This window comes from Ictidomys tridecemlineatus, chromosome 10 (genome assembly GCF_052094955.1).
Source record: "Ictidomys tridecemlineatus isolate mIctTri1 chromosome 10, mIctTri1.hap1, whole genome shotgun sequence".
Taxonomy (NCBI): Eukaryota; Metazoa; Chordata; class Mammalia; order Rodentia; family Sciuridae; genus Ictidomys; species Ictidomys tridecemlineatus.
The window spans coordinates 87,519,245-87,663,423 of NC_135486.1; the positions used below are offsets into that span (position 1 = coordinate 87,519,245).

Here is a 144,179-nt window from a genome sequence, read left to right on the forward strand (position 1 = left end):
TGCTAGGGGCCCGCTTGTGGCAGTTGGGCCCAGGCCTACCTTGGACCAGGCTCCTGAGCCTGTCAGCAGGGCTGAATCTTACTGGGGCTGAACTTCACTGACTGCCAGTGGGCAGAGTCATTCATGGGTGGAGCCTGAGCTCTTGTGCCAGTCTCATGGTGACTGGATGCACTTGGTCTACCCTGGGCTTGGGTTTCATTTCCTGCCAGATCATAGACTTGGATCTGGGCAGAGCTCGAGCTCTTGTGGAGTTCTACATGTGGCAGGATGATACCGGGCCACCCCTTTCCTGGGCTCCCAAGCAGGTCAGAGAGGTCAATCTTGGCCGAGTTTGAGCTCTGTCTGTTGATCTAAGGCAGTCCTGTGTCTGGCCTGAGCTCTGCTTGGGGCCTTCTGTGGCAGTTGGTATCAGGCCTACTTGGGCCAGGCTCCCGTACCTGTCAGTGAGGCTGATCTGGGCTGGGGCTGACATTCTGCAATTGTCTATTAGAGGGCAGAATCGGTCATGGGCAGACCCTGACTTAGGATGCCAGTCTCTTGATGACTGGAAGGACATGGGCTACCCTGGACTAGGGTTTCTTCCTGCCAGGTCTTCGTGTTGGATCTGGGCAGAGCTGGAGCTCTGGTAGGGTTCTGCACGTGGCTGGATATAACAGGGCCTCCCCTTGCCTGGGCTCCCATGCAGGGTAGTGAGGCTGATCTGGGCCTTGTATGAGCTCTTGCAGGCTTCTGCTTGTGGTGGAGTCAGTCCTGGGCTGAGACTGAGATCAAGTGGTGGTCTGGTGGTGGCCATATGTTCCCAGGGCTACTCTCTTTCTGGGCTCCTGTACACATCTGCAAGGCTTATCTGGTGAGAGCCTGAGATACTGGGGGGTGGGATCTGCTTGTGGCAGGAAGGACCAGGGCCTACTCTGAGCTTCAGCTGCCACTCAGGTCATCGAGGCTGAAATGGGCCAGGATTGGCCACCAGCGAGTGTCTGTTGGTGGGCAGTTTGTCCTGGTTCAAACCTGAGCTCTTGAGGGAGGAACTGGAGGGTGGTACTGGAGGTTGGAGGCAGTCCTGGGCAGAATCTGAGCTCTGGCAGGAGTCTCACAATGAGTGGATGGACTCAGCCTACCCTGGGCCCTGTGTTCTTTGCAGGTCCTTTGGGTGGCTCTGGACTGGATCTGAGCTCCCACAGTGGTCTTCTGGTGGGCAGAATCAGTCCTTGCCTGAGTCTCAGCTCCGGGGAGGGTCTATCAGTGCTGGAATGGTTCTGGACCTACTCTTTCCTGGGCTCTGTGCAGGTTCTCGAGGCTGATCTTGGCAGAGCCTGAGCTCCAATGGGTGTCTGCTGGTGTGCGGAGGTGGTCCTGGGCAGGACCTGAGCTTGCTGCAGGTATGGATGCAGGACTACCCTGTGTCTGGCCTCCCACCCAACTTGGTAGGGGGTAGATCTGGACTGTACATGAGCTCTGGCTGGTGTCTACAGGTGAGTGGAAGCGATCCTGGGCTGGGCCTGACAATCCTACTGGTGGAGGGATGAAACCAGGCTACACTGGGCCACAGCACCAGTGCATCTGGGAAGGGCCTGAGCTCAGGCAGGTATCTCTGGACCTTTATTTTATTCATTTGTTTTAGGTGGTACTGAGAATCAAAGCTAGTGCCTCACATGTGGGAGACAAGAGTTCTATCACTGAGTCACAACCCCAGCCCCATTTGCTTCTTGTTGACCTTTAATCATGCCATCATTTGGTTCTATATTGTTTGTTCATTCATGCATTTAAATTTTAACAAGTAGTTATTATGTGATATCACCTGCAATGCTTCTCAAGCTGGCCCCAAATGAGACCTTGATCCTCAGCAGGATTGCATCCCACACATCCATGTCACCTCTGGCATAGGTGCAGTAGAGAGATACTTAAGACATGGTCCATGACTCTCAACTTTAGGGACAAATTGTTTGGAGAGGTAAAGGATAAGTACTCATAAGAGATCCTGAAGAATGCAGAGCAGGTATGTTTTTGAATGAATAAGGATTTATGTATTGATAAAGTTTGTTTATTTCCTTTTTGCTGGCGTTCATGTATCTGTAATTTGTTTTTTTCTTTTTCTTTTTAGAATGGGGATCGAACCTATGGCTTTGGGATGTGAAGCAAGTGCTTTACAGCTTTGCCATTGAGCCACTTCCCACCCCATTCATTCATTGTCAGTGTGGGAATTTGGGGCTGTTTTTTATGAATGAATCTACTATGAATATTAATATAAGACTGACCAATGGCGTTTGTGTGTCTCCAACCCAATTATCATAACTTTGGGCCAATAGCATTGGTACTTCTTTCAAGTCCTAATTAGCATAAGTTTGGACCAATAGCATTGGACCAAGTGCTATATAAACCCCTTAGAGGCTGTTCTGAGGAGGAGAAGCTGCCAAGGTCCTCAAGGTTGCTGAGCTGGAGTTCGCTGGAGTTTCTGGAGTTTCACCGGAGTTTCGCCTGAGGAGTTCCGCTGGAGTTCCGCCAAGTTCCACCGACATTACAGCCTGCTTTGGTTCCGGGAGATGACTCTTTGACAAAAGAGACTGCAGAAAGAAGAAGAAATGGTTGAGGATCTGCTGAGGTCTGCTGCAACGCTGGATGGAATGGCCCGCCATGAGGAGCTAGGACCCCTCTCTGCTGCAGAGGCCTCCCCGCCCCGCGCGCACAGTCTCCTACCTGCCAGCAGAAGCCATGGAGGTTCATCTTAAAACTCCGGTTTCAAAGGTATTGTTATAAGTTAGATAATTAGCGTCTAAATATTGAAATTTGTTAATTTTAATTTCTAGTAGTGAAAATTATGAGATTCATAAAGAATATATTATTTCCCACAGTTCTGGACGTCAGAAGCAGGAAAAGTCTGTCTCAATAGTTGTGTCATCATTTGGCAGAAAAGTGGGAGAGACTAAACCCACTCTTAAAAGCTTTTTTATTTTTTTCCATCCATTTGAAGTTGATTTCAGTGCTATAGAAATGTTTAAAGGAACCTAGGAAATGTTTCATTTCATTAATTTTCATTTATTGGTTGCTTTAGTTATAAAATCAGTTTTTTTCATTTTTAAAGTTATTAATGAACCATTTATTTTATTTTATTTATATGCAGTACTGAGAATTAAACCCAGTGCCTCACACATGCTAGGCAATTTTTCTACCACTGAGCCAAAACCCTGGTCCATAAAAGTCATTTTTATACAATCCATATTTGTATGATTATACCTTATCTCTTTAGAGTTGCATTCTTAGGATGTACATGGTGGTGGGATTCACTGTGTTGTTTCCATGTATATACACAGGAAAGCTGCGTTAGAGTCTTTCCACTAACTTTCCTTTGCTTATGCCTCCTTGTTTTCCTCCATTCCCCATTGTCTAATCTACTGCACTTCTGTTCCCATCACCCATCCTGTTGTGGGTTCGCTTCTACATATCAGATAAAACATTTGTCTTTGTTTTTTGTAAACTGGCTTAGCTTCAGTTATCATGATTGTCTCTAAGTGGATCCATTTATGGGCAGATATTGTAGTCATATTTTTTTCGTGCAAATTGATATGTTTTCTTTAATCTACTTATAAAAAAACTTGTTCTAATTCTACATGACCATAGAACTTTGACATATCATACATAAATGTAGTATGATTTCTCATGCTTCTGGTTGTGCAGAATGTAGCATCACACCAGTCATGTAATTGTATATTACTTTAGATGATTATGTGTGATTCATTCTACTATCCATTTTACTCATTATACTTCTTCCCCTCTCTTCACTCCTCTATTCAATCTAAAGCAAATGTATTCTTCCATACCCGCCCCCCTTACTGTGATTAGCATAAGCATATCAGAAAACACTTTCAACCTTTGTTTTTTGGGGATTGGCTTATCAGTTAGAATGATAAGCTCCATCCATTTACCAGCAAATGCCATAATTTTGTTCTTCTATAAGGCTGAGTTGTATTCTATGTGTGTGTGTGTGTGTGTGTGTGTGTGTGTGTGTGTGTAAAATTGTTTTTTTTGTGTGTATGTATATGTGTGTGTATATATATATACATACACACACACACACACACACACACACACACACATATATATATATACTCGTACACAACACATTTCATTTTCTTTATCCATTTATCTGTTGAAAGGCACCTAGGTTAGCTCCATAGTTTAGCTGTTATGAGGTGATCTGCTGTAAACATAATGTGGCTGTTTCATTGTAATATGCTGATTTTAAGTCCTTTGGGTATAAAATGAGGAAAGGGATAGGTGTGTCAATTGTTGCTTCCATTCCACGTTTTCTGAGGAATCTCCATACTGCTTTCCATAATGTTTGCACCAATTTTCACTCCCATCAGCAATGTGTGCATGCACCATTTTCCTCACATCTTTGCCAACATTTACTGTTATTTGGTAGTTGTATTCTTGATAATCATGTTTTTTCTGGGGTGAGAAGAAGTCTTGGAGTAGTTTTGATTTGCTTTCCTCTAATGACTAAATGTTGAACATTATTTCATGTATTTGTTGCTTCTTCTGTGAAGTGTCTGTTCAGTTCCATAGCCCATTTATTAATTTGGTTCTTTGGTTTTTTGAGTTCTGCATATATCCTGGAGATTATTGATCTATCTGAGGTGCATGTGGTGAAGATTTTCTCCCATTCTGTAGGCTCTCTTTTCACATTATTGATTGTTTCCTTTGCTGAGAAGATGCTTTTTAATTTGAATCTGTCTGGTTTATTGATTCTTGAATTACATTTTGGAATGTAAGATTCTCGTTAAGGCTGTTAGATGTTAGGCTGACATGGTGAAGATTTTGGCCTACTTTTTCTTCTATTAGGCACAGGAGGTATGTTCTAGTGCCCAAGTCTTTGATCCATTTTGAGTTGAGTTTTTTTCAGAGTGAGAGGGGTTTACTTTCTTTTTGTTATATGTAGTTTTCCAATTTTCCCTGCAACATTTGTTGAATAGGCTTTCTTTTATCCAATGTATGTTTTTTGGTGCCTTTGTCTAGTAAGAGATAACTGTGTTTTTGTGAGTTTGTCTCTGTGTCTTCTATTCTGTACCATTCATGGGTCTACACGTCTGTTTTGGTGCTGATACAATGCTATTGTTGTTATTGTGGTGTGAACGTCTAGTGCGTTCGGGTCCCTGGGTAAGGGTCACGAAATCACCGGGACACAGGGGATGCAGAGCCAAGGCAGCAATTGCAACTGCATGCTGAGGTTTATTTGCAAGTTTCTTTTATATTCTTCTTCTAACAAAGCAAGCAATTCTTCAGTAATATTTCATCTACATTGCCCAAATATCATGTCTCAGCGGGTACACAGAGCTAAATTCAGATTGTTCCTGTTCATTTGATAAGTACCCTCCCAAAGTTCTTTGTAGACATTATCTAATCCCTGAATGTACTGTTCCCAGGTCCAGTATGCAGGAAGCTTCTTCCTCTAGGCCAAACCATGCAGAAGCTTGTGTCTTGCGATAAGGGGAAGAGAACTTTTCCTCCTCCTAGCGAGGCATGCCTCAGCTGACCTAAATCACAGCCACAGCTTCTTGCAAAGTGTCAGGCTGAGGGAGCTAAACTTTGCACACTTAAACCCCAACATTGTGGCTCTGTAGTACAGTTTAAGCTATACTATTATTATGTGTCCTACTTCACTTATCTTGCTAAGGATTGCTTTGGCTATTCTGGGTCTCTTACTTTTCCAAATGAATTTCATGACTGCTTTTTCTAGTTCTGTGAAGAATTGTCATTGGGATTTTTTTATATGAATTGCATTAATGTTCATGCCCAAGTACAAATTAGTTAAAACTATAAAAAAGAATCCTGGATCAACATTGACCTGACAGCTATCTGGTTACAGGTATCTGTTGACTCAGGAGCTGTAACCTGCACACTCGGTGGTGGCTAAGCTGAGGTTACTCCGCATTTCAGCATTAACAGCATCTTAGAGTTGAGTCTACTCTGCATGTTGGTGTTGAGGTCTGGGTACAGTTATGCTTTGCTACCACACAACCAGGGATACTTCGCTGGTTTTTTTTTTTAATTTTAAATATGTCTGAAAATTTCTTTGGGTCCTTTATTCACTTTGCTTGATCAAATTTTGTGTTCTAGGCACTATCTTAGGTGTGGAGTACAGAGTGAATAGGCCAAGTCTGAGTCTCCATGGAAGTTAATGAAGTTAGTAAGACGATTATAGCATCTATCTCACTGTTACTGTGAAGCCTAGAAGAGAGTATGTCTGTTCATAACTGCAGTGCTGAGGACTGTAATATTGTTGAGGAAAATCGCAGATGAATTCAACAGGCATCACCTTGTTTTTGTCTGGGAAGTATTGTAAAGTTGTTACTTTTTCTATAATAAAAACAGACATTTAACACAGTTTGTATCTGAAGTCTGTGAACTTCAGGGATCCCTCTGGGCTGCCTGTCTGCAGGTCAGACACACAGTTCTGTGCTGACTCAATGCAGGTTTGGAGACCCTTGAAGCTTCTTTTATAACCATGAGAGCCTGTGCTTCATAGTCAGCAGGCCAAGTAGGGGTCTCCAGGTCAAGTGGATCGCACATCCCTATGGTGCTGACTTCCCCCAATCAGTTCATCTCCTGCCTTCACACACTCACTGACTGCCAATTAGCTGGATGGGTCCTATTCCATAATGGAAATTTTATATCCTTTGCATTAATTGTCCAGAGATTTTGGGTAGAGACCTGGCCTTTCCTAATCCCCAGAACTATCTCTGTGTCCTCTTCACAGGGTCCTGTTATTACTGGCTGTGAGCATGCTTTGTGCAGATGGTGGTGTACTGCAAGCTCATGTTACATTCATTTTGTGTCCTCTTCCTTATAGCACTTAACAAGGTGATTGGAGTTGGAGTAGGGATAGGGGAGTTGGCCTGAAAAATGACCCTAAACTTTATGAACATAGTTAGGGAAACCTAGGGGTGGGGGGTGATGATAGTATGGAGAGAGTCTAATTCCTCCTAGGGAAACACATGCACAGTGAAACTTCACTTAAAGTAAAGTGTCATGCTGCACTCCAAAATCAAGCAATTCTGGATGGATTTCAGAGAGTTTAAAAAATGAGGGGAAAACAGAACTAGAAGATAAAATTGAATAGTTTTTCAGTTTCTGCTAGGGAGCCGGTTATCACTGTCAGACCACGCTGTGCTCTAGCCGGGGATCATGAATATCACATGAAGTGAGAGATGTACAAGCACATCCCCAGTTACTTGTGTTGTTGTGACACAGAACATTTCCTTAATCTTTGATGAGGGAAAAAAGACATATTACCTTTAGAATATCACTCCTAATGAATGCTGTTAGGGCTGTTCTGCTTCAGATGTTAAAAACCTGGGCTTTGTGCAGAGGCATCTAGATTTTAAGAAAAAGGCTAAGCAGAAGAGAGAGACACACATATAAAATCAGTTGCAGAACAGGACTCTACTGTGACTATAAATGTTGAGTGACTACTTCTGGTTCTTTTTTTTTAATATTTATTTTTTCTTTTTTTTTTTTAATATTTATTTTTTAGTTCTCGGCGGACACAACATCTTTGTTGGTATGTGGTGCTGAGGATCGAACCCGGGCCGCACGCATGGCAGGCGAGCGCGCTACAGCTTGAGCCACATCCCCAGCCCTAATATTTATTTTTTCACTTGGACACAATAGCTTTGTTTATTCTTATGTGGTGCTGAGGATCAGACCCAGGGCCTTGAACATGCTAGGCAAGCACTCTACCACTGAGCCACAACCCCAGCACTGGTTCTGTGTTTTCAGTATCTGTTGTGCGTCTTCTCCTGGTGCTCTTTAACTGATAAGCTTTTGACATTGGCCTGCATGAGGACACCACAGGTGAGGACTTGGGGACAGTGGAGAGCCTGGCTGGGGTTGGGTTGGATGATTGTATAAGATGCCATTGGAGATACGTTAGAACAGTGTCCTTGGGGTAGAGTCAGGAAAAAATTCTTTCTTACTTGACATTTTGATAGAGTGCGGAAGTGTCTATTTTTACTAATGTAATTAGTTGAATATTCAAGCTAGGTTTCAAACTCTATTCTTTCATGAGTTTGGAGGGGAAAACTAGTACTTACTATCCAGCTTACTGGTTGTTCACTGGTTAGTTTATAAAATATAACCACATATCTCTCATTTTAATCAGATTTTAAGGATACACATGTAAGATACTCAATGTCAACATTCAAACAAAGAGTAGAGAATGAAAATCTCCTTCATTTCTCTGCCCGTAGGGCATTGTGTTGAATATCTATCTAAGGACATGTGCATTTCCATGTTTTTGAAACAAAAAGGTATATATTAACACACTTTTTCTTTTGGAAAGTCAAAATAAGAGAACTCTTCTCAGTTCTCTGAGGACTTTACACTTATTTTATAAACCTCTGTACAGTTTGGCTGTTTAATATTTTACAAAGAGTTTGCATGACTTTTGTAATTAAAAAACATGAGACCAAGTAGAAAAAAGAATGGGAGGAAGTAGTCCAACATTGTTCCTTTTAGGAGAGGACTCAGTCCATTCTCTCACTCATTCCAGAAATGCTTTCTGGTAGGTTCTGGGTTTAGCTCTATGGTGGAACATTTGCTCAGTGTTTGAAAAGTCCTGGGATCAGTCCCTGGTGCTGTTGAAATAAACAAAGCAGAACCATAGCACACATTCTGGAATGATATTGGACAGTAGTGTGAGTCTTGGTACCAGTTATGTTTGATATTTTTCAATAAGCTAGAAGAAAACGGTCCACATGTTTTCACCATAAACAAACAGGAAATGTTTGAGGATGTAGGTGTTTTTTAACCTAATGTGACCATTGTACATCATTTGCATGTATCAAAATATCACATGGTACCCTGTTAGTATGTATAATTTTTACATTTTATACATCATGTAGCTATACATTTAAAAGAGTTTCCCATATTCTCTAAATTCATAAACAACAAATGGACAAATAGCTATATTTATGAACCTAATTAATACATTCTGAGAATGCCAGGCTTTCTCATTTTTTTTCATTTTCTATAGGCTCAGTAATTCTTCTGTATTTTATTAAGGTTTTATTTTTCTCACTTAATATATTTTAGCACATTACTAAATGTGCTAATATGGTTCCTGTTCAGAAGACAGGAAGGGGATTAGGGTGATTAGGCCGGTGATTTATTTTGTTGTGGAGCAGTGACTGGCAAATAGTAGTTACTGTAAATGTTTGTGTGAGTGAGTGAAAAACTATCTACAACTCTAAAAATGTGTACGTGATGAATAAAGATAAGGAATTCTTCCAGGTGGCCTGCAATTAAGATTGTGTAAGAAAATTAGCTTGAGGCACAAGCTACATATTAACTATAAGGATTCTTAAGAAATATTGTTGGATTAGTCATTTATTCATTCATGCAGATTATGTTGAGTGGCTACAGTATGCTGTTGGGAGCTGGGAAGACCACAGTGAATAAAATATTGCAAAGTTCCAGCTATTAGGGGCCTTTCATTATAGTATCCATGGGTTAGGAAGAAGAAATGTGTTATAGAAAAGTAAAAAAAAAACTGTGGAAGGGGAAAGATGATAATTGTTAGCTAATAGATATGGAGAGAACCTCCCTCCAGGTCTTGGCAGATTGAAGGATGATGTGCCTACACTCTAATCTCAGCAGTAATGCTGAAGTAGGATAAATGCACCTGGTCTGTGGTTATGCTTGACTCATTTAGAAGATGTTATTTGATTTAATGTGTAACTGGGCCTTTTCACAATCTTTCCTTATATAGTAGGAATCCTTTTATACTATGAGATTAACAGAAACTACATTTTAAAAAATATTTTTTTACTTGTAGATGGAGATAATACTTTTATTTGTTTGTTTATTTATTTATTTTTATGTGGTGCTGAGGGTCGAACCCAGTGTCTCTTGTATGTGAGGCAAGTACTCTGCCACTGAGGCACACAGTCCCATCCCCAGAAACTACATTTTAAAACAACAATAAAGCAAACAAAAATGGGACAGAATGGTAAGATTGTAGATGACAACACTTGACATTCTTTTTTGAATACGTATCTCAAACCTGGGAGAGCAAAATAATCATAATGGAAACTGTCACATTGCAAAGTCCTTCTGATACTAAAGTCACACCAAGCTAGATGCTATTATAGAAGAGCAATGTGAACAGGGAATGACATGTGATTGCATAGAGTGAAATCAGGTCTGGGTGGCTGCTAGATTTGGTCTTATGTGAATTTATATAAATATTAAATAGTTTTTAGTGGGGGAAAGGGAGAGATTCCAACCTTCTCAAAATGTTGTACCCACTTTCTATCAGAAGAAACTTTGCATTTCCGTATGTCTTATTGTAAGCTAAATTGGCTAAGTTCTTTAGATTTTCATGATCTAAGAGAGAAATTTGCATAAAAATTTTACATTTCTGAAGTTATGTTAATGGAATCAGTGGCAAATAAAATGGATTATAAGTTAAAAGACAACTTCTCAGTGTTTCACTCTCCTGTCACTCTGCAGATGAGGCCTGTTGGTGGACTTGAAGCAGTGATCAGAAGGAGAGAAACTATAGGTTGGAGTTGATCTCCTCCTAGTTAGCGAGTCCTTTGAGCAATACTTGGTAAGTGTGCACCGTAGGACCATGGGCTTAGTGTTGTGATAAAGGACAGTACAATGAGATGGTCTCTTTAGGGTTTATACTGCCAATTTTCTGGGAAAGTTGCTGTTGCACAAGCCCGTACTTCTACGTGATGAGTTATTAACAATGAGTAGGAGAGGGAAGTAGCCTGAGTGGAAGTGCTTACCGGGTCTTTCAAGCAGCCTTCCTCATGCACTTGATTGAAGTGTATGTTCATGGTCCTGAGAGCACACCTGTGCCTGGATTCTTCTATGAATAGAATGTCAGCTCAGTATTGTCAGGAGTTCCAGTCCCTGGTCTTTATTTTATGTTCAATGTAAAGGCTATATTAACAAGATTGTGATTACCTATTTTTATATTCATGAAAGAAAATTATTACATCAGGAAAGCTTGCCATGTTAAGGAGAAATAGAGAAAGTATAGGGGCCAGAAATGGGAAAATGAAGGGAAAAATTTGTTTAATTATTTGAGGATTTTGACTTTTTTTGATAAGGGAATTATGTATTTAATTTGACTTATTTAGTAAGTTGTAGTTTTGTTTAACAACAATCCTATGGGTAAATTCACCGAATATTGAAATCCATGGAACTGTAAAGGATTCCAGTGCAAAACATTCTTTTATTTTAAGGTTGAAAAGAAATTAAACATAAAATGGGACATTGTGAGCTTTGCATGAATACCCACATGAAATATCTGGGTTGTCGTGGGTGATTTCAGAAATAGAACACATTGAAAACACATGAATTCGAGAGAGTGCATTGCCAGTGACATGAATCAAAATGTTGTTTGTGTGTACCTAAGTAGGAATGAGTCGGCATTTATATGCTCTATAAATGTGGAACTAGGGTGGCTTTGAGGTAGCTGTAAGTGTCTTGGGTTACCAGCACCTTCAGTTCCAGTTTTCAAAAGTTTCTAGGAAGCATGGCTTTGTTTTCCTGTCTCTATGGAGAAAGGTGATGATGAAGACAGGGAAACTATAACAGTGCTCTGTGTCACAGGCAGGGACTGTTAAGTTAAAAGGAGCATCTGCTGGTGCACAGCTGCTGGAAGGCCTGAGCATTTCTGTGCTCATTTCCCCTAGCTGATGTTCATGGAAACAGTCACCATGCCAAATTCTGAAAGAGTGCAGGTGTGCAGCTTATAAAATAAGAATCTTTCAAGTCCTTGTTATGTGCATGTGTGTTGCAAGGTGATGCATTTATTTGCTCAGAAGATGTACAGTTGAGATGGAATTATCTTTGGAAACCAGTTGAAGTGGAACTAATTCATGGAAATTTCCATATACAAATTCTACATGTATCATATTTTGACTTTGATTATGAGTCTTCATTTGTTGTTGTACAACTTATATTTTTCACTATATAACAGAGTTTATTTGACAGGGTATTATTCACCAAAGGAATGGAAACTCAGAAGCCAAGGCTTCTAATGTCAATCCTGCAGCTAACTAACTACCTGAGCAAGTCATGTCACTCCTTGAACTCCAGCTTCCTTGCTTATAAAGTGAGGTTATTTGCAATAACAGAATGTAGAGCCAAGATGATGAGAAGAGGCAGTGTCATAATGATTTTGTATAAAAATTTAAATACATACAGGCAAACAAAATAACAGAGAAGTAGCATGATGCAAAATTCATTGTTCACCATCAACAATTCTCTCATTTTGTTTCTATGGCACTTTCATCTTTCTGCCCCTTCATAGTAGCTTCTGGTTGTTCCTTATTTGCATTTAGTAGGGGCAACTTTCTGTACATTTCAACATCAAAGCTTAGCTGTAGAGTTTTGACAGATGGTTGCACTGGGGCTTCCCAGACACATACCTCCATGTGAGACATTTCCATTTTCCGTAAATTTCCCCAAGAAAGTTGCCAAGCGTTCCCTCCCAAATTTACCCCTGCATCTTTGACCAGAGAGATTTTTTCACACCTGATTCATAGAAGTTATAAGTTTTGCATCCTTAGGAAAACTGATGTTATTTTTATATATACCTAGTCTCTGGCTAATCTGATTTTACTTGGCTTTTTAAAAGTTAGCAACAATTGGTGAATTTTTTTCAATTACAGGAGATAAAAATTATGTTTCAGGGTCTTTGTTTCATTGATAAATAAGTTACCCATATACCCAACTGTTGAAAAATCCCTACATTCATAGAATAAGCCGTAGTTGACCATAACGTGTTATTTTGAAATACTACTAGATTTGTATGTATTTATTTTATTCAGAATTATTGACTATATTCATAAGGAAAATTAAATGTTTTATTCATGGGTAATTATATTTGCATTTCATACCATTTTCATATGTTATGAAATGTCATTTTTCTTTGATACTGAGTTACCTTGTTGGAAGTGTCCCAGCAGGAGGGCAAACTCTCAGGCTCATTGAACTGTGCACTTCAGATTTATGCACTTACCTCTCCTAATGTTACTGTTTCATAGAAAGTTTAAACCAGAGTCTAATAGAAGAGCTAACAAAAATATTTGGTTTTGAACTTCAAGGCTTCAGAAGCATTGCTCGGTGCTTGGTGATTGGTCAGCCTCTTGGGAACTGCTGTGAAGCCTGTGATGCTGTAGGAGTGGAGGCAAAGTGTAATCTCCCCTTTGAAGCTTGTTCATAGTTTTCTGAGGCCAGAGATCATTTGTTGAATGTAGATATGTGGAAATTCCCTGCTGTTTGTTTTATTCAATATTTATTGAATCATTTTGTAAAATAATAACTGAATGAATATATTTAAAGCTAGTTTGTACAAGGTGCTGTGTGTGTTATTTAATCTGAACACAAATGGTATTGGGATGCCTCCACCTACCTTTTGATTCTGTTTCTGTTACTGTTCAGTGATTTCAGAGCACATCATGTTGACACTGGCTTGGAAAGGGGATTCCTGGAATGAAGGCATCACTTCTGCATTCTTACAGGCTATTATGCACCACGAAGGCCACCTGGATGACAGCTTAAACTTTTCTAGATCTCATCATGAAGAAACATGCACTCCCCAAGTCATCTGGAGCAATGTCTCACTTTTCATTGGATTTATAAGGTACTTTTGCTTTTATTGTCCTGGTAATTTGATATTTCATTTTCATTTTTTTTTCTGTGTTTACAAGTACTGAATTTCAAAGTGTAAAAATACATTGAGGGAGTTCAACAGAACACAATACAAAATGCTACTTAGATAATTGTGTTTTTCTTTTAAGTAAAGGATAAAGGAATGTGCTTTTAAAAGTTGTGCATGTAATTTGTAATTGAGAGCTACAGGTTGGGATTACTCAGCAACTTGTTTTTGTGTAAGCCTAACTTAATTCCCTTTTGCAGAGAGAATAATGAAGACTTACATGCTTTTGAACTACATTAAAAAAATAGTGGTTCATGTAATAACTGATTTTTCCACCTGAAGATTGAAACAGTTGCATATCTACACACAAAATCAAACATGTGGCCAAAGTGTTTTCTGATACCAATATATTAGTACACCATGTCATCTGTACAGGATGGATATCATCTATCTCTTGAAATTTGCAAATTTCATGAGAGGAAAATATTTTTGAAATATGCACTTTTTTTAAAGTTTTCTTTTAACATTTTATTTTATTTAATTATTTTTATGTGATGCTGAGGATCCAACCTAGGGCCTCACATGTGTGAGGCTAGTGCTCTACCACTGAGCCACAACCCCAGCCTGAAATATGCACTTTTTATATATACATATAATTCAGTATAATGAAGATGTTAAAAAAGGTATACATTTTAACAAGTTTGCACATATATCTTGATTCTATAATTTGCTTTTGGATATTTGGGGAATGGATATTTATGTTTATATTTTTAAATTTTGTTGATGTATTCTACTTGCTAATGTTTCTACAAGTCTATTATGAGGTTTTTGTTAATTACTTGTCATATATAAATTACAAATATTTTCTACAATGTATTAGTTTGGAAAAAAACTTTAAAGTATTTTCTCAAAATAGCTAAATTAATAAATTATGTTTGCTTTCAAATGTAAGAAAGATCTTTCCTATCCAATATTATATTACTATCCACTTAATCATTATCTGCTTTTATAAACCATCCCACTCAGGATGTGTGTGTGTGTATGTGTGTGTGTGTGTGTGTTGGGAGGACATTTATATGGCTGAAGAATGTGCATAGCATGCAGCTTCATGGTATCCTTAGTGCTTTTTCCATTTCTGTGCCTAATTTAAACCTTAAACTTCATCAGATGGAATAAGGCTTAGAGACTTAGAGATGGGGTAGGTGTCATTTTTATATTGTATTTATCATTTGTATTACTTATTAATTCCATTGCTTTATACGGTACTTCTTATAATAAATAGAAAAATTTATAGAAATTATGAAAGTGGAGAATAGAAATGCTATTGACAAAATTAGTATGGGATTTCATTCAAAAACTTTATAATACTTGCAGTTTTATTTTTTTTGACTTATGAAGGGGAAGTACCATATTTCAAAATGTAATTTGTAATTTGTAATTGAGAACTACAGTTATCTTCATGTAAATGATGATACACTTTAAATATTTTGAGCATTATAATGTATAAAGCTAAGTTAATTATTATTAATAAGCCTTTTATTATTTCTAAAATATGTTTTGATGTAGTCAGAAAAATTTAGTCAAAAATATTTTTTTCACTAAAATATTTTCATACAATTTTGTTGATGTAGAGTGCAAGAATTTGAATTATTTTTGAGCATTGAATTTTGTCATGACTAATGAGTATCACTGTATCAATTAGAATAGTGCTATTCTCCTATTTCTTTATGGTATCTTTTTTTGTGTGTGTGTGTGTGTGTCTGTCTGTTTGTGTGTTTTAATAGACTTTTTACCTTGGAATAATTTTATTTAAAAGCATCACATTTTACCGTGCTTTCCAGACACATTCTAAGCTGTAAGCTTTAAAACCAAGAATCTCAGTAAACTCAACAAATTATCATATTCTTATTCTCTTGCATTTTGCTCCAAAGGGGAGAAAATACACCTTAGTCATCTTTCTTAATCTAAGTTTTAGATTTGAAAGTATTTAAAAGCATTTCTTTTGGATAACAGAAAAACACCTTAATCTGTTCCATTTTTGGATTATCATCAATAGAACATATTTTTCAACTGCTAGGAATTAAACAGCATAGTAGCTGGTGTCAGTGATCAAAGTACAAACAACAAGAAAATGTCAGAATTATAAATCCTGGAAGATGTGGCTTCACTCCTTAAAGGATGTAGTGTTTTAAAACGAGTCTTAATATTGGTTGATTTCTAAATATTTAGACCACTAGTTTTGTCATCATTGGTCCTATGACTCTAGGCGAGAAGCTCCAGGTGGGGCTTTTATAATATGACTTGGAAATAGAGTTGGCTAATGGATGAGTTCATCCTTGCTGCTGGAGGACAGGAGGGCCTTCCTTCCATATGCCTTTCACAGTAGTAGAGGGAGCAAATAACTCTGTGAAGTTATCTGTAAATCAAAAGACAGTGACATAAAAGTGTGGGTCAGTGACAGCAGAGGTTTTCTGTGATTTCAGGAGCCTGGATGCTCTCATCAAGAAAGCGAAGGCTCCTGAAGCCAACCTGCCCATATAGTTGGTGAGCATGAGTCTGCAGGATATCAACTGTTACTTCCACCTCCTGATGAGCACTTGTAGCATGAGGACAAACTGAACAGGTTGCATGCCCTGAAGAATTGGCAGAACCTCTTCTGGGGAGAGGTGAGTCTGCCCATTTCTTCTTTGTTTTCTTGGGACAACAACTTCTTGGCGGTGGGGGAGATTCTCCTTTAATCTCCTTTAATTCCCCGTCTTTACACTTTGAGGTGGAAGGCAACAGGTATGCTACTGCACAGGAAAACAGGCCTAGGAGGTACATGGTCATTACTTTTATTTCTCTGTCAATGACTGTTAATTTTGCAGGATGAAATTTGCCATCACAAGGTATTGTGTTACCTTGTTTATTCATATTTAATGTATTCCTGGGATAGATTTTATATATCTTTTGGGATTGATTTCTCTTCTTGTGTTATGTGTGTGTGTCTTTTTTAGGGCATGACCTTCTCTTGCTAAAGTGTCTTCTGTCTGATTTTCTGTAGAAGTGAATGCCCATAAGTGGAAACTGAGTTCTGTCAGCTGTTTCTAATTGGGACCTGGTTATTCCTTCTAGGGTTTTGACTTTTCTATTATTTTTAACTAAGTTTGTGTACAGTTAATTTGGGTGTAGGTCAAGGTGAGCTGTCTCTTGTCTGGGTTTATTTCAGTGGCAGAGTTTATTCCCTATGAACTTGTACTTGGTTTGTAGATTCCTAGCACTGCACAGAAAAGGCAGGGAGAAAAAAAGCAACAAGTGAAGCAAAGAACATACAGCATTGAAATAAATACCCAATGCCTACTCCTATATAGACAGTGCTAACTACCCAGAAACAGTAATGGTGAGGTCACAAATTGCCAGCAGCAAAGACGGTAAATAGCTGTGGACAAGAATTGGCATTATAGTAAGCAGCAAGTGTCAGCTGTGCCATCCACACAATGAATAAGTGCAACAGCATGAATGGTTGGGGGCAGCAGTTACATGGAGCAAATAGTTCTAAAGATTATAAAAGTATAGTTCATTAAGAGAAAAGAAAATGTGATAGGAAGGTAAAAAAAACCTTTAGATGTTCAAAATGTGAGTGAGAGAACACAGATGTAGCAAGTGAAGGTTATCAGTATGCAGGAGAATAAATAGCAAATACAAAAAAAAAGAGGGGGGAAGAAAGAACAAGGGAATTTAGCTGTTATTGGGTGAAGGAGGAAGAGAAAGAAAAACAAGAAACAAGTAAACAAAAACAAAACAAAAATAAAATGTCATAACCCTCAAACAAAGCAAGGAAAAATAACTATTAAAAATGTTAGAGATTTAGGGCTGGGGTTGTGGCTGTAGAGGGTTCGCCTAGTTCTCTTGAGGCCCTGAGTTCCATCGTCAGCGTCACATAAAAGTAAATAAACAAAACAAAGTTGCTAAAAAATAATTTTCAAAAAAATATGCTAAAGATTTACCCTATGTACATGTATGAAGACACGAATGGTGTGACTCCACTTTGTGTACAACCAGAGATATGAAAAATTGTGTTCTAAATGTGTAATATGAATTGTAAAGCATTCTGTCATATAACAAATAAAAATAAAAAAGAAAAATGCTAAAGATGAGAAAAAAGAAATATGTCTCTGTATATGTACTATGAACCAATCAGTATAGCAGGAACACCAAGAAAAAAAAAAGGAAAAATATTTGAAATGAAAAGTGAAAGAATTGTCCCTACTAAGGTAGTTAAAATTGTTCAGGAATGATGGATTATCAATGCCTGTTCCCAAGGGTTTTCTCTCCATTTCTTGGACTTTTTACCACCTTAGAATGGCCCCCTTTTTTTTTTTTTTTTTTTTTTTTAGCTAAGCAAAAGATTTTATTTATTTTCTTTTTTTTCTTTTTCTTTTTTTTAATTGGTTGTTCACAACATTACAAAGCTCTTGACATATCATATTTCATACATTAGATTCAAGTGGGTTATGAACTCCCAATTTTTACCCCAAATGCAGATTGCAGAATCACGTTGGTTACACATCCACAATTTTACATAATGCCCTATTAGTAACTGTTGTATTCTGATACTTTTCCTATCCTCTACTATCCCCCCTCCCCTTCCCTCCCATCTTCTCTCTCTACCCCATCTACTGTAATTCATTTCGCTCCTTGTTTATTTTCCCATTCCTCTCACAACCTCTTATATGTAATTTTGTATAGCAATGAGGGTCTCCCTTCATTTCCATGCAATTTCCCCTTCTCTCCCTTTCCCTTCCATCTCATGTCTCTGTTTAATGTTAATCTTTTCTTTCTTTTCATTATCTGACATTCTGGCTTCTACTTGCTCCACTCTGTTAGTGATACTCTCATTTGAGTTTTTATTTGGTTTATAGTTTCCTTCATTTCTAGAATTATTGTTTGATTTTTTTATAATCTCTATCTCCTGATAAAGATGCTTAACTTCTTCTTTTATCTGTTTATGTAATTTGTTTTCAATGTGTTCTTTCACTGTTTGAATTTGCTGTCTCATATCCTCTTTAAGGTTCGATTCCATCTGTCTAAGTTGTTCATTGAGTTCTTTATATGACCATTTTTCTGCTGACTCTAGGTCCTCCTGAATAATTAGGCTGTCCTGCATTGTTTGTACTCCTTTTCTTCCTTGCTTTTTCATGCTGCTCATGTTACTTCTTGTTCTGTTTGACTGCTGAGTTACTGGTTACTCCTATAAATTTATTTGATGCTCAGGAGGAAAGGTGTTAGAAGGGAAGGGAAGAAGTCACTAAAGAGAGAATGAGAGTAAGCAGGTAGAATTCAAGGAAGGGGGAATAAGAAAATTGAAAAGAAATGAAAAGACAAAAGAAGAAAAAAAGTAGGAAATAAAAAAATAAAAAAAATAAAAAAAATAAAAAAATAAAAACTAAAATTAGAAGAAAAAAATTTAAAAAATTAAACAAAAAAATTTTAAAAGACAACAAGGAAGAAAAATGAAAATGAAAAAAAAACAAATAAAAAAAAATATAACTAATAAATGGAGTCTTAGAGTTTGTTTAACTTCTCTTCCAGTAGGTGGAGCTGTGCCCACCAGGCCAAGCTTCTCCTGTCAATACGCGGGAACCAATCACTGTGCAGCAGGTCCTCCTCCCAGACTGGGCGAGTCTCCAATCCTGAGTGCCTAGGGCCTCCTCTTGAGTCTAGTCACTTCCCCACTTTTCCTCTAGCCAGGCCCCTCTCACCGGTGACGCTCACCACAATACTGGCTACATGCCAGGTCTGCTGCTCCCGGGAACCCTGTTTTCATGAACGACTGGGCACACTCTCCCTGTTTGCCATTCCCTCAGACCCTAAGTTTGTAGAGCTTGGGGCTGAGAATCCTCAGCGAATTTTACTTGCCCTCCAGTAGCCACGCCCCCAGTAGCTGGTGCAAGAGACCTCAGTTGTCAGCACTGGTGGGAGCGGTAGCTGGGAGTTCCGTGCTGCGGGTCCTGTGCCACTTCTGTTTCCCTCGGTCTGGCTATTGTGCTCACTGGAGAGCTGTGAGGGGCCCTTAAGGTTTCCCCGATATGTGGAGAGGGAGGGCTAGGGGATTACACATCTGTAGCCGCATGTTTCAATGAAGTTATCTCCTTTGCCACAGTCTGGTGATGTCAGTTCTCTGCCATGGTGGTATCTCTTGCAAATGGCGACAGTTCGTTTTTCTTTGCTGGGTGACCAATGCAACGGGTGGGTCCTGACTGTCTCTCCCAAGCCCAGTTTAAATCCTGTGGCCACTACTTATGAAGGCTCGGTTGGCATTTACCTCCGTAGGATCAGAAGGGCCGACCAGTTGTTTCAGCAGGATGTATTAGTGCTGAGTCACAGCTGTTTGTCTGTGGGTAGCAGGCAAACGGGAGCTTGAATTCAGCTGATCCGGGCTCAGTGTGTGTTCTGAGAGGCCCAGACTGTTCGCCCCAGATCCACGTCAGCTCAGCATTGCCTAGTGATCCTGAGCAAACAGCATTTAGATTGTTTACGACTCCCTATGCCCGTGTAGCTGAAGAGGTCAGAGACTTGATCTCTCCGCGCCTGCCACCACGTTGGATCTCTTCTGGCCCCTTGTTTTTGTGTTGGCCAAGGAGCTTCTAGTTTGATTGGCCTTCCACTGAAGCTGGTTCTGATGACTCTCTTCTTTTATTATAATTAGTGTGATGTAGGAGATAGTGGGAAGAACTGTCTTTGGCATTTTGTACACAAAGACTGACCATCTGGATGCACTGCCAGGATGGGGCTGCGGCAGATTTCTGTGAGGGGTGTTCCATGTGTGGTGCTTACTTCTAATCAGGCCTCAGGGGCTTTGCTGGGTTTTGTCTGCTCTGGGGGAGATTAGATCAGCACATCCCTAGGGCCTGGCAGTTGCTGCTCTCTGCTGGGGGTTTGGATCTCAGGAGCCTCTCAAACATTCCACACATGGGGTGAGGGAGCCAGTCCTCTACCCCCTCTGCTCCCACCAATGCAGCCTTCCCAGGCTTAGTCCCAGAGAGTGTTCACACCTGCTTCCACTGGCCATGAAGTAGGACAGTTGAGGCTAGATAGTGAGGAATTAGCAGGAAGCAGGTTTATTGGTTGCTGCTAACTCCATAGTGGGGGCTTTCACCTAAATTCATTTGTCCATCTGAACCTCAAGTCCAGAATTCTTTAGAACTTTATACCCAGTGTGTAGGGAGGGGGAAGCTCAGAGGCTCCCAATTTGAAGGAGTCTATATAATAAAATATTTTTTCTTCTTTTACTGCAATGGGTAACTAACCCAGCCCTGAATACCAAAGACACTGAAAAAGTAGTGCTTGGGAAAGGGAGGGTTCTGCTCCCATTTCCCCACCAGCTGGTTTTCAGGGAAGCTAATCAGCACCATTCACTCTTATATTTTTTTATTGTAAAGGATTTTACCTAGTATCTAACTAGTCTCCTTTGAAGTGTAAACATCCCTGTGAAGGCTCCCAGCCCAAAACCTAGAGGCATTTATTGCACTCTGCTTTCTTTTTTCTTTCTTTATTTTATTTTATTTATTCTAATTTGTTATATATGACAGCAGAATGCAACTCAATTCATATTACACAAATAGAGCCGAAATTTTCATGTCTCTGGTTGTGCACAAAGTAGAATTGGACCACTCATGTTTTCATACATGTACTTAGGGTAATGATGTCCATCTCATTCCACCATCTTCCTACCCCTATGCCCTCTCCATTCACCTCCCTCCCCTTTGCCCTATCTAAAGTTTATCTATTCCTCCCATGCTGCCCACCCCATCCCATTATGAAACAGCATCCTTATATCAGAGAGCATTCTGCATTTAGTTTTTTGGGGATTGACTTACTTCACCTACCATTATATTCTCTAACTCCATCCATTTACCTGCAAATGCCATAATTTTCTTCTCTTTTAATGCTGAGTAATATTCCATTGTGTATATTTACCACATTTTCTTTATTCATTCATCTACTGAAGGGTATCTATATTGGTCTCACAATTTAGCTACTGTGAATTGTGCTGCTATAAACATTGATGTGGCTGTGTCCCTGTAGTATGCTGATTTTAAGTCCTTTGGGTATATACTGAGGAGTGAGATAGCTGGGCCAAATGGTGGTTCTATCCCCAGTTTTCCAAGGAATCTCAATAATGCTTTCACTTTTGGATGCATTAATTTGCAATTCCACCAGCAATGTATGATTGCCTTTTCCCCACATCCTTGCCAATATTTATTGTTGTTTGTATTTTTTTAATTGTAGATAGATCCAGTATCTTTATGTACTTATTTTTATGTGGTGCACATGTGCCTCATGTATGCAAAGCAGGTGGTCTACCACTGAGCTACAGCCATGGCCCTGTTGTTTGTATACTTGATAGCTGCTATTCTGACTGTAGTTAGATGAAATTTTAGGGAGGTTTTGATTTGCATTTTTCTAATTACTAGAGATTTTGAACATTTTTCATATTTGTTGATTTTTTTATTGGTTGTTCACAACATTACAAAGCTCTTGACATACCATATTTCATACATTAGATTCAAGTGGGTTACGAACTCCCAGTTTTTACCGCAAATGCAGATTGCAGAATTATGTCGGTTACACATCCACAATTTTACATAATGCCCCTTTAGTAACTGTTGTATTCTGATGCCTTTCCTATCCTCTACTATCCCCCCTCCCCTTCCCTCCCATCTTCTTTCTCTACCCCATCTACTGTAATTCATTTCTCTCCTTGTTTATTTTCCCATTCCCCTCACAACCTCTTATATGTAATTTTGTATAGCAATGAGGGTCTCCCTTCATTTCCATGCAATTTCCCTTTTCTCTCCCTTTCCCTCCCATCTCATGTCTCTGTTTAATGTTAATCTTTTCTTCCTGCTCTTCCTCCCTGCTCTGTTTATAGTTGCTCTCATTATATCAAAGAAGACATTTGGTATTTGTTTTTTAGGGATTGGCTAGCTTCACTAAGCATAATCTGCTCTAGTGCCATCCATTTCCCTGCAAATTCCATGATTTTGTCATTTTTCAGTGCTGTGTAATACTCCATGGTGTATAAATGCCACATTTTTTTTTTAATCCATTCATCTATTGAAGGGCATCTGAGTTGGTTCCACAGTCTAGCTATTGTGAATTGTGCTGCTGTGAACATCAATGTGGCAGTATCCCTCTAGTATGCTCTTTTAAGATCTTCAGGGAATAGTCCGAGAAGGGCAATAGCTGGGTCAAATGGTGGTTCCATTCCCAGCTTTCCCAGGAATCTCCATACTGCTTTCCAAATTGGCCGCACCAATTTGCAGTCCCACCAGCAATGTACAAGTGTACCCTTTTCTCCACATCCTTGCCAGCACTTGTTGTTGTTTGACTTCATAGTGGCTGCCAATCTTACTGGAGTGAGATGGTATCTTAGGGTGGTTTTGATTTGCATTTCTCTGACTGCTAGAGATGGTGAGCATATTTTCATGTACTTGTTGATTGATTGTATATCCTCATCTGAGAAGTGTCTGTTCAGGTCCTTGGCCCATTTGTTGATTGGGTTATTTGTTATCTTATTGCCTAATTTTTTGAGTTCTTTGTATACTCTGGATATTAGGGCTATATCTGAAGTGTGAGGAGTAAAAATTTGTTCCCATGATGTAGGCTCCCGATTTACTTCTCTTATTGTTTCTCTTGCTGTGAAAAAACTTTTTAGTTTAAGTAAGTCCCATTTGTTGATTCTTGTTATTAACTCTTGTGCTATGAGTGTCCTATTAAGGAATTTGGAGCCTGACCCCACAATATGTAGATCGGAGCCAACTTTTTCTTCTATCAGACGCAGAGTCTCTGATTTGATATCAAGGTCCTTGATCCATTTTGAGTTAACTTTTGTGCATGGCAAGAGAAAGGGATTCAGTTTCATTTTGTTGCATATGGATTTCCAGTTTTCCCAGTACCATTTGTTGAAGATGCTATCCTTCCTCCATTGCATGCTTTTAGCCCCTTTATCAAATATAAGATAGTTGTAACTTTGTGGATTAGTCTCTGTGTCCTCTATTCTATACCATTGGTCCACCTGCCTGTTTTGGTACCAGTACCATGCTGTTTTTGTCACTATTGCTCTGTAATATAGTTTGAAATCTGGTTTGGCTATACCACCTGATTCACACTTCCTGCTTAGAATTGCTTTTGCTATTCTGGGTCTTTTATTTTTCCATATGAATTTCATGATTGCTTTATCTATTTCTACAAGAAATGCCATTGGGATTTTGATTGGCATTGCATTAAACCTATAGAGAACTTTTGGTAATATCGCCATTTTGATGATGTTAGTTCTGCCTATCCATGAACAGGGTATATTTTTCCATCTCTAAGATCTTCTTCTACTTCTCTCTTTAGGGTTCTGTAGTTTTCATTGTATAAATCTTTCACCTCTTTTGTTAGGTTGATTCTCAAGTATTTTATTTTTTTTGAGGATATTGTGAATGGAGTGTTTTTCCTCATTTCTGTTTCAGAAGTTTTGTCGCTGATATACAGAAATGCCTTTGATTTATGTGTGTTGATTTTATATCCTGCCACTTTGCTGAATTCATTTATTAGTTCTAGTAGTTTCTTTGTAGACCCTTTTGGGTCTTCTAGGTATAGAATCATGTCTTCCACAAATAGTGATAATTTAAGTTCTTCTTTTCCTATTTTTATGCCTTTAATTTCTTTTGTCTAATTGCTCTGGCCAGTGTTTTGAGAACGATATTGAATAGAAGTGGTGATAGAGGGCATCCCTGTCTTATTCCAGATTTTAGAGGGAATGCCTTCAATTTTTCTCCATTCAGAATGATGCTAGCCTGAGGCTTAGCATAGATATCTTTTACAATGTCGAGGTAAGTTTGTGTTATCCCTAGTTTTTCTAATGTTTTGAACATAAAGGGATGCTGTACTTTGTCAAATGCTTTTTCTGCGTCTGTCGAGATGATCATATGGTTCTTATCTTTAAGTCTATTGATGTGGTGAATAACATTTATTGATTTCCGTATATTGAACCATCCTTGCATCCCAGGGATGAATCCTACTTGATCATGGTGCACAATTTTTTTGATGTGTTTTTGTATTTGATTTGCCAGAATTTTACTGAGGATTTTTGCATCTAGGTTCATTAGAGATATTGGTCTGTAGTTTTCTTTCTTTGAGGTGTCTTTGTCTGGTTTCGGAATCAGGGTGATGTTGGCCTCATAGAATGAATTTGGAAGAGCTCCTTCTTTTTCTATTTCCTGAAATAACTTGAAAAGTATTGATATTAATTCTTCTTTAAAGGTTTTGTAAAACTCCGCTGTATACCCATCCGGTCCTGGGCTTTTCTTGGTTGGTAGTCTTTTGATTGCTTCTTCTATTTCATCCATTGATATTGTCTGTTCAAATTGTGTGTATCCTCCTAACTCAGTCTGGGCAAATCATATGACTTAAGAAATTTATCGATGTCTTCACTATCTTCTATTTTATTGGAATATAGGTTTTCAAAATAATTTCTAATTGTCTTTTGTATTTCTGTAGCATCTGTTGTGATATTGCCTTTTTCATCCTGTATGTTAGTAATTTGAGTTCTCTCTCTTCTTGTCTTCGTTAGCATGGCTAAGGGTGTGTTGATCTTATTTATTTATTTTTTTGATGAACCAACTTTTAGTTTTGTTAATTTTTTCAATAGTTTCTTTTGTTTCAATTTCATTGATTTCCGCTCTGATTTTAATTATTTCTTGCCTTCTGCTACATTTGCTGTTGTTTTGCTCTTCCTTTTCTAGGGCTTTGAGATGAAGTCTGAGCTCATTTATTTGTTTGTTGTTTTCTTTTTTTGAGGAATGACCTCCAGGCGATGAATTTCCCTCTTAAATCTGCTTTCATTGTTTCCCATAGATTCTGATATGTTGTGTCTGTATTTTCATTTATCTCTAAGAATTTTTTGATTTCCTCCTTTATGTCTTCTGTAACCCATTGATGATTCAATAACATATTGTTCATTTTCCATGTGATGTAGGATTTTTCCTTCCTTCTTTTATCATTTATTTCCAGTTTCATTCCATTATGATCAGATAAAATGCATGGTATTATCTCCACCCCTTTATATTTACTGAGGGTTGCCCTATGGCATAATATATGGTGTATTTTTGAGAAGGATCCATGTGCTGCTGAGCAAACAGTATATCTACTTGATGATGGTTGATATATTCTATATATGTAAGTTAAGTCTAGGTTATTGATTGTGGTATTGAGTTCTATAGTTTCTTTATTGAACTTTTGTTTGGAGGATCTGTCCAATGGTGAGAGAGGTGTGTTGAAGTCACCCATAATTATTGTGTTGTGGTCTATTTTATTCTTGAACTTGAGGAGAATTTGTTTTATGAATGTCGAAGCACTATTATTTGGTGCATAAATATTGATAATTGTTATGTCTTGTTGGTGAATGGTTCTTTTTAACAGTATATAATGTCCTTCCTTATTCCTTTTGATTAATTTAGTCTTGAAGTCGATTTTATTCGATATGAGGATGGCCACCCCTGCTTGCTTACAAGGACCGTGTGCGTGGTATATTTTTTCCCATCCTTTCCCCTTCAGCCTGTGTATGTCTTTTCCAATCAGATGTGTTTCGTGGAGGGAGCATATTGTTGGATTTGTTTTTTTAATCCATAATACCAGCCTATGTCGCTTTATTGGAGAGTTTAAGACATTAACATTTAAAGTTACTATTTATATATGGTTTGTACTTCCAGCCATGTTTGACTGTTTATCCTTTTTTTAAAATTTATGATTGATAATTTTTCCCCCCTCCCTCTGTCTTTAGCAAGGCACTTCCCACTGATGGTTTTGGTTATTGTTTTTCATTTCTTCCTCATGTAATGTTTTGCTCAAGATGCTTTGCAATGCTGGTTTTCTGGCTACAAATTCTTTTAACTTTTGTTTATCATGAAAGATTTTTATTTCGTTGTCATACCTGAAGCTTAATTTCCTGGATACAGAATTCTTGGTTTGCATCCATTGTCTTTCAGTGTTTGAAATACATTTTTCCAGGACCTTCTTTCTTTCAGCGTCTGTGACGAACAATCCGTTGTTAACCTTATTGGTTTACCCCTGAATGTAATCTGCCTCCTTTCTCTTGTAGCTTTTAATATTTTCTCTTTGTTCTGTATAATGGATATCTTCATAACAATGTGTCTTGGCGTTGGTCTACTGTGATTTCGTATGCTCGGTGTCCTGTATGCATCTACAATTTGTATATCCATTTCCTTTTTTATTTCTGGAAAGTTTTCTGTAATTATTTCATTCAGCAGGTTACTCATTCCCTTGGTTTGAATCTGTATACCTTCCTCTATTCCGATGACTCTTCAGTTTGTTTTTTTTATGTTATCCCATATCTCTTGGATGTTTTTCTCATGATTTTTTTACCTGCCTTTCTGGGTTGGCTAGACTCTTTTCAAGATGATATATTTTGTCTTCATTATCTGACATTCTGGCTTCTACTTGATCCACTCTGTTAGTAATACTCTCATTTGAGTTTTTAATTTGGTTTATACTTTCCTTTATTTCTAGAATATTTGTTTGATTTTTTTATAATCTCTATCTCCTGATAAAGATGCTTAACTTCTTATTTTATCTGCTTATGTAATTCGTTTTCAATGTGTTCTTTCACTGTTTGAATTTGCTGTCTCCTGTCCTCTTTAAGGTTCCATTCCATCTGTCTAAGGTATTCCTTGAGTTCTTTATGTGACCATTTTTCTGCTGACTCTAGGTCCTCCTGAATATTTAGACTGTCCTGCATTGTTTGTACTTTTCTTCTTCCTTGCTTTTTCATGGTGCTCATGTTACTTCTTGTTCTGTTTGACTGCTGAGTTACTGTTTACTCCTATAAATTTATTTGATGCTTGGGAGGAAAGGTATTAGAAGGGAAGGGAAGACGTCAATAAAGAGAGAATGAGAGTAAGCAGGTAGAATTCAAGGAAGGGAGAATAAGGAAATTGAAAAGAAATGAAAAGACAAAAGAAGAAAAAAATAGGAAATAAAAAAAGAAAAAAAATTTTTAAAAATAATTATAATAAAAAAATAAAAACTAAAATTAGAAGAAAAAAATTTAAAAAAAATTAAAAGAATTAAAAAAACAACAAGAAAGAAAAATGAAAATAAAAAAAACCCAAATCAAAACAAACAAACAAACAAACAAAAACAACCTAATAAATGCAGTCTTAGAGTTTGATTAATTTCTCTTCCAGTAGGTGGAGCTGTGCCCACCAGGCCATGCTTCTCCTGTCAATATGCGGGAACCAACCACTGTGTAGCAGCTCTTCCTCCCAGACTGGGCGAGGAATCCTGAGTGCCTAGGGCCTCTTCTTGTGTCTAGTCACTTCCCCACTTTTCCTCTAGCCAGGCCCCTCTCCAGTGACACTCACCACAATACTGGCTACACGCCAGGTCTGCTGCTCCCGGGAGCCCTGTTTTCATGAATGACTGGGCACACTCTCCCTGTTTGCCATTCCCTCAGACCCTAAGTTTGTAGAGCTTGGGGCTGAGAATCCTCAGGGAATTTTACTTGCCCTCCGGTAGCCACGCCCGTGGTAACTGGTGCAGGAGACCTCAGTTGTCAGCACTGGTGGGAGCGGGTCCCGCGCCACTCCTGATTTCCTAAGTCTGGCTATTGCGCTCACGGGAGAGCTGGGAGGGGCCCTTAAGGTTTCCCTGATGTGTGGAGAAGGAAGGCTAGGGGATTACACACCTGTAGCCACTGGTTTCAGTGAAGTTATGTCCTCTGCTGCAGTCTGGTGACGTCAGTTCTCTGCCATGGTGGTGTCTCTTCCAAATGGCGACAGTTCGTTTTCCTTTGCCGGGTGACCAATGCAACTGATGGGTCCTGACTGTCTATTCTAAGCCCTGTTTTAATCCTGTGGCCACTGCCTATGAAGGCTTGGTTGGCATTTACCTCCAAAGGATCAGAAGGGCCGACCAGTTGTTTCAGAGGGATGGGTTAGTGCTGAGTCACAGCTGTTTTTCTGCGGGAAGCAGGCGAATGGGAGCTTGAATTCAACTGATCCGGGCTCAGTGTGTGTTCTGAGAGGCCCAGACTGTATGACCCAGATCCATGTCAGCTCAGCATTGCCTAGTGATCCTGAGCAAACAGCATTTAGACTGTTTACGACTCCCTATGCCTGCACAGCAGAAGAGGTCAGAGACTTGATCTCTCTGCACCCGCTGCCATGTTGGATCCCTCCCATATTTGTTGATTGATTGTATTTCATCTTCTGAGAAGTGTCTGTTAAGTTCCTTGGCCCATTTATTGATTGGTTCATTTGGGTTTTTGGGGTATTAAGATTTTTTACTACTTTATATATCCTAGAGATTAGTATTCTATCTGATGTGCGTGTAGTAAAAATTTTCTCCCATTCTGTAGGTTCTCTATTCACCTCACTGATTATTTTTTTTGCTGAGAAGAAGCTTTTTAGTTTGAATCTTTCCCATTTATATTGATTCTTGATTTTAATTCTTATGCTATAGGAATCTGATTAAGGAAGTTGGGGTCTAATTCAATATGATGGAGATTTGGGCCTACTGTTTCTTCTATTAAGTGTAGGGCCTCTGGTTTAATTCCTAGGCCTTTGATCCACTTTGAGTTGAGTTTTGTGCATGGGGAGAGATAGGGGATTAATTTGTTGCATATGATTTCCAGTTTTCCAGTTTGTTGAAGAGGCTATCTTTTCTCCAATATATGTTTTTGATGCTTTTGTCTAATATATGTTTATGCCGGATTGTCTCTGTATTCTCTGTTCTGTACCATTGGTCTACAAGTCTATTTTGGTGCCAATATAATGCTGTTTTTGTTAATATTGCTCTGTAGTATAGTTTAAGGTCTGATATAGTGATGATACCTACTTCACTTTTTTTGCTAAGAATTTCTTTCGCAATTTTTGGTCTCTTATTTTTTCAAATGAATTTCATGACTATTTTTTTCTATTTCTATGAGAAATATTATTGGTATTTTGATTGGAATTGCATTAAATCTATATAGTGCTTCTAGTCATACAGTAATTTTGACAATTTTAATTCTGACTATCCAAGACAAAGATGGAGATCTTTCCATCTTCTTAGATGTTCTTTATTTTCTTTCTTTAGTGTTCTATAATTTTCACTTTAGAGGTCTTTTACTTCTTTTGTCAAGTTGATTCCTAAGTATTTTATCTTTTTTGAGGCTATTGTAAATGGGGTAATTTTCCTTGTTTCTCTTTCAGAGGATTTGTCACTGATATATAGAAATGCCTTTGATTAATGGGTATTGATTTTATATTCTTGCATAGATGCAAAATTTCTCAATAACATACTGGCAAATTGAATACAGAATCATATCAAAAAGATAGCTATCTATGCTAAGCCCTAGGCCAACATCATTCTAAATGGAGAAAAACTGAAAGCATTCCCTGTAAAAACTAGAATAAGACAGGGATGCCCTCTTTTACCACTTCTATTTAACATAGTTGTTGAGATACTAGTCAGAACAATTAGAGGAAATAAATTAAAGGGATATGGATAGGAAAAGAAGAACTAAAATTAGCATGATTTGCACTCTGCATTTTTAAACACACTTCCTACCTGAAAACTCTTACATACAATCATATATCATTTTGGACTCAAAAACTTATGACACTAGCTGCCCATAAATGTTGTGCAAAAGTAAGATGTGCTCAGAATCTAGAGTGCTGATCTCTTCAGGGCTCGCAGCCAAATTTAGTTATTGTGAGACAGAGAAACAGGAAGTCTGACTCCACTTGAACCCTTTTGCAGGTATTCTTGCTGATAACCTAAGAACAATTATGGTGAGGGTCTCTGGAATAGCTTAATATTTTCTGTGAAGGAGGAGGGGGTGCCACTAGGGTCATATTTGCACTACCAGACTCAAAGGAGAACCCTCCATATTTCTGACTTTACCCCTGGGTGCAGTCTTCTCTGTGCCTGTTTTAATCATGTTCTGTGAGGTACATCCTAGGCCACATGGCAGGAGCTTACTGGGACAGTGCGGCAGTGATAGCTGTGACCTTCCAACTCTTCAGCAGCAGCTGTAAAAAGATTGCCTCCAGATGGTTCTGACCAAGTTCTCTGTGGCCAGTTGAAAATCACCAAGCACTTTTCAAATACAGGTTCATAGTGCAGCCTCTGGATCAGCTAGGTTCAGGCAGCTTCTCTGATATATAGGTTTTCTGTCCATTGTGTTTCTCTTTCTGTTTTTCCTCTCTTCTCTAGGAAGAGCACTGCTGCTGCTGCCATAGCCAGCTTGGCTGCAACATATTCTTTCTTATTCTTTGGTCAATGAACCCAAATTTCTGAGTCTCTCTAACACACTCTGTGATGCTACAATTTTAGTCAATTCCTGCTTCCACTCATGTCACTGGGAAGCAGTGGTCCTGATGCTTGAAACTTGCATCATGGAGCAACTGGAAATATAGCTGACTTCCAGTTCACCATCTCCAATCTTCAAAAGTTAACCACTTTAGAAGGTTTTTATTTTTTTAAATCTGTTCATGGGCTTTTCTGTAACTTACTATGTCTTTAATTCAATGATTATAGAAATACCTAAGAACAAGGATCTTCTCTGAAGCTTACTTAAGAATAGTCTTCCATTTATGATGGACTCATTTAGTCTAGCATTAAAGTGTGCAAACGCAACTGTGAGGTGAGTATTTTTGTTATTCTTCTCTTGCTGTTTGAGAATGGCACTTGGGGTTTAAAAGCACTTGATTTACTTGAAGAACATTTTTTTTTACCGTGCAAATGTGGGTCTTGTCATCTTTTGAATAAGCTTTCTCAGTTTTCTTTATGATTAACAGGCACACTTGAGACAGACTTCTTTCTTAAGTTGGGTTAGCATTTTCTCTCAGAAGAAGGTTTCTTTTTTTAAAAAAATATTTAATTTTTAGTTATAAATGGGCACAATATCTTTATTTTATTTTTATGAGGTGCTGAGGATTGAACCCAGTGCTTCATGCATGCTAGATGAGTGCTCTACCACTGAACCATGGTCCCAACCCAATTCCTTTAACTAACATCTCATTTGATTAAGAAAGGATTTGAGGGTGCTTTTACTCAATATTGACACAGTTAGAATTCCCTGAAAATTTTTCTTAAAAGAAGATAGTAGTATAATAGACATGTGTGTCACTAAGGACATAATGATTTCAGGCACATACATGTTTTTAACTTTTAAACTATTTTTTTTCTAGAACAAGAGATAAATTCTTAGTGTACTTCCCTCAAAAATGAAAATGCCCCAGTATGTAAATACATTTTCCCTCTATATTTGCAAATCCCTACTCCTGGAGATAACTGCCAGTTATCAGTTCTGCTTCCTCAGATGTTAACGTTTGAGCATTAGAGAAGTGCTCTGAGACAAGTGTAGTAAGTTTTATTTAAAAAGTAGTAACACAGACTTCTCCTGGGAGGGGAAAGGAGGCCAGCCATAGCTGTTGTCCCAAGAAGTGGGAGTGTCCCACAACTTTTATACATTTTAGATTGTCTTTGTTCTCCTGCCCTCTTTCCCCATATCTCTCTCCCTTCTGCACACTGAGGAGGCTCAGGAGACACTGGTGGGATAGCCAAAGGTGAGAAGCATATGGGCAGAGAGAAGGGCCAAATGGAGTGATCCAGGCAGGTAGCAGCTCAGGGGCATTAATTAGCAACTCCCTAACTGCTCAGGGGTTGCTTCATTAACAGCATTCTGAGAGGGGCAGTATAGGCAGGTGATCTTGGTAATCAAAGGGCTCTGGAGGCATTAACAATCCAAGGGTGGTCTCCAATCTCCCAGACCCAAACTAGCCTCCATTTTTGCTGTCCATCCTGTCTGTAATGACTGCCTGTCTTTAATTCTTGCTTCACTGGGAGTTCCTATTAATTGCCCACCCATCCCACACCTGTTTCTTCCAGATAATTCTGAGTATTTATGTATTTAAATATCTCACCCCAGGAAAGCTTCCTTTTCCCTTCTGTCAACTTAGTTAAGCATTATAATTCCTTGTGTGGTTTCCTGGTGGGACATCTTTTTTTAAGAGAGGCTGTCAGGGTGTGGTCACATGGACTTGGTATCTGATGAATCTTGGTGTTGATAGAAGCTCTTATTCTACTGGGTTTCTATAACAAAAGACCAAAAATAGGTGCCTTATAATCATTTGTTTCACTTTATCCTGGATGGGAAGTCCAAGTTCAAGGCTCCATCAGATTCTGTCTGGTCAGGTGGCACATTTTCTCTGTGTCCTCACGTGGCAGAAGGGGAGAGGGTGTCTCTGAATTCTGTGTTATGAGGACCTTAGTTGCATTTCTGAAGTCTCTGCTGTTATGATCTAATCCCCTCGCAAAGTCCCACCTCCCAAGGCCCTCACCTTAGGGGTAGGATTTCAGCATATAAATCTTGGGATGGGGGACCCAGACTTTCAGACTATAATAGAATCTTCACCCACTCATCAAAGATGGATTGAATGTCTGCCATGGGGGAGGCTCTGATCCAGATGTTGAGGGACAGTGGTGGCCAGGGTAGAGTGTCTGTTCTCCTAGAGCTCGTGGTGGCATGAAAGGTATGGTTAGCAAAGATAACAGAGCCAGCCACAGTGCTGTGTAGTTGTGTTGCAGTGCCCATGGTGGAGCTGAGGTGGCCAGTTATTTCTCACTGATTGTTGCCATCATACAGGAAGGACTTTGGCCATGTGATTGAGTTTAGAGGGATGGAAAAGGGTACTTTCTCAAAGGAGAGATTGGGTCTTCATAGAAGGAAGGTGCACCCCTTTTGCCCTCCACATTTATTGTAGGTCCCAGGGAACTTTCCAGAGTCCCTCTCAGGTCCACCTTTAGACTTTTGACTGACGGAAGGATGGCATCAAACTTCCAAGGCCTATTGCACATGGCAAGGTTTCAGGGCAACTCTAGGTCAAATTTGCCCTTGGTGACTGGTTCTAATTGGAACCATAAAATCTCTAAGAATCTGTTCTTACAGATGTTATGATTAGGTGAAATTATCCTAATATTCTGGAGTTCTAGGATCTGGTCTGTGTAAGGGTCACAAATCTTTCCCTCCAAATAACCATGTTCTTCCTATAGGTATTTTGGGGTTACATTTTTCCTGCAAATAACAGGTATCTTGTTGAGGAATGTAATGTTGGTAAATTGCTCGGTAAAAGAATGCCTGTAGGGTCAGCACAATAGTCCAGTTTATAGAATTCCTCCTATAATCTCATGGTCCCACTACTCACATCTATCCGTCTGTTGCCTATCAGTTACTGACTGGACTGTTCTCTCCATCTGAATGACTCTCTCCATTTTAACCAAAGACTGATAAAATTGACTATATGGCATCAGCATCTTTTAAGGTAATATAATTATAGAATCAAAAACCTATGGGAATTTGCAAAAACATGTGACCTGTACAAAAAACAAAGGCCCAGTTTTTAAAACACATTGAGTGTTATAAATCTATAAGAAAAGGAAATATTACCTGATAGAAAAATAGGCAACAGACAGAAACATCAGTCCAAGAATAATAAATAATAAAAGATTCAACAGAGCAATTAAAGAAATGCAAAGTGAAATAATAAATAAGGACATATTTCTTAGTAGGTTGGCACAGATAAATATTTAGATAATACCCATCATTGGAGAAAAGTTTCAGTAATGTATTCTCATATGAAGTGTAAATTAATGAAATTCAAAAAGCCAGACAAACCTTTCTCTGATGAGTACTATAAAAGTTTAGGTATCTTCTTTTAACTTTTGTGAATTTTGCTTTAAAAAATGTGTCCTACAGACATATTTGTACAAATGTGGAAAGGACATTGACTGTAAAATTGTTTGCATATAGGATAAAATTATCCTAACAACACAGTTATGTATCATTATAGTATACTTATATAGTGCAATACTGTGTTATTGAAAACTGAGATGAAGCTATCATTTGGAAAATTTAATGCAACAGTAAGTAGTTGCTCTTCTTAGTGTGACAACCTATGACTTGATGTTAAGTGGCAAATAAAAAGCAAAGGCTTGCTATATGTGGATTAAGATTCTGATCACATGAAAGTAAAAATATGCAGATGGGACGGTGGCACAGCCTCTGATCCCAGCTGCTTGGGAGGCTGAGGCAGGATCACAAGTTCAAAGGCAGCCTCAACAAATTAGCAAGGCTCTGAGCAAGATCCTGTCTCAAAAGAAAACTAAAAGAGCTGGTTAAGCATCTTGGGTTTAATCCCTACATTACATCTCCCTACAGGAGGTGATAGAACCACATACCAGAACCAGCCCAGGATCATCAGAATGGCTTTCTGAGTGCCCACAAATACTATTAATTGGAATGAGCTTCCTCTTTGCCTCCCTTTCTGCTGCCCCTTGCTCAAGACCCAGAAGTTCCTCCAAAACCATCCTGCGATTTGGGAGTCTAACAGGTGTCCTGCTGCCTTCTGGCTGTGGGGAGATGAGTTAATGATCAAAGAGGATGAAACACATGAAATAATAAAACAAATAAAATGGGGACAAATGCAGTAAGAAGGGATGTTGAGAGAGGGAAACAGAATGCCTTTAGTTTAGGAATCCTACCACCACCTGAGATGTCTGAGAATGCATATAACTCTTCTAGACAACATATATAATTTGAACCTTGACCCACATTATATGATGGAAGAGAAGGAAGTCATGAATAACAACAATATTTTTTAATTTGTAAAAAACTTAAAACTATGGGGACTATTGAATAGGGGTTTTCAACAAATTTTAAATGCTATGAGTATATAGGGTTTACTAACTTGAGGGGCTACTGAGGTTGGATTCTCTTGCCTCTACGAAAACATTTTTTCTTCGATTACAGCAGACTGGGGTCCTTTTAGGCTGTGTCAGGGCGCTTTCTCCCAGGTAGGGAGGAGACCACCCGCTTTCTGAACCAGTGGATAATGGACCTGATGTTCAGACACGATGTGGTTTCTGAGTTAATAGGCATGTCCCCCTCCATTGACTGCCCTGATGAGACTGAGAGGTCATCTTCAGTGACTGTCTCCTGGCTTATCATCTGAGAAGAGAATGAGGATGAGTTAGAAATGTGTAGTGTCAGCAGCAATAAAGTCAATGTTTGCTCATTTATGGAAATCTAATTTTTTTTCTTAACCAAAATAGCCCAAATGTAAATGTGAACTATAAGTACTCATTAATCATTAGAAACACACACACACACACACACACACACACACACACACACACATACATTTTAAAAGGATTATTATTCATCCTTCTCTTTGTTCCTCCCTCTCTCTCGTCTCTCTCAGTGCTCTTTGGCGTTTTCCTTATACCTCTCCCATACCTCCTTTCTTAGCTGCCTTCCTTCTTTCATTGCTCATCTCTTGGCATACTGGGTTCCACCTCTGCTTCACAGCAGGTAGAATGACTGAATCCAAGCTGTCAAACCTGGCACCCCCACTGGGCCTATCCCTAGCTCTGAAATCTGGCAGCTCCATGCTCACCTCATCATCTTCATCTTCATCTTCATCTTCATCATAGTCTCTGTTGTCATTGTCTTCATCTTCATCATAATCATCTTCATCTTCATCATCATCATCATCTTTGTCTTCATCATAGTCTCCATTGTCGTGGTCTTCTTCATCATCATCATCATCATCATCATCATCATCTTTCAGATCATCTGGAAATACCTTAAGGTATCTCATTAGAACCTCCATTTTCCAGAGAATCTTCCTCATCCTCCCCCTTGGGTACTTGTCCATCCACTGGTAGTCTCTGTGTAAATCGAGAGTAGCTAGTGCGTCTTCATAGTGGGAGCCCAGATAAACATCCACAACACGGACAATAGGTAGTCCACAAAGCTGTTCTGACTCATGGATTTGTTCTCGTCTCCCTATGGTCATACTTTCACTTTCAGTCAGCTGTCCCTCTTGGACAGGAGGGAGCGAGTAGCAGAAAGAAGCCTCAGAAGTTGTGTCTTCAGAGGAGCTACTGTCCTTCCAGTCAGTTCTGTCCTTATAGGGGCAATAGCCTCCAGAGAGGCTCAGGTTTGGTTTGCAGTTAGAAATACAGTCTTCTTTGTCAGTGCAGTTGCTGTGGTAGAATGTATCTTCCATTGTGCACAGATCCAAGTTCTGCCTCAATCTACAAACTTCCAAAGGAAACAAAAAACTTGTTATAAGTTATTGGGAAGAGAGTCATGCACTTTAGCAATAATTCCCATTCCTTTTTTCATTCATAACTAACCCACTTTGTCAGAAGTGGGTCCTATGTTTGTGTTCTCCAGTGAAGGGGAGAAGAGACAGACGTTTCTCTTTCTATTGTATTGTATAATATGAGCATCTCTACCTGTTTCCACTTACACTTTTTCAAGATATTTGAAAGATAGTTCAAGATATTTGATATTATATTTCAAACTGAATACAATTTGAAAAATTCAGGAAAGTATAAAGTTGAAAATAAATGCCACTCTCATGCCATGATCCAGAGGAAATATGTGATATTCATAAAAGAATCTGGTGGATTTCCTCATAAGCTTTCCTTTTTCTTCATACACACATAATTGTATTAACATACATTGTACATATATACACACATTCATATACATGTGGAGTCACATCAGTAGAGAGATTATTATATATGACAGCACAGCTAGCAGGAAACACACATATGACCATTGTGCATTTTTTCTTAATATTTTTTTAGTTGTTGATAAACCTTTATTTATTTTATTTATTTATATGTGGTGCTGAAAATTGAACCCAGTGCCTCACACATGCAAGGTAAGTGAGATACCATTGAGCCACAGCCCCAGTTCCCATTGTGTCATTCTTAATCCTATTCTTATTAATACTATATCAGTGGTCACTTATTAATGAGCATTTAGTTTTGTGTTCACTGATTCTTAGGTTAATAAGACCTTTAATAATTGTCTTATTATTAATATTAGTCAATACCTCTTTATCAATCAATGTCTTGACTCTCTCTCTCTCTTTACATTCCTATTTTTTGGATCAGTGGTCCAAAGCTCACAAATATGTTAATGTCTTATGTTGTTACTACTAAATTTCTTTCTATAGAAAGTAGAGCTGTTTAAGTGCCCATTCTCCCATCATATGATGACATCTTTATTCCAGCATTTTCATTTATGCCACAGAATGTAAGTGTGGCAAATTATGAGCAGAATATCTCTTTTTTTCTCTGTCCTCTCTCTTTCTCTATTATATACACACACACACACACACACACTCACATTGAAGATCAGTCACCCTGAGCTCTGATTGCTGCCCACACAAAGTGATGCTGCCAAATCCAGTGGCATAAGTCGAAGTCCTTCAGATCCTTCTTCCCAGTGGCTTAAACATCCAACTGTTAGAAGTCTGTGTTCTGAGACTGTTGGCTACCATGGCAACAGAGGAACCTGTTGCTATATGTGTGGAAAGAGTAAAGGGATATAGAAAACCAAAGGACCTAGGCCTTTATTTTCAGTCAGTTTTTGCATCACTGTGACCAAAATACATGATAAGAACAACTTAGTGGCAGTACAGTATTATTTTTGCACCATTTTACAATGTGGACCATCCATAATAAAAAGTACTTTTTTACAATAATAATTTTTGACCAATTACCAATATTGCCTGCATTTCACATTCTCACTTAAGAAATGTTTAGGTATTAGTTAGTTATTCAACATGAATAAAATTATTTCAGCAAAATAGCATTTTATAAGAGATTTATTATGTTATTGTATTTAACATAGTTCTTTAACAACTCTATATTCTTATTCCATAGAAGACTGAAAGCAGTCATGTTGAGAAATCACATATCTTCTACGTTTTGCATAACATGCAACAGTATAGTATCAGATGTAAAGGGATTCAAAATGTTGTAGATAATGACCTACAAGCCACTGTGTTAGAGTTGTGGTTTGTTCAGGTTTGTATTTGTTGTGCCAGACATAGGGCCTGATGCATTCGCATCAATATTTCTGAAATAAATAAGGAAAAAAGTGATGAAAGAGGAAGAGAAGTCTTAGTCTTCAAGGCCACCTAGCCAGAAGTAAAAGATCAGTTTAAGCTATCAAAAGCTTCTTCTTCATTTAGAAAAGGGCCTTTGTCTACTGCCGCAGTCTGGCTGTGGCTCTCAACAGTCTACCCTTTTGATGCACGTTTTAAAGTTACCATCGTACTTTGGAGGTGAGAGGAGCAGTCTGAGACATCTGAAGGTGATTGTCATGCCACTTTGAATGTGTTTTCTCTATGTTTTGAAAAAAGAATAGTTTTATTGTATTATTTGATTTTAAAATTAAAACATCTCACTGGGCACAGTGGTGCATTCCTATAATCTCAATGACTCAGGAGGTTAGAAGGATTGCAAGCTAAGGTCAGCCTCAGCAACTTACCAAGACCCTGTCTCAAAAATAAAAAAAGGGCTGGAGATGTAGCCCTGTGTTGAAAATGCCCCTGGATTTAATCTCCATTACCCCCCCCCCAATTAACATATTTTCATTATATAAAGTTAGATAATGAAATAAGATGGGAGCTACTTTTAAATTTACACCCATTGATACTATATATGAGTTGGGGAAACTGAAGTTCTTCTGAGGAAGCTGTAGGAATAGAAGGCTTTCTGTCTTATTCTGTAATCTTGCTTCTTACTCTAGACGAGACAACAACTTTTATTTGTCTTTTTGTCTTTGGAAAGAGGAATTTCAGGGGACATATTTAAGTCTGGCTACACAGTCTAAGCATGGTGCCTCCTGCTCTTGATTTGAAGGTGGCAGGTAGGCAGTAGCCTCAGATTCCAGCTCTTAGCTCCCCAGAGCTGCCAGATCGTTAATAGTAATTTTCCTTGTGGGCAAGTCTTCCTCCTTTTAAATATTACATTGTTAAAAATCTCACCAACCCTCAGTAAACACTTGTGCTGTTTCTGGCCCATCTTAAGGGTATAAGGGCAGAATTTATTAAAAAAATTACTGGGCTTGCTTTGGGATAATTGAATCAGTTTAATTTTTACTTTAAAATTTTAAGTATAAATACTACGTTGAAAGAGACAAAAGTCATGTAGGAATTTCATACAAGAAAGGTTCTTTGGTGAAGGATTGTAGAAAATGCTAGATCAAGCAAAGTTAGAATTGATAATTTCAAGTTATCTGAGTCTTTAGAATGCCTTGTGGCTCTCCAAAGTGGGAAGGAGAGATGTAGGAAAAAAACAACATGGTTTCCAAACTTCCTAGCCATTGCCCTCCCCCCCAGTGTTCCATGTGACATTCAATTAGTTTCTTCTGTATACTTGCTGTTACATCTCCTGGTGTTTTATGCTGCATGTTCAGGAGACCTAAAGTGTTCCTATTACTCTAGAGGAATGAAATAATTTACCTCATTGCTAATAAAAGAAGTGGATATCAGAACCCAATTGAGGAAGTTCCTAGGCTGCTGGTTTTCAATCCCCTCATTATTACTTCCCTATGTGGGATGCTGCTCTCTGGAATTTATTCCCTTTAATGAGTAGAAGTTTTTTTTTCAGTCCCATCAATAAATATCAAGTCATTTTTCATGTCTGTTTTCTCCATGTGTGTGTGCATTTGCAAATGAAACATGAAGATAGTCAGTTTGAAGATTCTGATTAGCTTACCTTGCTGTTTGAACTGGAAACTTGTATCAATGTGAAATCATCTTCTTTTGCAGCGGCTCTAATTACAGGAAATTGTAAAAACAGCTCAATTTTCTGGTTCCTTTGACTGGCTGATCAGTAGATTGGAAAGACTAGAAGCTTCCACTAGTATGTTTTCCTGTTCTCTTCTTAATGAGAGGTATTTTTCCTGTTTTCTCTTGCTCTATGCCCTTTGAAGACAAACTGATGTTCTATGTTTTCTTCTTTTAATTGGTAAAGATTCTAATTTGTTGGTTGGATCATTAGTATTATTTTTAGTCATTTCTGAATACCAATTGAACAGTATCCTTCCTGTCCATTTCCACTTTTAAAAGAAGTCGTGTTGTGAGTCCAGAAAGCCACTGCAGAGCTGGAGTTCTCATTCTTTCCAGTGACTCTAAAGGACTTGATAAGCAGAAAGATGGGTTGGGGATTCTTTTTTCCCCTTTTGATCAAAAAATTATTTTGATAGTTGTGTGGGGAGAATTATTTGGATAGTTTCCCAAATTACATAGCACAACATTTCAATTAAGAGGAATTTAGTAAATATTAATGAACACTCTGTGTAATGGGAAAGTAATCACTGGCAACCTGATCCATGCATCTTTAATTTGCTAGTTTTATTCTGGTGTGTTGGGGACTTTTCCATGTTGCCAGGCTGGCCAGGAGGGGAACTGGAAGAAGGAAGGGGCAGAGCACTCACTAGGTTCTCTAGTCTCAGGGGTTGGATGTCAAACCTGAGATATGGAGACACATGGAAAGAAAATTATGAGATCCAGGGAATGAGGTCACTTAGAAGGTCTGATGATTACTTCCACCCATCTTTTTTTTATCTTCCTTTTCCTTTAATTCGTCTCCCTTTCACTCCACTATTACATTCTGTACATTCTGTACCTACAATTGAAGACAGGTGACATTGCTAATTAATAATTACCTCCAGCTTTAAACGGCAGTAGGCAGACCCCTCACCTCTATTTCTACAAAGCAGTAATACCTTCTCAGCATTCACATTACCCTGAGCAATTTCTAGAGTCCTTGAAAGTACTTCCAGTCATTTTCCCACTGTCTCATGGATCTTGGTTCCTGTCATTCCTGTTGCTCATAGAAATAAGCAGATGCAAGGGGAAGAAAGCTAAGCGGTAGCTTCTGCCTCCAGCCTGGGAGATGGAGAAGGTTGTGGGAGTGGCAGGTGCTCCAGAACCTCCCCTGTGGGGCCAGTGGCTTGGCACACACAGCTTAGTTTGTCCTGACTATGGAAATGAAATGTTTTTCCTAAGTCTCTTCCAACTTGGTTTTCTGTCGTTATCTGGGACCACGGGCAGTCAGTCTTAGAAAGTTAAACTGCAAACCTAGCCATAAAACCAGAGGGCATTAAGCTGGCAGGCAGGTGTCCATTGTCTCATTGAGCTCCTTCTGAGTATTTTCAGTTTTAGAGCTGAAAAACACAATTCTCAAAATCTGAATGTCACATAGGACTTGGGATGCCTGGCTGTCCTTTTCTAGTCTTTGCTTTACAAAGAAAGCATTCCTCGAGAACAAGCAGCTTCTTCCTTGGCTCTGCCTTCAAAAAAGATGCATAAAAGCTGCACACAGTGGATGGGAGAGTCACAGAATGGAAGAAATGGGGTCATGATGGCACCAGTGTGCTGTGGACTTTACTGCCCCTTCTGGTGTTTGTCAGAGATCTAGATGTTCCGTTTCCTTCTAAAAACACTATGCTAAACACCATGTTTGCAGAATTCTTCTTAGGATATATTGTGTCTACTACAAGCAACTTTGTGAGAATCTAATTGAAGTTATTGAGGTCCAGATTTCTTCATTAATGAGCACTATGTGCCAGGTACTGTTTTATGTGCCTTATGAATACTAATTATTTAATTCTCATGATGACCTTATGGGTAGGTGCCATTATTTCCCCCAGATCTTTGATGAGGAAACTACAGATGAGGCTCAGGGAAATTTAATAACTGGACAAAGATAGCCAGCTCTTGGGTCCTGACAATCTGGTGCCACTTTTCCTTGATCTCAACTGTCCTGTGACATTGCCTTGTTGAGTATGAGACTATGAATGGAGATAAAAGTATGTACAATTATACTGATATGGTATTCTCTTGTGTTCTGGTTCAGCTTTCTTTTTCTATGTTATCACACAAACTCAAGTTTCTAAGTAACTCTCATGGGCTTCTCTTGATTTTGTTTTCCTTGATCCTCTTGGTGCACTCTTAAATGCATAAATTATATTTGCTTATATAAATACCACTTGTGAAAAATGATCAGAAGCCCCAAAGTGAAGACCTAAGGAAAAAAGGGGGGTGTAATGAAATCATTTATAGCAGAAGTGGCAGTGAAAACTATAGGGAGACACAATGGAGTCACCAAGGGATGTTTTAAAAAATTTTATTGCAAATGGAGAAATTATAATTCCATATATTTATGGGATAAAAAATGATAATACATATGCACAAGAGAAAGTATTCATTCAAGCTAATAAATATATCCATAATCTCAAATACTTTTTCTTGTGGTGATAACCTTTGAAACTTACTCTGAGATTTTGAAATATATCCTATTATTACCATATTGTATTCATCATATTGTACAATAGATCTCACATACCTAATTCCTCTTGTCTAATTGGAAAAAGTTCCAGTTTTCCATGGCTTGAGTCCCATTGGAAGTTGACCTTGAAATAAGGTTCAAGGGCAAGTTTTTTGGGGACATGAGAACATGAGATAGGCAAAAGGCCTAAGAGACTGTGTTAAGGAGTGAGTCACCGTAGTGTGTGATGGGAGCTTCTTTTCACCAAGGAAAGAAGAAATCATGTGCCTTAGTCTTCCCACTCAATGGGCTGGAGTATTAAGTTGTGCTGCTCCCAGAGGGTGACTGTTCCGGGGCCTCCCAGCTTTACTGTGATTAGAGCAAATCTTGAAGCAAAGCAGTCCAGGATTTGGTAGTTGGAAGGGAGGTGGCATGCCCTAGGTGGGCAGATGACGATTGACACTGATTCCTGCCATGGTGACTCCCAGCCAGCTCCTCTTTCTCTCATGTGATGGCTTGGCTCAGAAAGGGCAGCTGAATAGCACTTTACTTATTGAGTCAGATTCTGTATCATCAACAGTTGACCAGGGTCTCTAGCACATAAAGCTGTGGTAGAGTATCTGATCAGTTTATAAAGAACAACCCCTTGGGGGAATGAAAAATAAGTTATTTATTGTCCCAGTCTTCATGTGTGACTATGACTGAAGTTAGTTGAAAAGACACAGATTGGTCTGAGGAAGTATGGTTGACAGAGTTGATGCATTTCTGAAGGCCAGGCTTTTCTGGAGGGTTCCCAGCCTTTCAAATGCTAATTGAGATCAAGCAAGAGCTGATGAGGATGTCAGCTAGTCAGGAGCGGCAGACTCTTGACACCTCTTGTTGCTTTTTTAAAAAATTTATTTATTACATACATGATAATAGTGGAATGCATTATATTCATAATTATCCATTCATAGCACAATATTCATGACTCTGTATATAAAGTATGTTCACGTTAATTATGCCATTATACATGAGCTCTCGTGTTCTCTCTCTCTCTCTTTCTCTCTCTCTCTCTCTCTCTCTCTCTCTCTTTCTCTCTGCATTAGATCTTATTTCTTGTGCAGTCTATTTCCCACACAGCTTTGCAGTGCTGCAAGTGGATTTTCCAGGGGGAAACCTGTGAGTTCCTCCCAACATTTAATAAAGTGTAAGCCTAACTAAACAAAGGAACTGAATGTTTTTCCATTTTTCTATTAAAAATGTTCTGTGTCATTTGGGGTTTACTTTAAGGGATTTCACACACACACACACACACATTTTACAATGCAGGTGGAATATAGCAAAATACAGGAAACCCTCCTAATTGAGACTCTATATTTTCTGACTTCTTTTTCTTTCCAGCTATAACTTACTGTTGGGCCCAGGAAGGAAGCAGGAGCAGGCCTGTATGCACACTTTTCTAGCCACACTTACACTTAAAGATGCCCTCTTGGTGTAAGCAGAGTCTTTGGAGCATTCAGACTTATGAAAGCTTTCTGCTCTTACACAGTATGATTGAAGTACCTGTAAATAGTTAGGTTATCACAAACTGAAGTTGTCACAAACTTTTCTTACAGAATTTAAGCTCCTCATTTTCCAAAGACAAAAAGTGTGTAATAATCTGTCCCAGAACCTTGTGTCCTAGGAGTGCCTTTTCCTTGACCTCCAGTTTGGTGTAAGCTACTGAGTTGGAAAGAGGTAAGTTCATGGGTTATGGTTTGAGTTCCACTGTTTCTGGTGAAGAAAGCACAGCAAGCTGACTTGAGTGACATCAGCAATTGAGGCAGCACCCTGATAACAGAGAAAGAGACAATAAGCCAGGAGATGGCCCTCGAAAAGACAGTATGAGCTTTGGATTTCCTGGAAAGTCAGCTGTGCTGAACCTGAGAGACCCATGTCCTTGAAACAAGGAGAAAAACTAAATCAGAATCATTATGATGTTGAAGGCTTTCTAAAGAAAATCTTTTATGATGGCTGTTAAGGTCAGTACCTATTTAGCTGTAGGACTCCACACCATCATCATCCACAGCACCCACAGCTCACCTGTATCACATCATGATCATTGTTGTTTTATGTAATGATCCTAAGTCATTCACATCCAGACATGCAAGTGATGTTTTATGTTGACAGATCACTTGTCAAGGCAGGGAAATTTTGCTTTCGTTTTAAGATATATCCATTCTAAACATTTGAAATAAAATAAATAATTAAAATTTACTCATTTAGTGGTTAGTCAATTGTCAAAAATTAAGCATCTTTAAGTGAGGCTGGAAAAATGTGCATGCAGCCATGCTCCTGTTTCCTTCCTCCCGTAAGCAGTAAGTTGTAGCTGGAAAGAAAAGAAGTCAGAAAATAGAGTCTTAATTTGGAGGGCTTCCTGTATCTTGCTGTATTTTTCCAGCAATGTGAAATGGGGGATGGTCCCCAAAAGTAAACTCCAAGTGACACAGATGTTTTTAATAGAAAAATGGAAAAACATTCAGTTCCTTTGTTATTTTAAATCTTTTCTCTTTTCAGAATGCTTTTCTCAAAGCCTGGGTATGATGAGATAACAAATTACAGTTCTAGGAAATGTTTATTCCAAAAAGTTTTGAGCTATTTCCATATTGGAAAAATACTTTAGTCCTTTATGATATATCATTGGGTAATTTTGTAGTCATTTTCCCTGGGTACCTACCTTCTCAAGCATATTTCTCATGTCAAATAATAGACTCCAGAAGTTGCTCATGTCCTTTCAAATTTTAGAGACAGAGACAGTCCTGGATGGCCTAGTTTCTGGATGGTGGCTCCTTGGGTTAGTTAATGATTTACAAGACCTTTCACTTCCGTAACATGTTTTGTTAATAAATAGTATTTCAGGTTTAGAGAAGGTATTTAATTTTCTGTGTACTCTTACCACATCCTTTCACATTTTTGGCTTGTTTTAAATTCTTCCTCAGTGGTACTTTCTGTGATTCTTTGATGGTAATTGTGCTGACAGATTTACCTTGTGTGGCCAGGGAGCTTGCATTGTCCTGAAGTGTCAGCTGCTGATAGGTCCTACTGAGGAAGGGCATGAGGCCAGGTCTGAGAACCATGGACACCATGGTGCAGAACCCTCCAGATCTGCCAGTATGGCAGAAACTGGTAGCTCAGAGAGGAGTCTGATCTAACTGAGGCAGACTGGTGACTTTGTATCAACCAGCTTCTTAGGGTTTGATAAGCAAGTGTGGACCAGGGAATGTCTGAATGCAAATGATCCCCTGGCTTCTATTTCTTCTTGTGCTGTCTTGACACTATTCTACCCTGCACTGCATCCTAGGCTACTACTACTCTGCAGATTTTGTAGAAGGTCAGCAGTGGCCAGTCTATGGGGACAAGTCCACCTTAGCTGTTCCCAACTGTTTTGTTGTCCTATTCTCTCTCTCCAGGATGTAGCCACCTTGTCCTGCTTTTGTTTCCTAGGGTTTTTTTTTTGTGTGTGTGTCTGTGTGTTGGGGGGACAATTCCTGGAATCCACATTTCTGTCCTGCTCCCTTCCATTCACCAGGGTTGTGCTGGAGCCAGGCTACCTGTAGCCTGCTCAGGTTCACCACTTGTTGCTGATTTTATTTCTTCTTGCACAGCCCTTCAGTGGGACATTCATACAGTCTTGGTGAGCCAGAGGAATACAGAGGAAGTCTTGTCTCAGGACAAGACATGGGATCCAGGGAGTCTCACTTGGGAACACTGCTGATTAGAAAACAAGATCACAGATGGTCATTTCATATTCCTCCTGGCCTGCTTTTAGTCTTGTGGGATGCTGAGGTGGTGTTTTCTTGTTAGGAACAGAGCTGACGCTGATGATTGATGGCTGTTTATTGCCACTGTGTGGCTTGGCTGCTTGGCTGGGTTGACTGCTGCTACTCTGGTTATTAATGAATACTACCATGACCCTTCATCAGGTAACTGCACTGGGTCACTTGCCTTTTAGTTGTGCTTCATGTGAAGTGTCTGTGATCTGGATGAGGTGCATCAGAGTATCCTTTTGAAGAACTGATCAATCTGCATTGCCTTTGCTCTGGAGAGTTCATCATAATGATGCTCACATGCACATGGCTTTTAAAATTAATTTAAGGGGCTTTAGACCATGCTTTCCATCTGCCAGCCTTTTGGTGGATTTTGCCTTCAGAGGAAGACTTGCAGTCATTAAAGTTTTGCACATTTTAATGACTGCCTACGTTTTCATTGCACAGCGAAGGAAATCTTAAATGGATTTATGTACTATGCTGAGAATGTTGTGTAAGTGGAGAATCCCTAATCCAAAAGTTAGGAATCTGAAATGCTCCAAATCCAAATTCTCACAAGCACCAATATAGCACCACAAGTGGAAGGTAAGACACCTAACTTCATATGACAAATCAGTCAGAACACAAGCATACGACACATCTTAGCTAGCATCCCTGAGGGGAAGAACACCTCTCAGACTCACTTGTGGGGCCGACTTCAGTTGCTTATGCAAAATGATTTGAAATATCATATGGAATTACCTTCAGAATGTGTGTATAAAGTACATGTGAAATATAAATCAATTTCATGTCTATACTTTGGTCTCATCTCTAAGATAGCTCATAATGTATATGCAAATATTTCCAAATAGGAAATACTTTTTGTCCTAAGCATTTTGGGTAAGGATTACACCACTGAATTCCCACAGTGTTGCTATTAGTTGGATTCTGTTATTATTTCCACTTTACAGATGAAGCACATGAGGCCATGCATCTTACAGGTTACTATTTCAAGATCCAAGGATGTCCTGGAGCTGGGATTGAACTTATGTGCTTCATGAATTGGGCTGTGTTACAGAAATCAAGCAAAATGCACATTGTTTCTTGTACTTTCATCTTTCTCTGATTATTTGTTGAAACTGTTAACAACTTAGGTTGATCTTTTATTGAAACTCAAGTTTCTTGACTTCAAATTGATGTGCATTACAGTTGCAAACAAAAATATACTATTGCTGATGGTACTTCAAACTGTGACATTCAAAATTCACAGCAAACATTTAAAAAATATGTTGTAATTATGCTACACATTGCTTCCTTATCCTGCTCCTACTGATTGTTCTGGGTAAACAGAACACTCTTTGCATAGAGGGAGAAAACTTGGCTTCCATTCAGCTCAGACGAAGTTTCTGCCATTGCTATGTTTGAATTTTCCCCAGATTGCTATGCCCATCCTTGAGAAGAAGCAAGCTTGGATGCAATATAAGATTTATTACTTGTTGTGGTTTAATTTAAATGAGTGGATAAAACAACAGTTATGTATCTTTATTGAACCTTTCAAATTCATGAGCCCACAGGGTCTCATGTGCCTTAACAATTAACTGAGACTCTCATAGCCTCACAATTGCTAAATAAAGGGGAAATGCAGAAAACAACAATTTCCTTGGACAGTTGCCCTCTTGAGCCAGCCTGACCATGATTTCTCTCCCCTTGACTTCCTTCACATGCATGCTTTTCTCTCTGAAGATGTTAATACCATGAGAAGGAGCTTCTGTCAGCATTATTCATACTCATTTCATAGAACTTTGAAATTCCAAAAGAAAAGTATACTGATCCAGCAATAACCAGCATTGACATTTTTATGTATTAGCTTGTGATTGAAATTAATATTTTATAAAAATATACAGTTGCAATCAATAAGGTATATCTACTCTTAAAAGAACATATATTATGTAGTTCCATGTTATTAAAAATTCAATAAAATAATTTAGTATCACATGGAAAATCCAATTATTTTGTCTTATTAGTTTTTTTGTTTGCTGTTTTTTAACAATCTGTAGCACATTCATAATTATTTCATTGCCATAATACTATTAAAATTACCCAAGCTTTTAAATATTTATTTGAGAATATAACAATAAGCTTTATGAAACATTGCTATTTCTTACTCAATATACTTCTATTTAGTGGTTAAATCATCTTTAGTTGAGTGTTGCTGTCATCTTTATTTCTCAACCAAGGGCTCAAAGCACACATTAACATAACTTAAATTGGACATAACAGTATATTCTTGTTTGTTTTGAAAATGAGTCCTGTGGTGTTTCCAGTTTGTTTCAGAGATTTTTCATTTTAATAAAACAGCATATTTACAATTTATTCCATTAGTTGAAAATAAAAGTTTTCTTCTAATATTTTTTGGTCAGAACTAGTATAATTACAAAGTACAATTAAGCTAAGTGTCTATTTGTTGGATCTGACCAGGCTAAATTGTACAAAGAGGTTTAATATTCAAGCTAAAATCCTGAAGTCCTTCTATTAGACTAAGTCACATATAAGAAAAGTCAGGGTTTTATTGTCATGTTACCATTCTGGATTCTGTGACATGTTGTTAATTTTTGAAATACAATCTTATATATCTCTTTTGATATCATGTTTTATGTATGCTGTAGACCTTCATGAGTATTTATTTACAAGATAATTTGTTGTTATTGGTCTTTTGTTTCTAATGGTCGAATATATAGGAGGAATTGGTTCACTTTTGCAGTAAATGGCCAAAGTCTTTGTCTGGGCTGCTACTACAAAGTACCATCAACTAGGTAGTTTATAAACAACAGAAAGTTATTACTTTATGTTCTTTAGGGTGAGAAGTCAGGGATCAGATACTGTAGATTTGGTGTCTGGCAGGGCTCCCTGTTATCATAGAAAGCTCATCCTCCATGATGTAATGATTAGGGTTAGCTTCCTAAGGCACTAATTTTATTTATGAGGGATCTGCTCTCATCACCCAGTTGCCTCCCAGAAGGCCCTGATTTCTAATGTCATCACTGTGGGTTGTGATTTCAACATATCAATACCAGGGAGAGACAAACATCAGCCCACAGCAGCCAGATAGCTAATGCCATGGAATCTGTGAACAGCAAAGTCTTTGCCATAGACACTTGGCTCTGCCTTTGCAGTGTGAAGTGGTCTTAACAGTCTGTAAATTAATGTGCTTGGCAAATGCAAAACACACACTAATGTATGGATCAGGGAGACAAAATGATTCTATAGAGAAAATAGTTCTTACATAGAAACATCTAAGATTGGAAACATTGGAATCAAACACTTATAATACAAGTAGCATCAAAAGATAGTATTAAAATGGTAGAGATATTTGCTTTTATTTCTTCTGAACATGAAATTATTGGAGAATTTTTTGACCTTTGGACAAATGAATAGACTACTTAATTATCCAAATTCTCAGCTTAAGTGATTATGTCTAAATTAGAGGACCAATAATTTTACTCTTATCTGTATCACAGAATTTAGAAGTGATAATCATTGACATCCTTCTCTCTATCCCCTCATAATTTTGATAGAAATTTATATCTGCCAGCATGATTTTATTTCAATTACTAACAAGGATTTTGCCAAGTTTACTCATTTTTTCAAAGTAGAGAATATAATGAGACACCACTTGAAGACCCATGTTAGAAAAATAGCAATAGAAGTTGTTCTAATAATTCCTCTCTATTTCCAGGGGAGGAAAAGTCAATGTTCTGAGGATCCTTGCTACATAAGATGATGAGACTGCAGTGGTTCATGGTAGGTTGAGATTGAGATAGCTTGTTTTTAGAATTCCTGAGTTACAGAGATTTATATAAAAAATACAATGTGGGATGAAAACAAGCCTATATTATTTATGCTTATTTACATTAGATATTTAACTTTGTTATTTTCCTTATTTAGTGAGCTCTATTATAAGAGTTGTTACATTGTTTCAGATCCAGTGTTGTCTGTTGTTACTAGAATCAGGACTGAGTTGTGATTTTAATTATGTACCATATGCTCACACATACATGTTTATACATACACACACACATACATGCTCACACATACATGTTTATACATAAACAGTCTTAAAACATGAACAAACTTTTAAAAAAACTTTTAGATTTTGTACCACTCAGCACATAAGCAGTCACCATTCAGGACATAAGCAATCACATAAGCTTAAATGCATGGAAACCCAGCCAGCACCACCCCCTGACTCAATACACTGCTCAAGTTTATGGAATGGGGCTTCAACACCTCCAGGGGATTTAAAAAACATCTTTTATTTAAAGGACACTGCTAAATTCAACACAGAGCACAGACACAGTCCATCTGTAATAACCAATAGTAGATCAGAGAGGACAGGACAGAGAGACCTGTGTGTTTTAGGAAGAGAATGAGGGACAATTGCATAGGCTGGCACACAGCTTTGTCCCCTTCCTGCTCACAACTCTCTTCTTCTCACTTTTATGTAACATCCTTCTTACCTTCTATACTCTCAAACCCTGGGAGGCCTGGGACTTTTTTCCTTCTGTACTTAGCTGATGAATTTCACTCAGACCCACATTTTTTAAGTTATCTATTTCTGATGTCCACATGTGTAGCTCCAACTGGATCTCTTCCTTGAATTGCAGTTTTTTATCAACCGCCTATTCCAGGGCTCCTGCTGAGTCACTAATGCTTTACATATCCCAAGCAGGGGGCACCAACCACCACTTTGCTCTCCTCTTTCCTTCCTCCAGGGCATTATATAGTACCACCATTTGCCCACTTGCTCAGGAAAAAGCCAGGGCATTATCCCTGACTACTTTTCCTCTCTCCTCATATTCAATCCATAATCAAGTCTGCAATCTTGTCCTTAAAAAGTCTTCATCATTAATACACACACACACACACACACATACACAAGACATGTATGCACACACAGACATGTATTCACGAACATTTTGCGTCTCAATTTGTATTTATCTATATATACGTATCTACCCACATATATAAAAATAACTATACTTGTATTTTGTCATTTGAGATTTTATATATGTATATGCACACATATAGACATATATACACATATTGTGACTTGATCAAGATTTTACATATATGTACACACATACAAACATCCAATATATACATAGAGTAGAAATACATATACACATATGTATTTTGTGACTTGATATTGTGTTGCATGCTGATTTTTTGCTTAATAGTTCCTTATCTATGCTTCTATTAAATCCAAGATGATGAGTATTGTATTTGTTTATTACTGAATGTTTAAGAATACCTGGTATTTAAAAAGTTAAGGGCTGCAGCATAAGTCCTAGGTTTGGCATCTGCCAATACATAGGGAGATAACAAATTCTGCCTTTCTGCTCATTTTTTCTCATCTTTCTCATTTCTTCTAGTACCAGAAACTCTGAGATTTGAAGCACAGAGTAAATGAGACATTTCTATTTGCCAATGAGTAACGTGCTGCTTCAGTTTGCACACTAAGCACTTGGGTAAACAAACAGCCATGTCGCTGTGTTTTCTACTCTGCCCTTCCTCAACCTGACCAAAATTCAGCATGTGGACCAAATGTATCACCTGTTTATTTAGCATGATAGAGCCTGCTGTTAAGCCATTCATTTAATTCATATAGTAATCCAGAGGGATCTAAATAAAGTTCCCAAATTTCTCCAGCAGAGAACATTCTATGGTATCCTTTGCTTATATATTCCCATTTTTCAGGTTTTACTTGAGGTATTTTCTGTAGTGAATAAAGAAAAGAGATCCCCTATGTACCTACATTTTCTACTAAAAGTGGTCCCATTAGGATGTTGCCTGTGTACCAAGGTCAGCCTTCACTGGCTTCTTTAGAAAAGACTCCATTGCTAACCCTGAAATCACAAAATATTTATAGTATGCCACTTAGCTGGCTTTAAAAGTTTCTTCCACACTCATTGCCTCAGGGTTTGTTCTCCTTACTCCATTATAAAACTTGAGTCTTCCTGAGAGAGAGCAGGTAAGGCAAGGGCCTGTGTGGTGCTTGAGAAGAGAAGCAAAACGTTGACATCATTTACTGTTTTCCTACAGTGGTTCTCAGTGGGCCCTTTTGGTTGAGGGTCTCCACTGCTGTTTGTTCTGAAAGGCTGGTAGTTGGCATTGTAGTTTTTTGGTTGTTTTTTTTCAATACTATATACTGTTTCTTCATGTTCCTGAAAGGAAATATGTTTAATTGCTCTCAAGTAAATGAACCACAGACAAATCAATACCCTCAAGAATAAGACCAAGTGATCAGCACATATAGAAAAACATACGTCCATCTGATTTCCAGTTCAGGTATCTCTTAAAGTTAGTTAACAGGGGCTATCTTACTCCTCACATCTCTGAATTTGTGCCTTTTGTTATCCTTCACACACTAGATATGTCTAGATCATTGGAATCATTTTATTCCTTGTGGGTCTTTCAGATAGTTTAGTTTAACTTTGATCACCGAAAAAGCTGAAAATCACTAATTTAAGACACTTGGTAATGACACCTAATTTGTATGCATAGCCCCAAGACTCATGTGCCTGGATGTACAGGGTGTAAACTGGGTGTCCACACATGTGTTCCATGCTTCATTGTTGCCTCCACTTGGGAAAATATGATGATTTGCCCAGTTGAAAAGTCTTCAACAACTATTGCTCTGAATGTAAGTGATGGGTCTTTGAGAATCTAATTGGAATTATTAACTCAAATTTGAATTGAGTTGGATAAGCAAATAAAATGGGTACTAGATATTCTAGCCAGTGCCTTAAATCACAAAAGCACAATTCTCAAAGCCTAATAATTCTCAGATATTACGCAAATTCCCCCTCATGTGATTTTCTTCTGTTTGATTTCTAAGACTGATGAAGTCTATGGTATCTGGGTTATTTCCTAATAGCCCTAAAAAGTTCTGAATATGTGGCAAGGACCATTTGCTGTTTTCAAACACCCACCTCTTTCTTCATGCTCTTGTTTTTGTGTAACTGATGTGTGCGAAAGGGAGCTGTTGTCTAGTTGTACTGAATAAAGAATATTTTAATGAATTGCATAATTTTTAAAATTTTCTTATTATAATAGAGATGAGTATAGTGGCAGATGAAGCTAAAGACAAATATGTTGCATGTGCCTTAGTAATATTTTCCACATAATTTCTACAGTACATTTGTAATTAGCAAGGAATGGTTAATTAATCCTTTGTGTAAACTCATAAAAACATTGTTTCTCATTAAGGATTTTTGATACCTTAACACTTTTGCTATGAATCAAGAAGGAAGTAATTTATTATCTCTTAACAGATAAGGAAATATACAAGGCAGATAATTCATTGCTCAGTTTCTATAAAAAGTCACACACATAACTAAGTAAAGGAATTGATATAATTCATCTTTCAGTTAGCTTGTAGACAAGGAATTCTGTGATGTGAATGGGGGTAGGTGGAGGAGATGTGATAGACAACTGAATGAGATTTGATGTTTCATTCAGGGAGTTTTTCCTTACAGTAGAGGCAGTGAGTGGTGAATGTGATAGAATAGGGAAATAGCCTTGGGCACATAAAAAGCAGTTTTGGTTGAGAGCAGCTGAAAAAACATCACACAGGAAGGTTTCTTTTTAAACATTCAGGGTGAGTTTTAAAATTAGAAAGACCAAAACTCTGTTACACTGGCAAAAGCTCAAACATTTTGACTTGGCTGGAGACAGATTTCAGGAGAGAAATAGTGAAGAATGAAGGAAAGAGAACAAAGCCACAAAGAAGTGGCCTGGCTTTTTGTCAGGAAAGGGGAGTAGGCTGTACCAATGGTGAAGGATTCTTTTAGTACCCTTGAAAACATAGTAGCATGAATAGATTTGCTTTTAAAATTCATCCTGACAGCAGTAAGATGGATACCATGAGGCAATTGGAGAGCTATGGGGCTGGTTCAGAGTTGAGGCCACCAGGCAAGGCCCTTGGAGGAAGTAGACAAGGAAAGGAAGTCTTGGGAGATTTGCAGGAGGTGGGATCATCTCAGGTGTGAGGCCAAGATGCCTTGTAGCCTGGAGGTTCTCCCAAATTTGCAGCCCAGCTAGCTGATTGGATGGTGTCCTCACTGCATCGGTGTATGCTCAAGAAGCAGGTTGATGAGTTAGTCAGCTTTTGTCTGAAATACTTGACAAAGAACAATGCAGAGGATGAACCATTTATTTTGGGCTCATAGCTTTAAAGGTTCAGTCCATGGTCAGCCTACTCCCTTGTTCTGGGCCTCAGGTGGGGAAGAACATCATGGGGCAAGGACATGGCAGAGGAAAGCTGCATACCTCATGATAGCCAGGAAAGAGAGAGAGAGAGAGAGGAGTGAGGAGATGGGGATAAAGGTAGTGATAAGGAACCCAGGGACAAGAGAGAATTCATAAGGTCATACCCACAGTGACACAACAACTCACAGTTATCACCCATTCAAATCATTAACCCATCCAATGGATTAATCCACTGATTAGGTCACAGCTCTTGTAATCCAGTCGTTTCACCTCTGAATTTTCCCTCATTGTCTCACATGAGCTTTTGGGTGATACCTCATATTCAAACCACAACAGTTGGAGAGGAAAGAAAGAGTTTAGATTTAAACCCAGTTTGTTTTGGTTTCTTTTGAGACATCCAGAAAAAGAATTTAAAGAAAACTGGCTCTGAGTCTTATTAACTTGCAGCAAAGGCCCATAGAAGTGACAGGAATTACCTAGACAGACATGTGAGCTGAAAAAGAGGAGAGAGCCAAAGAAACCCTCAAAGAAAACACCATCTAAGACTTCAGCAAGGAGAAGAGAGTGAGGAAAACACTGGCATAATTCAGAAGAGCCTGGTTCATTGCCATTTAGGAAAAGGGAATTTGGTCAGTGGTGCACAATGCCTCGAACAATGAGATAAGTGTTTTAGAGAATAAATTTTGTGAGTGGTGGAAAGCAGAAACTATACTCAATGTGTATATGTTACTTTTGTGAATAATTTTTTTAATAATAACTTGCTCAAGTTTGGAACTGTTATTAACAACTCTAAGTGCTACTAAATAAGAGAGTGATGTTTTGTGGACAGACGTCATAAAATGAGAAAATTTTGTGCAGTGTCATAATTTTCCAGCAAAGGGTATCTCTCTCCTAAAGAAAGGACTGGAGAACCTTTTTCATTTGGGGAATTCTTTGCTTAAAAATAATTAATTTCCAAAGTTAAGGAGATTTTTCTTTCTATTCAAAATTAACTCAAAACTTTTTTAAAAATAAGGAAGCATATCGAATTCAATTCAGTAATTTTGGGGGGTATCATAGATTGAACCCCAGAGTGCTTACCCAACCCAGGTCCCCAGCCCATTTTTATATTTTATTTAGGTACAGGGTGTCAGTAGCTTAGTGCTAAGTTGCTGAGGCTGACTTTGAACACATAATCTTCCTGTCTCAGCCTCCAAAGTAATCATTTTTGAACATTAAAAATGCAATTATGTTTTGGACTAGAAGAAAGGCTGGGACTGGGCTCTGAGAGTCAGAAGCCAGGTGCTAGAGGGGGTGGGGTATTTGGTTGTTCTCAGTTGTCATTACAATCTATCTTTGTGTTAATTCATGTTTGTAAAGAGCAGAATCCTAATGTCTGTCTCCACAGTGTTTTCCCAGCTGATTAAAGGAAATCCTCAGCTCTTGAAAACTCATTTCTTCCCACTGATGAAAAAACTCAAGAAAAAGGCTTCCATGGTGGTGACTGAGGAAGCTCAACTGAAAGCTGAGGCCAGAGGGGACATGTCAGAGGCTGAGCTCCTTGATCAGGGTAAGTTCACCATGCTGGCCAGAGATCTCTATGCCTTATACCCTCTATTGATTAGATTTGTGAACTATAACAGATAGACTCATCCAAAGGAGCTGTTTCCTCATAACCCTCTCAGCTCACACAATCCTATGAGCTGCTTCTTCACAAACTGCTTGGACAGGTGCTACTTCATGTTTTTAGCAATCAAATATGTATAGATATGTTAGTTTTCACCAGGCACCTAAAATTTAAAATCAGAAATCCTATTTTGAAGTGTTCTGCTTTTTGCCTGAGAAAGTTGGCAGTTGGACACTCATTTACATATTTTTAAAAGTCTCTGCTGTACTTGAGCCACCCTGAGTTCTGTCGTAGTCAGCAGATTTAACTGTGGGAGGGAAAATTACTTTTTTAAAATTGACTTGAAGAGTAACTGAGAAGCTACTGTATGTATTGTTGGATCCAGGATCAAGTGGCTGAAGGAACTTAATCTAGAAGCAGAGGAGCTTTTCCACTTGGTGGCAGTAGTCTTCATCTACTTGTTGAAGTCCCACATAAGTGTGAAGCTGTTGACAGACAGTGTCTATTGCTGGAATGTAAGGGCTCTGTAAACATAATCCAATCCTCTCAGAAAATATCTGGGGATTATTTCTCAAACCTGTACTCTAGGTTCATTTGACAGTTGGGAAGAGATAGTAGGTGCCCCTACGGACCTTGAAGGAACAAAAACCTGCTTTTGAGCTTTGTAATTTATCTTTGAAAGGTGACAAATTTTTAGTGGCATTGCATAAAAACATTTTTAAAATTTGTCCCTAAATCTGAGTGTGAGAATAGCATTACCAAGGGCTGTGCCATTTTACCTTTAGTTTTCCCTGTCTCTGGATGTTCTACTACCTCCCCAGGAGTACTGGTGTCTGAGTAAGTACCAAGACAGGCTGGTCTCAAGGGACCAACTGCTTCCCCTTGTTGGTCTCAACACATTCTCATTTCTGTAGTAATTTAGCTTTTGTCACATTTTAGAATCAAACTTTCTTAGGAATTTCTGAAGTACATCTATAGTGAAATTTTATTTTATTTTGTATGCTATAAAATCTATAGTTTTACATATGAAAAAGAATCTTAATCATAAGAAGAATTTTAGAGCACTATGTAAATTATTTCCAGTAACTAGTAGTGTAAATATAGGCATTTATTACGGTCCTGAATTGTTTAAATGCCTAGAATTTTTGTATCACTTATGATTCTGTGCCTCTTTGAAGGTGGAAGACTGAAAGTAAAACTAAAAAGTTCAGCCTGTTTCATCAGCTGAGAGATCTTTCTATTGCATTTTTTGATTGTTGGATAAAGCAAATAATTTTGAACATATAATATTTCAAAATTACTACTTAATGATAGGACAATAAATATTGTTGCCTACATCTAAGGAGCCTTATCAAATTTAATACTGAACTTTATAAAAACATGTCACAGAAATATTATATAAAATAATGGTTCAGCTTACACATAAATTTGTATCTCCACATTGACATTCTTCATCTGTCTTGTCATAACAAATTATTTTAGATTCTTTATGGTCCTTTAGGTAAAAGCCAGTGACCTCTTATATTCTGTGTAACTCATTTAAATGGATGTGTTAGATAACTCCAGGTATTCTGAAGGAAAACTCCAGAAGAAATCAGTTCATCTACAGTTCCCAAAGTGCAATATGGGTTAGGGTCTTTGGCCCTTCATTTCCTATGTTAAGTCACTCCACCTGTGATGCCCAGTGGACAAATAGGAGTTTCCCAGGAATAAATCACTTAAAACAGCACTTTTTTTCTCTCAGGGAATTGAGAATACTCAACTATATCAATCACTAACGTCTCAAAGTGACCTCTTTAAATTTTTATCAAGACAGAATTTTGGAACTTATAATCAGCAGGTGTATAGATGGATGCCTAGAAAAAAATTAGAATCTCATATACATATTTAAAACACAATTAGTATGTAGTGTATTTTTCCCAACTATTTAAAGACAAATTGATTTTGTCATTTTTTATATTTTAAATTTATGTAAATAAAATAATGTAATGATATTTTTAAAGTGGGTGAAGTATCTGACAATAGAATGTTGTGCTGCAGTTGTAAGTGTCCTAGAAAGCCCTGTTTACCTCCTGAGGCAGTGCATGTGGCTCACCAGTTAAACTCAGGCTGTAGTACCCATCATGTCACTGGGTAATATGTGGCCTTTGGCTTAAGCTTTCTGAATTGGGCTGTCCCAGCTTGAAGCCACAAACACCTGCCTGTGGTTCCTCTGATTATTGGCCATAGCCACACCCCTTCATTACACACTCAACAAATACTTGCTCCCTTTCTTTATAGGTCATGTATGAAATTAATATCTGTTCACAAGAAAATTTTGGATCTTGTGTAACCTCTAAGTACATACTTCTTACCTAAATGATATAAACTGGAATTTTCTTTGCAATTTCTTAGAATTTCAAGAGAGGGGAGCAGAACTTTTTTGTGCAGAATGAAATAAACAGTTTCATTCCTCACTGCGGACGCCAACTGAGAGGTGTCCAGGGTATTATTGCAATCTGTTTCATTGCTCTCTCATGGATGGATATTTCTTAGATTTTTTTGAAGTTGTATAAGTGGATCTAATGGGTTTGATAATGTTATTTACTGATAAAATCACACATAATGTTTTAGAGTTCCCAGAACTGTTTTAAGTCAGATCTGATAAGACATATAGACATAGACATGACTCATAGGAAGTTTCTACTCACAGGTCCCTAGAAACAGGGAGCAAACTTTGGAGAGGAATTATGCAGACTGCATGCAGACTCACCACCTGGGAGGGGGAGGTCTAGAGCCCTGACTGCAATTTCCAACGGAGACAGGGAAAGCAGGTGTAGGACTGGCTCATTGCTGTACTTGGGGTATATAGGCATCCCTAGTTCTCTGGTACCTGGCCTTGGCATGACTTGAGAAAGTGGATAGTCACCCAGAGAATAAGAGCTTGCTAGAGGAGGGGCTGTTGAAGTGTAGTAAATTGCCTTGCTCTTTTAAAGCCAGGCTCACTTTTGTAATTAGTATATTTACCATATATTTTCTTAAGTCTCCTTTTTGTCAGGCTGTTTCAGTGTCAGAATATCAAAAAACTCTTTATAAATCATTATGTGGTAAATACAACATAATGTGCTCCTGTTTACAGAGTGGAGTAAGAAAGGACTCAGCTTTGAAAGGAGATGAACTTGAGTGCCCACCCTGCCGCCTTATAATTGCAGAGGCTCCACTAACCCTAAACATCCCCATCCATGTCAGGAAAATGATTGTCTAATTAATTCCTAGACAGCTGGTTGTAAGGATCTCAGTGGTGTCTGTGGACTATTTCACAGATGGAAGACACCCAAAGAAACTAATATTGCTATCCTCCCAAAACAAAAAAGTTAAGTAGAAGTGAATGTCTACCGCTCATAGAGATGACAAGCACTGAGAAAATTCTTTAGAGCAGGGAGTAGATAGAATAGTCTAGAATTTAAATGATAAATGAGGGTTTTATTTAGCATTGCAAAGTGGGTAGTGTCTAGGTGGCCCATAAGGAGAGTTTGGAAGAGGACATTGATGTCCCACTTCATGATAGGTGACTGTTCAGCCTGTCCTTTTGGGAAAATCCTCAAATGATAAAGGAAAATTGCATGGAAACAGAGTTGACACTGAAGTGGAGGATTTCTGCTTCTCATGTTCTGCCATAAAACTGTGCATAAAAGTGTCCTCAGGCTAGTTTTGAAAATTTACAAGTGTAACCTTACCCCTGAAAATCTAGATTTAATAAATGTAATAAGCCTTGGATATTCCTATTAGTATATGTATTATTCCTATTAATTGTGGGAATAGTATATATTCCTATTAATATATATAATGTTATATATAATATATTCCTATTAATATGTATATATGAAATATATATGTGAAATATATATATATGAAATATATATATGAAGTATGTAATACACACACACACACACACACACACACTTCATGGAGATTCTGATAGAACTCCTAATAAGAGCCACTAAACACATTCAAGTCATATATGAATCCTAGTTATCCAAAGGTGATGAAATCTTTAAAAGAGTGGGATATTGGTCAGGTAACTCCTTCCTTAAAACCTCTCTAAAACAATAATGGTAATCTAACTTTAGCCTGCCTTTCACAAGTTCTGTGATTGTAATTTGAAAGAAGTGTTTTAGGCTTTATCTATTGACTTGCAGAAGAGCACCCTTTTCTTCCAGTTATTAATCATTCACTGCCATTCAGAATATCCTTAGAAATGGATTTATAGATGCTCTCATAATAAGTAGAGAATGAGGCTTTAAGTATTTTATACCTCCTTGTTGTCTTCCAGGTTATTTTGACAACCAATATTTTGCATGCTGTTTTTTCCAATAGAATAGTAGAAAATCATGAACCCCTGTTCAGTGGGAATTGTTCAGTATATTGTCTCAGGAGGTCAGTTGAGTTCCTAGAGCCTTGGCATGACCAAATTGGCATTGTTCAATGCTGCAAACCCTGAAGTTAATGAGAATACAAATGTGGATCCCATTAAACTTCACTTTCAGCAGTTCTAGCAAACTAGTCATTCATTTAATTAACAGGGATTATTGGATACAAATGGAGTATAAATTAATACTTGAGGAAAAATTATTAAATGAAGTATTCTCATTTCTTCTCAGAATGTTTCTAGGACTGGCTTTTATGGTAACATAAGATATTACAGAGAACAGATTTTGCTTTCCAAAATGTGACTTTGTATACAGTGCATTTGATAAAAACCCACAGCAAATACACCCTCATCCACACACTGGGTCTATGGAACAAACATGTCTATGCATACATTTAACTTTCTTCTGTGAATTGAGTCAACATGAAACTTGAGGAGTCTCATTCAGAATGAGGCTATTAAACCCAATGAAAGATTGAATATGTTCACCTTTGAGCCCATACAATTATCTGGTGGGTGTTGCTGAGTAAGGTCCTTTGTCCTAGGACTATTAAGTTCTCCAGTTTGCTACTGATCCTCATAGGTATTTCTTCAAGTAAGCACTTTGCCTCTAGAATTGTTTGAGTTTATAGTTCCTATTTGATTATGTATTTTGATAAGGAATTTAATGTCTTTAAAATTGCTGATTTTGTTTGATAAAAAACATGGTTCATAGATTTTATTAATCTCTTTGAAATTGAATGACATTTTAGAATCAAAGTTGGTATTTTATATATTTTCTTTTTTGAAAGCATGTGTCTGTATTGCAATATGATTGCATATAAGCCTATGTAGCTTAATTATTATTATTAACATTGGTAGGTTATGGGTATTGTCAGCTTTATGATCTCTTTTTCTTCAGCACTGTCTCTAAAATGTCAAGTGATTTAGTGACTTTTATTATGCTAAAAACAGTCCATATAGATTTAATTAGAATTAATTGCTATTGACAAACCAGTGATTTTTATATTTCAAATTTATATTTCTCCTAAAATGAAAAGGGACTTGAATTGGCAATTAAAATGGCACCTCTATGGTAGTGATTTAAGAACTAGATGAGCATAAGTGTCCCTGAATTTTCTTTACAAGTGGGAATATAATTTTGTACTGAGGTTTAGAGCAGTTCATGTGGAAATCATTTCACTAATAATAGGAGAATGTCCATGGATGTTTTGCTCATAAGTAACCAAAATTCATCTGTCCCTTTAAATTAAAGACCTATTTCTTAATATAATTCTTAATGTAGTACATTCTTTTATTTCTTAGATTTTAAGCTGCCTAGAAATTAAAGTATAGCACTGTATCCTAGGAAAATAGTAGACAATCATTCTCTTCAATTCATCCCTACTTCAAATTTCAGCATACTCTACAAAGGACATTAAAATTAGTAAATTCTACACTGTGTCAACTGAGTGTCAAGACACTTCCTGTATTCTCCTTTTATCCTTGGAGCTCTTATACATAGATGAACCCTCAAGCTCTCTAGAGGTTTTGTCTGTTGGCATGTACAAATGGTCAATATTACAGGGACAGACAAGATATGAAACTGGTAGAATAGATCAGGTGAGCTTTTTGAATAACCTCATTGGGAATCCTGAAGTAAAATTATCTGCTATTTTAGAATGTCCCTCATGCTTGCTGCAAGATCTGAATGCAAAGGCATAGTTAGCTTTCTTCTTCAGCAAGGTGTTGATATCTTATGTGAAGATTTCTGGGGTTGGACTGTGTTATTTTATGCTGTTTACAGTGGTGATCCTCCATAAGTGTTTACATGAATGCTAGATAATATTGAAAGGAAGTTCAAAATCATTACAACAATTACATCTTCTACATCAGGTTAGATTTCAGCTGAGTTCTGGAGTTGTGATAATTTGGAAAAGCAGCCATGACACCAAGAATGCTAGAAAAAGTTAAGGAAGTCAGATGTTGCAAAAGTGGTAGATTTCTTTCAGGACTTTGTTTCATCCAAACAGCTTGCATTTGACACTAGGGACTCAAGCATATAGGCAGATGCTCTCTTACTGTGCAAACCACCAAGCCCTACCTCAGGACTTGGAAGATCTTATCCTTATGAATCCCAGCATCACCCATTTCATTTTAAGTAGAACACCAGTGCATGGGATTCCAAGACTGTCATATGTTTGATGTATCAAATTAGTTAAATAATTTCAAATAATTAGTTAAATTTAACAATAAATCTTGTGAATTTTCTGTTAAGAGGAAATTAATTTACTGTTAGTTGCAGATACCTTCAACCACACCCCCATATTTTTTTTCTAGAAGTAAGGCTATCCTTTAGGCAAGGAAAACAATGCTCTTTCAAAAGTAGGGTAGAGGAAAATGACATCATTATCACTCATTTGATACTGATGTTACAGCGATGCTCTTGAAATTTTCTCTTGCAGTCAGGTAATTATTAACTTTTACTGCCAGGTTGCCCTAACTGATCCAGACCCCTAACTGTTCATAGTACTACATGCATAGTTAAACATGCATATTCTTTAATGTTCAGCCACTGTTGTCAAAGTGGGATCCTGTGCTTTGGCAGATGGACCTCCTTGTTTTATCCACATATATAGTGAGCAAAATGACCCTTCCTACTTACTGTCAACATTATCAGAGCTGACCGATTATTTGGGACTTTCATGGTGTGTTATGCTATGACGCATCATTCTAAACCTTCTGAGAGGTTCAAAAAATGTTAGGAAGTGATCATCATGTTTCTTTTATGTCCCCAAATCTGTACCCAAAGGACCTTTCCATGTGTATAGACCTTTATCTTTAGTCATGGGAGGAGCAATATTTTCTTCTTTCTCTGGGATGGGTTCCATCATTCCATTGGCCCTCAAGTGATCCTTTTCCTGTAGTAATGAAAATATCCCAATCATATGTATCCCTCAAATTTTACAAATATTTTTAAATTAGCCTTAGGAAGATGACTTAGAACAGATTTTCTTAAATCAAAGATCTCTTATGTGAAGACTGCTGGGGTTGGACTTTTATCTTATGCTGTTGACAGCATTGATCCCCCATAAGTGTTTACATGAATGCTAACTTCATCATGTTTCAGTACTATTTCCATATAATACAGGGTTTTCTGTTCCAAGTCACTGGAGACAAATGTGGAGATTAAGCACCATTCCAACAAAGAGCTCCTGGTTCAGAGTTTCAATAGGTAGGGATGAAGTAGGAATAGTCCAAGTCATGTCTCAGCATTTATTGTTTTTCTGTGTGGATGTGATTGATTGGTTGAATCATAGTTGAAAATTATATCATTTAACTTAATGGGTTGATATATTTATAAATAAAGTGGTTTACTGATCTTTAGATAGCTGACTTTTCTGAAATTCTAGATTCAAAGAACAGCTGACAACCCAAGTTAGGACTTGCTCTTTTATGAATACTTCAATATTGGAACCTGAAGAAAACCACAGCTTGATTCATATTTGCAATTCTTATATACTTCAGAATAGGAAACAAATTATTTCATAGCTTTACTCTTTCTTCTAGCATGTTTACATAACATCCCTTAAATCTCTAACCTGGTGAACTGAAGCAGTAACATCCATATTGTTAAAAGAACACTTTGATTCTTAGGGAAATGACTTGTTTAACAACAATACGAGGTTGCTTAGAAGCTGGAACTTCTTCTAAGTTCAGGGTACTTTCCAGGAGGTCATGCAGAGCAAGACTTCATTGAAAGTACCAGTATCATGTGCCAAACCTGAAGGCCTTTGATTTACATCTACCTCACTTTCCCTTTTTCTCTCTTCATTACTATCTTAAACAAAATTTTGTTTTAGAAACTTGAAGTGTGTGATAAAGTTCTGTTAATAGATCTGAGTGTGTGATCCAGTCTTAAGAATTTGATAAATTTGCTAAATGTTTTCCAGATCAGTATTAAAATAGTAATTTTATTTATTACTTTTTTACATGTAAGTAAATAAATAGTTCTTGAATATGAAACAAAGAAATGTGAAATATTTCAAAATAAATACCCATGTAAGACCCTTATCATGAATTACTCTTTTATAATAACTTTTATTTTTTGTGTGTGTATGTGTGTGTGTGTGTGTGTAGAAGGAGCCATGTGCTGCTGAGAAGAAAGTATATTTGCTTGTTAATGGATGAAATAGTCTATATATGTCTGTTAATTCAAATTATTGATTGTATTATTTAGTTCTATAGTTTTCTTATTTAGTTTTTGTTGGGAAGATCTGTCCAGTAGTGAGAGAGGTGTGTTAAATACACCCAGTATTATTGTATTCATGTTCAAAACACTAGAAAAACTAGGGATAGTAGGAACATACCTCAACATTGTAAGAGGTATATGCTAAACCCAAGGCGAGCATCATTCTAAATGGAGAAAAATTGGAAGCATTCCCGCTAAAAACTGAAACAAGACAAGGATGTCCTCTTTCACCAGTTCTATTCAACATCATCCTTGAAACTGTAGCCAGAGCAATTAGACAAAAGAAAGAAATTAAAGGGATGCAAATAGGTGAAGAAGAATTCAAACTGTCACTGTTTGCTGAATGACATGATTCTATATCTAGAAGATCAAAAAAATTCAACCAGAAAACTTCTAGAACTAATAAGTGAATTCAGCAAAGTAGCAGGATATAAAATCAACACCCATAAAACAAATGCATTCCTAAACATCAATGATGAATCCACTGAAAGAGAAATTAGGAAAACTACTCTATTCACAATAGCCTAAAAAAAAAATGGGAATCAATCTAACAAAAGAGGTGAAAGACCTCTACAGTGGAAACTACAGAACACTAAAGAAAGAAATTGAAAAAAACCTCAGAAGATGGATAGATCTCCCATGCTCCTAGATTCGAAGAACTGATATTGTCAAATGGCCATACTACCAAATTTGTACTAAATTATACAGTTTAATGCAATTCCTATTAAATCACAATGACATTCTTCATAGACGTAGAAAAAGCAATCATGAAATTTATTTGGAAAAATAAGAGACACAGAAAAATACAAGACACAGAAGTAGAAAAAGCAATCATGTAATTTATTTGGAAAAATAATAAGAGAGAAAAATAACAGACATATATAGAATATTTCATCCTTAGCAAGAAAAGAAAAGCAGGAGGCATAACAATACCAGACTTTACACTACAGAGCTATAGTAACAAAAACAGCATTTTATTTGCACCAAAATAGACTTGTAGACTAATGGTACAGGATAGAGGACACAGAGACAAACTCACATAAATATGGTTAGCTTATACTAGATAAGGGTGCCGAAAACATTCACTAAAGAAAAGATATCCTATTCAACAAATGGTGCTCGAAAAACTGGAAATGCATATGTAGCAAAAAGATCTCACCATGCACAAAAATCAACCAAAGTAGATCAAAGACTTAGGCACTAGAACAGAGACCCTACACCTAAAAGAAGAAAATTATGATTATTGAACACTTAGATGTCTCCTTTAAAATGTGACTTTTCAAGCCTCTTGCCTGCTTTTCTTTTGGGGTCTCTCTAAACATTTCATTGTGTATTTGATTATATGTAAGAAAATGAATTTCTTTGATTCTGTGACTTCTCCTTGTACCCTTTATTGGTATCATCTGATGAATCCAATTTTTATTAATATTGAATAATTTATGAAATTTTGAAAAGTATTGTTTTGTGTAAGTTTGCAAAGAAATACCTCTCTTTTATATTTGTTGTTACTTGTTCCCCTTCCTTTGTGATACTAGGAATAGAAGCCAGGGTGTCCTATCAGTGAGTTGCATCCTCAGCCCTTTGAAAGTTTTAATTTTGCCTCAGGATGTTGCTCAGTTGCTGGGGCTGGCCTCACAATTGTGATCCTCCCCACAATTGTGATCCTGCCTTAGCCTCCAGTGAACCTGATATTCCAGGTGTGCACCACGACATGCACCCTAGCCCACCCTTTCTTACACTGACTTTCCCATGCTTTACATTCTCATTTTATTTCAGAACTTATTGCATTTGTTTTTTTTGTTTATTTATTTATTTTATTATTACTTGTTCAAAACATTACAAAGCTCTTGACATATTTCATACATTTGATTCAATCGGATTATGAACTCCCATTTTTACTCCATATATAGATCACAGAATCACATTGGTTACACATCCACTTTTTTACATTCTAAAATACTAGTGTATGTTGTATTCTGCTGCTCTTCCTATCCTCTACTGTTCCCCCTCCCCTCCCCTCCCATCTTCTCTCTCTACCCTATCTACTGTAATTCATTTCTCTCTCTTGTTTTTTTTCCTCTTTCCCCTCACTTCCTCTTGTATGTAATTTTGTATAACAATGAGGGTCTCCTTCCTTTACCATGCAATTAGGGAAATTGATTGGTAAAGAAACTTATTGCATTTGAAAATGAGTTTTTATGTGACATGAGTGAAGGGTACAATAGCATTTTTATTTTCACACAGGTTTCATTATTTCATTTTGGAGGGACAAGAATGCCATTTTTTCTTATTCTCTTTAAGTAGTAATTACCCTTATTGATTTTTCTAATGTCAAACTATCTTTGCATCTCTGGAAGAACAGTCACTTGAACATGGCATATTCTCTTCTTAATGTGCTTTTGATTGCATTTTGCATCCAAAATATTATGGATTTTTGCATTTATATATTCATCAGGGATTTGGATCTGTTGTTGTCTTTCCTTGGTGCATTTGTTGGGTTTGGGTATGAGGGCTATGGAATGATCCCTTTGATTTCATAGAATAATTTGAGAAAGACCAATGTCATTACTCTTTTAAAGGTTTGGTAGAATTCATCTGAGAATCCATTGGTCTTGTCTTGTCTTTGTTGGTAGGCTTTTAAATATGGTTTCCAGCTTATTAGTTGATATTGGACTGTTTAGGTTTTCTGTCCTTCTCTGGTTCAACATGGTCAGGTTATATGTGTCAATAAATTTGTTAATGTCTTCTATATTTTCCAGTTTGGTAAATTCAACATTTTCACAGTAATTTCTAATGATCCTTTGGATTTCAAAAGTGTCTATGCTAATATCCCTTTTCTCATCTCTGCCTTTGTGGATTTGATCTTCTCTCTTTCCTTTAGTTAGTTTGGCTATGTGTTTTCCAATCCTTATTATTTCAAATATCAAATTCCCTGGTGATTGTTGTTGTTTGTTTTGTTTTGTTTTTTTTGTTGTTTGTTTCTTTGTATTTTTTCTCAATTTCACTAATTTTTGCTCCCCCCTTCCCCTTGTGTTCTACTGGTTTTGGAGCCAGTTGATTGTTCTTATCCTAAGGTTTTGAGATGTACAGTATAATTTCACTTATTTGATGCTATTATTTTTTAAAAGTAGGTATTCAATGGTAAATATTTTCCACTAATTGTTTTCATACTGTCTTAGATGTATTGATTACTTTTATCTTTGCTCTTATTTGTTTAAAGAATATCTTTATTCTGCTATTGTTTATTTGAAAGAATATCCTTCAAAATCCATATGTGGTTTTAATTATTTTTCTTGCCATTGAATTCTAGTTTAATTTCAGTATGGTCTGATGGGATGTGTGAGATTATATTGCCTTTGTTCTATTAGCTAGGACTTATATTGTGAGATATGAAGGAGAGTTTGTTGGATATAGGAATCTTGTCTGGGAATTGTGTTCTTTTAAGTCTCAAAATGTCTCATTACAGGCCCTCCTTCATTTTTGAGTTTTAATTGAGAAGTCAGAAGGGAGCGTTGTTTGCTTGCCTATAAATATGACCTGGTGTCATGATTTTTTTTTCTCTGAGGATTGGTTCCAGGGGAAGTTACTAACTGAACCACATCCCCAGTACTTCTTAGTTTGGTCTCACTAAGTTTTTTAGGACCTCTCTAAATGGATGAGGCTGGTCTGGAACTTGCAATCCTCCTGGCTCAGCCTTCCAATTTGCTAAGATTAAAGATGTGTGCCACCACATTTGGCAGGATATCCTAGTTTAGAGGAATTTTTTGAAGTATTTTCTTTCTACTGGTGATAGTTAGGGGCAGTTTTTTTAATTGCCAACTTAAATTTTATGACTTCTTAGGGAAAATATTAATGAGGAGAATGAAAGGAATATAGTTGAAGAGATTCTGCACAATCTACTTTTCTGTCAAAAGGAGGTGAGTATAGCAATAGAGAAAATGAATTCTCAGGTATTTTCTCTATTCCTCTTCAAATATTTGAAAGTATGTATTTGTATGAATAGGTATTTTGAAATCTCAGCATATATGTCATGCAACGTATAAAAGAGAAGAGTTTTACTATATGTATGTGTGTATTCCATATTTTAATATAATTGCGAGATTGTGTGTGCAAGCATTTGGGGAGTAGTGGTGGCATTTTCTAAAAAAAATAGTAATTACCAATGAGAAGTCCTTTCCAGTGATATTGATTATTGAATTATTTGACTTTCTATTCATCATGGAAGGTTTTCATTTCATACTCAATTGTGTAGGATCATTTGGGTGGGTGGATATAATAAGCTTGGTTGGCACCTTTTTTTTTCAGGACATGAGAGATATGTTTTGAAGCCCTTTTATTTTTTAATGTTACCACTGAGAAATTAGTTGAAATTCTAATTGGCTACCTTAAAAAATGCCTTCAAGTTTTTTCTTCCAGGTTTTCAAACTTCAATCCTCATTGCACATGCTAGACTTTTTCATTATAATGCATTTTAGAGAACATCTTTTTTGCTCTTGTCTCTTAGGGGTTCTAAGTGTGTCTTCAATGGAGATTTACAACTAATCTCTGAAGTTTAGAAAATTTTCTGTTATCATTTCATTAAAAACCGTGTGCATTCCTTTAGTTTGTGCTTAGGTGCCTTTGTCTACACTAAGCATTCTTAGATGTGTTCTCTTAATGTTATCCTGAATTCCTATATTATGTGCATTGTATCTTAATGTCTTTTCTTTATTGAAAATGTTACCTTGAACATTGTAATCTTTCTCTTCAAGGCTTGAGAATGTGTCTACTGTGTGGATTAATCTTCTTTTCCTAAGATTTCTGTTTTCTTTTTTCATAGAATTGCTCTCTTTCTCTATTTATTGAAATAATATTCTCTTTCCATATTTTTCCCTCTAGTTCATTCCTTACTTCTTATAGTTCATTGATCATTGTAAATATAAATTTTTAAAATTCTTTCTTCAACATTTCTTTTTTTTAAAGAGAGAGTGGGGGGGGGGAGAGAGAGAGAGAGAGAGAGAGAGAGAGAGAGAGAGAGAGAGAGAGAGAGAAGAGAATTTTTTAATATTTATTTATTTATTTTTTAGTTCTTGGTGGACACAACATCTTTGTTTGTGGTGCTGAGGATCGAACCCGGGCCACACACATGCCAGGCGAGAGCGCTACCACTTGAGCCACATCCCCAGCCCCTTTTCTTCAACATTTCATGTCAGTGAGATCAGTTGTTGAAATTTGTGGGCTGTTTGGACTGGGTTGCTCCCTTTTTTTATTGTTTGTATATCTACCCATGTGCTGGGATGATTATCCTTATAATTTCATGCAAAGGATTAATTAGTGAGTTGTTTTTTATCTTAAGTTCCCTGGATAGGGCAAATACCCAGGTATTGTTCTCCCATACTGTGTATACACTTATCTGTTCCCAGTATGAGCAAGAGTTTGAGATCAGATAATAAACTCTTGCTACTGCAATCACATCAGATTCAAGCAATCTATCAGCAAAACATGGGGCTGAGTGTGGCATGTAGAAGATGCCTACTTAGTTCCTTTCATCCAGGTATAAAATTATAGTAATATTTTGCTCTGTAAGTCCAGTGCTGTCAAATCCAGTTTGAGCTACCCATGCCTATTTTGGTGTGTCTGTGTGTGTGGGGTATGGTGGTCTCTGAGGCATTTCAGACTCTTTGCTGTGGTGCTACATGTCTCATGGTAGGTGCATAAGGATCTGCTGCCCTCAGGCCACAGTACAGTGATAAACTATTAGGGTACACTGGGTAGTAGCTAACATATGTGGTGTTCATCTTTATAAGTCACTTTGTGGCTTTACTAGCACCATGTATGCCCCAGGTTCTGTGCTGGTTGCTTGGTGTTATCCTCAAGAGCTGTCTTCTGTGAGTCTGAATGAGAGTTGAGTTAACAAGCCCCTCTGGGACTTAGAACTTTGTATCCTCCTCATGCTGGTGGGGCACAAGTACTACCTTCCAGATTACTATGGTTTTCTCACCAGCTTTTTTGTTGTTTTTCAGTCCAGGGGCCTGAATTGTAGCAAGAGTACCTAAGAGTATGTTATACTGCATCTTCTGGCTGCTTCTGTTGGGAACAGAAACACAGGATGCAGGTGTCATGGCTGTTACTGATGGTTATGGAATGCTGAACACGCACTCCTCTGCACAGGTTATTCTTTCAAATGGCACAGAACTTTGTGGCTGTCTTCAAGTGTGGAACCTGTGATTGAAGACTGTTTGTGTGGGATTTTTGGCAGATTGGGCTCCATTCTGGCTGATGTACAACACAGGGGTACCATCCCTGAGTCTGGGGTGGAGCATCAGTTTGTCTACTTATGTCAGAGCTCCTATTGTTGCTGGTGGTGAGTTTTTGAAGCCAAGTCTCCTCTGCTGGAACTTCTGTAGAGTGGCTCAAATTGCTTGCTGGCTTTCTGCCTTTGTGCACCCTCTGGCTGAGGGATCTCTGTGGGCTGTGGGTGTCATAGAAGCCTCTACCTTGGCTAGTGCATCTCTTCAGGGATTTTCAAGTATCATGTTTGGGGGTAGATGCCAGTTGATCCGCATACACTGAGCTGCTGCAGAGTCTATGGAGAGTTCTGGGTTGGGGTTAGAAATCCTTTGGTGTTACTTCTTGAGATTTATTGGTCTTTATAAGGAAATCAGTGCCTTCACCAATATGTTGGAATATGGAACTCATATATTCTTCTAGAAGTTGCAAAGTTTCTGTCCTTGATCTATTTTAAGTTGAATTTTGTGTAGGATGAAAGATCTAATTTCATTTTTTTTTTGAGTGGACAAATACAGTATAATCATTACAATGGAATTCTACATAATCTCACAAGTGAGCAACCACTTGATATGTCAACATCAATAAGTCATCTACAAGCATTATTGAGGAGAAAAAATAAAAGTTATAAAGCTATGAAGAGAATAATATAAACATATATAAAGAATAATTTTAACTCTAAAACATCCAAATGTATATAATTTAGAATTACATGCTTTTATACTATATATGAAAAAAACAATATGTTAATATGCAAAATGAAGACATAGAGTAGGTAAATTAACACAAGATTAGTAGTGGTCATTAAGTCTGTGTGGGGAAGAAGGGAATGCACCCACAGGGGGTACAAAAGGGATGTGAAAAATTTTTAAACCAGTTCAATAGAAGGTGCATAGAAGGACTCCTTTTGTTATCATTATTATTTAACTGTACATGAGATATACTCATTTCTGTATATGTTAATTAGAAATTTAAAACAAAAGGAAAATGGATGCTCACTCAAGAAAAGACATCAAATTGCTTTTCACCCAGATAAATGTATAAAAATGAGCAATAGCACAATTCACAATCCCCCAAAGGTAGAATAATATAAATACAGTTATACTCAGAATTCTTAACAATAACACAAATAATTAATGTTTGAAATGTGATACACAAAAATATTCTAAGGAAGACTACTATCACCCAATGCATATTCTGTTATATCCTAATTGATGGCATTAACTGAATAAATTGAGATATTAATTAAGAGAACTCATCAACTTAAATGTACATTGTCTTTGCCTTAAAGCTGTATTTCTAATAATAGAATATTTTGATGGGTACTTTATTGTCTTTGAAATATAACCTCTTTTTGAGGTTTGATTTACACATAATAAATCTTCATATTCTAAGTACAACTCAAGTTTTGCAAAATATATATGCCATATAACTGTCACCTCAAACACAACATTCTCCTCACTTCTCACAGTTTTCATCTGTTTATTTGCATCAATTCCCAGACTTCCTTTTAGTCCCAGGCCAGCCTTGCTTTTTCTTTTTACAAATATAGTTTTTCTTGTTCAAGAATGTATTAACAAGTCATAAAGTATCTATGCTCTGTATCTGATTTCTTTTGTTTGGAACATTTTTTAAGAGTCATCAGTGTTGTTGCAGTTTTCAGTGGTTAATTTCTTTTCCTTAATGTTCATAATTTGCTTATATTGATATACCAAAATTTGATTATTCTTCTATTTATGGACATTTGAGCTATTTCCAGTTTGTGCTCTTATGCAGAAAGCCACAAACATTTGTATACCAGTTTCTGTATCCATAAATGTTTTCAGATCCCTGGGGTAAATGCCTTGGGTAGCTGCATATTTAACTATGTGTGAGTATCTATATTCTAAAATTGTTGCACTATTTTACATTCTCATGAGCAATAGCAGGAATTCTATTGGCTCTACATTTTTTTCTATACTTGTTACTGTCTTTTTAGTTTTCGACATTCTCCTTGGAATTTAATTTCCATTTCCCTAAAGATTACTAATGCAATTATATTTTCAATAGCCATTTGTGTGTCCGTGACTGTCTATTCAAATCCCTTGCTTTTTTTTTGTTTGGTTGTTTTATTAAAAGTTATTTTTATTGATGTGACTCCATTGTCAGACATAGGCTACATAAGGATTGTCTCCTATTCTGGTCATATTTTTTCTTTTCATTACACTATGTTCCAAAGAAAGTTTTTCATTTTTTTTTTTAGATAGACATGACAATAGAGTATATTTTGTCATATTGTACATACATGGAATACAACCCATTTGAATTAGATCCCATTCTTGTAGTTGTATATAATGTGGAGTTACACTGGCCATGTAACCATTTATGAGCAAAAGAAAGTTCTCTCCAATTCACTCTACTGTCATTCCTGTTTTCAACCTCTGCCCTTCCCTTTATTTTCCATGTCTAATCTAAGGAACTTCTATTCTTTTCCTTTCTACTCTCCCTTGTTGTGAGTTAGGATCTGCATATCAGGGAGAACACTCAACCTTTGGCAAAGCATCATAGTATAAGGGGGCGGCATGTTCTGGAGGCCCAGACAGCCTAGGCCAGGTGGATCAGGGTCTGTCACTGGATCCTGTGGGCCTGCAGCAAAGCTGTGTGCTGAGTCAGTGGTTCTGATGGCAAAGCTGAGTTTCAGCAAGTTGGGTTGTGAGTGGGTGGCTGAGGGGTAATATATGAAACGTTTGAGCACAGTCATAAGGAGGCAACTTCTCACAAGCTGCAATAAGATGATCAGGTATAGCATTGCCCATTGTTGAGGGGCCTGGAAGTTTGGAATGAATTCTGATGTGTCCAATTAAACAAGGATGCTGACTCACTTGAATTGTTTTTTTGTAATGTATTGAATAAATAAAATCACTCTTCTGATGACATATATCCAATGATGGCTGATTCAATATGCATAGTGACTTCTACTTTATAGGTACTATCACTGTAGATATTAACTGGCTCATTAGCAAAATTAAATAAAGCCCAAATGAGAGCTATAAGGTCTGCTTATTGAGCAGAAGTATAAGGAGTCTACACTACTTTAGTATGAACAAGGCTATTTTAACCATCCTTAACTGAATTGAAGCCATCAGTCATACTATGACTGCCTGGGCCATCAGTTGATTGCCTACAATTTGGAGGAAATTAGATGAGGTTATAGTAGTAAATTGAATAAGATTATAATGAGGATAATAATTTTCTGTTTGTCCAGAAAATTATCAAAAGCTACCTGTCAACCATGCAAAGATTGACAGCCAATATTGTTGTTGAACTGAAGAAGGTACCACAATAAAAGAAGGCTCAGTTCCCACCAATTGTATGACTCAAATTCTGCCTTTAATAATAAGCTGAGTGACAAAAATCATGAAATGGGTTAAAGATTTTGGAGAATTTTCTCTACATTCCTTCTCTTCTTTCTCAGCTTCTTGTTCACAGTAGAAATTGGGATCAACACTTCTGGTTTGAGCTTTAGTCATTTAAACTGTGGTTCCAGATCCTCCATAGTGATGATGAACAGCATGCTCAGGAACCCAGATAGGATGAGGTGCGCCTTCTGGAAAGACACAAGCATAGCTTTTACCCCATATTTTGCTGATATGGTCCATTACATTGTCCTGTTTGTAATTCTGTTTACCAGATTAGGAAGATTATAAAGAATAACTGGTGATCAATATGATATTGATCACAAAACTGTCAAAAAGAACTAGCATAGCTGAACATTATCAGTTTTAATTTGTAGAATGTGGTCTAGCACTGCAAGAGAAGCTAAGCAATGAGAAGTGACTAGATGAGTATTTTTTCATGTTCAAGCAATGGCAAAAATAAAATGAGAACAAGTATCAATAAAAACATGAATATAGCACTTTGTGCCAAATTCAGGGATGTGAGTTATATCCACCTACCACAACTGATTTGGCCACAAACTGCAGGGATTAACCCCAGTAAGTAAAACTGGAGTGTGTATTACACAATGAGAACATTGACAAAAAATTTTGCAAGCTTGTTCTTAGGTGATATGAAAATCCTTGCATAAGCTGAGAGCATTTTGATGGTGATTAGGAGGATCTGTGGTTCTCCACCACTCAATTTTATCTTCATTTTTCCTGTGAATGACTGTCACACAGACTCCTATTTTCATGGGAAGTAAATTATCATTCTAAAGCTCATGATACCAAAGTGCATAAGTGACTCTTATATTATTATGCCATTTTTTTTCTGAAATCCATGCAGAAATTGAGAGCACTATGTGTAGTCTTCCTCTAGCTCCCCAGGCTTATGTGCATCAGTCTGCATGTCACTGTAGGTCATGGTAAACACAGCTGCTCCTGAATACCCAAAACTTACACACCTGGATGTTGTTACATGAGGTAGTAACATGCAATGGGGTCCATGCATCACTGTTAGCAGCATTTATATTCACACCAAACTGCACCAGGAACTTAATGATTTCTCTGTGGCCTGCACACACAGAATTGTGGAGAGTTATGATGCCTTCATCATTGGGCAGGCTTGGGTCATCAACCTTATAAATAATTCTCTGCATGAGGTCAAACTCTCCTGCCAAAAATAAATCTAGGAGTAAAGCAAGAGCATTGAATTTCATCCTCATTCCAGTTTTCACCCTCTGAGCCAGTTTTAAGCAAGTTTGTACTTCTTCCAGGATCCAGGGAGTCCTGCCCAGTGGTCTCAGGTAGGCACATGCTCACAGTGTCTTCTTCAGCACTTCAGACTCCCCACATGGGTAGTGTAGAGGTGGGTATGGGGGGGGGCTCTCCTTCAGATACACTGCAAGCAGATGGGGAGCCTCTGGGATTGGTTCCTCTGCATTGTTCTGGAGATTTGGGCTGCTGCCTGGGACTCCTTTAGGCACATAATCAAGGCTAGGAGAAGATGCTGGCATGTCAGTGTTCTGTGAGTGGGCACTCCCCACATTCTCTGGGGACAGTGACTCAGGAACTAAAGAGACCACCTCCTTCTCTGGCTCCATATATAAATATGGATTCAGAATTCATGTGGAGCCTCCTGAGTCATTGAGTTTGATGACTTAGATGGGTATGATGGGACAGAGGTGTTCTCTATTGCAGCTATTGTGGGCTCTGATACAAATTTTCTAAATATTTGGTCCATTAGGACCCTCTGGATCTGTAATAGAGCTACATTTCTTTAGTGGTCTGGTGCATTAGACACTTTCTTTCATAAGGTTTCTAAGTCAGAATCACTATGGTTTCAGTAATGGTTAGATGAGAAAGGCAATAATTTGATTAGGCTGAGTGGTCAAGGAATTCTTTTATTTTCATGGTCCTCATGAACTGAAGAAACAGGTTCTGTTTCAGGTTCTGAACTGCCATGCTTGCCCTGGTTGTTGGGGTTCTCTGGGTGCTGCTGTGAATTTAGGAAGTAGCAATAACAGGCTTGTCATATACACTTGCAAAATATGATTCTGTATGTGTCTTAGTGCACTCTGCACAACCTGCTGGATTTTTTTTTCTGAAACCTGTTGCTGTGTATACATGGAATATATAGAGCTGGATGCCATTGTCTGAGTTTTTCTGAAGCCTGGACCAACAGCAAGCATCTTTGAATGACAGCGAGGTAAAGGACCAGACTGCAGCAGCAGATAAACTTTCTTGCTTAGACCCTGGAGAAAGGGTTTCATCTTGGCCAACTGAAGGTATGATGGGAGGTAGCATCACCCTTGGCTGCTGCCCTGCTGGTTTGGGATTATTTCCAATGGTTGTAACAGCTGTTAGCAACAGCTGAGGATTTTCATTTGGGCTTAATGTCAGAAGGTGATTGATAGACTTGTCCAAAATAAGACAAGTTAACTTGTTTTGGTTTTCTGGGGAAGGGAGGTGGTACTTTAACTAATTTGTATTTGCTGCCTGAGCATCCCACAATACATCTTTACTGCTCTGGGTTTTCCTGAGTGTACCAAAGGAGGGCTGGGCAGCACACTCGTCCACTGGGTCAAACCTCAAGAATGCAGGCATGTTCTTCTCTTTCTCCCTCAGTGGAACTACCCCATCATCAGTTTGGTCCAGAGCATTTCCAGTAATTTGGGGTACAGAAGAGCCTGGACTTAGGAAAAGATCTGCATTTGAAGGGCTCCAATCAGGGCCAGTTGAAGGGATGTTAGAGCCTTTAGTTTGTGCCATGCACTTAGATGTCATATTGGGCCATGTTTATATCTTTATTGGCTGCTCTGAAATCTGCATGGCCAAGGAACCATTAGGCAGAGCTGGCTTCACTAGCAGTTCAGGCCTCCATGGCATCCTTAGAATGGTAGAGGACTGAATAGATGAATCTAGTGCAGCCTCATGGCTTAGGGCTGACAACACTTGCTGAGGAAGATTTCCCTTAGATGAAACTAGAAGATCTTCACTTTGCTGCAGTGCTGCCTTCTTTCTCCACAGTGAGTTCCTTAGCTCATAATTTGCTTTCCTATGACTGCCCTTTTTGAATTGCATTTATTCAAACACTCCCTCTGTTGTTGCAGCTTGGCATTCTACTCTTGATTCAAATTCTTAACTGCACTTCCTTGTAGACGTGATCCAGCTGACTGGTTGTCATGGTAGCCATCAATCATGCCATTCTTGAGTATCTCTAGCTTCCTTGTAAGTTCTTCTACTTTTGACAGATTGTTTTTGTTGACACTAATCTTATTGTTTTAAAAACTTCAAGTGCTGTTGCTTTGTAGCCAGCATTTTATGCTGGGCTTCAATCCATTGCTGCTGGTGAGATGCTATTTTTTTTTTTTAATTTCAGAAAGCCCCAGATTTATTTTAGCACTATTAATGCCATTCTCCTTTCTTTCACATTCAGCAGGCATTTTTACATCATTTCTCTTGGGACTTTGATCCTGAAACCTTAGTCCATTTACAATGTCCCTGCCAGAGGGCATTCATGAGGAAAGAAGAAACAAACTTCACTTCTCTGACTTCCAAATCATTAAAGAATGTCAAACATTCTCTCATTATGAGCAACTGGACATTCAGAGACATACATTCAGCCAAACATCAGTCACTCTTGCCAGCTTCTGTGCACAGATTTAACACATCTCTGCATATTGTCTCTGGAATAACTGGAACTTCCGTGCAGAGCTGGTCATTGTTACTAAGGTACACTCTTAGAAACATTGGCATTATTTTGCATCTGAACTGCATCAAAGCAGGTGGTGAGACAGTGCTCCCAGCAGAGCCAAAGCCCCCTGGATGTCCAGGGTGCACTGAGCAGAGCTAATCAGAGGGCTAGGCTGCCCATGATGTGGTGGACCTGTTGTGAGGCAGGGTGGGTGACTCCTATATTGTTGGAATGCCAGTGAACCATGAGCCCATCCCCTGCTGGCCTGGGACTGGGCTTTATCTCCTCCATGCTTATGGAGGTCCGGGCTCACCCATCAGTTCCAAAAACAATTATTGCCAAGCCTGGTCTGACTTTGGAGCCTGTATTGGCCCTATCCCCAATCTCATCCTGCCCAAGACATCCAGACTGCTCTTGTGAAGGGAGGTGCTGGCTGTACACTGCAATTTCAACTAGTAACATCTAATCAAATGCCAAGCCTATGAGAAGCACTCTCAATGATCTTTTGTTTGTATTGATTTGACCTACTGTAAGGCACCACAGATTGTGAGATGATACTGAGTATGAAGAATATCTCACCAGTGCTGCCAATTACCACTATAGAACATCATGAATTATAAGTTGCATTCCAACACTGAGGATGAATAAATGTAAGAAGACCCTCTTGTACTGATTGCAGTCTATGATCCTTAATCAAACCCATCTGCCCAGTAGGTATACTTGTGTTATTTTACTTCATGCAAATGTTATCATTGTGAAATATTGTCATGGCTGCAGTTCAGGGCAAGTATTGAACTGTCATTTTTACTGGAATTTCTACATCCTCTTCATAAAATCTCTCTTAAGCATCACTGTGTTATCCTATTAGGTAACTACTACTTCATTCCCAGTTTATGGGTGAAGAAAGGGACATATACAAAGGCTAGGCAATATCTAGTAAGTAACAGAGGTTAAAGTAAGACTCCAAGTGAGGTTGTGCTGTGACGTCCATTTTCCTTCTTTTCTACTTGGCTGCTCTGGGCAAGGGATGTACCTCGAGAGTACCATGATTGCCTAGCATGAGTGAGGTCCTGGCTTGCAATCCTAGCACAACAGCCCCACCCCACTGCCAGTCCTTCCAGTAGGTAATTGATGTTTTCAGTAGTTAGGCCTAAGAAAGAACATACTTTCTGCAGACAATAATTAAATATTTGTTTGGAAAAAATGAGGAAGTATACGATAGTAAACATTTGCAATTTTATAACTTATTTTTATTTGGACATAGTGTTCTATACTTTCCTGAAAATCCTTTCATTTTCATAGGACTGCTCTTCATTATGCCTGTGCCTGTGGCCATCCAGAAGTGGTGACATTCCTGATATAGAAGAAATGCTGCATTAACTTCTGTGACAGTAACAGCAGCACAGTTCTGGTTAAGGTAGATAGTAGCTGAAGATGGATTTTATCAGAATTCCTAGAAGCAATGCATTTTTTTCCAAGTGTGGCTAGTTGGTGAATCCTGTCATATATTAAATGTGAATTCCTGGAGTTGATATGCCCTTTCTTGGTGCAGTCTTGTCACACTGCACAATTCCAGGAGGAAGAATGTGATATGATTTTGCCGAAATCTGGTGCAGATCCAAATGTTGTGGATGCCAGGGGCAGCACTGCTCTGCACTTCGATGTCGACCATGAGAACACAGGCACAGCATCAGACCTGCTGATGGACACAGCAATCATTGAAGCAAAAAACAAGGTATATTTAGGTCAACTTTATTTACAATTATTTGACATCTCTTTTTTTTAACAGTGATACATTCAGAAGAATTTCAACATTCATCCTTTTAAAGAAATCCTGAAAATTACAGGTTTCTTTAAGGTCATTTAAGTATATATTAGTACACAAAAGAGAAATTTAGTCATCAATTTCTTTTTTTCAAGCAATCTTTTCTACCAATTTATTTTTTAATTAGAGTAAAACAATTCAGAACAGCAAAATGTACTTGTGAATTAAGCATATGTGTGTGTGTGTATGTGTGTGTTTGTGTAGTACTGGGAAGAGAAGCAAGGGATTTTCCACCACTGCCTACATTGCCAGTCCTTTTAAAATTTTATTTTGATACAGGGTTTTGCTAAAATGCCCAGACAAGTTTTGCAGTTGTTACTCTCCCACCCAAACTGTCTCAGTATCTGATATTTCAGGAGTGTGCCACTGAACACAGCCTGGAAATAGGCTTGATCTTAAAAAATGCAAAACAAACAAAAAAAGCCTTTGATGAGCCAGAGGAATTTAATTATCATTGACAAGTTCTATAAAAGGGACTTATCTCTCAGTGGGGAGGCTCAATTAGGGAAAAAAGGAAAAGGAAGGAAATATATAGAACTATATGCAAGTACAGGAGAAAAAAAGAGACTTTTGATGTAGAAAAAACATGTTCTTTCAGTTTGTTTATAGACAAGTTTTTTTCACATTTGGGGAAAATAAAAATATTCTAAAAAGGACTGGGAGTACCTCATTGAAGAATTTTTTCTCTATTTTTAATTTATACTATACTTGTAAAAAATACACTCTGATAATGAAACATTATTTTTAAGAACTGCTGAAAATGAATTATTAAAAGCATCTCCATCTGTCTTCTCACACACTTCATGGTTTGCAGTGTTGAACACTCTCAGGCTGGTCATGCCTGGGCTTTAGGAACCCATCAGACCTCCTGAGACAATCTATTTTTGGGCCTGATTTTTATGGTATCACAAGATATGAAAGAGAGCATACTTTACCTTACAAAATGTGGCTTTGAACACAGTCCATTTGATAAGATCTCACAGCAAATACATCCTCATCTACACACCAGGTCCATGTACCCAACATGGCCTGTGTGTGTGTGTGTGTGTGTGTGTGTGTGTGTAGATATATCTCCTCACTGTGAATTGAGTCAACATGAAAATTTAAGAAGTCTCATGCAGAACTGGCTATTAAGCCCACTGCAAGAATTGAATCTGTTCTTTGAGTCCATACTATTCTCTTGTGAGTGTTTCAGAGTGAAGTCCTTTGTCTAAAGTCTATGAGTTCTCCAGTTTGCTATTAATCCACATAGGTGTTCCATCAAGTGAGCCCTTGCCTCAAGAAGTATTTAAGTTTACACCTCCTGTTTGAAATATATTTTTATAAGGATGTTAGTGTCTTTAAAATTGCTTATTTTAGAAAAAGATTAGGGCCAAATCTTCACCATATTGGCTTAGTATTTGACCTCCTTAACAAAACACTTAAAGCACAAGATGTAAAATCAGGAATCATAAATGGGATGGGTTCAAACTAAAAAGTTCTTCTCAGCAAATGAACCAATTAATAATATGAAGAGAGAAACTACAAAATGGAAGAAAAATCTTCACCACATGCACCTCACATAGAGCACTAATCTACAGCATATTTAAGAACTCAAAAAACTTAACACCAAAAAATCAAATAACCCAGTCAATAATGAGCTTAGAACTGAACAGACACTTCACAGTAGAAGAAATACAACTAATCAACAAATACATTAAAAAAAACCATTTTCATCATCTCTAGCAATTAGATAAATGCAAATAAAAACTACTCTAAGATTTCATCTCACTCCTATCAGAATAACAATTATCAAGAATACCAGCAATAATAAATTTTGGTGAAGATATGTGGAAAAAGGTACACTCATACATTGCTGGTGGAACTGCAAATTGGAGTAACCATTGTGGAAAGCATTATGGAGACATCACAGAAAACTTGGAATGGAAACATCAATTGTCTCAATTACTCAATTATCCTATTTCTTCATTTATAACCAAAGAACTTAAAATCAGCATACTGCAGTGACACAGCCACATCAATGTTTATAGCAGCTCAATTCACTATGGAACCAACCTAGGTGACATTCAATAAATGAATGGTTAAAGAAAATGTGGCAGATATACACAATGGAATATTAGTCAGCCTCAAAAGAGAATGAAATTACAGTATTTGCTGGTAAATAGATAGAAGCAAAATAAATCAATCCCAAAGAACTAAAGATTGAGTGTTTTCTCTGATATGTAGATGCTAATTCACAATAAAGGTGGTGGAGAATAGAGGTATTTTGGATGAGACAGAGAGGAGTGAGGAGAGGAGATGGGGTATGAAAGTAGGAGTGATAGTAGAATGAATTGGCATTATGACCTTATGTGCATGTATGGTTACATGACCTGTGTAACTCTACATCATATAAAACCAGATTATGAGAAGTTATACTCCATTTATGTATGATGTGTCAAAATGCATTCTACTTTCATATATATCTAATTAGAACAAGTAAAGAATATATTCAAAAGGAAGAAATGAATATGAAATTCTAGCAATAAGAAATAAAAAAAACACTGAAGCAAAAGACTATATGTGCTTATTTTTTGCCTCTTGATGAGATAACTAGAATTATCCACATTATCAGGACAACATGGAGTTGTTACTTTTTTGCCTAAAGGCATCTCTTTTTGGTAATAACAAATTATTTTGAAACCTATTATCTTTTTTTTCAAAATATCTTTAATGGTTTTAAAATTATTTTTATATGACCAAATTGAAAATTTTAAAGATCTTCATTTTTAATTTATAATAATACTTTATACTGATTTTTTCTGAGTCAACAGAATGCAAGAACTTGTTAATAAAGTTCATAAATAATTTTTTACAGTGTCAGACAGAGACTCTTAACTGTGGAGCTCAGCACTTTCAATCCCTGCATTATTCAAGAGTCAACTGTACTTGGTTCAGTGAATAAGTGATATTGCTCATATAACATACTTTTTGTTAAATAAGTACACTAAAATAAATAAAGAATGAATGTATAAATGAAAAAAATATTTGGTCTTATTTACCTTTTTAAATTTTAGACATTGTAATACGTGTCTCTTAGTATTTCATTGTGGTTTTAAATTAAATTTCCACAAAGGCGAAAATATTGAATATTATGTATATAATAATATGTGTATTATTCTTTAATTATGTATAATATATAATTATTTAATCAAATTTATATAATATATAAAGTTTATATGTGCATTAAAATCATATATATACATATGACTTTTATATATACACACACACAGGCTTTTGTTAAGTGTCTAAATATTTTGATCACCTATTTTTAAATTGGGTGAGTACACTTTATTATCAGGTGAAATTTCCATTATTCCTGGTCTACTGTGAGTGTTTAGCACACATGGGTGTTGAATTTTTGCATATATTTTTTTTCCACTTTGATTCTGTTAATGCTATTCCGGGGCAGTAAATTTTCATATTCTAACAAACTGAATGTTTTAATAAACTTGCATTTCTGGAATAAAACCTGGTCCATCATGATGCAGTAACATTTTTCTATATTTGTAGATTTAATTTGTTAAATATTTTGGGGGTGGTACCAGAGATTGAACTCAGGGCATTCAACCATTGAGCATATTCTGAGTTCCATTTTGTATTTTATTTGGAGACTGGGTCTCACTGAGTTGCTTAGCACCTCACTTTTGCTGAGGCTGGTTTTGAACCTGCAATCCTCCTGCCTCAGCCACTGGGATTACAGGTGTGTTAAAATGTTGTAAAGGATTTTTGCATATATGTTCATGTGGAATGTTATACTCAAGTTTGTTTTCTTGGTGCATTATATTTATACATAGCAGTGGGATTCATTATGCCATATTCATGCACACATATAACACAATTTGATCATGTCATACCCCAGTACCTTTTCTTTCCCTCTTCTCCTCCTTCCTCCTGATCTACTTGCTCTACTCTACTGATTTCCATTCTATAATTATTTTAGTTCCACACACACACACTCCCATACACACACATATAATTAGGTATATTCATTGTGGTATATTCATATGTGAATATTACATAATTTGGAAGATTTCATTCCCCAGGGTTTCTCTATAGTCTCCCTTACTCCCCCACTCTCAATTCCTTTTCTGTACACTATTGATCTCCCTTTTATTTTCATGAGATTATTTTTTAATCCTTTTTTTTCTAACACATTTTACCCTTGAATTCTGATACACTCAAATTTTCTTTTAATGTCTTGTTTTTTTATTTTTTAAGTTGTAGATGGGCACAATATCTTTATTTTATTTATTTAATTTTATGTGGTGCTGAGGGTTGAAGCAGTGCTTCACACGTGCTAAGCAAGCACTCTACCACTGAGCTAAAACACCAGCCCAATATCTTGTCTTCTTTTTTCAGTGTAATGTTGACTTCTTAAAATGATTCTTGTTTCCAAAAGGGTAAAGAACTCATGGATCCATTTGCCAGTTAAAAAATCATAAACATCGAAAATTAGAAAAACAATGTAAAGACTTTAGAAATTGTGGTAGAGGGCATTTAGCAAATGAATTCACATTCAAGGTCATAACACTTTCAGTAAAAACAGCAAGAGTCTGTAGTACTAGAGTCCACCTTCCTGCCATATCCCCAACCACCAACCTTCTTGCCTGCTCCCCACAGTTCTCACCGAAGGTATATTATATTTTCCACAGGAGCAGACAATGAGCATTTATCACACACTTCCCAACTCTATATTGCAGAGGCTAAATTCCAGGAAAATGCAAGAGTTTCCCTTATTCCACTCAATCCCCATTTATGGAATAGAAGTTTTAATTTAGGCGCAGCAGTCTGTCTGAGAATAATAAAATTTAAATCACTTGTACCCTAGCTTGCTCATTAGGCATAGGTAACCCATGTTCTACCATAGTTACCATGGTAGAACAGGCAAATTGAACAGAGAGAAGTTAACTTCCTGGTCAAGAGTTCTGCTCATGATGTAGGGTATCTCTACAAGAGATGTTGCCAATCCAGGACAGTGGCTCGAGTATTTTGTCTAGGGGAGAGGGAGGCCATAACAACAGAAAGTTCCAAAAACTCCCCAACATCCCTGACTTTATTTGAGAAGAACTTGGAAGAAATTCAAGCCCCCAAAGTCTCCTGAAAACAGTAGAAATTTTGCTAACTACAAAGGGGAAGATAACTCTATGGGGGCAACAGTTGACCACAGACCAGCCAGGTCAGAAGAATCACTCAAAGAAATACCTAACAACTCTCCTGGGGGAAGAACAAATCTCAAAGACTAGGCATAAAAATTACTCCTGAAAGGAGGTGTGCATTTAATTGGATCAGATTGTGAACAGATTCATGCCCTAGAACATTGCTGAAAACAATAGAGGAAGGATCAAGCAAGTGGTGGAGTCTAATAGTTGACTGTAATATATGTTATTTTTGTCCATTAAACCTCCATAAAGTTGGAAAAAAATCTATCAGTAGACTCATCAATCAATAAATAAGAAATGAACAACAGCCCCCCTTGTTTGTTCAAGAAATTATGATACAAATAACTTACAAAATTTTCTACAGTTTCAAGATCTTAAATGTCATTTTCATACATGGATAACTGAATATTTACCATTCCCCTGGCAAATGCACAGGGAGTAAAATAAGTCATTAGAGTTAATCTTGATTTTCATCTTCAAGCATAAATTTTTAATGCATTCATCCTAATAAATGAAAAGGAAATCAATTTTGAAATACCAATCATGACCTCACATATTTATCTAAAATTTAAATGTGTAGCCATGACACTCTCTTAGCACCAGGTCCAAAGGACCAGGCACTCGCTTGCAGTGAGATCACAGAATAGGCCAGATTTCTCCCTCTCCAGCCCAAGCCATCCTGGCAGGTGATGCTGATGTTTTGGGCTAGCGACACTGGTCTTGGATGAACAAAGAATATTATCATAATTGGTTTTAAAAATTAACTTCCCAGAAGGAGTGCAATGGAATTCTTTTACTTAAGCCCATACCCTGCTGGCCATAAACAAACAAGAAATAGAAGTTGCTTGATAGCATTACAAAATATTTTCCTTTTGTCTTGCTCCAGTCTCTTGCACTAGAAGGTGGTATGGTGAGGACATCTGAGAAGCAGAAATGGGTATTAGTAGCAATCTCTGTAAACAGATAAGAGAACCAGAAACCAGAAGTACAGAGCATTCATTGTTCCTTCTTATTTAACCTGATTTAAACAATGGAATAGATTTCAACAGTCACACAATAAAAGCAAATCAGTTCTCCCATGTGGGGTTCACTTCCTCACTAAAAATTAATGCACAGGAATGAAGACCCAAGCAGGACAGAATCTCCTGGATCCTTCCACTCAAATATCTCAGGTCCTTCCCCTTTTAAGTCAGGGTCTTACTGAAATCTTTGTACTCGTTTTTGAGAGAGTTTAGCACTGATAGAAAAGGTCAGTCTGCACTGCTACATCGATGTTCATAGCAGCACAATTCACAATAGCAAGACTGTGGAAGCAACTTAGATGCCCTTCAATAGACGAATGGATAAAAAAATTGTGGCATTTACACACAATGGAGTATTACTCTGCATTAAAAAATGACAAAATCATAGAATTTGGAGGGAAATGGATGGTATTAGAGCAGATTATGCTAAGTGAAGCTAGCCAATCCCTAAAAAACAAATGCCAAATGTCTTCTTTGATATAAGGAGAGTAACTAAGAACAGAGTAGGGACGAAGAGCATGAGAAGAAGATTAACATTAAACAGGGATGAGAGGTGGGAGGGAAAGGGAGAGAGAAGGGAAATTGCATGGAAATGGAAGGAGACCCTCAGGGTTATACAAAATTACATACAAGAGGAAGTGAGGGGAAAGGGAAAATAATACAAGGGGGAGAAATGAATTACAGAAGAGGGGGTAGAGAGAGAAGAGGGGAAGGGAGGGGAGGGGAGGGGGGATAGTAGAGGATAGGAAAGGCAGCAGAATACAACAGACACTAGTATGGCAATATGTAAATCAATGGAAGTGTAACTGATGTGATTCTGCAATCTGTATATGGGGTAAAAACGGGAGTTCATAACCCACTTGAATCAAACTGTGAAATATGATTTGTCAAGAACTATGTAATGTTTTGAACAACCAACAATAATAAATAAATAAAATAAATTTTAAAACCAAAAAAAATAATAATAAAATAAAAAACTAAAAAAAGAAAAGAAAAGGTCAGTCTGACACCTTCGAAAAATTTCACCCTCTATTTATTTATTCACCTAATGAACACAGCTTGGATCTTTCCCTGCCCTGGAACACTTGAAGCATGACTTGGGACATGAGCCATCCAGAGGTTGAGAAAGAAAATACATATTCAAACTAAATCAATACAACTTTAAGAAGGCCATTAGTCAACCCCAATTTTAGTAAGGGTTTGAAACAAGAGGAGAGATTAAAATAGACTGAAACCATCTGGGTAAGGGGTTGCACTGCCCCCTGAGGACATGTTCCCATTGCTCCAGGTGTAGGCTTCCTGACTCAACAGCACCCAGAAGAAAGGCTTTTGGAAACACACCCCACAGACTTAGAGGGGACATGGGTCATGGACCTCAGGGGTTGAGGGCAGAGACAGATCCCAGACACATACTAGAGTAGCTCCATTTCTGCTCTTCTGAAACTGCCATTCCTTGTCCAGGTGGTAAAATCTTTTATAGTTAAAAATCTCCCATTTTCTCCTGAAATATGATATAGATGGTGGAATGATTGGCATAAAAATCAACAGTCCTCACAGATACTGTCACAAGAGTCAGAAAACATATATTCCCTTGCTGAAGGCAAAGCCACCGAGGAACAGAAATGAAAACAGTGTGAACCCTGAACTGCAACTTGCAACTACTGCCACCCTCCACATATTGCTGCCAAGCACTATTTTCACAGGAACAATAAACTAGAAGTAGACACATATTGTTTAAGGAGCAAAAAAAAAAAAAAAGCAGAAAGGAAGATCCCCAGTTTAACAATAAGAGGGAGGGCTAGTAATAGCACCCCAAGAATAAGAACAGAAATTGAAGAAAAGAGCTCTAGGTGATTTCAGCCCCAAGCAGAACAGGCCCAGGAGGTGATTTCCCAGATGAGCAATGAGATAGCAAAGGCACCCTCACTGCCTGGGAAGTACTAAAAGCAGGACATTGCTTAATGTCACAAACTAAATGCAAGTCCCTTCTGTTGAATGAAGAGACCAGGAAATCCAGTATTTATTCCTCTCTCCCATAAACCCAGTACCGCATGAGTCTATGAAAATACGAAATAATATCCAGGATCTGAGGGCCAAGACTTTCACCATCTTCCAGTGATCATTTATAAGTCCAATTCTTTTTTTCTTTCACATATTTTTTTTAATTTATTCTTTTTAGTTACATGACAGTAGAATATATTTTTGCCATATTATGCATTCATGAAGTGTAACTTATTCTAATTAAGATCCTATTATTTTGGTTGTACATGATGCAGAGTTACCCTGGTCACGTATTCAAATACAAGAATATGAAAGTTAAGTCTGATTCAATCTACTGTCCTTCCTATTCCTCTCCCACCTCTCATCCTTTCATTCCCCTTTGTCTAATCCAAAGACTTCTATTCTTCCCCTCCGCAGCCTCCCTTGTTGTGGGCTAGCATCCACACAAATTCTTCACAAAAGTTTATTTGAAGAATAAGACCTCTGCATGAGAAAGGAAAACTATTCTAGAATGGTGATTCAGGTGGAAGCTAGCTTCCATAGTCTCATGGAGAACCTTCTGCCCTAAAGGCCCACATCGAAGTCAACAACAGGGACATCCAGGTGACCTTGTGCATAGTGCTTTTTAAGCTTCAGTCCGTTGCTCTTCCTCACTGTGTTCCTCCATCTCCAGCCTTCAGGAACAGCAGGAAGAAAACTGACACTTACTGAACAAGAATAGAATTTTCTTTGATGAAGTCAGTTTTATTTTATGTAAAAGGGAAGGGACTCATAAAAATTAAAGTAACTTCCCCAACAGTGAAACCAAGAATTGATATTTCTGACTCTAGAGTTCCTGTTCTTCCCACCAAGCTAGTTTCTTCACTGAAGCTGAGATGGCCAAATTTTTATAAAATATTCTAATTAAGAAAAAAAGCCACTGTAAACATCTTAATATTTCTAGAGATCACTTTTAAATTGATATGAATTATATGCTCTCTACTATGGCGCCTATGCAGAAACAAATTTATAAATGATTGAGCTTTCAATTCCACAAATCATGCTAAGAATGAACATAAATGTTAATAGCATCCTTGAGCTGTTTTTATGGAAAGATAACTCAATGAAATGCCTACTTTTAAAATATGAAGTTAACATGGTTTAGGTATGAAATACCCCCTAAAAACTCACATGTGAGACAATGTGTTATGAGGCCATTAACCTAATCTACTTGAATAGATCAAGTGGGTGGTGACTATAGGTGGGTAGATTGTGGCTAGGAGGTGGGTCACAGAGGATGTGCCTTTCAGGTATACATTTTGTACCTAGTAAGTGGAGCTCTCTCTCTGCTTCCTGATTGCTATGTCCTGAGCCACTTTCCTCTACCACACTCTTCTGCCATGCTGTTCTGCCTCATCCAGAGTAATTGAGCTGACCCTCTATGGACTGAGGCTTCTGAAACCATGAGTGCCAAATAAATGTTTCCTCCTCTATGTTGTTCTTCTTGGGTCTTTTTGCCTCATTGAAAAAAAAAAGCTGACTAAAACAAAAGTAATGCATAGAAAAGGGCCATGTGAATTCCAAGCTCTTCTATTAACCACTGGGACATCCAGCTCTGTTGCAAAAATTATTCCAGCTTGGAAGCCATGGTCCAAGAGGGCTAGGGTCCTATTGGCAGGCTTGTTCCATGCTTTCTGCATGGGTTCAGAGGGTGAAATCAGCAGCTAGCTTTATCTTATATGGAGCCCTAAATCAGTTTTTCATTTTTCTTCTAAAGAATTGGCCAGCACACATCAGGAGATGTCCCACCCAAACCAAAGCACTATTCCCAAGTCAGGAAAACTTTGAACAGTGAAGGTACCAAGAAACTGCAGGGTGGGCAAAGGGAGCAAACCTCTAGCTTCTCTGAGCAGTAGGAGGGGACCAAGCACCGGTTGCCCCTCTCCTACCTTTCCATTTGCTACGGAAATGCTTGCTCTGTCCATGAATAAAAGCAATAACAAGTGTAATGTTCATGATTAGCTGTAGAAACATATATGGCTGCCTGTAAGAATTATGTACATTGTTAAATATACTGGGCTTTCTTACAAGTGCTGTTTAACTTCCACAGACCGTCAGCCCAGAGGTTCTTGGTGTTCAAAGCTTTTTGCCTACATATACAGACTTCTTAACTGCTTTACAAAATTACAGTAAACATTAGAAACCAGTGTGTGTAAGAGGCAGCAGGGATGGAAGCAGAGAAGCCAGCCTTAGATGAAGAACTTTTGGAGAAGTAGAATTTGAAATAGTAAGATGGAGTTGAGGTGCTGGGCTGGTGGTGTGCTTGTGAATGGTGTCTCCCAAGAGAGAATGTGTGGGCAGTGAGGGAGGGCAGAGGACCACTCTCTGGAGGTGTTTTACTTGAGCAGTGGGAGAACCATGAGAAGCTGAAGGAGAACAAGGGTGGGTGATCAAGAACCACCATTCAGGGCCAGGCTATGGACATGGCAGCCACTCACCACCTGTGGCCACCAGGGACTTCAAGTGTGACTGGTCTACACTGAGATGTGCTCAGTACAAAATGCACTTTAGATGTTGAGGCATAGACAGACATAGGAAATGGTACAGTGAGGTCATTAGTGAACCATTGCTGCATCTAGCATTTGGGGGCAGGGTTACGGAGAAGCAGAGTAAAGGACATTTTGTCATTTTGGGCACGGGAGGTCTGCCTATGTTTGTGCACTGCATATTGGCCCCCTTTTGGTCCTTGCCACATTCTCATCCCCACTGACCCATCTGGGAACCGCTCACACTAATGGGACAAGAGCAGCAAAGAGATGGTTCTGGAATGTGAAACATCTATAATTTATCAAGAAAAGAGTGTGGGTCTTCCACGTGTTAGGTTCTGTTTTCTATCTCAGACAAAGTGCAAGGCTTTAAGCTCATGAGAGGCCTGAGAAAAGTCCTGCATGGGCACTGCTGGGCACATCCTGCATCCTAGGAGCCTCAGGACCTTTCCCTGGGTGATGACTTCCCACCTACCTTCATCTAAACATAAATTCATCAGAAAATTTCTACCTGGTGGGAGGAATTGTGTTACTAATTAACCCTAAACAAAGCATTTCCACTGCTTTTCCCTCCAGTTCTCCAACCCCAAACAAATGAATTTTTAAAAGGGTAACTGCTGACAGCTATCTATAGCCTCTGAAGGGTGAGTCAAGCAGAAGTGGACCCTCATCTCAAGGACCTCTGAGAAGGTAGTATGGGGTAGCAGTTAGCAAACTGGCTCTGGCACAGGCTTGGATTCCTGGCTCAAAATGACCCATTTTGTGCCTTGAACTCTCTTTGCCTCAGTTACAATGGGGATAACAGCAATATATGATTCACACTGTGCTATAGTGTAGATGATTGCCCCTAAAGTGTCCACTTGTACAAGGCTTAATCCCCAAGTGGCGCTAGTTGGAGCCTTTCAGAGGTGGAGCCTGGGGGAGGTCTTTAAGTCATTGGATAATGGGAGGTGTGCCCTTGAGGAGGAATTGGGACCTGGACCCTTCTTTATTTTATTCTTCTTCCTGGAAATAAAGTGAATAGTTTTGCCCCACCACACATTCCCACCATGAGGTACCACAGAACAAAAGCAACAGAAACCTCAGAAAATGTGAGGTTCAGTTTTCACTTTATGAGCTGCTTATGTCAGGTACTTCATCACAGTAATAGAAAGGTGACTAACACACAATATTCTGTGAATATTTGAGTTAATAAGTACACTTATGTAATTATAAGGTTTGTCTTTGGCCTCACCCACTCTCACTCCCAATTAATTCTGCTTACAGGTGGATCCATCTACCCAATCACATTCGACTTGCTTTCTCAAAGAAAGGTCTCACCTATTTGTATTCCAAATACTAACCCAAATCAATCAAAGTTCTTAAACAGGCTATCAAATAAAGACTCTAGGATTAAATCTATATTCCTTGAAACAGGACTCAGGGTTAGATTTTACATGTTTACAAAGATCCTTTTTGTGAATCCTGTACTCTAAGTCCCAAAATGTCTATTCCCAGTGTATGGTGGGGTGAGGACAGAAATGGGTCACCAGGTAAATGTGATACCTCCTCCTGTGGAAGCAGGAGTACTTATTGATCTTTGTATATTAAAATGTTTCATCATACAATGAAAGAGAAGGTCAATAACCCCCTACCATCTCCCTTCCTTCCTTCCTTAACTGCTTTACAAAATTACAGTAAACATTAGAAACCTCCCTCCCTTCTTTCCTTCCATCCTTCCCTCCCTCCCTCCTTCCTTCCTTCCTTCCTCTTTCCTTCCTTCCACCTAAGGGTATTTAACCACTGAGCTTCATTCACTCCCAGTCAACATCATTCTAAATGGAGGAAAATTGAAAGTATCCCCTCTAAAACCTGGAACATGACAAGGATGCTCTTTCTCACCACTTCTATTCAACACAGTGCTTGAAACACTGGCCAGAGCAATTAGACAGATAAAAGAAATTAAAGGAATAAGTATAGGAAAAGAAGAACTTAAACTAGCACTATTTGCTGATGATATGATTCTATACCTAAAAGACCCAAAAAAACTCACCAGAAAACTTCTAGAGCTAGTAAATGAATTCAGCAAAGTAGCAGGATATAAAATCAACACCCATAAATCAGAGGCATTTCTGTATATCAGTGACAAATTCTCTGAGAAGGAAATGAGAAATACTACCCCATCCACAATATCCTAAAAAAATAAGATACTTGGGAATCAACAAAAGAAGTGAAAAATCTATACAATGAAAACTACAGAACCCTAAAGAGAGAAATCAAAGAAGACCTTAGAAGATGGAAAGATCTACCTTGCTCATGGATAGGCAGAATTAATATTATCAAAATGACCATACTACCAAAAGTACTATACAGATTTAATACAATTCTGATCAAAATCCCAATAGGTAAAGCAATTCTAGGCAGGAAGAGCGAAGCAGGTGGAATCGCTAGACCAGAACTTAAACTATACTACAGACAAATAGTAAGAAAAACAGCATGGTATCGGCACCAAAACAGGCCAGTAGACCAATGGTACAGAATAGTGGACACAAAGACTAACCCACAAAATTACAATTATCTTATATTAGACAAAGGTGCCAAAAACATGCATTGGAGAAAAGATAGAATCTTCAACAAATGGTGCTGGGAAAACTGGAAATACAAATGCAAAAAAATAAAATTAAACTCCTATCTCTCACTATGCACAAAACTTAACTCAAAATGGATCAAGGACATAGGAATTAAACCAGAGACTCTGCGACTAATAGAAGAAAAAGTAGGCCTTAATCTTTATCATGTGAGATTAGGCCCCAACTTCCTTAATCAGACTCCTATAGCACAAGAATTAAAAAACTAGAATAAATAAATGGGATGGATTCAAACTAAAAAGTTTTTTTTTTCTCAGAAAAAGTAGCAATCTGTGAGGTGAACAGAGAGCCTACATCCTGGGAGCAAATTGTTACCCCTCACACATCAGATTAAACACTAATCTCTAGGGTATATAAAAAACTTAAGAAGCTAAGCAACAAAAAAAACCCACAAATAACCCAATCAATAAATAGGCCAAGGACCTGAACAGACACTTCTCAGAAGAGGATATAAAATCAATCAACAAATATATGAAAAAATGCTCATCATCTCTAGCAATCAGAGAAATGCAAATCAAAACTACTCTAAGATATCAACTCACTCCAGTCAGAATACAGCTATTATGAAGACAAACAACAACAATTGTTGGCAACCAGGTAGGGAAAAAAGTACACTCATCCATTGCTGTGGGACTGCAAATTGGTGCAACCAATTTGGAAAGCAGTATGGAGATTCCTTGGAAAGCTGGGAATGGAACTACAATTTGACCCAGCTATTCCTCTTCTGAGACTATTCCCAAAAGACTTAAAAACAGCATACTACAGGGACACAGCCACATCAATGTTTATAGCAGCACAATTCACAATAGCTAAACTGTGGAGCCAACCTAGATGTCCTTCAGTGGATGAATGGATTAAAAAAATGTGGCATTTTTACACAATGGAATATTACTCAGTATTAAAAATAACAACATCATGGAATTTGCAGGCAAATGGATGGCATTGGAGAAGATAATGCTAAGTGAAGTCAGCCAATCCCCCAAAAAACAAATGCTGAATGTTTTCTCTGATATAAGAGGGGTGATTCATAGTGGGGTAGGGAGGGAGGGCATGGGAGGATTAGATTAGTTCTAGATAGGGAAGATGGGTGGGAGGGAAAAGGAGGGGGAAGGGGATTAGCAAGGATGGTGGAATGTGATGGTCATCATTATCCAAAGTACATGGATGAAGACTTGAATTGGGTGTCAACATACCTTATATACAAAAAGTTATGAAAAATTGTGGTATATATGTGCATTAAAAATTGTAATGCAAAAAAATGATAGGGCATGAGGGCATTGAAGAGTATAGGAAACTTGGTTTATCCCAGGAAAGCACTACCCAACCCATAACCAGTGGCTAAGGGGGATCTCAGGAAGCCCCAGTAGGTAATGGGGGTGCAGACACAGTTGTAGCTGCCAGGAACACAGTGGCGAACTTGTGCCATATAAAAATTATCAGAGGTGACAGTTTCACCAAATATTGTACCACTGTATAATTGAGAGTCACTGTTTTATTAGTGTATAATGTTTTTTAAAAGTAGGTCAGCCAATGATTTAGCATATAACATGCATTTAAACTTTATTATTATAAAATACCTAATTTCAGGTATTCAATTTTGGCATTTTATAGGGTATAGGTTAAATAGTTGTAATGAAGTGATACCAAAATACACTGGCTCAAAGAAAAAAAAAATGTATTCTTTTTCATGAAACAACATGGAGCTACACAGGTGGCTGCCGGGAGAGCAAGCAGTACTGTTTTTTTCCACAAGGTCATCCAGGGCTGATACCCTCAGGACAGGGTGTGGTGAGCCGTTCCTGTGGACTGTGGTCGCCATTACATGATGGCGCTGGCTCCGTTGTGGTCTGTGAAGGACAACTCCATATCAAAGAGAGTTGGCGTGTTCCCAGCTCCTTATCAGAGAAAGTTGGCGTGTCATTTTCTAGCACCCTGTGAGAAGGGTACACGTGGCAGCTTTGCATTGGGGTTCGAGGTGCTTTATTAAGGCTGGGAGGGGCATCCAATTATTATTCCGGGTAGTAGAAGTAGAGTAGAAGAATCATTAAAAGAATATCAGGGGCCTGAATAAACTGCTGAAAGAAGATTCCTGAGTCGCGTCTTCCTTGCGGGCAAGGGGGTCGTGACAAGTGGTGCCGAAACCCGGGAGAAAAGAAACAAAGAAACACCCAGGAACCAGAACTTTCAGCAGTCAGGGAGGCGCGCCGGTAAGTCCCAGGTAAGGTGGGACCCGCTGTTAAAAAGCAGAGGCTCCTCTATACATAAAGAGGGAGCATTAAAAGGTACCTGCTCCTCTGTAAAAAGAGAGGGCGTTACATCTCATAGCAATTGCACTCTGTATTTTCGTTTTTGTTTTCTGTGTATGTTCGTTTTGTTTTGTGTACTTTCACTTTCAATTTCTGTGTTTTCTTGTGTTGCGTTATGGGTGCTGTGACTTCAAGTCCACTCCTTCTAGCCCTCGATGGCCTTTTACGTTCCAAGGGACTGGAGGTGAAACGCAGTACCTTAGAGAAATTTTTACAGAGGGTAGATACAGCTGCACCGTGGTTTGCATTTTCAGGCAGCCTCACTACACCCAGCTGGGATAAATTAGGCAAAGACCTTGACTTTGCTCGTGAGCAGGGCATGCTAGAGGGCGTGGTGATACCCCTCTGGAAGATGGTCCGTAGTTGCCTTACGGATGGCCGATGCCAAGAAGCGCTTGTTAAAGGGCAGGAGGTTTTAGAACAATTGCATGAGGAAAAATCAGAAACAACAGAGAGTGAAGTGTCTCAGGAAGAGGGGAGTGTGCGGGGCGTAGAGAACGGGAGGAGACTGTATCCAGATCTCAGTGTGCTGTGCACGCCCCCATGCGAAAGTGGGTCAGAGGCAGAAGACGCTGAGGAGGAGGAGATAAGAACGCTGTCTCGGCAGTTAGGGAGTTTAGGTACAGGGAACAGAGATAAGCAAGGGCTCAAGAACAGACAGCCTCCTGATCCGCCTCCGTATGGCGGGGGTGTTTCAGGCTGCCGCTGCTTTCCTCTGTTCCTCAGGGCTGGCATATCATTGCTATTGACATTAAAGACTGTTTCTTTTCTATTCCTTTGCATCCTAAGGACTCACAGCGTTTTGCCTTCACCCTTCCCTCGTGTAATCACGAGGAACCAGATCAAAGGTTTGAGTGGGTTGTTTTACCACAGGGAATGTCTAACAGTCCTACGATTTGTCAGATGTATGTAGGGAAGGCACTTGCACCTCTCAGACAACAATATCCTTCCATTAAGATTATTCATTATATGGATGATGTATTATTGGCAGCCAAATTAGAACAGTCAGTTTATGAGGCCTATAAAGACTTGGTGAAGTTGTTAGCTCAGTATGGATTACATATTGCACCTGAAAAGGTTCAAACAGGGGATTCTATTCAGTATTTGGGAGCGACGATTAAATATGACATGTTAAAACCACAAAAAGTTACTATAAGAACTCAAGATCTCCAAACTTTAAATGATTTTCAAAAACTGTTGGGAGATATTAATTGGATAAGAGGTTATTTACATATTCCTAATATCGTGCTCCAGCCTTTGTATGCTATTCTTAAGGGTGATCCAGATCTTACTTCCCCTCGTACCCTCACTAAAGAGGCCAGAGCGGCCCTTATAAAAGTAGAAGAAGCTATACAACATGCTACTCTATGCAGGCTCCAGAGTGATAAACCTTTCCAGTTATGTGTGCTTGCCACTATGCGGCAGCCTACTGGAGTACTGTGGCAAGATGGGCCTTTACTATGGATCCACCCACATGTATCCCCAGGAAAATCTTTAGAATACTATCCTGATGCTGTTGCAGCGTTAGCACTTAGAGGGATTCAACAGAACTTTCAATTTTTTGGACAAACACCTTCTTCTCTTATCATACCCTATTCTAAAGTTCAACTTAATGTTTTGTGTGCTACTCTAGACAACTGGGCCATTCTATGTTGCTCCTTTCAAGGGGATATTGATACTCATTACCCTTCTCATCCATTACTCCATTTTGTTAAAGAGCATCCTATCATTTTCCCTAAAGTAACTTCACCCACTCCAATTCCAGGGGCTGTTAATATTTTTACTGATGGCTCTAAGTCTGGAATGGGAGCTTATGTGATTAATGACTCTCCCCCTGTCCAGCATCAATTTGCTCCTGGAAATCCACAATGGGTAGAACTGCAAATTGTCATTGAAGTTTTTAAACAGTGTTCTTTTCCTTTCAATCTCATTTCGGACTCCATCTATGTGGTGCAGGCGCTCCAAATTCTGGAGGCTGTAGGAGCTATTAGTGACACCCATGCTGTGTCTGCTTACTTTAATCAGCTTCAACAGCTTATCCGTAGCCGTACTGCCCCTTTTTATCCACTGCACATTCGAGCTCACACCTCTCTTCCTGGCCCGTTATCACAGGGTAATGCCTGTGCTGACTCGGCAACTAGAAGCCAGTTGGTATGCTTGGCCTCCTCCTTAGAAGAAGCTAAATTGTTTCATCACAACTTTCATGTCAATGCTATGACGCTGCGCAGACGTTTTTCCATCTCCAGAGCAGATGCTCGTCAGATAGTATTACAATGTCCCCATTGTGTCACATTTCTTCATCCTCCTACTTATGGTGTAAACCCACGAGGATTGAAGCCATTGGTCGTCTGGCACATGGACGTAACTCACGTGCCTGACTTTGGTAACCTCAAATATGTACATGTTTCTATTGACACATACTCTGGAATTATTCATGCTTCTGCTTTATCGGGAGAAAAGGCACGTAATGTTATTACTCATTGCTTAGAGGCATGGGCAGCATGGGGTGCACCTGCATCCCTTAAGACTGATAATGGACCTGCTTATATGGGCAGACAGTTTACATCTTTTTGTTCTACTATGGGAGTACAACTTGCTCATGGGTTGCCTTACAATCCTCAAGGGCAAGGCATTGTTGAACGTGCCCACCGCACCTTAAAAGAAACCTTAGAAAAACAAAAAGGGGGAATAGGAGTTGACCACACTCCTAAAGAACGCCTGTCCTTAGCTCTTTTTACCATTAATTTTTTGAATTTGGATATTCATGGCCGCTCTGCGGCCGATAGACATGTGTCCCCTCAGCCCTCTGTGACTGGCTATGTTAAGTGGAAGGATGTTCTTACGGGCCAATGGAACGGCCCTGACCCCGTGCTGACATGGGCACGAGGATCTGTATGTGTTTTTCCCCAGGATCGCACGGAGCCGCTGTGGATCCCTGAACGCCTGACAAGAAGAGTCTCGAGATCTACTAACCAGCAGCAGGAGGTGCCACAACAGTCCCATGATGAGAAGCTTCATTCTGATGAGTGCTCTGGCTCTGATGCTGGTGCCAACGGTACGGATGGCACCAATGCAGTGGTGGGCAGTGGCACGGGCATGGCCAATGCCAATGCCAGTTCATAGTAATTCTAGTGTCCTCCCCACTCTTTTTTCTACCTCATGTGAGATGTCTGCTCCTTGTACCTCTCCTAGAGGGGACGTGGAAAATATTTTTAATCAGTCTCAAGTTAATCTCACAGGAGTTTTTTGTTTCAGTCTTGGGAACACTAATTGTATTAGCCTTAAGACCAAAAATTTGACTAACTGGGAGGACCCATTGCGGTCCAGTCGAGTCTCAGGGAGTATTCTTAGTGCTGTTTTGAGCCAAGTAGTTTCAGGGAAGCAATCAGGCTCAGGGACCCCCGCAACTAGCTCTGTTTTAAACATAACTACTTTAGCTATTATCTCCGAGGTATTAATCCCAATGCCTCCTTCTTCTAATAGTACTTGCTATGCCACTCATTTCAAGGCCTCTCCTTACTGTACCCCTAATTTTGGTTTTCCCCCGACATTTACACCTTGTCAGGATCATTCTTGGGAGAAACATCAAGTTGCTAAAGGTTTCTCCTTTTCCCCCCCTCTGAAGAGATATGTTTATAACTTTAACAACAATGCCAACTCCTCTACAGGAACAGGTTGGTCCTGGTTTCAATGGCTAATTTCCGATGAGAAGGGGGCTTCAGCCGATATTTCCACATTGGCTCAATTACTAGGAGCCAAAAGTTGGCTGGCTAATGTTTCTGGCACTACTAAGGAGAGTGAACGAGGTAATAGGCTTACATCTGTTTCGTTCAACTCTCTGTTACATTATGCCACATTGCCTCCTGCAATGGTCTGTATACAATCCCCGTTCCTGTTCCTTTTAGCTTATCACACCTCATCGGGGATGCTGGATTGTTCTATTATTACCTGTTTCTTATCTGAGTGTTGGAATGGTTCTTGGACTGTAGCAGTAATTATGAAAATTCCAACTTTTGTCCCAATCCCAGTCACTGCGGATCCAGATAAATTTCCTATTGTAGAGCTACTTAGAGTCCGCAGAGATTTTGGAATCACAGCAGCTATAGTCACAGCCGTGGCGGCATCCGCTGCTGCAGCAGTTACGGCCGGGGTAGCCATGGCCAGTCAAGTACAAACTGCTGCCACTATTAATCAAGTTGTTCAACAAACGTCCACTATACTTGAATCGCAAAATGCGATTAATCAACATATTTTGTCGGGGATTTTAGCTACCAACCAAAGAATAGATTTTCTTCAAGCTCAGGTAGAAGAATTGGCTGACCTCGTACTTTTAGGCTGCATTGACCAACGTGCACATTTATGTATAACCTCTGTCAGATTTAATGATTCCAGGAATGCTTCCCGCATCATTGGTGGATATCTGGCCGGAAATTGGTCCATGGAAGCAGAAGACATGATCCAGTCTCAACTAACCCAGATAGCTGTCTTGAATAGTACCCGTGTCGATCCCGTGACTCTGGGTCAATTCACCAATTGGATATCATCTGCTTTTTCCTTTTTTAAAGAGTGGGTGGGAGTAGGCATTTTTGGTGCACTGTGTTGTTTTGGTATGTTCCTCTGTTTGTGGTTTCTCTGTCGCCTTAAGGCCCGCAGTGCTCAAGATAAGGCTATGATCATACAAGCTCTTGCTGCTTTAGAAACTGGCAACTCGCCACAGGTCTGGCTTGCGCATCTTAAGCACTAAACTTTTGACATGGTCATTGCACCCCAAGTTATTATAACATTGCACTGGGATTGACATGTCTTTCCTCGTTATTCTCTTAGTGTCAGAAAGCCCTTGCACTCTGCCGGTCTTGCTACCATTGCACGCAGATGGGTTTCTACACTAGTGCCTTTGACATGGTCGTTGCACCCCAAGTTATTATAACATTGCACTGGGTACGACATGTCCTTCTTTTGTCTTTCTCTTAGTGCTGGAAAGCCCTTGCACTCTGCGGGTCTTGTTGCCATTGCACGCAGAAGGGTTTCCACACTGGTCTTTATCTATCACTTTAAAGTCCGTGCCTTTCTTTCAGGGTGCTGCCAACTTGTTTGTAGTTGTACTTCTGCATGGCCACAGTTCAACCTCAGCTATTCCCTCTTACTCACCATCGTCACGATACAGGATGCGAGGCAAGGCACTGCACTTGAGTGATCCATTGAGAAGAGGGACCTCAAGGGGAGCATGTCCTATTGCATGCGGGTTTGACGTGTCTCCGCCCCGCCCCACGAAAAAAGGCGTTGGCTGATATGGTGTCAGGTCTGGGGAAGGCGCCCCCTGGGGCTGGCCCATACTATGCAGCCACTTTTGCACAGTGGGATAGGACCTCTACTCTCGCCTGTATTGTCTTAGTGAAACAAAAAGGGGGAGCTGTGGTGAGCCGTTCCTGTGGACTGTGGTCGCCATTACATGATGGCGCTGGCTCCGTTGTGGTCTGTGAAGGACAACTCCATATCAAAGAGAGTTGGCGTGTTCCCAGCTCCTTATCAGAGAAAGTTGGCGTGTCATTTTCTAGCACCCTGTGAGAAGGGTACACGTGGCAGCTTTGCATTGGGGTTCGAGGTGCTTTATTAAGGCTGGGAGGGGCATCCAATTATTATTCCGGGTAGTAGAAGTAGAATAGAAGAATCATTAAAAGAATATCAGGGGCCTGAATAAACTGCTGAAAGAAGATTCCTGAGTCGCGTCTTCCTTGCGGGCAAGGGGGTCGTGACAACAGGGATTCCATATAAGTTCAAGGAAGTTGACACTGCAGTCAGTGGAAAGGAAAAGAAGATGGGCACATGAAATCCAGGACAAGCACCTTTAAAAAGACAATTCAGAAGCTGCATATTTCACTGCTGTTCATATATAACTGGCCTAAACCTAAGCACACAGCCAATACTAAGATTAGAGGATGATGAAATCTAGATTGTCTAACTAGTAGCTATGCTGCCAGCTAAACCACAGGACATCTAATTCTAGAATTAAAGGAGAAGGAACTAGATAATGGAGAAGAATTAGCTTGTCTCTGCCATACTCTCATACAATCCTTCCTTAATAGTCATTAGAAATCTTCTTTTTAAAAGCATTTTTAAGATTATAACAACTCTGTTGAAAATCCACTTTGCATAAAACCCAAAGTCCTCACCATGACTTACAAGTCTTCCCACTTCTGTTCCCCCCATTAACTCCCTAACCTCATCCCTAATAAAGATGCCTCTCAATTTAAATGGGTTACATCTCAAAACTATCATAATGTAAAATACAGTTCAAGAATGTGTTTAATACACCTGGCCTACCAAACATCACAGTTTAGCAGCCCAGCACACTTTAGAGCACCAGTCATTTATCTTCATGATCTGGGATCTTCAGCTCCCTGCTGTTTCTCAGCATCAAAAAAAGAATATCCTGTAGGCATAATGGCACATGCCTTTAACCTCAGCTCCTCACAATGTTGAGGCAGGAGGACTGCAAGTTCCAGGTCAGCTTGAGTAGTTTAGCAAGAGCCTGTCTCAAAATAAAAAGAGCTGGAAATGTAGCTCAGTGATAGTTAACCAATGGATCTAATTTCATTTCCACTCAAAACAAATATCATACTGCATATAACTAGCATAACAAAAGATTAAATTCAAAATCTGAAATACTGTCCTACTGAATATGTATTGCTTTCAAGATGAAAAATCCTTGAATCAAACCATTATAAGTCTAGCCATTTCAAGTGCTAGAGCCACCAGTGCTCTCTTCACATGAAATAAAACCAAATAGACTAAAAATCTATATATATGAACAATGAAGCTATTAAGACCAATGAAGAAAAAAAGGTAGAATAATATATTTGCAACTGTAAATGATTTCTAAGATAAAAGTATAAGCAACAAAGGGAAATTTTGATGAAACCGATTCTGTTGAAATTATGGACTTGTTTTTCAACAAAGGACAATATAAAGCTAAAAGACAGAAAACACCAGAAGCATATGTTTGTAACATCTAAAAAGACAAAGGACTAATATTCAGTTTATGCAAAGTACTCTTACAAAAACAGTAAAAAACAGGAAATACAACTGAAAATTTGGAAAAAAAAACAGAAAGTAGAATGAGTGTTACCATGGGCTGGGCTTGTAGCTTACTGGTAGAGTGAATGTGTGAGGCACTGGGTTCAATTCCCAGCAACACATATAAATAAATAAAATAAAGGTCCATGGAAAACTAAAAATAAATATGTTAAAAAATAAGCATTATAAGAAAATTAAGTATATTAAATTTGAAATTCAGATAGACACTGACTTTTGTTCAAGCATAAATAGATCCCCAATAATGCATGGCACATACAAAAATATTATTTGTGGTTTATCTGAAATTTAAATTTGACAAGGCATCCTCTATTTTTATTTCATACATTTGGCAACTGTAGATAAAATCCACAGAGCTAACAAGTGAATAAAAAGAAGTTCAGCTTTACCAGCAATCAAATTAAACCAAAATTAAACCAAAAATGCCATTTTACCTATAATATTAGCAAAGACTAGAAAACAAAGCTTTTGTTGAAAAGCATACAATGCTCGCTTTTTTTCCCCAATTTATTACAAAGGACAACTTACCACCTAATCTAGATACTTTTAAAAATCAGTTAACTAGGCGATAAATGCTCAACTAGTCTCTGGATATGCAAAAAGACACATTTAAAAAATATCTATTACTTTATACCATAAAGAGCACAGAAATAAACAAATAACCACATTTGGAAATCAACAACATTTTTTTCTTACAAAATACAGGTACTAATTAAGTATAAATTTTTAAAGTTTAAATGTTAAGAATAAAATTACTGAATATCATGTGGTAGATAAACAATAGCTCTTTCATAAATAATACTATAATACCAATCTTAATGCTGGGTTAAGATTAATATAATTGGTGATCCTCACAGGTTAAGAAATTTGGCCTGTAAACAAAAATAAGAGTAAGGATTTACAATTTTTTTTCAAGAGATTTCATATAAAATTGTTTTTATCAGAATCACAATTATAGCTTCACTACTAGATAATACCTATCTGGAAGGTACAAGGTATGACATAAAAACCGAGGTTAAGAAAAAAAGCATAGGCTTCATAAAAAACAATATCCACTATTTTAAAAATTATTCTGAACTTATTACATATGTAAATATAGTACTTTAAAATAAAATTTGAACTTAACAAAGAAACTATATGAAAAACTCATTTTGGTTTCTCTTACTTCCAAGATAATGAATGCCCCCACTTTATCTTAACATCTATACAGGAAAAATAAATTTAAATAAAATAACTATAAATCAATTTTTAAAAATGCTTTGTTACTTCCAGTAGTCATTTTATTTCATTGGTATTTCAATGATAGCATTTTATTTCATTCTGAAGAATATATTATAAATATTAAATAACTATATAAATAGTGCTATGATATAATAATTGTGGTAAAATGATTTAAAGATACTAAAATGATTCAGCATACCTTATCATATAAAAAACATGATATAATCATCAAACCTTCTAAAATGTTAACAGGAATAATTGCTAGTTAACTTTCCTTCCAAAAGTAATATAGTTTACATATATATCTAATAAAAAGCAAAAAAGCAACAAACTTTCAGATCCATAATTCATCATCTATGAAGGTTAATCTTGGCAAACACATCATCAGCCAGAGAATAACAGACATAAAAATAACACAATCTTCACCATTATTTTTACAGTACTTCTACCAAAAAATACATTTAATAATTCTTTTTTTTAATTTATTTATTTATTTATTTATTTATTTATTTTTTTTATTGTTGGTCGTTCAAAACCTTACACAGTTCTTAATACATCATATTTCACAGTTTGATTCAAGCGGGTTATGAACTCCCAACTTTACCCCGTATACAGATTGCTGTATCACATCAGTTACCCTTCCATTGATTCACATATTGCCTTTCTAGTGTCTGATGTATTCTGCTGTCAGTCCTATTTTCTACTATCCCCCCTCCCCTCCCCTCCCCTCCCCTTTTCTCTCTACCCCTTCTACTGTAAATCATTTCTTCCATTTGTATTATCTTGTCTTACCCCTCCATTACATATTTCTTGATATATCATATTTCACATTTTGATTCAAGTGGGTTATGCACTCCCATATTGCCCCTTATACAGATTGCAGATTCACATCAGTTTCACTTCCATTGCTTTACATATTGCCATCCTAGTGTCTGTTGTATTCTGCTGCCTTTCCTATCCTCTACTATCCCCCCTCCCCTCCCCTCCCCTCCCCTCTTCTCTCTCTACCCCCACTACTGCAATTCATTCCTCCCCCTTGTATTATTTTTCCCTTTCCCCTCACTTCCTCTTGTATGTAATTTTGTATAAACCTGAGGGTCTCGTTCCATTTCCATGCTATTTCCCTTCTCTCTCCCTTTCCCTCCCACCTCTCAACCCTGTTTAATGATGGTCTTCTTCTTGTGCTCTTCTTCCCTAGTCTGTTCTTAATTACTCTCCTTATATTAAAGAAGACATTTGGCATTTGTTTTTTAGGGCTTGGCTAGCTTCACTGAGCATAATCTGCTCTAATGCCATCCATTTCCCTCCAAATTCTATGATTTTGTCATTTCTTAATGCAGAGTAATACTCCATTGTGTATAAATGCCACATTTTTTTTATCCATTCGTCTATTGAAGGGCATCTAGGTTGGTTCCACAGTCTTCCTATTGTGAATTGTGCTGCTATGAACATCGATGTAGCAGTGTCCCTGTAGCATGCTCTTTTTAGGTCTTTAGGGAATAGACCCAGAAGGGGGATAGCTGGGTCAAATGGTGGTTCCATTCCCAGCTTTCCAAGAAATCTCCATACTGCTTTCCAAATTGGCTGCACCAATTTGCAGTCCCACCAACAATGTACAAGTGTACCCTTTTCCCCACATCCTCGCCAGCACTTATTGTTGTTTGACTTCGTGATGGCTGCCAATCTTACTGGAGTGAGATGGTATCTTAGGGTGGTTTTGATTTGCATTTCTCTGACTGCTAGAGATGGTGAGCATTTTTTCATGTACTTGTTGATTGATTGTATGTCCTCCTCTGAGAAGTGTCTGTTCAAGTCCTTGGCCCATTTGTTGATGGGATTATTTGTTATCTTATTGTCTAATTTTCTGAGTTCTTTATATACTCTGGATATTAGGGCTCTATCTGAAGTGTGAGGAGTAAAGATTTGTTCCCATGATGTAGGCTCCCTATTTACCTCTCTTATTGTTTCTTTTGCTGAGAAAAAACTTTTTAGTTTGAGTAAGTCCCATTTGTTGATTCTAGATGTTAACTCTTGTGCTATGGGTGTCCTATTGAGGAATTTGGAGCCCGACCCCACAGCATGTAGGTCGTAGCCAACTTTCTCTTCTATCAGATGCCGTGTCTCTGATTTGATATCAAGCTCCTTGATCCATTTTGAGTTAACTTTTGTGCATGGCGAGAGAAAGGGATTCAATTTCATTTTGTTGCATATGGATTTCCAATTTTCCCAGCACCATTTGTTGAAGATGCTATCCTTCCTCCATTGCATGCTTTTAGCCCCTTTATCAAATATAAGAAAGTTGTAGTTTTGTGGGTTGGTTTCTGTGTCCTCTATTCTGTACCATTGGTCCACCCGCCTGTTTTGGTACCAGTACCATGCTGTTTTTGTTACTATTGCTCTGTAGTATAGTTTGAAATCTGGAATCGTTATACCACCTGATTCACCTTTCCTGCTTAGTATTGTTTTTGCAATTCTGGGTCTTTTATTCTTCCATATGAATTTCATGATTGCTTTCTCCATTTCTATAAGAAATGCCGTTGGGATTTTGATTGGCATTGCATTAAACCTATAGAGAACTTTTGGTAATATCGCCATTTTGATGATGTTAGTTCTGCCTATCCATGAACAGGGTATATTTTTCCATCTTCTAAGGTCTTCTTCAATTTCTCTCTTTAGGGTTCTGTAGTTTTCATTGTATAAGTCTTTCACCTCTTTTGTTAGGTTGATTCCCAAGTATTTTATTCTTTTTGAGGATATTGTGAACGGGGTGGTTGTCCTCGTGTCCATTTCAGAGGATTTGTCGCTGATATACAGGAATGCCTTTGATTTATGCGTGTTGATTTTATAACCTGCCACTTTGCTGAATTCATTTATTAGCTCTAACAGTTTCTTTGTAGACCATATTGGGTCTGCTAGGTATAGAATCATGTCATCTGCAAATAGTGATAACTTAAGTTCTTCTTTTCCTATTTTTATGCCTTTAATTTCTTTCGTCTGTCTAATTGCTCTGGCCAGTGTTTCGAGAACTATGTTGAACAGGAGTGGTGAGAGAGGGCATCCCTGTCTTGTTCCAGATTTTAGAGGGAATGCCTTCAATTTTTCTCCATTCAGAATGATGCTAGCCTGAGGCTTAGCATAAATTGCTTTTACAATGTTGAGGTATGTTCCTGTTATCCCTAGTTTTTCGAGAGTTTTGAACATAAACGGATGCTGTACTTTGTCGAATGCTTTTTCTGCATCTATCGAGATGATCATATGGTTCTTATTTTTAAGTCTATTGATGTGGTGAATAACATTTATTGATTTCCGTATATTGAACCACCCTTGCATACCAGGGATGAATCCTACTTGATCATGGTGCACAATTTTTTTGATATGTTTTTGTATCCGATTTGCCAGAATTTTATTGAGGATTTTTGCATCTAGGTTCATTAGAGATATTGGTCTGTAGTTTTCTTTCTTTGAAGTGTCTTTGTCTGGTTTCGGAATCAGGGTGATGTTGGCCTCGTAGAATGAATTTGGAAGTTCTCCCTCTTTTTCTATTTCCTGGAATAGCTTGAAAAGTATTGGTATTAGTTCCTCTTTAAAGGTTTTGTAAAACTCTGCTGTAAACCCATCAGGTCCTGGGCTTTTCTTAGATGGTAATCTTTTGATGGTTTCTTCTATTTCCTCAATTGATATTGGTCTGTTTAGGTTGTCTATATCCTCCTGACTCAATCTGGGCAGATTATATGACTTAAGAAATTTATCGATGCCTTCACTATCTTCTATTTTATTGGAGTATAAGGATTCAAAATAATTTCTGATTATCTTCTGTATTTCTGAAGTGTCTGTTGTGATCTTGCCTTTTTCATTCCTTATGCTAGTAATTTGAGTTCTCTCTCTTCTTCTCTTCACTAGCATGGCTAAGGGTCTGTCAATTTTATTTATCTTTTCGAAGAACCAACTTTTCGTTTTGTCAATTTTTTCAATTGTTTCTTTTGTTTCGATTTCATTAATTTCAGCTCTGATTTTAATTATTTCTTGCCTTCTACTTCTTTTGCTGTTGTTTTGCTCTTCTTTTTCTAGAATTTTGAGATGAAGTATGAGATCATTTATTTGTTGGTTTTTTCTTTTTTTAAGGAATGAACTCCAAGCAATGAATTTTCCTCTTAGAACTGCTTTCAATGTGTCCCATAGATTCCGATATGTTGTGTCTGTGTTTTCATTATACTCTAAGAATTTTTTAATTTCCTCCTTGATGTCTTCTAAAACCCATTGATCATTCAGTAACCTATTGTTCATTCTCCAAGTGATGCATGATTTTTCCTTGCTTCTTTTATGGTTGATTTTTAGTTTCATTCCATTATGATCAGATAAGATGCATGGTATTATCTCCGCTCCTTTATATTGTCTAAGAGTTGTCCTGTGACATAATATATGATCTATTTTTGAGAAGGATCCATGTGCTGCTGAGAAAAAAGTGTAGCTGCTTGATGTTGGGTGGTATATTCTATATATGTCAATTAAGTCTAGGTTGTTAATTGTGTTATTGAGTTCTATAGTTTCCTTATTCAACTTTTGTTTGGAAGATCTGTCCAGTGGTGAGAGAGGTGTGTTGAAGTCTCCCATGATTATTGTATGGTGGTCTATTAGACTCTTGAACTTGAGAAGAGTTTGCTTGATGAACGCAGCAGCACCGTTGTTTGGGGCATATATATTTATGATTGTTATGTCTTGTTGGTGTATGGTTCCCTTGAGCAGTATGTAGTGTCCTTCTTTATCCCTTTTGATTAACTTTGGTTTGAAATCTATTTTATTTGATATGAGTATGGACACTCCTGCTTGTTTCCGCAGTCCATATGAGTGATATGATTTTTCCCAACCTTTCACCTTCAGTCTATGTATATCCTTTCCTATCAAATGCGTCTCCTGAAGGCAGCATATTGTTGGATCTTGTTTTGTGATCCATTCAACTAGCCTGTGTCTCTTAATTGGTGAGTTTAAGCCATTAACATTTAGAGTTATTATTGAGATATGGTTTGTTCTTCCAGCCATATTTGTTTATTAATGCTGTTAAACCTGATTTGTTTTTCTCTTTGATTTTTCCCCCCCTTTACTGTCCTACCTCCCACTGTTGGTTTTCATTGTTGTTTTCCATTTCCTCTTCCTGTAGTGTTTTGCCAAGGATTTTTTGAAGAAATGGTTTTCTAGCTGCAAATTCTTTTAACTTTTGTTTATCATGGAATGTTTTAATTTCATCTTCCATCCTGAAGCTTAATTTTGCTGGATACACGATTCTTGGTTGGAACCCATTTTCTTTTAGCGTTTGAAATATGTTATTCCAGGATCTTCTAGCTTTTAGAGTCTGTGTTGAGAGATCAGCTGTTATCCTGATTGGTTTACCCCTAAATGCAATCTGCTTCCTTTCTCTTGTAGCTTTTAAAATTCTCTCCTTATTCTGTATGTTGGACATCTTCATTATAATGTGTCTAGGTGTGGATCTCTTATGATTTTGCACATTCGGCGTCCTGTAGGCTTCTAGGATTTGGGGTTCTGTCTCATTCTTCAAGTCTGGGAAGTTTTCTCGTATTATTTCACTGAATAAGTTGTCTATTCCTTTGGTTTGGAGCTCTGTGCCTTCCTGTATCCCAATGACTCTTAAGTTTGGTCTTTTGATATTATCCCATATTTCTTGGATGTTCTGCTCATGGTGTCTTAGCAGACTTGCTGAGCTGTCTATGCTCTTTTCAAGTTGAAATACTCTGTCTTCATTGTCTGATGTTCTATCTTCTAAGTGATCCACTCTGCTGGTAGTTTTCTCAATTGAGTTTTTAAGTTGGTTTATTGCTTCCTGCATTTCTAGGATTTGTATTTGTTTGTTTTTTATTTCCTCTATCTCCCTATGAAATTGATCTTTTACTTCCTGGATTTGTTTATGAAGTTCCTTGTCAATGTGATCTTTCATTGTCTGATTTTGCTGTCTCATGTCTTCCTTGAGACTCCAGATCATCTGAAGCATGTATATCCTGACCTCTCTGTCTGACATTCCATCTGTTGCAGCTATTACCTCTTCTAGAGTTGAGTTGACCTGCATTGCCTGTGGTCCTTTCTTTCCTTGTCTTTTCATACTGCTGGCGTTTCTTTCTGCTTGGTGAAGCTGTTGTGTTTTTGAGATTTTCCCTCTATTTATTTATATTGCTCTTGTATAGTTGAAAAGTCTCCCTTGCAGGACAGATGGTGGCTGTGATCCTCCACCAATTGGTGCGATCTGTCTACCACGCTGGCGGGCCCTAGGTCTGCTCTGCTGGCCGGTCGAAGGTCCGCCTACCCAGCAGGCGCGAGGGGCACCTCTGTCTCTCCGTAGGTTGCTGGGCCTAACCTCCCGATGGGTCCCTGGTATGCCTACCTTGCAGGCACTGGGGGTGGCGCTGGCTCCGGCCGCAACAAGCCGCTGGGCCTGATCTGCCGCTGGTCGCAGTCCCGCCTACCTTGCAGGCACTGGGGGAGGGGACTGTCCTGCCCCTCAGCAGGCCACTAAGCCTGATCTGCTAGAGGTGACAGTCCCGCCTACCTTGCAGGCTCTGGGGGAGGGGACGGGCCTGCCCCACAGAAGGCCGCTGGTGGGTCGCAGGACCCTGTTCCTTGCAGGCGCGTGTGTCAGCTCTGTCTGTCCGCAGATTGCTGGGTCTGGCCTGCCCGTAGGTCGCCGGTTCTCCTACCTTGCAGGCACTGGGGGTGGGGCCGGCTCTGGCCCCAACCAGCCACTGGGCCTGCTCTGCCGGTGGTCACAGTCCCTCCTACCTTGCAGGCACTGGGGGAGGGGACGGGCCTGCCCCACAGAAGGCCGCTGGTGGGTCGCAGGACCCTGTTCCCTGCAGGCGCGTGTGTCAGCTCTGTCTCTTCGCAGATTGCTGGGCCTGACCTGCCTGTGGGTCGCCGGTTCTCCTACTTTGCAGGCACTGGGGGTGGGGCCGGCTCCGGTCCACAACCAGCCTCTGGGCCTCATTTAATAATTCTTAATAATTCTTGAAGCAACCTGAATAATCCTGAAATTGGTAGATTAAAAAAAGTAATATTTGTTACATCTCCCTTTTTTAAATGTTCAAAAGCAAAATAAGAACTATATTATCACAATAGCTAACATGAATATGTTTAATATAAATGTAGAAAATAAAGAATATCTATTCTTCAACTTCAAGAAAGAAAAAGATTATTCTTCTGCTCTTGCCCCAAGTTAGAAACAACTTAACTCCAAATCTAGTTTTAAATTTGCCATGACCAATCAATCTTTAAAGTCGACTCAACTTTTCCATTCAGTGAAGAAAATCAGCCAATCAGCAACTTCCTGGATTTAGTAACCTCCTCAAAGTCAGTCAGTCTCTAAAATTCCAGGCTTAAAGTTAACCAATCCTTAAATTGTCTAACTTTTGAAAATCACCCAATCTTAAAACTCCATGCTTTTGTTTTATATGGCACTTTTTTATTTTTATTTTTTTTAGTCATACATGATAGCAGAATGTATTTTGACATATAATACATACATGGAATGTACATAGATTAATCATATTGTATATTCTGCTGCCCTTCCTATCCTTCCTACTCCTCCCCTCCTCTCCCATCCTTTCTCTCTATCCAATCTAATGTGACACACATTTTTTTCTTTTTCTCATCACCACATCATATATGTCTTCTGTATAACCTTCTGTATAACCTGTTTAAGGAGGTTGTCCTTCTATCTTCTGTGCAACTCCCCTTCTCCCTCTTTTTCCCTCCCATCTCTCTTCCCTATTTAGTGGTAGTCTTCTTCTCATGCTCTTCCTCCCTCTCCCATTTTGAGTCATCCCCTTATATCAGAGAAGACATTCAGCATTTGTTTATTAGGGATTGGCTAACTTCACTTAGCATAATCTGCTCTAATGCCATCCATTGCCTGCAAAAGCCATGATCTTGTTATTTTTTAGTGTTGAGTAATATTCCATTGTGTATAAATGCCACATTTTTTAATCCATTCATCTATTGAAGGGCATCTAGGTTGGTTCCATATTCTAGGTATTGTGAATTGTGCTGCTATAAACATTGATGTGGATGTATCCCTGTAGTATGCTCTTCTTAGGTCTTTTGGGTATAGTCCAAGAAGGGGAATAGTTGGGTCAAATGGTGGTTCCATTCCCAGCTTTCCAAGGAATCTCCATACTGCTTTCCAAATTGGTTGCAACAATTTGCAGTCCCACCAGCAATGGATGAGTGTACCTTTTTCCCCTCATCCTCGACAGCACTTATTGTTGTTTGACTTCATAATGGCTGCCATTCTTATTAGAGTGAGATGGTATCTTAGAGTGGTTTTAATTTGCATTTCTCTCATTGCTAGAGATGGTGAGAATTTTTTCATGTATTTGTTGATTGATTGTATGTCCTCTTCTGAGAAGTTTCTGTTCAAGTCCTTGGCCCATTTGTTGATTGGGTTATTTGCTTTTTGTTGTTTAACTTTTTGAGTTCTTTGTATACTCTAGAGATTAGGGCTCTATCTGATGTTTGAGTGGTAAAAATTTGTTCCCAGGATGTAGGCTCCCTATTACCTCAGATATTATTTCTCTTGCTGAGAAAAAACTTTTTAGTTTGAATTTATCCCATTTGTTGATTCTTGGTTTTAACTCTTGTGCTATAGGTGTCTTATTAAGAAATTTGAGGCCTGCCCCCACATGATGAAGATTAGGGCCAACTTTATCTTCTATTAGACGCAGAGTCTCTGGTCTGATTCCTAGCTCCTTGATCCGTTTGGAGTTGACTTTTGTGCATGGTGAGAGAAAGGGATTCAATTTCATTTTGTTGCATATGGATTTCCAGTTCTCTCAGCACCATTTGTTGAATATGCTATCCTTTCTCGATTGCATGGTTTTAGCACCTTTGTCTAATATAAGGTAGTTGTAATTTTGTGGATTTGTCTCTGTGTCCTCTAGTTTGTACCATTGGTCTACCAGCCTGTTTTGGTGCCAGTACCATGCTGTTTTTGTTACTATTGCTCTATAGTATAGTTTAAAATCTGGAATCTCGATACCACCAATTTCACTCTTCCTGCTTAGAATTACTTTAGCTATTCTGGGTCTCTTGTTTTTCCAGATGAATTTCATGATTGCTTTTTCTATTTCTGCAAGGAATGTCATTGGGATTTTGATGGGAATTGAATTGAATCTGTAAGTGCTTTAATTCAATTCAATTGAATTGAATCTGTAATATAGCCATCTTAATAATATTAATTCTACCAATCCATGAGCAAGGTAAATCCTTCCATCTTCTAATGTCTTCTTCTGTTTCTTTCTTTAGGGTTCTGTAGTTTTCATTGTATAGCTCTTTCACCTCTTTTGTTAAGTTAATTCCCACATGTTTTTTTTTGAAGATATTGTGAATGGAGTAGTTGTCCTCATTTCCACTTCAGAGAATTTGTCACTGATATTCAGGAATGTGTTTGATTTATTGGTATTGATTTTATATCCTGCCACTTTGCTGAATTCACTTACTAGTTCTAGAAGTTTCTTGGTTGAACTTTTTCAGTCTGCTAGGTATAGGATCATGTCATCAACAAATAGTGCTAATTTAAGTTCTTCTTTTCCTATATTTATGCCCTCAATTTCTTTCACCTAATTGCTCTGGCTAGTATTTCAAGAACTATGTTGAATAGAAGTGATGAGAGAGGGCATCCCTGTCTTGTTCCAGATTTTAAAGGGAATGCCTTCAAGTTTTCTCCATTTAGAATGATGTTGGCCTGAGGCTTAGCATATATAGCTTTTACCATGTTGAGGTAATTTTCTGTTATCCCTACTTTTTCTAGAGTTTTGAACATAAAGGGATGCTGTATTTTGTCAAATGCTTTTTCAGCATCTATCGAGATCTTTATCTTTAAGTCTACTGATGTGGTGAATTACATTTATTGATTTCCATATATTGAACCAGCCTTGCATTCCAGAGATGAATCCCACTTGGTCATGGTGAATGATCTTTTTGTATCCGATTTGCCAGAATTTTATTGAGGATTTTTGCATCTAAATTTATTAGGGATATTGGTCTGAAGTTTTCTTTCTTTGAAGTGTCTTTATCTGGTTTTGGAATCAGGGTGATGTTGGCTTCATAGAATAAATTTGGAAGTACTCCCTCTTTTTCTATATCCTGAAATAGATTGTAGAGTTTTGGTATTAGTTCTTTAAAGTTCTTGTAAAACTCTTGTAAAATATCCATTCGGTCCTGGGCTTTTCTTGGTTGGTAGTCTTTTGATGGCTTCTTCTATTTCCTCACTTGATATTGGTCTGTTTAGGTTGTTTATATCATCCTGACTCAATCAGGGTAGCTCATATGCCTTAAGGAATTTATCAATGCCTTCACTATCCTCTATTTTATTAGAGTATAGGGTTTCAAAATAATTTCTAATTATCTTCCATATTTCTGAAGTGTCTGTTGTGATGTTGCCTTTTTTCCCCGTAAGCTAGCAATTTGGGTTCTCTCTCTTCTTCTCTTTGTTAGCATGGCTATCGATCTATCAATCTTATTTATTTTTTCAAAGAACTAACTTTTAGTTTTGTCAATTTTTTGATTGCTTCTTTTGTTTTGATTTCATTTGATTTCAGCTCTGATTTTAGTTATTTCTTGCCTTTTACTGTATTTTCTGCTGATTTGTTCTTTTTCTAAGGCTTTGAGGTATAGTGTGAAGTCATTTATTTGTTGGCTTTTCCTTCTTTTAAGGAATGAACTCCATGAAATAAATTTTCCTCTCAGTACTGCTTTCATAGGGTCCCAGAGATTTCGATATGTTGTGTCTGAATTTTCATCTAACTCTAATAATTTTTTAGTTTCCTCTTTGATGTCTTCTGTAACCCTTTGTTTATTCAGTAGCATATTGTTTATTCATGTGATGTAGGATTTTTTCTTTCTTATTTTATTATTGATTTCCAATTTCATCCCATTATGATCAGATAAAATGTATGGTAGTATCTCTACTCCTTTGTATTTGCTAAGATTTGCCCTGTGACATAATATTTGGTCTATTTTTGAGAAGGATTCATGTGCTGGTGAGAAGAAAGTGTATCCGCTTGATGTTGGGTGGTATATTCTGTATATATCAATTAAGTCTAAGTTATTAATTGTACTATTGAGCTTTATAGTTTCTTTATTCAACTTTTATTTGGAAGACCTGTCCAGTGGTGAGAAAGGTGTGTTAAAATCTCCCATGATTATTGTGTTGTGGTCTATTTGACTCTTGAACTTGAGAAGAGTTTGTTTAATGAACAACGTAACTGCAACATTGTTTCATATATATATTAATGATTGTTAAGTCTTGTTGGTGTATGGTTCCTTTCAGCAATATGTAGTGTCCTTGTTTATCCCTTTTGATTAACTTTGGCTTGAAGTCTATTTTATTTGATACAAGTACGGACACCCCTGCTTGCTTCCGAGGTCCATATGAGTGGTATGATTTTTCCCAAGCTTTCACCTTCAGTCTGTGTATGTCTTTTCCTATCAGATGAGTCTCCTGTAGGCAGCATATTTTTGGATCTTTGTTTTTAATTCAGTCCACTAGCCTATGTCTTTTGATTGGTGCATTTAAGCCATTAACATTTAGGGTTACTATTGAGGTATGGTTTGTACTTCCAGCCATATTTGGTTATTTATGTTACTTAACATGATTTGTTTTTCCTCTTAGATTAGGTTTTCCTTTACTGCACTACCTCCCACTGTTGGTTTTCATTGTTATTTTTCATTTCCTCTTCCTGTAATGTTTTGCCAAGGATGTTTTGAAGAGCTGGTTTTCTAGCTGCAAATTCTTTTAACTTTTGTTTATCATGGACGATTTTTATTTCATTTTCAATCCTGAAGCTTAATTTCGCTGGATACATGATTCTTTGTTGGAACCCTTTTTCTTTCAGCATTTGAAATATGTTGTTCCAGGCTCTTCTAGCTTTCAGAGTCTGTGTTGAAAGATCAGCTATTATCCTGATTGGTTTACTACTGAGGGCCATTGCCAAGTAGGAATGACACATCAAAATTTCCTTGCCAGCGTACCCCATGTTGCTTAGAGGACATTCGATGGGACATTGCATGTATGCTTTAGTAAGGTGACTTTGCTCAAAGACCATGGCGGATCCGGGTTTAGAGCTGATCAGGTTTTAGGGAGTATCCCGTCCTTGGGTTTAGGGAAGTTCCAGGTTTAAGGTGTACCCTGCAGGGGAATAGGGCGTATCCTGCTGTCTCAGGCATGCCCGATCCTTGAATTCCCGCTGAGTTCTCATGGGGAGTTTCAACTTTGAGCAGTATTACAAACACTCAATTTACCAAACAATTCAAGTGGCAATTTATACTATGTGTCAAGAGACCTATTTAGTCATGTAACCAAAGATTAGGTGAATTTATACAGAAATTTACAATTTTATTTTTTGAAGAGGCAACACAGCTCAATGTAAACAGTAAAAATTACATTATGAGGGGCTGGGATTGTGGCTCAGGGGTAAAGCACTCACCTAGCACATGCAGGGGGTGCTGGGTTCAATCCTCAGCACCACATAAAAATAAAATAAGGTTGTTGTGTCCTACAACTAAAACAAAATATTTTTAAAAATGACATTATGAGTTTGGTGATCTTGAATACACAATGTAATCTCCCTAAACCAACTTTCTTATCTATAAATTTGGGAACAATTATTCAATTCAAGGGTTTTTGAGAAGATTAAATGGGCTAACAAATAATTGGTGACTTTAAAAGGGTCCCAGGAATCAAGACCTACCTCCAAATCTTAAACATTCTTATCACTAACTTGCTTCAACAATATGGAAAGTCCTCTGACCTATGTCTGTTTCCTTATTCATCAAATAATGAAGATAATGTAGTGCTACATATTTTACAGGGTGTTTATGACAATGACATATGAAAACTAATCTAAAAAGGATCTTTGAACTATAATCAAGTAACTGTAAGACAGCATGTACAAAAAAAATTAAAGAAAATTTATACTAGCAAACCTGTTAAAATGCAGGACTGTATAATGTCCAAATTACATTAATTTTATAAGAAAAAATTTTCATAGTTAAAAAAAACAAAAGCTCTAGATCAATGCCAACCAAAAATATTTAAAGTTATTGTCACTAGTTTCAATAATTATTTTCTGTGCAATTAATGAACCAAATTAGCCCCGATATCCAACAAACTAAAAGCAGAAAAACAAAACCTTTTGTTCCAGTTCAGGCATTTGCCACTTAAAAAAACTACCACCTCCATTGGGGAAAGCAGAAAGAATAAAGAGGGAAGGAGAGAGACAACTAAGAAAAAGACAGATTAAAAAGAGAAAGAGAACACAGGAAGGGAAAATTGGGGGAAAAAAAAGGAGAGGAGGAGAGGAGAGCAGAGCACAGCAGAACAGAAAAATGGTTTTGATCTTGAACATCCACCAAAGGTTCATGTACCAAAGGTTTGGATGCCAGCCTGTGGCCTTATTGGTAGGTGCTGGAAACTTCAGGTGATAAAGCCTATTGGAAGAAAGTCTGGTCATTGCAGCATGCCCTTTCAAGCTTTATTGGCATCCCATCCCCTCTTCTACTCCTTCTCTTTCTCCCTCTCTGCTCCCCAGCCACTATGCACTACCCATCATGATGTACTGTGCCATCACAGACCCAAAGCAGTGGGCTAAGCAGTCATGGACTGACCCACACCAAAATCCTAGGCCAAAATAAATCTTTCCTAATTTTAATCTCAGATATTCTGTCCCAGTGATAGAAACATAACAAAAGAAGAAAGAGTGATGTGAGCAGAGTGGACAGTAGAGAAGAGGAAAGGAGGGAAGAAATAAATAAAGTGTAAGAGAGATTTATAGAATTTCTCAATATCAGCAGCACTGACCTTTTACAACTGGTTAATTTTTTTTGTTGTTAGGATGTGGTCGGATGAATTGTTGGATGCTTCTGGCATCAACCCACTAGATATCCCACTCACAGTTGTGACAACCAAAGATGTCTCTAAACATTGCAAAATGTCTCTAGAGTGGGTTGAAGAAGACAAAATTATCTTTTTACTGGTCTAACTAAATTCATAGTACCAAATTCCAATATTTATCTCTCTACAGATTGGTAGTTCAGAATGGAGCTTGACACTAGCAGCTTTGAAACATAAGAACCAAATGAACAAATGCTTCCTGTGGGATGGAAACAAAGTGAACTATACAGGAGGATAGTAATGCCTTGCCTGTCAACCAAAACTGTTGGTAAAATGCCAGGGGCCATACAGACTTGGCCGTGGCTCTCAGCACACCTGCAAAGACTTATTTTCAAAATGGAAAAGATGTTGTGTGGAACTAAATATTTGCTAAAGTTCCTTCATTATACTGTTTTTGCTTTTTTCCCCATATTTTTCCATTCATACCATCTATAGTTTCTCAAACTTTGAGATTTTGATAAAACAAACAAACAGCAATAATACAGCACTTCAAGACTCCAAAGTGTCACATTCTCTTTTAAAAAAAAGTATCCTAAGTAATTTTCCTTTATATTTGCTTGACATAATTTCTTCCTTCAGTCTATGCTTGTAAAATATTTAATTAATTTATTTATTGTTGAAACTAGCATAATATTTTTTAAACAAACAACAAAAATAAAATCAGCATAATTTTTAAAGGAAAAAAAACTTCAGCAGAAAAAATAATTAACAGGGGCTTTTACATATTATTGGGGTAAGGGGTTGTGAGTGATGGGTGGGCAGCCTGAACCCTTTAGGACTTTATCGCTGTAGGGTGGCACTTTCAACAGTTACTGCTGCAGCTTTAAGTGCTTTACAACTTCTATTAATATCCTAGGGAAATGTTAAGCTCAGAAATAAAACAATTGGGGTGATTTTTTTTTTGCCTGGTGGGGGGAGTGGGTAGTCTTTTGATTGGGATGTTTCTGCATTTTTCTGCTGGGGGTACATAAAATAAACTTTATTTATACTACTTTGATTTGACAGATTTTCTTTTTGTCTGCCTGGAACTGTTTCCATATCATATTAAAAGCAAGTATAGTATTACATTACCATGTGGCTTAGGGATTTTTTAAAATTATCTTTGTTACCTGTGTCTAGACTCCCCAGAATCTATCAGTGGAAAAGTAATATCTAAAAATGTGTTTGTTAACTCAAATTTCAGATAAAAAATGATTAAGAGCTGGTGTTTTCTAAATGTTTATTTATTCAAGAAGCTTTAAGATAATCCATTGCCAAGTACCATTCTTGCAAATTTTCTCTTACATAACTGACCAGTGTTTATTTAATAAAACAAGCAGATATCTGTAAATAATTACTGGCAGTAGGTTACAATTATTGGTTAAAAATAACTTTGGCATATGGGCCTTGTGGCCTGTTGTAATTTTCATTTGTTTTTTGTTTGTTTGATTTGAGCCCTGGAAGTGGAATAAAATTTGACTATTAAATATGTTGGCCAAAAAATAAAGGTTTAAATGTGTATTTGTACTGATAACTAATAACTACTAATTCTCAGCCATCTGTTTGATTGAAAGAAGAGTGGTTGGAATGTTGTGAATGTTAGCAGACTTTCCTGCCTGTGTCAGAAAATCCTATTTATGAATCCTGTCAGTATTGTTTGCTATCTGAAAAAAAATCAAATCCAGGCATGAGTTCTTTCTAAATTTGAAAAACAATGAGAAATTGCATTAGGTTCTGTGGGAAATGTTTTCCTTCAAAACATTTTTCACTAAGAATGGATTTAAAAGAAATGGCTTAATTTTTCAATAACTGAAATCAGAAAATTTGGCTTTAGGGTCTCTTTTTTTGTGAGAAAATTTAAAAGTTTGTGAAATAAGCAACAAAAGGAAGTTAGTCTTAATTATCTAGCTTCTGTTAATATTAAGTATTGTTCTCTGTTTTACGTCAGTTTAAACAAGTAAGTTTGTGTGCATGCTGGATATGCTTCAGTATCATGGATAAGCCCATGATGAATATCTACTAGATTTTGGGATGCGGCTTTCAGAGTTACTTTGGAATTCTCAAGTATTCCTAAATATGTTTTTTTTTTTTTAAGAAATGCTCCAACATTTTGATTCCTGGGCTTGTTAAAGGACACACATGCTGAATATAGGAACAGTAGAACCTACTGACTGCTCAATTCAGATAAATGGATTGACTCTTGGCCTTTGGTCATAATTTTAAAATACAGGGATAGAAAACAACAAAGAATAAGATGGACTCTTAAGTTATAAAAGAGCACTTACAATTTGTCCCTTGAATGTAGAATTTGTTTTTATTTCAAGATTTTGCTAGCAAACATGATGGTTAAAATGGTGTGTGTATATGTATGTGAGAAATAAAATGAAATGAAATAAAATTCCATTTTATAATTTTCCTATCCTGTTGAAGTGATGAATCTAATAGTTTGGATGTTGGGAGGTTTTATGTTTAATTGGAGTTGTCAGGTATGAGTCTTTCAGGATTTTTTTAAAATTCTGTCTTAAAAGAAATCTGATTTAGCTCTTGAGACTCACTGTCACAGAGATTTCCAATAGTAGTTAAATTCTTTCATTTTTAAATTAGATTTGCCAGTGCCTTGAAGAAAAAATTTCTTAGAAAACATGGCATTGGATGGTAACTTTTACACAGTTCTGAGCGCAATCTGGAAAGATAAATGGAAAAGCTAAACATTCTAAATTTAACACAAATACACTTCTTTTTGATTTAGAAGAGAAAATCAGATTTTTCAAAGTAAATGCAAAAAAAATCTATACAGAGTACACAAGGGGGAGGCTGCCTAATATATGTCAACAATGGATGTGTAGTTTATATTTTCATCCTTTGATTATCATTCCAGAGGGATGGTGAAAAAGTTTGATCAAACTTCTTCTTTATGTCAATTGTATAGAATTTTAAACTTATTACACAATTAATAAGAATGTGAAAATTTGCATGTCTTAATAAACTCATTTTGAAAAAGAACAAATCTCCTCAATTTCCCATTTTTGACTCCCTGCAATAGACCCCTTGGGTATGTCACATACCCTACAAACTTATTTTTATTTCCTTATGTTTAAGTCACCCCCAGCCTGGGATCTCCTTGCAATGCATCTATCTGCAGACTTTAATAGGGAACCAAAATCTAAAGCAAAAATGTGATTTGAATTGCAAATTTCCAAAGTAAGTATCACAAGCTTAATATCAAATGGTAGGTTTGGAGATAAGATATAAAAACCTCATATTTACTATTATCATTATTATTCAAAATTGTTTTGGAAACTTGTACTAATACAGAAGGAAAAAATTAATGAAAATAAGGAATGTTTCCTTTTCCAGTAAATGAGTTACTTTCAGTACTAGAAAACCATAGGCAATTTACATTATTTGCAGATGCTATAATACCTAGGAAGCCCAAGAAACAATATTAAAACACTGAGTTTTGAATAAGAGAATTAGGTAAAGTGGCAAAATGTAAGATAAATATACAAATATCAATGGACTTCCTCTGTACTAGCTGCAACTTTGTTGAATTACCAAAGGAGTATAAATGTCACAGTGACTTACAATAGCAGAAATTTCTTATTAACATCACAAAAAGCTGAGGCTTAGTGTTGAATGTCATTCCTACAAGGGTCTCACACATTCTCACATGTCCTGTTAGATATGCTAAATATGCAAAAACCTGATCTTTTCCTACCCATTATTTTATCAGGGTTGTTTTTACAGTGAGCAACCTTGAGAGATGAATTAATTTCTACTTCTGAGGCAACAAACAAAATTGCTCACTATATGTGACAAAATAATGGGATTTCAATCTCAGTGCACTTTTCTCATAATGCATCCCACTGTTTGTCCAGGCATACATCTGGACCCATTCACATCACCACTGCAGGAATGGAGATTTAGGGAACTGATCCAAACATGCTGATATCTTGACTGCTGCTTTTTCTATACAGAACTGAGCTGGTGCTCCACCATGTTCTTGAACCTCCAAAACTGTGAGCTAAATAAAGCTCTTTTCTTCATAAGTAGCCTGCCTCCAGTATTTCATTACAGTGACAAAATGTTGACTAATCACTCAAGTTATATAGAACAAGCATGGATATATAATCTTCTTATCAAGGAGGGAAGAGATAATGGCCAATAATAAAGTCAAACATTCAAATGATAACTAGTTAGATATAAATGGAAAACAAATTTTTATTTTTTGGGGGGAAAAACAAAATTTATGACTCAGTCTCCCACTGAAAGGCAAGCCCTGAAAGTTCTGAAATGGCTGAGAGGCACCAATCCAGCATCCAGCTTCAGAACCGGCTGTGTTGGCAGAGGGTCAGGACTGCAGGGCTCAGGCAAGAGTCCCATGGAGGCACAGGGAATGTAGGTACAGTGCTTCCTACAGGGCCTGGAACCTGGTCTGTGCAGAGGGGAGGGGGGTTGCTGGACAGGCAGTTCAGAGGGAAGGATCTTCATCACACATAGAGAGGCTCTGAGGCCTTGGGGGCATACAGAGGGTTGAGGAGGGGAGAGGGCAGGACTCAGGAATTGGAACGAATCTGTCTGGTCTTTGAAGCCACTGCAGGCTCAGGTGCCTGACTGTGCACCAAGGGGTTGCCTTCCCTCAGTGCACTCAACCCACGGTCTCCACAGCCAGACCTCCTTCCTGCCACAGCCCTGGGATCCATAACCTGTAGGCCCGCTGCTCAGATACTTTGGGCATGAGATAACTCCATGTGCAGGCCAGAGAGAAGCAAGGGGCCATCCTGGCAGCATGGCCCTCAAAAAAAGTTTGCTTTACTAGAAACCCACATGCACACCTACCATGCAGCGTAGGGTGCCTGGCTCCTGGGAAAGAACCAGGAGGTTCTTGATTCAAGAACCAAGGAGGTCAGCCCACAGGACACCTGGAACACTGCTTGCCACTGTCGCTAGCTGGGAACCTGGGCCCTGTCTGAGCCTTCCTGCTGACCAGGGCCCAGGGTTTGGCTGGCCCATAGATGACCACCTGGCTGTCCTGGTTCAGAAGATGGGATGGCCACGTGGTTGTGTGCAACCTCGCCCACAGTCAACTTCAATCACAGGCTGGGCTTGCGCTCTGCCACCTCCTCCAGGCAGGGATGAGGGGGTTGGTCTTTGAAGAAATCTGAGACATACTGAAAAGTGAGGCTAGCTTCCAGTGACCTTGGCAGGAGACAGACGAGGACATGACAGCAGTGGTGCTTGTGGTCCGACCTGTGGGTGTAGCCTACTTACAGGGCGAAGGCCACCAGGAAGAACTTCACAGTGGGCCATAGCAGCTGTGCCAACTTCCCGCAGAGCTGCGTCTGCAAGAACAGCCAAAAATAGCACGCACTACATCACAGGGGAGGAGTGTCCACAGTAGGAGGAGAGTCTGGCCTCGATGACATTGGCAGGGCTCCCCCTGCACACACTCTCCAACTGCACCATAGACTGAACAGTTGACCCAGCTCCAGTCTGGGTTGCAGAGGGTCAGGAAGTTGGGGTGCAGACAACTGATCATGTACTTGGCCAGGTCCCTCAAGGACTGGCTCATGGCTGCCCCAAACAGGAAGGTGTCTAGCACCTTGTAGAGGGAATGGGAGTAGAGGCCTCGGTGCACACCAGGTAGGCTTTCCCTGCGGAGACCAGGATAATGGTGGCTATGATGGTGACCCTGGCCATGAGCCCATGGTTCATGGTGTCCCGGTGGTAGAGGCATCAAATGGAGTCATCTCTGCAGTAGAACCCTCGCTTGTATGGGGTGTTCACCAGGGTCAGGATGGCTCAGGATAGACTTGCTCTGCTCCAAGTCACTGCCGGGCCTTCCCTGCAACCCACAGCCCACATCCCAGGGCCACAGGGTCACAGAATGCTTTTAGTGATAGGAAAAACAAAAACAAAACTATAAAAAGAGACATTTAATAAACAATTAGAATATGCATATTGTAAACTTTCTTGACTTAATAACATGTATGCCATGCTGGATAGAAAAGTAGTTTGATTAAAAAAAATAAATGAAAAATAAAATCCTTTTGTGTTTTAACACATTTCAATGCAAATTAAATTAGAACCTCAGTTTATGGTGTTCTAAACAGAAAATGAGTTATATGTCTGTGAATGGACCATTTGGCTCATCCAGGAGAAACTGATAAATGATAAAGCAAGCAGCATGAAAATGTGCCACATAATACTATTTCGTAATTCAAACACCATTTTTTGTCTATATTAATATAAATGTAAATATATATCTTTGTAGGTGAAGGAAAATTTTGTAGGGAAACTGAGGCAATGATTATTTTTATCTGTATACATCTTGGTATGGTTTGACAATAGAATACACTCCAATAGTACCTCTAGAACTGCTTCTTCCTAGACCTGCCTCAGATCATCTGTCTCCCCATAGACTGACTGCTGCTGATCCCTCAAGCATGATGCTCAAGTGAATACTCCAGCACCCAAATGTCCTGGTGCCTCTATTATCCACTCTGTGAGTTGGCTTTCCATCACTGTCACTAAAATACCCAATAAACAACCCAGAGGAGGAAAACCTTGTTTCAGCTCATGGTTTCAGTAGATCAGTCCATTCTAGGCTGACCCTATCACTCTGAGCCTGAGGTGAGGCAGAACATCATGGTGGAAGATAGAAGAATGTTTCCTAACTCATGGCTCCTGGGAGAGAGAGGAAGAGAGAGAGAGAGAGAGGGAGCTTCACTGGCCAGGGACAAAATATAAACCCAAAGGTTCACCCCCAATGACCTGCTTACATCCTACTCACCTATAATTATCACCCATTAACCCCTTCAAATTATTAACCCACCAGATGGATTAATCCACTGATTAGGTTACAGCTCTCATGATATAATCATTTTGCCTCTGAACAATTATACATTGTCTCACACATGAGCTTTTGGGGGGATACGTCCTATCAAAATATCATCTACCATACTAGGTATAAAACTCCTCACACCAAAAGTCAAGGTCTTCTGCAATACGACCATTGATAAAATAAATTAGTGTTGTTTGCATCTAGACCCTGAGAGGAACTGAGAAAAGGAAAAATGACCTTCCTGCCAGTAGATGGCTCGTCCATGATCTCCTCAAGTCAACACAAGCAATGCTAATAGAATGAAAACCTCAGACAGGACTACATGGTGGTCATATAAAAAACAGGCAGAAACTGACTCTGAAGCCACAGAGATCATTGTGCCCATCCTTTTTCTAACATGAGTGACAGTTGCCTCTTTACCAACATGGACTGTGACTCTCCATTAATCTTCCCACCCCTGAGATAAAAGTAGTTAAGATGCCCAATCACCAAGCTGCCTCACTTCTTGACCCTGTCCTGACTCACATCTTGGAATCATTGAATAGAAGCCAGAATCCTCTAAGGGGCACTGCTCCATGCTTCTTTCTGAGATGCTTCTGTGTGGCTGTGGAGCTACCAGAAATCTAAGTAAACTAACTCTGACCACAGAATTCTGACCAGAATTCCCTAGCTGGCAAAGGGCTCTCTGCATGAGGCAAAACTCTTTCCAGTTGCTTGAAAACAGTATTTTGATTCTGATCCTGTGGGTGTCTGCACAGGTCACCAGAGCTTAATCTCATACGGAGCTCATGCAAGTCAATAAAACTTAGCAAACAGCCCATTAAAAATGGGAAATGCCAAATATAGGCTGTTTATAAAAATGACATACCAAACACTTGAGATGACATTCCATGTCAACAGTATAGTAATCCAAAGGAAACATAAAGTACACGTGTGTGTTTGCCTATCAATTACAAAGAATAAAGAGAATGAGAAAACCTAATGTTGACAGTGTTGGAAAATGGAATTGTCATGCTCTGATAATTGCAATGCAAAATTGTCGAAACTCTTCTGCAGAGATAAAACCTACATTGTCCAGTCATTCACAATAGTCATTCATATTAGTCTTGGTAATGATTTTTTTTTGATACAACATCAATAGCACAGGCAACAAAAGCAAGAATAGATAGTGGACAACATTAACCCAAATTGCAGAAGGGGACAAATGTCAGGGCAGAAAAAAACCTCAACACGGGAAAAAACATTTGCAAACTGTCAATTTCCAAAATATATGTAAACCCTAGAGTTTAATAGCAAAAAAAGTTAATAATCCACTGAAATCATGGGCTAAGGACTGGAATAGACATTTCTGCAAAGAGACCTGGCTTTTTATGAGCCTAAGCAGCCCCCAGGATAGGAATGGGTGTGAGCAGAGAAATGGTGCCCAGTGACTTTCCCTCAGGGACCTGAGGTCTGCCCCAGCCAGTGGGGGCCTTGATTACAATGATCAATTTCAAGATAAAATTTAAAAATTTTCCACAATAACAATACATAATTTATTTGAGTTGGGCATTCTTGGGCTAAAGGTAAGGGTGTACTTTAAATTTTGGCATATTTTCTGAAACTTCTCAGTAGAAGGGTTCCAAATGGGTTTCGTGGACCACTAGGCTCCATGTGGACAGGAGGAAAACTTCTGTCCCTCAGAATGCCTGGCAGATTTACTTATAGTGTTTGCACAAAAGACTTGACAAAGACAAAAGCTTAGCTGGTTATAGTTGTGCACACCTGTAATCCCAGCAGCTCAAGAGGCTGAGGCAGGAGGATTGCAAGTGCAAAGCCAGCCTCAGCAAAGGCAAGGTGCTGAGCGACTCAATGAGACTTTGTATCTAAATAAAATTCAAAGTAGGTCTGAGGATGTGGTTTTGTGGTTGAATGCCCCAAATTTTAATCCCCACTACCAAAAAAATAAAAATAACCACCCAGCTGCCAAGGAGTTGCCCTGTTTGCAGGTCTCCATGGACACAAAAGATGCAAATATGTTCCCTTGCACTTCCTGGGCAGGGCATCTGCTCTGAATCCACACCACAGGACCCAGAGTCTGTGCAGGGATTGGGGGGGCACCTCCCACCAGAACCTCACAGGATTCCCTCAACCCATGGGAGAGCGGGAAGGAAGAGCTGTCTGTTCTCTCTGGGAGTCTGGGAGACAAAGCCAAAGATGGGCTGGGCATCCTGTCTGGACCCATTGAAGACATAGGCCTGTGGTGTCCAATGTTCACAGCACTCACAGTCCTGTGAGTCAAGTGTCAGGAACCCAAGAAAAAGCTGCATGAGTTCCTGGGACATGGAAGTAGCTTCTTGTCTTGGAGTCCTGGTCCCTGGAGCCTAATGTCACCCAGCTCTCTGAAGCTCTTGGACTCTGTCCCATCCCGGCCTTCTCCTTCCACCCCCTGCTCTCTGGAGTTCTGTTCTCTCCCTCCCTCAGCCTCTTTTTATGTCCCTTTCAGTCTGTCTTCCTCTTACACTTCTCTCTGTCTCTATCTTTCTCTTTAGAAGTGTCCTATTTCTGTCCCTTTGTGGGCCCCACATACCACCACAAACAGGGATCAGTGTGTTGGGAGCTGGAGCAGAATCTGCTGGGAACTCTTGGATAGTTGTGACAAGTTGGCTTTGACCCTAGTCTTGCCCTATGAGCCCCTTGATTTTTTCCACTGAGACCCTTTTGTACAGCCAGATTGTCTCCCACCTGGGCTCTGACTCCTGGCTCTTTCCACATGGTGGGAGTAGCCTGCAATTGCAGGAACCTCAAGTGCATGCTTAGGACCCCTGAAGATGGGGAGTGACCTGCTTGACCTTGGACACATCTCTACCTCTCTAATCTCATAGCTCCCATCAGAAAACCATATCTATTCTCTATGTCCAGGTCACAAGAGTGAAGGGAAATTAACTTGAAGAACATTCTTTGTACACCAAAGCAGGAACATAAGCCCAGCCACCTCCAGGGCCAGGCCAGGAACATGAATGAGCAGAAGGATGAGCTGGCACACAGGGCAGCAGGGCGTATGGGGACTGTGGCAAACTGGAGAACCCAGGATGCAGGAACCTGCCACTCATCTTCAGCTGATTATCACCATGCATAGGTATATTGACTGAATATGGTCAAACTCCAGAGGTTCTAAAACTGGAACACAGATCTGTCTTTAAATTTGTTCATCTGGACAGTTTCACTTTGTGGACTGGGTTTGGCCTTGTTTCCACCAGCCTTCCTTTTCTGCATGTGAAAAGGTCACAGGCTGAAGACTCCCCTTCAGAGTATCCCTTTGGGTTAGTAACCTCTTTTACCTCGAAAAGAGTAACTTTGCATTGTGATACATTTATGCTGTGCAGGACATAATCAGGAGTTGTGCTAGACAGTAAAAGGGTGGCAGGTGACTGAGGGGTATTTTCAGGTAGGGAAGGTGATTGGTCTCCATTGGTAAAGTTACTGAGACAAGCTTGCATGTTGAGCAGAGTTTAGAAGGCTCACTGTCCCTTCTAGGAACTGAAGAGTGGGAGCTTGGCATCCATGTTATGAATGTGAGGATGCAGGCAAGAGATGAAGACCTGATGTGCTGAGAAAGTTGCAGAAAGACCCTGCATCCACAGTGATATCACACTGATGCCACTCCAGCCCTAGGACCTCAGGGCTCCAGGAGTCTTGTTCTTATGGGACAAGAAGATATCTTTTAAATCCTAAAACCATTTGCTGAGTGTTCTAAAACTGCAGCTAAGCACATTCCAATGTTACAGTATCTTATGTTCAGAGTGAGCTGAAGTCTTGCTCAGGAAGAAATCAACAAAAATGCTTTTGAGCCACACTTACAGGCTGGTAATTTTCTAGGCCCTTAGAATTTGAGACCAGTTGAACTCAATCCCTGCTTTCACAAAACTGCAAACATGGAGAAAAAACATGCAAAGTGATCAGGCCGTGCACAATATCTGCTGTTGCTTATGGCGACTGCACAGGGAGATGTCACACTTGAGGACCTGCTGTATCCTGTTTCACAAAACTGCAAACATGGAGAAAAAACATGCAAAGTGGTCAGGCCATGCACAATATCTGCTGTTGCTTATGGTGACTGCACAGGGAGATGTCACACTTGAGGACCTGCTGTATCCTGGGTGACCAACAGTGATGGCACAGATGTCTTGCTGGATTGGGTGGATCTGTGCGTAACCAATCCCAGCTCCACGTGGGTCTAGACTGAACTTCCAGAGCAACAAGAAAACATTTCAGAAAATTCTAGAAACCTCTGCTTATGGACACTTGAGCAAATCAGGTCAAATCATACTCCTGTGTGTTACATGCCTTGGTCCCTGGGCTGAGAACTTAATGACCTTGATGGTATGTGTGGCAGGAAGGTCACAAACAAATCCTTGCCCTCCCTGTAGTCCCCACACTCTGAATGATCAGGCATGGGTGGCCTCTTCTTGTTGAAAGCTTTTCCCAGGATGATGCAAGTCCCAGTTAAAATCATGCACAGTATGACTTTTGTAAAAACAATCTTTTATGACCAAACATCTTTGTTAAATTTGGGGAAAATATTAAACACCTATGGATACACGTATGAATTTAATTTTTGAAGTAGATAGTGGGTTCTGTTTAGAAAATATTCCAAGGCCTCTGTGAAAGTGATTGTACTTCAATTTATTTATTTTTTGTTAGAATTTGGTAAGAATATTGAAGAGGAGAGCAGCCTCCTTCACTAAGTTCCAGGTCACAGCAGTGCAGCCTGGATATCCACAAGCACAGCTCTCTAGAACTGCTCCATCGGTATCCCTGAAATTTTAGACCTGGTGATTGACAGGTCCCCATACCCTACCCCTGGCAACCCCCCTCCTACTCTCTGTGTCTATTACTTGGACCATCTTATGGGACCTCATGTGAGTGGAGTCCTGCAGTGTTTGTTGTGGAACTGGCCCACTTCTCTTGGCCCCCTATGACTCTCTTGTGTTGTCATGAACTGCAGGCCTTCTTTCTTTCTTTAAGGCTCCATTGTGTGATCAGCCACAATCTGTAAACCTATGCATCTTCTGATGGACATCTAGATGTGCAGGTGGCGGCATGGGCCTGGGGGCAACCTATGCCAGGGCTCCCCCGCAGTTCAGAGAGGTGGATCTGTGCCAGGCCTGAGCTCCATCGGGTGTCAGTGGTGGGATGGTCCGAGCTTACCCTTTTCCTTGTCCCCCACCCACCCTCAGGGCAGCGAGGTGGAATGGGGCAGAATCTGAGCTCTGGTGGGAGTCTGTTGGTGGTGGGACAGACCCAGGACTACCTTGGGCCCTGGCTCCCACGCAGGTCCGCCTGGGGGCCAGGCTTCAGTTCCGTCGTGTGTCTACTGGTGGGCAAATGTGGTCCTGGGAGGAGCCTGACCTCTGGCGGGAGTCATCCAGTGGCGGAATGGACCCTGGGTTACCCTGTGTCCTCGCTCCCATGCAGGTCAGTGAGGCAGATCTGTGCGGATCCTGAGCTTCTGCAGATGTCTGCGAGTGGACGGAGGCAATCCTGGGCCGAGCCTGAGCTCCTGCAGGCAGCAGCTAGTGGTAGGTAGGACCCAGGCGTTTGCTCAGGAGGTGGACAGTTGAGTTGGAGTTTTCTTCGGAAACAGTTGAAGTGGAACTAATTCGTGGGTCTTTCCATATACAAATTCTACGTGTATCATATTTTGACTTTGATTATTAGTCTGAGTTTTGTTGTTGTTGTACAACCTGTATTTTTCACTACATAGCACAGTTTATTTGACACAGGGTATTATTCACCAAAGGAGTACAAAATTCAGAACCTCACAGAGGCCAAGGCTTCTAATGTCAATTCTGCATCTAACTAACTGAACAAATCATAACAGAATGTAGAGCCAAGGTGCTTGAGAAGAGGCAGTGAGATAATGAGATAAATAAATTTAATGTATTTAAATTTATTTGAATAAATTTAAATACATAAAAGGCAACCAAGATAACAGAAAAGTAGCATGATGCACAATCCATTGTTCACCATCAACAATGCTCTCATTTTGTTTCTATAGCACTTCCATCTTCCTACTACTTCATAGTAGCTTCTGGCTGTTACTTATTTGCATTTAGTAGGAATAAACTTTCTGTAATTTCAACATCATATCTTAACTGTAGAGTTTTGACAGATGGTTGCACTGTGCCAGACACGTACCTCCATGTGAGACATTTCCATTTTCCTTAAGGTTGCCCAGGATAGTTGCCCAGCATCCCCTCCCAAATTAGCCTCTGCCTCTTTTGCCAGAGAGATCTTTTCACTCCTGATTCATAGAAGACACAAGTTTTGCATCCTTAGGACAATGGATGTTATTTTTATATATAAGTAGTCTCTTGCTATTCTGATTTTACTTAGCTTTTAAATAGTTAACAATAATTGCTAAAGTTGATCAATTAAAGGAGGTAAAAATCATGTTTTAAGGTCCTTGTTTCATTGATAATAAGTTACCAGATATTCAATTGTTGAAAAATCCCTACATTCTTAAAATGAGTTCTAGTTGACCATAATGTGTTGTTATTTTGAAATGCTAATAGATTTATATGTATTCATTTTATTCAGAGTTATTGAATATGTATTCATAAGAAAAATTAAATTATTTTTATTCATTGGTAATTACATTTGCATTTCATACCATTTTCATGCCCTATAAAATGTCATTTTTCTTTGGTCTTTTTCATCAATTAAAAAATTTCTCATCTTTGATTTTGCTTTCTATTTTATTTTTAGCTTGGTTAGAGGCTTAATTACCTTGTCAGAGAATCAAATTTTGTATTTATTCATTCTTTCTAGTGCTTTACTTCTAGAGCATTAGTTCTCCTTTTAGATTCATTAACTTCACTTTTTTTTACTTTATCTAGTCTTCTTTTTATTGAAGTATTAAAATGAGTAATTAGCTCTATAATTTTAGTCATTCCTTCTTAATAAAGGTATGGGATGGTATAATCCTGTGTGTGTGTGTGTGTGTGTGTGTGTGGTGCTGGTGAACAAATGCAAAACCTTGCATATGGTAGGCAAGTGCCCTACCAAAAAGCTCCATACGTAGTTCTTTTTTCTTTTCATTTTGAGACCAGGTCTCACTAAGTTGCTGAGGCTGGCCTCCATCTTGTCATCTTCCTGCCTCAACCTCCCAAGTAGCTGGGATTACAGGTGGGCAACACCATGCCTGGCTATAATCTTGCCTGTGACTGCAAATTATCTTTGTCTCATTGAGTTTGGTGTTGGGAGTTCCTCTTTACTTTCTTTCTAGGTAGTATGTAATTTTAGTTGCAATCACTAATTTTAGTTCCTGTGCTTGATCAACTGTACTGAGCTATCTTGTTGGAAATGTCCCTGCAGGAGGACAGACTCTCAGGAGCACATGCTGTTGATTCTACTCACACACAGTGTGTGACTGAGCCATGCTATGGAGTCTAGAAAATGGAGAGTGCTTCGAAGATGGGGCAGGAGGGAGCTCAGGGCATGGAGCAGGCCTTTAAACTTCCCTGATATTTTTCTTCCTGGTTGGGTGTTGGTTAGATGTATGTTTCCTCTGTAACATTTATTGGACTGTGCACTTCAGATTCATGCACTAACCTCTCCTAATGATACCATTTCATAGAAAGTTTAAAACATAGAACCTATTAGAAGAGCTAACAAAAATATTTGGTTTTGAACTTCGAGGCTTCGGGAACTGCTGTGAAGCCTGTGATGCTGCAGGAGTGGGAGGCAAGGTGTAATCTCCCCTTTGACACTTGTTCACAGTTTGCTGAGGCCAGAGATCATTTGTTGAATATAAATATGTGGAAAGTCCCTGCTATTTGTTTTGTTGGTTCAATATTTATTGAAACATTTTGTAAAAAAATAACTGAATATATTGAAAGCCAGTTTGTACAGGGAGCTGTATGTGTGATTTAATCTGAACACAATGGCATTGGGATGTCTTTACCTGCCTTTTGATTCTGTTTGCTTTTACTCTCAGTGATTTCAGAGCACATGATGTTGACACTGGCTTGGGAAGGGGACACAGGGAATGAAAGTATCACTTTTGCTTTCTTACAGGCTATTCTGCACCACAAAGTCCACATGAATGATGGCTTAAACTTGTCTAGATCTCAGCACAATTAATCATGCACAGCCCAAGTCATCTGGAGCAATGTTTTCCTCTTCAGTAGTTTTATAAGGTACTTTTGCTTTTGTTGTCCTGGTAGTTTGATATTTCATTTTCTTTTTCTTTCTGGGTTTTCAAGTACACAATTCCAAAATGTATATACATTGAGGGAGGTCAGTAGAACACAATACAAAATGCTGCTTAGATAATTGTATGTTTCATTTTAAATGAAGGATAAAGAAATGTGCTTTTAGAAGTTGTGCATGTAATTTGTAATCAAGAGCTACAGGTTGGGATTACTCTTCAACTTATTTTTGTGCTAGACTGACTTACTTCCCTTTTACAGAGAGAAATAATGAAGACTTAGATGCTTGATAAGGTTTGAACTACGTTAAAAAAAGTGTTCAGTAATAACTGATCATTAGGTAGAAAAATCAGTAATAACTGATTTTTCTACCTAATGATTGAAACAGTTGCATATCCACACACTAAATCAATCGTGGCCAAAGTGTTTTCTGATACCATTATATCAGTGCAGTATGTTATCAGTATGTTATCAGTATGTTATACAGTATGTTATCAGTACAGTATGATATCATCTGTCTCTTGAAATTTGCAAATTTCATGAGAGGAAAATATTTTTGAAATATGAAAATTTTATGTATACAGATAATTCAATATGATAAAGATGCTTAAAATTATACATTTTTACAAATTTGCACATATATCCTTTTTTTAAAATTTGCTTTTGGAAATTTATGTTTACTGATGATATTTCTTTATGTTTTGTTGTTGTATTCTACTTTTTACTATTTCTCCAAGGCTATTATGAGCTTTTATGTTAATTTCTTGTCATCACATATAAATTGCAAATACTTCCTACAGTGTATTAGTTTGGGAAAGAATTTTAAAGGCTCAGTGGTAGCACGTTTGCCTAGTAGCATCCATGAGGCACTGGGTTGGATTCTAAGTACCACATACAAATAAATAAAATAAAGGCCCATCAACAACCCAAAATTATTTATTAAAAAAAAAAAAGAATTCCACACTAAAGAAATATCTGACTTAGGGGCCAGGGCTTCGGGTGGGGAGGGTGCTACCCGGGTCAGTTGCTAAGACTGCTCAGCTCTTTCGTGGCTGTAGGATGGGACCCTGGCTCATAACCTTTGCTGGACTAGTCTGGCTGAGGCCGTGGGCAGGCAGCCTTGAGGTAGTGATGCAGCAGGAGTCGCCGGCCAAGGTGATCTGCAGACTTCCAGTGTTGGAGAAGCTGCAGAACAAGCTCGGGTTCTGCTACCTGCAGGACATGGTCTTGGAGGTTATTAGGACCACCGGGTTCTTGAAGGGCCTCTACACAGATGTCGAGATGAAGTCAGACAATGTCAAGGATAAAGATGCAAAAATTAGCTTCCTACAGAAGGCCATAGATGTGATCATGATTGGGCACCAGTCTGAAAGAACAACTCAGCTGCGTCAGATAAGTGCAAAGTGCAGCATCAACAAGCTCTCCAGAGAGGACGCAGTGGAGAGAGGCCGGACATGAGAGGAAGGGCTGCCCGAACCTCGAAGTCTCACCAGTTGAACAGTAAGAATGTGAGAGAAGAAGATTCCAGGGCTCACAAAGATAGAGAGGATACAGGAAATTCTGAAGTAAAAGAAATTCAAGCAGAGATGGAAAACAGAAAGAAGAGTTGAAAGAAGAAAGCAAGTCAAGAGGAAAAGAAAGGGAGAAGGAAAATGATGGAGAACGACATAAAGGTGCTGAGAGGGACAAGTACAAGGAAGGGGAGAAGGATAAAAAGCAGAAATAGGGCCAAGCAGGAGCGAGAGAGGGACAGACAGATGCAACAAGGACCTGGACCTAGATGCAGACCTGGAAGAGAGGGAGAGGAGGAGCTGAGAGACTGGGAGCAGTGGAGAGTGAGAAATGGGGAGCACTCCAGAAACCCAAACAGGGAGAACAGAGAACAGAAAAAGCTGGAGAAAAAGTCAGCAAGCTCTGAAAAGTTGTCAGATGGATCCTTTAAAGACTCCAAGGCGGAAACAGAGGCTGAGATTTCTATGACAGTGTCCATGTCATTGACATAAAAACTATCAAAACAACAATCCAAATATTCAGTGGAGAGTGTCCATCAGTGATGCAGAAGGAGAGGCTGGATCTACTGGCCAAGATAAATCTGAGTTGTTCAAGAATCCAGAAGCCCTCAGAGAGCTGTCCTCCAGTGTCACAGTACCTTGGGCCAGTAGTGCAAGATTCCCCAGTCAAATAGTAGGAGAGAGCATGGAGACCTTAGTGAGAGATAAAATAGGGATTGGTAAAATCATTTCAAATGTGATCATAGATTCACATAATTCAGACAACGAAGATGATGATCACATTGTGGTGGAGGCTGCCCCTCAGATCTCTGAAATGTCAGAAATTGAAATGTTCCAGCAATGGAGCTAGAAGACAGTGAGAAGCATGGTGGACTTGTGAAAAAAAAAAAGGAAACCAAGAAAGATTATGAGGAAGTGCAGCAGTCACCCAAACCTGGAGAGAGGAGAAATCCTTTTTCTTTGAGTTGGCATGGAAGAAGGAGAAGTATATTGTTTCCAAGGAGGTAAAGAAGCTCGAGTGTTCATTCAGACCTTGTGCAAGAGCATGCTTCCTCTTAGGAAGATCATGGACTACATCCATGAAGATGTAGATGCCACGCAGAATGAGCAGAAGCTGTGGCACAGGGAGAACAAACAGCATGTAGAGCCCCGCAGAAGGAGCAGAGTATCACGGAATATGACATGGAGTCCATGACAGTCCAGCTGGCTGAGCTGGAGCAGATGATTAAGGACCAGCAAAACAAATCTGTGCTGTGAAGGCCAACATCCTAAAAAACAAAGAAAAAAATCCAGAAGATGATGTACAGTATTAAGTTTATATTGCCAACGTGAATGCTGAGGGTCTCAGTGATTAAAAAGTCAACTTTGGTGTGAAAATGGAAGGAAAAATATGAAATCCTTACCCCTCCTCCATGTTCCAGGTGACTGAGAAGACAGACTATTTGCAGAATTACCATAGGCTAAGCTTCCGAGCTCTAAAATGTCAGCACATTGAGTGTATCAAAAGGCCCTGTAATACCCCTCCTTCTAGTTGGATCCTTTGTTGGTTATACATACTCTTCAGAGCACATTCTTTTAATCTTTATTTTTTAGCTGTAGTTGAACACAATATCTTTATTTTATTGATTTATTTTTATGTGGTGCTAAGGATCGAATCCAGGGCCTTGCACATGCTAGGCGAGTGCTCTACCGCTGTGCCACAATCGCAGCCCCTCTTCAGAACACTTTTGTGAGAGGTTTTTTGCAAGATTGTTCTCTGTTTCTCTGTAGCCTATTTAGTCCTGTACCAGAATTCTCATTCAGGTAAGTGACAACAGCACCCCAGGGAACTGTCCTTTATTTCAGTTTTTGAGTCAGGATTTACTGCATTAACCCCAAGGATCACCGTGAACTTTCTGATGGGCACATTACACATAGAATGAAGCCTGAAAATGACCAAGTTACATTTTTTAATATTTATTTTTTAGTTTTAGGTGGACACAATCTTTATTTTTTTTTAATGTAGTGCTGAGAATCGAACTCAGTGCCTCACGCACGCACGCTAGGTGAGCACACTACCACTTGAGCCACATCCCCAGCCCTCAAATTACATTTTAGATTTCAAGATGAAAAGGGTGGATCAGAGTCTGTATCCTTAGGTAGGTGTCCACTATTTTTCTTCCTCTTCATGATTGCATAGAATCTTTATGAGGTTAGCCCTATTAATTTTTGCTTGTGCTTCTGCCCTTGAAGTTCACAAATGGAAACCAAGAAATATTATGAGGCTGTTATTCAGTGTGGCTGTTCAGGTCATCGTCTGATATGAAATTGCCACAGGAACACCTTTGCTTTCATCCTGACTTTGCCCTGGGCTTCCCCTGGTTAGCCTGAACAGAACCCCTGTGTGAGGCATCATCCTTCTCCTTTGCATAGGCCTGTGCACCTTGTATGGAAGAAACACATGCCTCAGGAGAAACTACGTGAAGAAGACGTAGAAGGATACACCAATATCTAAAATGTGTTCATGTCATCCAATTTTTTTTTGAAATTGTTTTTTAAAGCAAAGTTATTAATTTTTAAACATAGTTTGTATTTAATTTTTCACTAAAATACAATATTGCAAATGTGAAAAAAGAAATATCTGCTGAAAAATATAAAATATCGATGAAAGAAATTGATGACACAGTAAAATGGGAAGACATTCCATGTTCATATTACAGAAGAATTAATGTTAAAATATCTATACTTCCCAGCAATCTACAGAGTCAGTGTCCTCCCAATGAAAATTACAATGACATTTTTTATGGTAATAAAACAATAATTCTGACTTTCATATGGGACCACAAAAGAGGCTGGATGGCTAAAGCAAATAATGAAGAACAAATCTGAAGTATCATACTACCTTATTTCAAATAAAATGGAAAAACTGTAAAAATATTAAGACAGTATGGAACTGGCATGAAAATAGATTTGGAAACCAATAGAACAGGACAGAAAGCAAAAATAAATCCATATGTGTACAGACAACTATTTTTGACAAAGAAGCCAAAAATACACAATGAGAAAAGAATAATATCTTCATTCAATGATGCTGGGAAAACTATATATCCATCAGCAAAAGAAAAGAAAAGTGGACCCTGATATTACACCATTAACAAAAACAAACTAAAATAGATTAACGATTTATATATAAGACTAGAAACCATACAGCTGGGAGAAAATATAGGAAAAATATCCTTGACATTGGTCTTAATAATTAGTTTTGCATTTGACATGAAAAGCACTGGCAACAAGAACCAAAAAAAAGACAAATGGAAACATATCAAAATAAAATGATTCTTCATAACAAAGGAAACAATCAATCAAATGAATACAACCTTTGAAATAGTAGAAAATATTTGCTAAACATATACTTAATAAAAGGTTAGCATCCAGAGTATATAAGAGACTAGTATAACTCACAATCAACCATATCTGTAACTACATGAGTTATAGATATGGTGGTCTTGATTTTGATAATGATTTCAAAATATAAATGTGTATCAAAACCCCATGCTACAATCTTTTAATATATATAATTTTATCTGTCAATTATTTTTTAATAAAGCTAGAAAAATGGATATTGGAAAAGATAAGTATAATGAATACCAACTATACAAATCATTACTTGTAATGTATGTAGAGTTTTAAAATACATGTAAAATTAAAATGCATGATAACAATGATACACAGAAAGGATGGAGGTGTTAAGTGGAAATAAAGGTGTCTGGAATTCTAAAAGTATTTCAAAAGTGGTAAAATTAATTCTTTTTACATTGAAACAAACCAGGATGTACACTGTACCTGCTAGGATAAACACTAAAAGTATAGTAAATGTGTACTTAATGTGAAAAAAGAAGGGAAAATAAATGAATGTATAATATTTTGGGAGTGGGAGTGGAAACATTCATGGGATGGTGAGAGGAGTGAAGGGAAAGATCTTCCACATAGTGAACAGACCAGTTCAGCATGGTCTCCTCACAGTTCAGCCATCACCACCATGCCCATGAAAGTCTGTTCCCCATCTGCCCCCATTCTGCAGTACCTTAACTTGATTTCAAGAATATAATGCAGGTCATGATGGTGAATTATAACATGCATGTAGAACTGGATAAGGACATAAAAAACATTTTTCAGCATACCTCAGATCCAATACAAAAACAACCCTTGGGTGCAGATCACCTTTACCTTTCCTGTGGTTCTATCCAGAGAGCCCATCTTCGTAGATGTACAGATTAAGACCCATAAAGTCATGGGGCATTTCATAAAAATCTTAAGAAAGGAGAAATGTTCCAGAAAAAGGAGCAGAAGAAAAGGTAGCTCTCTCAGCAAGTCATCTTTGACTCCCTATAGTACTGCCTGCCAGAGTACATCTGCCAAGTTCAAAGGCAAGAGCCCTGCCCAAACCTGATGCCCTTGCTCAAGGAGATGACTGGAAAGAAGTTGCTCTGAAAGCTACACAGAGTAAGGCCCAAGACACTGTGTCCTGGGGCAATTGTAGATGACAAGTGGGGAGATTGGTATAGGGTTATCTTGGCCCCAGGGAAGTCACCAATTTTGTCCCTAGAGAGACAAAGGAAGTCTCTTTGCGGGGGGGGGGGGGGGGGGGAGGGGGAGGGGGGTTCATCTTTACACACCTATATCAAAGGAGGGAGGGAAGAACTGCTGTAGCTTAACTGCAGAAAAAAAAATATCCCTACTCTATCACTTGATAAAACACTTTTCAATCCATCAAAAAATATTCTTAGATTCTATAAACCTAGAGATAAAGATAATTCCATTAACTATATGGATTTAACATTCAAGTAAGACTAAGTTTGTCAAGCGGGATATAAAGCAATTATATGTGGTTATAAAGGACATTTTGAATATAAGGAAACAGGATGAAAACAAAAAGAGGGTAATGTTGAGTGAAAAATACTCTGTCACACACAATATACTGCATAATTTGGTTCATATGAAGCCCACACATTAGGTACTTGAATCTGCAGGAACTGGTAGATCATGAAATGTGTTTGTTTTAGCAAGGATCAGCTTGATGAGAGTAGGCAGGAATGGGCAGGATAAATTAGAGAACACAAAGACTGAAGGAATTGGCATAGTCCAACTCAGGATAATCAGGTCTCTTTCTGTGCTGTGGGGTCATCCCCTCTCACAGCTCCTTTATTCACATTGTGTCAAATGACATACTTACTCCTCCGAGGAGGCCAATTGGAGGTTTGGGCTGGAAGCTGTAATTGGCAGTTTTTATTCCTATCAATGTCTGGTTCATTGAATCCTTGGCTTTAACCCTTCTCTCTGTTCCATTTGGCGACTCCATAGGGCCTCCAAGTTTATTAAAAAAATTTGCTCTTGACCAGTTACACCACATTGGAAATGTAAGTTGCTGGGTCACCTTCTCAGGAGTTTCCCTCTATATCTTGCCTAAAGCTTTAAATAGAAAAATACATTTCCTACTTAAGGACTTTGACTGCATTCAGGAGCTTTGGGTTCACTTGAAGTCTCTGGATGTTTATTCTCTCATGTTTGCTCCTGCTCTGGGATTTTAGCGGAACTGCATGAAGGAGAGAATATGTTATCTTGATTTGATTCAACTCAGCAGAAAGGGATAAATTTTGAACTGCCTTAAACATTGTCAATTCCAACTCCCCAGTTTCACAGGTGAGAAAACTAAGAAGAATTTGCATTTCATATGACATGCTCAGTTCATTTTTTCCCCTGTGTGCTCCCTAGAAACTGCACCTAAATGACAATAAAAATATTTTTAATGATATGAATGCAAGAGGACAAAGAAAATGAGAGTAATAACACAGTAACCAAAAAACTTTAAAATCACAAAGTCAACAAGAGTGGTAAATTAACATAGCAGATCTGCAAAAGCCTGAAAAACCTAAACCTAGATAATAGCAGGAAAGATTATCAGAAATGTTTCTCCTTCAGGAGGAGGCTGGTCTTCCACAACATCTCTTGTAGGAGAACCTGAGCATTACAGATAAAGGGAATTTTGACTGCTTAAGACAACATTGAAGATATAAACCCAGCAACCCTGAGTTTGTCTGGCATTGCCCTCTTTACTTAGAATAAAAGCGGGTTGGAATTGAGCTACCTTAAGCTAGTTGCCTCAAAAAAGGGCAGAATATATAGCTGTTTAAGCCATCAGATTCAGGTCAAAGTCTGCAGCATTACATGGGCTTTTCTTTAACTTTTAACTCCACGGCAAAAAGTGTAACTAAATTGTAGAACACGGTAGAAATCCCCATGTTTTGATGCTGATGGGGATATAAAACATATTAATATTCATTTGATTTGCAAAGAGACAGATGGGAATGGCCTTTGGCAGAAGTTAAATATCCCTGCAATGGAAAATATGTTTCTGCTGAATCCTCCTGCTTTTCTTTTTTTCTTTTGGATGTACTTACTGAACCCAAGTCAGAAAGACAAGTTGCCTCTATACACAGTTGATGCTTTCATTATCCAAAACTGATCTTGCTAGTAAATTCTCGCTATACAAAAAAAGCCAGAGTTATTTTACTAAAATATATATTATAAGTATAGTAGCTAAGTGTTCTACATTTGGCCAGCCTTTTCTAAACCCCCAGCTCCACAAGCTTAGTACCTTGTTTATCCTTAGACTAATTATATGTCCTCATTGTACCCTACTAGAAGATTAGGATTAATAATTTTTTTTCACCTAACACTGCTGTGAAAATTAAAGGAAAATGCATTTAAGAGCTTACTTGTAACATTGTTTGGCCATAGCAAGTGTTCAATTAAAGTTTTTATTAATATTAAATTATTTTAGAAGAAAATTCTTTAGCTTTTAAATTGGTTATTCATAAAATTGCTGGCAAAATTATTTTAAAAATGAAGTATTCCTGTCTATACCTTATTTCCCTATAAAATTTCTGTGTTGAAGGGAATCTTGCTCTCTTTGTTTATCTTGCAATACTTTTCTAAAAACAAAATTGCTCAACTATGAGAGATCCATTAATGGATGAGTTATCTGCACAAGAAGAACAATTCAGAACTATCTGAAAAGGATCTTTATCCAAACACTGGGTTCTCCCCCAGCTCACCTCAGAAGTATAGTATAGATTTCTGATCAGATAAGACCCTTGTTTGTTCCTTGGTTTCCATATTTGGATCTTAACTGGCCCAAAGCTGGTAGGTGTTAGGAAGGTAAATTAGTTCTCACCTCGAAGCAAAGAATAGTTTCTTTCTAGAACCCTCATAAAGTATCCAATCTAGCACTTGCTCCCCTTCAAATAATTAAGCACAATAGCTCAACATAAAATGCTAAAATACATCTCAGAGTGGAGCATTTGGCAAAGAGTTAGATACATAAATCACAAATATTTAATCCCTCCAGAGCCTGTTTAAACAAACTGAAGATGTTGTGATGTTATAAACTCATACAAGTACCTTTTGAGAAAATTCTGTGACTATATTACAATGATATGTTATACATAGTCATCTTAGTGAGGAATGCTGGACAAATTCCTATCTGAAAGTAGAATAAAAATAGTTGTAATTTTCTTGAGCTGTTGTATTTGTTTTTATCTCAGGAAAATATGAATCAAAGCTGTTCTGGTTTTCTTTCCTGCCCTGAGATTGCTACAGTGGGAACTGGCTGCCCACCAATATCTACTTCTGCTCTTTCTACAGAGGAAGCCTAGACTTACCAACTTGCCTTGTGAATGAAGTCGTGAGGCTGGTTCTGGCTAATGAGAGCCAGTAGATTTAACATTACCAAAGCCTTTAAGGGCAATGCACTTCAAAGCTTTTCCCCTCTGTCAAAGTGACAGGCATGAGTGCCAATAGGTACTCCATTATTGTAGAAATCAGGAAAAAAAATCTATAACCTAAAAGAGAAATTATTGTCATAAGCTTCTGAGATTTTGGTAATTGCTCTTACTATGGCATAACCTGGTCTATCACAATTAATATAAATATGTACAGTTAACTATACAGCCCTTTGATGGAAGGATGGTCAGTCATTATTTTATATATCTTCATCTAATTTATTGGTCACTTTGCCTCACCTTGTTTTTCTTTTATCATTCAATATAGTCTAATGTTTTCAATAGTGTAATATTTTATGTAACCTTATAAGCCAGTTTGAGCACAGATGAGAAATAAATCTGATAAAATAGTATATTTGCGTGAATCCTGGGGGAACATATCAGTATGAGTTGGCTGTGGAGGATAAACAGATTTAAAACACAGCTGCTCTGAAAATTCTTACAGAAGGAAAGCTTATCTAAGCAGAGAATAATAGTAGCTGTGTTTCTAGAGAGCTGCACTCAAGGGTTCTTAGAGTTTAGTTTATAGTAATAGAAATATTTTTGGCCAGTGTGGATACAATGAGAAGGGACATTGTAAAAGAATTTAGGTAGGAGTTTTTATTTGCCTACTTTCCCATATTCAAAAATTTAAAAATTCATGTTGACTGGCTTTTCTTTTATGTAAAGTTGACTCTACTCACTTTATATTTTTGATTTTTGCATATATGCAACATTATTTTATCATGAAATTTCAGAATTGAAGGATATTTTTAATAGGGGTATTTCAAGTCTCTGTTCACACAAGATGTTTTTGAAAAAATTATTTATTTAACTATTTTTTTTAAAGATTCTGGGTGGGGGGCTGGGGATGTGGCTCAAGCGGTGGCATGCTCACCTGGCATGCATGCGGCCCGGGGTTCGATCCTCAGCACCACATACAAAAACAAAAGATGTTGTGTCTGCTGAGAACTGGAAAATAAATATTAAAAAAATTCTCTCTCTCTCTTTCTCTCTCTCTCTCACTCACTCTCCCTCTTTCTTTAAAAAAAAAAGATTCTGGGGGATCAAACCCAGGACTTGGTGCATGCTTGGAAAATTCCTGCAATTAAATTATAATATATATATATATATATATATATATATATATATATATATATATATTTCTCTTTCACTGCAGAATCCTACCAAAATTGCTGAATATTTTTCAACCATTATGAACTCTTCCATCAAAACTAATAATTCCTGAGTTCCAATTCCTGGGATGGGCCTTCTATGTGACCAGGATGTTGACCTGATGACCTAATATGAGGTAAAGTGTTCATGGCTGGCATAATTAGTTATATCCCATGCCTACTTGTACAGATATAGTGGTGTTTTTAACTGATTTGTAACTTCACCATCAAAGGGGACAAGGGGGATAAGTGAGGGAGAAGCTTTAGGATCAAAGATGTTCAAGGTAATATGTCCACAAACAGTTTGCTCTTTGAAGCTATGAGTATACATGACAATTCATCCAAAACACAGATACAGCACCAGTCTCTATAGAATCTCTATTAAT

The 144,179-nt window shown here is 38.3% G+C and overlaps 1 long non-coding RNA gene and 3 pseudogenes across 4 annotated transcripts; 2 read left to right on the top strand and 2 right to left on the bottom strand.

Moving 5' to 3' along the window:
* Window positions 1–2,414: 2,414 nt before the first annotated feature.
* LOC144367375 (uncharacterized) lies at window positions 2,415–83,453 on the top strand. Of its 4 annotated transcripts, none has more exons than XR_013426705.1 (8): window positions 2,415–2,742; window positions 10,510–10,609; window positions 13,462–13,663; window positions 16,162–16,344; window positions 50,360–50,424; window positions 56,282–56,443; window positions 79,822–80,254; window positions 83,202–83,453. It is a non-coding gene; the product is annotated as an uncharacterized LOC144367375 (long non-coding RNA). The 4 variants fall into 4 exon arrangements; XR_013426704.1 differs by lacking the exon at window positions 83,202–83,453 and having other exon boundaries at window positions 79,822–79,936; window positions 80,072–80,863; XR_013426702.1 differs by lacking the exon at window positions 83,202–83,453 and having other exon boundaries at window positions 79,822–80,863.
* On the bottom strand, window positions 75,446–78,769 carry LOC101956571 (apoptosis-stimulating of p53 protein 2 pseudogene; annotated as a pseudogene).
* Window positions 83,454–123,215: 39,762 nt separating the features above from the next.
* Window positions 123,216–124,092, bottom strand: LOC101956282 (phospholipid phosphatase 2 pseudogene; annotated as a pseudogene).
* Window positions 124,093–134,439: 10,347 nt separating this feature from the next.
* LOC101955986 (TRAF3-interacting protein 1 pseudogene) lies at window positions 134,440–136,151 on the top strand (annotated as a pseudogene).
* The last annotated feature ends 8,028 nt before the right edge of the window (window positions 136,152–144,179 follow it).